The 144,179-nt window shown below is 35.2% G+C and overlaps 6 protein-coding genes across 7 annotated transcripts; 2 read left to right on the forward strand and 4 right to left on the reverse strand.

Moving 5' to 3' along the window:
- Positions 1-2,040: 2,040 nt before the first annotated feature.
- Positions 2,041-20,030, reverse strand: LOC123667802. Its single transcript, XM_045601641.1, has 10 exons — positions 19,895-20,030; positions 13,167-13,968; positions 8,387-8,479; positions 7,812-7,955; positions 6,561-6,688; positions 4,725-4,857; positions 3,663-3,799; positions 3,453-3,584; positions 2,670-2,756; positions 2,041-2,161 (listed from the first exon to the last, which is right to left on the reverse strand). The coding sequence occupies exons 1-10, from the start codon at positions 19,897-19,899 to the stop codon at positions 2,041-2,043; spliced, it is 1,782 nt and encodes a 593-aa protein (XP_045457597.1). The 5' UTR covers positions 19,900-20,030.
- A 1,419-nt stretch (positions 20,031-21,449) lies between these two features.
- LOC123667812 lies at positions 21,450-23,618 on the forward strand. 2 transcript variants are annotated; one of them, XM_045601650.1, is made up of 6 exons: positions 21,450-21,516; positions 21,697-21,823; positions 21,895-21,962; positions 22,123-22,222; positions 22,416-22,552; positions 23,209-23,618. In XM_045601650.1, exons 1-6 carry the CDS (start codon positions 21,450-21,452, stop codon positions 23,454-23,456), a joined length of 747 nt encoding a protein of 248 aa, XP_045457606.1. In that variant the 3' UTR covers positions 23,457-23,618. The 2 variants fall into 2 exon arrangements, 1 of the variants encoding a protein (XP_045457606.1); XR_006745476.1 differs by lacking the exons at positions 21,450-21,516; positions 21,697-21,823; positions 21,895-21,962; positions 22,123-22,222 and having other exon boundaries at positions 22,525-22,552; positions 23,190-23,261.
- A 358-nt stretch (positions 23,619-23,976) lies between these two features.
- On the forward strand, positions 23,977-29,939 carry LOC123667850. The gene is made up of 7 exons (XM_045601687.1): positions 23,977-24,273; positions 24,351-24,664; positions 25,994-26,111; positions 26,555-26,689; positions 27,148-28,011; positions 28,945-29,090; positions 29,818-29,939. Exons 2-7 carry the CDS (start codon positions 24,526-24,528, stop codon positions 29,874-29,876), a joined length of 1,461 nt encoding a protein of 486 aa, XP_045457643.1. The 5' UTR covers positions 23,977-24,273; positions 24,351-24,525; the 3' UTR covers positions 29,877-29,939.
- Positions 29,940-45,270: 15,331 nt separating this feature from the next.
- On the reverse strand, positions 45,271-46,981 carry LOC123667868. The gene has a single exon (XM_045601702.1). The coding sequence runs from the start codon at positions 46,863-46,865 to the stop codon at positions 45,645-45,647; it is 1,221 nt and encodes a 406-aa protein (XP_045457658.1). The 5' UTR covers positions 46,866-46,981; the 3' UTR covers positions 45,271-45,644.
- A 25,857-nt stretch (positions 46,982-72,838) lies between these two features.
- Positions 72,839-97,058, reverse strand: LOC123667804. Its single transcript, XM_045601642.1, has 9 exons — positions 95,599-97,058; positions 94,629-95,439; positions 93,122-93,226; positions 87,106-92,452; positions 82,431-82,565; positions 81,395-81,528; positions 80,204-80,285; positions 74,371-74,521; positions 72,839-73,022 (listed from the first exon to the last, which is right to left on the reverse strand). The coding sequence occupies exons 1-9, from the start codon at positions 97,056-97,058 to the stop codon at positions 72,839-72,841; spliced, it is 8,409 nt and encodes a 2,802-aa protein (XP_045457598.1).
- Positions 97,059-100,335: 3,277 nt separating this feature from the next.
- Positions 100,336-127,202, reverse strand: LOC123667805 (putative leucine-rich repeat-containing protein DDB_G0290503). Its single transcript, XM_045601643.1, has 13 exons — positions 127,088-127,202; positions 125,787-125,896; positions 124,874-124,934; positions 124,476-124,589; positions 123,397-123,544; positions 122,213-122,354; positions 120,619-120,723; positions 114,465-119,949; positions 109,928-110,062; positions 108,892-109,025; positions 107,701-107,782; positions 101,868-102,018; positions 100,336-100,519 (listed from the first exon to the last, which is right to left on the reverse strand). The coding sequence occupies exons 1-13, from the start codon at positions 127,200-127,202 to the stop codon at positions 100,336-100,338; spliced, it is 6,966 nt and encodes a 2,321-aa protein (XP_045457599.1).
- Between the last annotated feature and the right edge of the window lie 16,977 nt (positions 127,203-144,179).

Consider the following 144,179-nt stretch of genomic DNA (forward strand, 5'->3'; position numbering starts at 1 on the left):
CAGATCGTCGGTCCACCTCGGCGGTCGCTACTTGAGAACCTTTCCGCCCCATCGGCCATCGGTTCGTCGAGCTATGTGCCCTGCCCATTGCCACTTCAGCTGTGCGATCCTTCGAGCAATATCGGTTACCTTGGTTCTCCTACGGATTTCCTCATTTCTGACTTTGTCACGTAGGGAAATACCGAGCATTGCCCTCTCCATCGCCCGCTGAGCGACTTTAAGGCTTCTTATGAGGCCCATATTTAGCGACCTTGTCTCGGATCACACACTTTCGTCTTCAGACACTGCGCGATATTGGACGCGAAGATTCTCCGTAGTTCCCCGAACGCTGCCCGATCCGAGTTGGATTCGACGAGAGATCTCGTTCTTGAAGTTGGACTTACCTAGCTGTATTGAATTCGATATTTACTAAAGTTACGTTAAGTGTAGAATACTTTGCAGAAGGATTTTAAGGAATGAAAAATTAAGGAAATCGCGCAGAAATTTTGTAAAATTTCAGAAAACGTATCGTTTGTTTAAACTTTATGCGTTTGACACTTCTAAAGACAGGAAGACGTCCGTCGGTCTTGACCTTGACATGATAATTTTGTACTATTTTTTTATGCTTATCCTTGGGCTACAATACAAATAGTCATTATTATTATTACGATCAACGTAAGATTGCCGTTGTAGGCTGGATGAGGATTGCGGAAAACCGGGATGTCTGGCGCAAACTTGGGGAGGCCTATGTCCAGCAGTGGACTGCAATAGGCTGAAGTGACCGACTGATTATTATACAAATATTAGTTTATCCTGCACATAAGTAACGAATAGAGTTTAACAGCAGGAAGTAGAATAGGATTTTAGAACCTGTTTACCAATTAATAAACTACCAATTTTTGATTCACAATTTCAAATAGAATTATGCCATGAATACTAATAACTAAACACAGTTTTTGTTCATTAACTACGTAATTTCTCGCCGATTTCTTCCTACAGAATTTACATTCCCAATCAGTCGTAGCTTTACCTTTTTTATAATTACTTTGTTACAATCATCTATAAACTATATTTGTAAAATGAAACCTATATCTCCCGATGTACTGCACGTTTAAAGTTTTAGACATTATCTAGTAACATTATCAATATACAAGACGACTATTATTGCTATCAAAACACAACTATAAAATCACATGTGACACAAACTTTATAATATATTTTTTATATCTAGTAAAAATATTTTTAAATGGCATTTTTTCATTAAAGCATTACTATTAAAGCTTCAACGCCCATCGACGTAGCCGGACTTGGGGCCTCGGGCCCCCTAAGGCACAGGGGCCTTTATGAAAAAAAAAATTGTGTAAATATTTCTCATTAATATACTTTTATAGTAAGGGGCCTTTTTTAGATTTTATATACTTTTCGTATTTTAATTATTTTTTAATAACATGTTTACTAATGTTTACATTGAAATGTTGTCGCCTCCTTTAGGGAGTAAATTTTTTTTTTATATTATTTGAGTGATGCAATGCTTCCACTACGCAGTCCTCAAAAGTTCCCTATTCCTTAGTTTTATGGCCCCCCATTACGTAGTTTCCTGAGATCACCGTCTAAGATCCTAATACGTAGTTTCCCAAGGCCCCCCATGATTTAGTTTCTTGAGGCCCCCTACAACGCCCGGCTACGCCTACGTCAACGCCATCTATCCGTGATTCAAATCTTTCCGTGCGTTGAAACGAAATAAAAATCCTATTTAGACTACGATTTTGTGACAATTGTATTCACAACTGTATACTAAATATTTGTATTTATGTATTTTACATACAGGTTATTATTATTATTATGATATTAGGGGGGGGGGGGGGGCGGTCGGTTGGACGACATTTTGATTCTAGAGTTTTACTATTTCAATTACTTAAAGTTTGATGCATTTAATAAAGATTAAACTCCAGTAACGAAATGGAGTTAACTCACTTTCTTCAGTGTTTTAAAGTTCGTGTAAATAAAATTATAAATATAAATATTTTAGTACACAGTTGTCGCTTTGAACGTTTTCACAATCTATTGCCTACTCGCGTCGTACTGTTTCACTATTTCCGGTATAGCGTTTGGTTCGACGGGCACCTTTTCTAGTAGCTCCTTGAGACTTTTAATATAAGTCAGCTTCCGGAAGAATTTTGAACTGTAAAGAAAATAAATTTGAATTAGTATATTTAATTAGCTATAGTAAGAGTCCCCCTCTCTTCCCGTGTGTGTCGTAAGAGGCACACACACAATAACACACTTCCACTACCATCTTGGAACTTAACAAGCCGACCAATGGCGGGATAACCATCCGACTGCTGGCTTTGAAATACACAGGCCGAAGACGGGCAGCAGCGTCTTCGGTGCGACAAAGCCAGTACTGCGGTCACCAACCCGCCTGCCTAGCGTGGTGACTATGGGCAACACACATTGAGTTCACGCTATTTTTGGCGCGAACTTAGGGAGGCCGATGTCCAGCAGTGGACTGCGATAGGCTGAAGTGAGTGAGTGTATAAGAGTTAACGTAATTATTAATTATATCATCGCTATTATCAAAACAGTCAAACAGAAGCGATAGTTTATGTTCAGTTACAAGACTGTCTCGTGACTAAAATACGCGCGTGTGTGTTATGTGTGATTTGTGTGAGTGTGTATGTGTGTCTCACCTTACGAACGGCTTCGTGACGATCACAAAAGACTTCAGCCAGAACGTCGGATGAACCAAGTACAAGTGTTTCAGACTCTTTCTTAATCTGGAAACATAAATTACATTTATATAAATTCCGTGTCACGATGTATGTGAGCGATAAACTCCGAAACTACTAAAGCAACTTTTATCAAATTTTGTAAGCATCTGCAATTTGGTCCAGCTTGGGAGATATGGTAGTTTTTATATCAATTAAAGATCTCAATATTTTTTATTGCAAATTAAATGTTTTTTTATACGACTTTAGTGTGTATTTATCGGTTAGTTGTATAAAATCCTAATAGATGGCGGTTTGGCATCTTAGTTGCACGGGTATCCGGTAGATGGCGTGAGAGGGTATGCATGTGTTCGATAACTTAAGCGTGTGCGTGTGTGTGTGTGTGTGTGTCGGTGTGTGCGTGTGCTTGTGCGTATGCGTGTGTGTGTGTGTCTGTCTGGGTGGGTGTGTGTGGGTGTGGGTGGGTGTGTTGGGTGTGGGTGGGTGTGTTGGGTGTGGGTGGGTGTGGGTGGGTGTGTTGGGTGTGGGTGGGTGTGTTGGGTGTGGGAGTGGTTGGGTGTAGGGTGTGGGTGGGTGTGTGTGAGTGTGGGTGTGTGTGAGTGTGGGTGTGTGTGTGTGTTTATGTGCGCGTCTGCGTGTGTGAGAGAGTGGGTGCGCGCGCGCGCGCGTTTGCGTGTGTGTATGTATGCGTGTATGTGTGTGTGCGTGTATGTGTGTGTGCGTTTGAGTGTATATGCATGTTACCGGCGGTCCAGCAGCTTGTAGCACTCGTGCAGCCAGGCGAAGGAGGGCAGGCGGCGGCGGCCCGCGCTGCCGTGCAGGTACACCAGCACGTACTCGTCCGTCACCAGCCGCTCCAGGCTCCACAGCACGTAGCTGCAACAGACACGGCTGTACCTCGTCCCACAGTACACGTCATCGAACCGCATCGAACCGGTTCACAGCGGCACTCACAGGAACAGGTTGTCCATGACGTAGCGGTAGTCGGGGCGCGCGTTGTCCGGCAGGTGGCAGGCGCTGAACACGATGAGCGCGGCGCCGCCGGGCTCGTAGCCGCCGTGCGACACCACGCGCTTGAACGGCTCGATCACCTGCCGACGTGGGCGCTGTCTTCAAATACATTTCGAGTACAGACTACCCCACACACACTCGTAACTCACTTTTACCTCATCACTCTATTTTACCTCATCACTCTATAGTAATGTACAAAGGCGGTCTTATCGCTTAGCAGCGACCTCTTCCAGACAACATTTAGAAAGAGGAAAATATGTTTAATTAAACCTGATGATAAGATTTTCAAATTGTTTGAAACATGTTAATAATTTGTCATAAACAATATCTACATCAGACATAATCACGCTTGTATAAACATTTTTGAATATCATATCAAAAATTGACCGCTCCAGCGGGGTTCGAACCCGCGTCTCCGACTGACCGTGTCGGCGCTCTAGCCAATTAAGCTATGGAACGATGTACCCACTAGAGCGAAATTTTTGATATGATGATTTTTATTTTCGGTTTAAGCGAACGCTTGTATAATTTTTTACTCTCCTCATTAAACTAGCCCCACTCACAATCGTAAGCCATTTTCATCTAACCAACAAACTAGTACCATTCATCTTCATGGCTTCATTTACCTCATAATCAAATTAATCTCCAACATTACATGAAAATCAATTTTACATAATCATCAAACTAACGCCAGTCACTCTCCTAAACCACTTTTATTTATTTTAGTTATAGCTAACCGTGATGACCTGCAATTGTTGTTCTTATTATAAATAAATAAACCACTTTTACCTTATCAATCTAGCCCTACTCACTATCATAAATCATCATTACCTCATCACTAAACTAACTCAGACTCATAAACACTTTTACCTCATCATCAAAATATCTCCACCCACCCTTACAAACCGGTTTTACCTCAACATCAAAGACCACACTTACCCACATAAATATTTTTTACCTCACCAAGCGACTCATAAACGACTTTTACCTGTAAACGAAACTTACCTTCATATCGCAGACCGATCGCCCGCCGCTGTGCTGTACAGTGAGCCACGACCTCTCGTCCCGGAACTCCTCAGCGGCGGAGTACTCAGGTATCGGATCGCTGCATTCACTCACTGTGTTCGTTGATTTCGATCTGTTAATATGGAAAAAATAAATATATTTATATCTTCTTTATGAATAATAAGGAATCACTAAATGTTACTAAGCGCTAAACTCGAGAAGGACTGGACAAATTCGGGTATTTCTTAAGCTTCCTAAATTGACGACGCGTTGGCAGAGCGATCGCAGCACTGGCCGTTGCACTGGCGGTAGCGGGTTCGATCCCCGCTCACGACAGCCATTTGTATTGGCCATATGATGTTTCTTGTCGAGGTCTGGGAATTTGTGTATTGTGTGTGTTTCCGGACACAGGGAATAATCCAACTGTAAGCCGTTGAATGTGGAGTGTGAGGCGTTTATTGCTTATTTAAATGTTTTGTAGAATGCTTTTTCTTAATGAAAAGTTGATAAAATTGCGCAGAAAATAGTAAAATATAAGAAAATGTAAAGGACTATATACATTTCACACGTTATCAATTACCAATACAGGACAAAGTCTGTGGGATCAGTTTGTTATGAATAAATTTGTTTAAACAATTCTACAAAATTTAAGTTATATGGAAGAGACTGTAGCGATAATCTTTGGTACATTTTTGTGTTGCACACGATTCAGACTCTACAATCCCACTGCTGGGCATAAGCCTATTTCTCCACATTGAAGAACGATCGTAGCTTAATTAACTATCGTCGATATTTTTGTATTGTTACATGTTGTATTAAGTGAGTGTAATAAAGTGTTGTATGTCAATTTGTAGTGGGAAGTAGGTGAACACTGCAAGACATACACACGATTAGTAAAACTTCTTTACGTACGCTTGACTTGGGGAGTAAGCTGGGGAATGCGTGACGAGAGCGTTACGAAAAGTGTGATCGGGCGAGGCGAAAGGAAATCGAGAGGGAGATTTAAGTTAGTGAAGATAGAATAATTGAGTTTGCAGGCAAACGAAGAAAAACCGACTTCAATTACATCGACAAGTAATACAACGTAAGTAGACGAATAAATAGTCAAGTAAATATCCATTATCAAAGATTACTCCAAAAGTTGTAATCAGATCTCGATGAAATTTAAATGTGACCACATGATAAACATCGGCTTTCGATCAAATTAAAAATCATTAAAATCGGTACACCCAGTAAAAAGTTATGCGGATTTTCGAGAGTTTCCCTCGATTTCTCTGGGATCCCATCATCGGATCCTGATTTCCTTATCATGGTACCAAACTAGGGATATCTCCTTTCCAACAAAAAAAGAATTATCAAAATCGATTCATAAACGTTATCCCCGAACATATATTAAACATCGAATTGAGTAACCTCATCCTTTTTTGAAGTCGGTTAAAAAGAGTGTTACGCTTTGTATATTACTGTACAACTACAGAAGCTTTACTTCGGTCGTGTGGTGTAAAGCACAGTCGTTTAATTATTTTATTATATTATATTATAAGCTTTCCGACGCGACTCCACCCGCATGGGAAAGTACATTACACGAATTAATTGAATTAATGCATATTTTATAGTGATAACTTAGCTTTATACCAATGAAAGAATTTTTAAAACCCGTCCACTTTTTTTTGAGTTTAGCAATTACATTTAGTACAGATTCAGTACGTATTTAGTACAGATATTACTATATCTTATATCTTTTATAGGAACTTTAACCTTGTGTTGAAGTAAGTGTTGATATTCAATAATGAAATACATACATATTTTTATAGTATTGTCATTTTCAAGTATTACCTCTTGGTATTGTCCTCTTCACTGGTATCATGCTGCTGTGGGGGGAGGGGGGGAGGCTCGTCTTCCGAGTCCATGGAACAACCGCTGACGCTGTCCAGGCTGCATCTATCGTCTTCTACTTCTGGCGGCTGAATTTTTTTTTATAAGTTATAAACTTAGCTTATGATAACATTTTTTATACCACTATGGTGGCAAGCAATCAGAAAGTTCGTCTGATGGTAAGGGATTACCACAGCTTATAGACGTCTGTAATACCAGAAGCAACGCAAGCGCGTTGCCGCCCTACACCTAATCCCCCAGGGGCTCTGATCACCTGACTCACGACAGGAACACAACACCGCTTGAAAGCAGTATTATTTAGCTGTGATGTAAGGTCGAGGAACTTCCGTTAATGAATATATCCTTCTTCTCCTCAATAAATTTGCTTCCTCCACAACCCAGGCCCTAAACATCTATATTTTTTTAAATTACTTATTGACATAATTAGCTTAGAAAAATCCTAAGTTCGAACAGTTGTTGTTCAACTAGAATTACGAAACCGGTCCCACGCGCTTACAAACAATCGCGCCAACTCGGAAACAAAACAATCAAATAACACCGTTACATTCTTGATGTACGTAACAGTTCATAGGAACAATTACATTATCAATTTATGTAATAATTGTGACACACTTCATTATTGTTAGCATTTTGAAGTCAAAATTTTTATTTTGTTTAAAAAGCACTTTTTAATCGTCACTTTACAAAATGACTTAGGTAGGAACCAGCAGGATATCTCCTACTCAAAATCTGGAGTAGCCCGACTGGGGTATCTCGACCTTACAGAAAATCACAGCTTTATAATACTGCTTTCAAGCAGTGTTGTGTTCCTGCGGTGAGTAAGGTGACCAGAGCTCCTGGGGAGGGTCGGTGGTGGGGTCCTACTGTTGTTGCAGGCGTCCATAGACTACGGTAATCTCCCGCCATCAGGCGGACCGCTTGTTTGTCGCCATAGTGGTATAAAAATATATTTTGGCTATATCATTACTTAGCGATCTACTTAAGTAATGATATTTTTGTCCTAATTATTTTAACCCTATTCTTAATTTCAAAGCCAATTTCTCCTTTACAAATGTAAGAGTTTGGGGTCATTTTGACCCCACCTTTAATTTCAATGCGTTTCAAATACATAATTGAAATAATTTGGGGTCGTTTTAACCCTCAGCCCTTTTTCAACAAGAAAAATTCGTTTAAAAGAATAATAAGACATACCAATTGCACTTTCCTCCTCGGCGGGTTGGTCTTTGGCGTGGTGTGTCGTAAAGCTACCGACCCCGTGTAGGGGTCGAGCAACGCCTGGTAGGCTGACCTATCTTCTTGTGTCGATGATGATATCACGTCTGGGGATTCTAGATCCTATGAAAAAAATCTTTAAGGAATGAAATGAACTATTCGTATGTTTTATCTGCCAACCCGCAGTGGAGCAGCGTAGTGAATTAAGCTCCAATCGTTCTTCTACATAGAGAAAAAAGCTTATGCCCAGCAGTGGGATGTTACAGACAGAATCGTATCGTATATCGTTTGTATGTTTAAATGTACATTAGAACTTTTGATTTAAATCACACACCACGACTACCACAAAGATTACTGAAGATTTAATTTATAATTATGACCCGTTGGCGTTGTTTACCATTAAATTATTTTTTTCAGAGGTTGTGGGGTCGATTCCGACCCCGAGTTTATTAGTGTACTTATTAACATTATTCATTAAAAAAAATGTGTATAACAGATATAACGGTATCCAAAAGATAAGTTTTTAATATACTTTTAAATTAAAACACACTCACATTATGAACAGCAATTTGAGTAGACATTTCGATGGGAAGATCGAAGTTAGGCATCGTCCGGACGTGAGCTGGAGACTCGCACCACTCCGCTACCTGTAAACAATGCCGTAGCTGATACCAACGTTTTAAGCCCGGTTGCTATTCGGAAAACGGTTCGTTTTGCTTTCCGTCCCGTCCAAGTATGGGACATAATCGAAATTGTACGATTGGTAAGTATAACGGACCGTTTTGTAGTATAACAACGGCCTCTTTCTCTTTATTTAAAAAATATTGGAGCTTAATCCACCACGCAGCTCCGCTGCGGAATTTTGATTCTGTTGCCCATTACTTTTGATTTTTTTGCTCAACTGATGCCAACTATGCGTGACGTTCATTTAAAAATTGTTTAGTGAGTTCATTAAAAAAATTAAATAAAAAAGATAGTGTGCTTTAGACCACACGACTGAAGTAAGTAAAATACAAACCGTAACTAGCTATGAGAGAAAGAGACAAAAAATGTGTGCTCATACCTCTCTCCCTTACTCCGTTCGCCTCGCCCGATCACACTTTTCGTAACGCTCTCGTTACGCATTCACGAGGTTTACTTTCAAAACTCGGCTGACGTCTTGTTTTAGTTTACACAGTGGGCGTTCAGCACGGGGCCGTTTCCACAAATTGATTTATTTAAATATACATTAAAAAAAAAACTTAAAACTAACATTACAGCGAACCCAGTGTGTTAGTTAAGTTGATCACAAATTCTACATCTATCTACAGATTTTTGTTTACAAAAAATTAAATTAGTGGTCGTCCAGTGGTCGAAATACGACCATAACTTAATCACAGACTTTAACAATAAACAAAATAGTATATATGCGTGTGTGTGTATGTCAAATACATGGTAGTGTGTGAGACATTATTTTTTTATTGATTTATTGTACTTTTATGTATATATATTTTTTTTAAGATTAATTCCAACATAAGTAAAATGATGACTGAAAACTACGTTTAAAGGTAACTGAATGCGGTAATATTTGATTTTAATTTTAATTTTTATGCATGATAATATAAGACATCCTTTACCAATCTGTTTAATGGATAAAAATTATATTATACAGTATATTAAAAAATACATAACAGCTATAGCTGGGCAAAAAAATAAAGTTATTTTTGCATTGTTATCGTGTACACCTGATAGCGATCGTTACTCATTGTAGGGTATACATCCGTCAATTCGCATTGGAGCAGCGTGGTGGATTAAGTTTTGATCCTTCTCCTACACGGGGTAAGAGGCCTATGCCCAGCAGTGGGATATTACAGGCTGAAGCGAACATTGCAACTAATAAGAATAAATATAATATTTTGAAAGTAATCGATACTAATTAATGCCGTATTTTTTCGTTCGGTTATACTGCGGAAACTACTGAACCGATCGCAATAATACTTATACCATAAGATGCAGCGGGTTTTGGAGAAGGTTTTAGTATATGATATGTTGGTGATTACTTATTGTGTAAAAAAATATGGACGGATAGAGGTCGCTAGTATAATTTAATTGTAGTGTAGTAATAATTTAATTGTAAAGAATATATTAATACTGGATACATGGAAACCAGTAGAAAATGCCTTGTTAGGATCCTAGACCATAAGAATGAAAGTATTCTAAATTATATAATCCCCTCTCTTCCCGTGGGTTTCGTAAGAGGCGACTAAGGGATAACAAGGTTCATTACCACCTTGGAACTTAAGAAGCCGAGCGATGACGATAACGATCTAAACGCTGGCTTTGAAATACACAGGCCGAAGACGGGCAGCAACGTCTTCGGTGCGACAAAGCCAGCTCTGCGGTCACCAACCCGCCTGCCTAGCGTGGTGACTATGGGCAACACACATGAGATCACGCATTTTTGGTGCGAACTTGTGGAGGCCTATGTCCAGCAGTGGACTGCGATAGGCTGAAATGTCGATTATGATGATGATGATAAATGATGAAATTATATAAAATTAACTTTAGGAAAGGAGGACATTTTCTAATCGATTGTATTTTTTGTGTCTTGTGTTTGATCAAGATCCGAGGATTACTTTTTGAATAATCTTTGATAACGCGTATTTACTTGACTATTTTTATGTCCACCTACCTTTTATTACTCGTCGATGTAATTGAAGTCGTTTTTTTTTTATCCTTTGCGAGCAAACACAATTATTAAATTCTCACTATTCTATACTAGCCTTAAGCGATAATAAAATACTTTAATTCAGCCACATCTACACAGGTCCAAGCACATTTATAAAGTCTAGTGGATGACACTTGATGTTAGTACAGATTATTCAAATGTTTATTCATAAATTAAATTTAAAATACAGTTTTTTTTGCTGACTTAAAAACGAATTTAATTAATTTTATTTATTAACCGTTTTCGTGTAATAAGCTAGTGTGTGTGTGTGTGTGTGTGTGTGTGTGTGTGTGTGTGTGTGTGTGTGTGTGTGTGTGTGTGTGTGTGTGTGTGTGTGTGTGTGTGTCAGCTTTGCAAGATTCCTAGTCTATTCTAGACAAGGATGTGTGTTTAATCCAGGAAATAACTTTATATACGCTAGTCTCAAGGACTTCTACAAATGAATTACATATTAATTTTTATAATAATATAATTGAGTTCGCTCGCAAACGAAAAAAAAATAAAGACATTAACGAAAAATCGAGCGTGGTTAAGACCACACGACTGAAGTAAGACTTCCTTAGCAATAGACCTTCACAATAGACCTGCAATGTGTATTAGATTACTGTGTGACTACGGTAGTAAAGAATATAGCCACCCCCTCTCTTCCCGTGGGTGTCGTAAGAGGCGGCTAAGGGATGGCACAGTTCCGCTACCACCTTTGAACTTGAAAAGCCGACCGATGGCGGGATAGCCATCCAACTGCTGGCTTTGAAATACACAGGCCGTAGACAGGCAGCAGCGTCTTCGGTGCGACAAAGCCAGCCCTGCGGTCACCAACCCGCCTGTCAGCGTGGTGACTATGGGCAACACACGTGAGTTTGCGCCATTTATTGGTACGAACTTGTGGAGGCCTATGTCCAGCAGTGGACTGTAATAGGCTGAAATGATGTGTATTAGATATACGAAACATATTATGTCCTTACATATGAAATTGGCATTTTGTCGTACTGGCCACTTTGATCTCAAATATTTCCTCTTTGCTTACGAATGCCAAATTCAAATTTATACAGCTATTTCCTCATGCATTTGAGTATCGAAAACCGTAATTCATTTGTTTTCTCCACTTTTGTTTTACATCTTTGCGTCACTCAGTTTACGAAATGGAAAACTTGAAATATCGTGTTATTTACGAGTACGAGTTCCACCGTGGCACCAGCGCTGCAGAAACGGCTCGAAGGGTTAATGATGTGTATGGCTGAGGTGTTACAAAAGAAAACACAGTGTGTTTTTTGTTCCAACGTTTTCGTTCTGGAAATTTCGATCTGCAGAACAAGTCTCGTGGACGGCCAGAGAGAAGTTGATAATGAAGAATTGAAGGCTATTGTGGAAGCGGGTCTATTACAAACCACGTCCGAGTTAGTTGCAGGCTGTGGTGTTAGTGATAAAACTATTTTAATCCACTTGAAGCAAATTGGGAAGGAAAAATGATTGAACGGTGGGTACCTAATGATTACGTCATTACGGTATTTTCAGTAATTAAGAGAAAAACACTTGAACAGTTTTTTCTCCTGCTACTATGAGCGTACTAAGCTTGTCAATTACCGCGGCAAACGTATGGCCAATTAATGTTGTCTAACCTAACCCGCAGCCGCTATTACTAGCCACTGCTGAGACCGCTGCGCCAACACGTCCTCGGTAAACAACATAGCAATAATCGATACCTTCTATGATCTTGAAAATGTGACAATAGTTAATTACTTTCTTGCAAAAGATCATACAAATTGAGGCCTATTTCACCGGTTATGGAAAACGATAGTTAACGGATGACGATATCCAACAAATAAAAGTTTTTGATGTATTATCCTCTTTTACCATCGATTTCAAGTGTATTTATGAGATACTAGCGACCCGCCCCGGCTTCGCACGGTTGCAAAAACTATTAGTGTTCCTCTATTATATTATGCGTGTATTATACATATAAACCTTCCTTTTCAATCACTCTATCTATTAAAAAAAAAAAAAACCGAATCAAAATCCGTTGCGTAGCTTTAAAGATTTAAGCATACATAGGGATATAGGGACAGAGAAAGCGACTTTGTTTTATACTATGTAGTGATTTCTAGTCGCAAATATGATTCAAAAAGTTGTAGTTGATTAATTGAGTAGAAACAGGTCCTAATGACCTATCCTACCTGCTACTGTTAAACTCTATTCGTAACTTTTTCGCAGGTTAAACAATCAACAATTACAAAATGCACAAATTGCCAACTGAATCGTTTTTTGAGGAATTGTTTAGTGTTTCTTGCAGGTATTGAAATGTTATTTATACATTTTATGTGTTATTATACATTTACGTATAAATTTCGTGTTACGATGTATGCGGGCGATAAACTTCGAAACTACTGAACCAATTTTTATCGAATTTCGTAAGCATCTGTAATGTGGTCCAACTTGCGGGATAATTGAACTCGAAACCCGCGTAACAGAAAGCAATTACAAACTGCAGCAACGGGCGAGTCAAAAAATATTTTTATCCCGAAATTTAGTTCTCTGAAGAGAGGATGAAATCCAAAATTTGTGTATGCGGACAAAATCCCTACAGCACGAAATAATAAAACGAAGAATTGCTATAAAAATTTACTTACCGAATGGAACTCCTCAGTTTTCTTCGCATTCAAACCAAGACTCCTGGGCGTGCTGTAACTGGAGATCTTGCTCCTATCGTCACCATATTTCACGGCGCTGGAATCAACATCAGGCATGTGACCAAAATTCTTCGGAGGAGTCGAGAACTCTGTCAGATTTTCTGTGTATCTTGGTATGATCTTTCGCCTTTCGTTCTGTTCGATTCTTGCAACATCTGGAGGCGCATTGAGAGACTCGCTCAGAATTTGACTGTCAGCTGTCACGAAATTATCAGAAAAGTACAGGTTATTCTTCGAAGTGTTCCTCAGAGGAGTGTACAGTTCGTAACCATTAGTGGTGCCTCTCTCATCCTCTATGCTGGACAGACTTAGGTCCTTCTCATCTTCTATTTTGGGCACTTTCTTTGGTATTACATCTGGGAAGTTCTCATCCGGACTTAAAGTCATTAGGGGATGACTGGTGGTAAGAGTTAGGGTTGAACTAAGCCTAGGGGGACTGATACCTAGATTCCTAGGTCTGACTGGCGAATCGATCCTCAAATTCGACATACGATTTATCAGACTATCATTTAAATCTGATTTAATTGATATTTTATTGTCTAATTTCTCTGTTTCAAGTAATTTTAGGACATTGGGATTCTGTAATCTTAATACTTCTGTGTCTCTTTCCTCTGAATCTGATAGAATCGAGTTCGGGGTGTCTTGAGTCGACCGTAGTGATTCGGATGCTGTGTCCATCTTTTCATCTGAGGAGGGGGAGCTGAAGAGGTCGTCCTCGCTGATCCTCGACGACTGGAGGCTACTGGAACAAAGATATATTCTTTTAATTATTTTTCATCATCACTTTTTTTTTCAATGTTCTTTGTAGTGTACAATAAAGGGTATTTATTATTATTATTGGCTGTGTGGCTATGGCACTAAAGAATTTAGCCACCCCCTCTCTTCCCGTGGGTGTCGTAAGAGGCGACTAAGGGATAACAAGGTTCCACAACCATCTTGGAACTTAAGAGCCGACCGATGGTGGGATAACCATCCAACTGCTGGCTTTGAAATACACAGGCCGAAGACGGGCAGCAGCGTCTTCGGTGCGACAAAGCCAATACTGCGGTCACCAACCCGCCTGCCCAGCGTGGTGATTATGGGCAAAACACATGAGTTCACGTTATTTTTGGCGTAAACTTGTGGAGGCCTATGTCCAGCAGTGGACTGTATAGGCTGTAATGATGATGATGATTATTATTATTATTATTATTGCCCGAGTCAGGCTGCTCCAGATTTCAGACGGGATATTTCCTGCTGTACCCCAACTCAGTTAAATATGTAATCAAATTGAACTAATCTAAATCAGCCTATAAACGTTTGACTGTCATGTCCACTGGACAGAGTGAGTAGGTGCCTCAACGCAGGCTTTTGGGCCTACAATTCGCACTCCGTGTAGATTTTGTATGTATGTTGTATCTATTGTTTACAAGTGTTTCTACTACGTGATGACTACGTGATGACTAGATAGTCATCACGTAGTCGTCGACCGCGGTTGTTATTATAGACACCTGGTAGCGAACGATATTCGTGATAAAAAAATTTACTATACACACACACGCACACACACGTGTAGTAGGTTTCTAAGTTAAGCATTTTAATGTTTGTGTTATAAATGTTGATTTTATATTATAAAGCCCCTTAATCCCCCCTCTCCCCTTATAACTCAGGGCTAAGAAAAATAGATGTTGGCCGATTCTCAGACCTACCCGATATGCACACAAAATTTCATAAAAATTGATCCAGTCGTTTCGGAGTATTGTAACATTGTGACACTAGAATTTTATATATAAGATTACTGCGTATTACAAATGATTTTATTACGAAATATAAAACAAATTATCAGTCGATACTTATGTGATAGCGTAACGCAATGCTTCATTGCAGTTGCAACTTCCTTTACGTATTTCTTAATAGTTTTAATCAATATTATCATTTTAACATCTAGAAGTTATATATGATTGTATATTTTTAAACAAATAAGTTCAATGACCGCTCTGGTATAGTGGTGCGTGTAGGCGTCTAAGTCGCCGACGGTTTGTGGGTTCGATTCCCGCTCGGGATAGATATTTGTATTTGGACAAATCTATATCCTTGGTTCCCCACCGTGTCTCTGAGAGGACGTTAAGCTGCCGACCCCGGTTGTTATCATATACACCTGTTAACGATAGTTACTCATAGCGCATGCAGCAGCTTGGTGGATTAAGCTCCATCTCCTACATAGAGAAAGAGGCCTGTGCCCAGCAGTGGGATGTTACAGGCTGCATCGTAATCGTATGTTTAACACACACACACACACACACACACACACACACACACACACACACACACACATATTCGGTATTGCCTATTCAAAAAACCATTTAACGAAAAATAATCGAAGTCCATTCTGTTGCGGAAGTTCCATTTCCGGTCTAGATTCGAAGTAACGAAATGTCGAGAACTCAGACTTAATTATACATCTTTTTTTTTTATATTCATAATCGTCGCACCTAGTAAAAAGTTCTAGTTACGTATACATATAAATACATTCGAATGGAGTAACGCCTTTTTTTTAAGTCGATAAAAATATTTCAAAGATACGAAATTAAATTTCTATACGCAAGTGACTGAGTGATTTTCTGTCTCTTTCACACCTATCATAATGCATATATTTTACTGAGTTCGCGGCGGCCATGTCAAGTGGGGCCTGAAAGGGCGCCATCATTGAAATTAAAACCGGGACAAGCATCAACAAGTATGTTCTTAACAAGCTCCTCCCGATCCCCGATATGTATTTGTAGCCCATGAAGCGCCCGGGTGCAAATTATATCATCCTGTTAATGAATTAAAAATGGTCAGCCGTAAATGTGCGGCTTAAATTTGAGTAAGTATAAAAACTATTATATAACGATACTTACGCCGAGTTGCACGAAAAGAAATTAAAATTTAAGTTGTGATTAAACTAATTTAATCGCAAGAATTGTATGAAACTCTTGTGATTAAATTAGTTTAATCTCTACTTAAATTTTAATTTTGTTTCGTGCAACTCAGCGTTACTCAGAAATGAATGTCCATTATCGATTACAAATATATTAATAAATAACTCATAGCATACACACACGGTCGTCTGTTCCTATGGTAAGCAATATAATGCTTGTGCTATAGGTAACAGCCGACTGTTATAGCTAAATAGTTTTTTTTATATGTACATAAATATGCATATATAAATATAAATATTACACCCAAGCTCAGGCGGGAATTTAACCTGCAACCCGCGGAGCAGAAAGCAAGACCATCACAAACTGCCTCAACGGGCTAGTCGATTGTCATCGATCGTCGTCGAAATTTCGGGAATTTCAAATACCAACGATGTCTATCCCTTTTACATGTGGCTCTCGGCGCCCCTTATGGGGTAACGGTACCCCCTTCACTATAGGTAAAGCCGCCCCTTAGTGCGTGTGATTAAAAGGCGGCACACGCGTACGGCCCACCCGATGGTAAGCGGTTACCGTAGGCCTGCAACACTAGGAGCAAGAGCTCTGGGCACCTTACTCACAAAGTAACACAACACGTCTTGAATTAAATAAAATGGCCTTAGTCCGTCTATTGCAGACGATATAGACAGTGTCAGACAGACACTGTGTCGCCTAGGTCACTCTTCAGGAAAACGCTGAGTTGCTTAAGCTCTGCGCCAACTCCTTGACCTCACTGGCTAGGCCCACAGGAACGACGAGTCGATACGTGTGGAGCCAGTTCGGCCGCAGGAGTCTTTCACATTTTAGAGCTATGCCACGAATGCTTGTCGGAGACCCCATTCCGGGTTTCAAGTTAAGTTTTCCTTCTCCAGGGCCCTGATGATTTTGAGCCAGGTTTATTCCTCGGTCGCCTTTTAAGACCCCCACGGGAAGAAAGGGGGAGGTTCTATTCTACTCGGCCAGCAGCTACTACACCACACAGTATTCTTGAAAGCAGTATAATTTAGCTGTGATCTTCTGTAACGTCGAGGAACTTCTCCAATCAGGCTGCTCAAAATTTTTAGCTACTCTAAATTTTTGTAAATAACAGAATAAAAAAATACATTCGAATTGAGAACCTCCCCCGTTTTCGAAGTCGGTTAGAAACGCCTCACTCAACGAACCTCATTAGAATTGACTCCTTGGTTGGGGGTCTACAATACACGAGCACAAACGCCCAGAGTTAGGCAAACTCCAGTATCATCTACCTATACCGCCACCCGCAGCAGCAGCGTTGTGGATTAAGCTCTGATCCTTCTCCTACATGAGGAAAGAGGCCTATGCCCAGCAGTGAGATACAGGCTGAAACGATCTATCTATACAAGTGTTTGCCATAAGCGGGAATATAGGCCGAGAGCGCTGCGCCAACGCGTCATTTCTAACCAGATACGCGAAACTAGCATTCCGCTTTTAAAAATACCATTGGTATTTCCTGCAGTAAGTATAATCAAGTAAACAAAAACCCCGGTAACAAGCACTTATACAATTTAGGTGTTACAGACAGCCTCCATGCAGAGCGCGCATGGAGGCAGAAGAAACGGCATCACATATTCTACTGGAATGCGGTAGTGTGGCGAACTACAGGGCACTGCACCTCGGGGCACCGAGGTCGCTCCAGGAAGTCGTCGGCAACGCGAAGGGTATGCTAGGCTGCCTCAAGGAGCTTGGCTGGCACGAATAGTGCCCCTAGCCAATCACGCAAAATAGGCGCACCAAGACGTCGAGTTGCGGAAAATAGCCCGTGCAAAACAAAACAACAACAACAAAAACCCCGGTTTAACAATATCAATAAATATTAATTAAATAAAAAAATACTCACTCATATCATTATTTTTTGCCTGAGATAAAACACGGAAAACAGATTTAATGATTCATAGCAGCGTTCGTGCAATATGTACCATACAATATGTATTTATGCTTATATTTACATATCTTATAGAAGACGAGCAAAACTAGAAACGACCTTAATCCATCTGTTTCAGTCAGTCAGTCAAACCGTTCAGCCTATTACAGTCCACTGCTGGACATAGGCCTCCCCAAGTTCGCATCAGACATCACAGTTTAGCGAAGTCCGCATCCAGCCTACACCGGCAATCTTACGTAGGTCGTCCATTTAATGAATAAAAATTATTTCATATTTACCTTAGTATATTAAAAAAATTAGTAAATGGGTTAGTTGAAAAATTTCTACACAGGCTATATTATATTCATAAGCAAAAGATAGTATAATGGCTGGTTAGCTAGTCGACAACAGACTTGCAATGTATTGCAAGCATCCATACGCTATGGTATCCATTAGCATCAAGTGTGCCATAAGCTTGTTTGCCATCATAGAGGTATAAAAAATTGTAAAAGCAATACTGTGTCTGCAATTGGCAAGTAATGTTACATCTTAGTCGCCTCTTACGACACCCACGGGAACGACGGGGTGGATATATTCTTTACTGCCTTAACCACACATATAGTTTGTAAAAAAGAAAGTTGAAAAGATATCTATATTTTCACAATAAACAATATATGGAAGTATGTTTGTTAAGTCAGCTAGTATTGTACTTATAAACTGTTAATTTAAACCTAAGTTAAATTATAAACTTCCTAATCATCATTCCAGCCTATTGCAGTCCACTGCTGGACATAGGCCTCTACAAGCTCGCGCCAAAAATGCGTGAACTCATGTGTGTTGCCCATAGTCACCACGCTGGGCAGGCGGGTTGGTGACCGCAGGGCTGGCTTTGTCGCAGCTCTGTCTGTCTGCTGTCCGTCTTCGGCGCTTACTTCTTGGAACTTCCTAAATGGTTGTGATATTAAATAAAAAAGTTATTTTACCACCAATGAAAAAAAACTGATTTAAATTTACATTGACAACTAATAAAACGGGAAATCAAATCAAGATGTACTCGTCAGATCTCGATTAAATTTAAATGGGACATGACTTGCACATGCTTTTGGTTCAAAAAGAAATCAACAAAAATGGTACACACAGTTAAAAGCCATGACATCATTGTTTCTTTTTCAAGTTGGTTAATAAGTGAGAAGAGTTAATGAACTTTATATAATTACTGAAGAAAACAACTCAATGAATAATTAAGATAATTAAATACTTTATAAATTTATTTTAAATATTATAAGTTTTGATAAACTGTTAATGAAACAGTCAATAATTTTTTACATTTATTTTTAATATTTTTTAATCTGAGTTATTTTAATTAAAAATTCGTAACAAAACTATTTTACGAATTAGTATGAATAAAAAATAAACTATTATTAACAGTGTCAATAACATAATATATTGTTTCTTTTATTCAATATATTTCCTTATGAATAGATTTTTAAATATATTTATATAAAAATATATATTGTTATTATTACATACTTCTATTAAAATATAATTACGTTCAAGTACCATAAATGACTGCAGTTGATTAATAAATATCTTATCAACCTTTAATAAGCTCGTACGCTTGGACAAATAAATTCGACCAATTCATAATAAATAAAAATTAGTTGAGAAAAGAGGGTGGATCGCAAATTCTTCATCAATATTTGAAGAATCAAATATACAAGTAATGCAAATAATAAAAGGTAATGTCGAAAAAATTTCCATATGTTTTTACAGACACATAAATAAAATAATACAAAAGAAAAAAACACAAAAAAAAAAATCCACACATCAGTAAAATAATAACAACTTACTTCATTTGTATCCTCTTAACACACTTAATAACATATATTAAAGCACTGAACACAGATAATTGTAGCACGAATATTATTTATTAAAAATGGTACATATATATTAATATATTATTTATTTTTCGTAAACATATAAATCCAATAACATCATAGTTGATTATTTGACTGACGCATTCTGACGCAAAGAATATAAAAAAGTAATCTGACGGATGAAAATGAAATCATTTTTCAAGTTTGATATTTCGCCGATTGCTTTTGTCGCGTTCAAATTACATGTAAATAATAAATTAGGGTTCCCATGTGAACTTATATGTGGTATCTTTTACAAGGTATATAAATTCAGTGTTTTATTGAAGAATGTATGTATGTATGTAAGCTGTGTGTATGTAAGCTACGGCAGTAAAGAATATAACCATCCCCTCTCTTGAACTTGTGGAGGCCTATGTCCAGCAGTGGACTGCGATAGCCTTAAGTGATGTATGTATGTGGGTTAATAAATATATATATTTTTGTTTAATAAATCACATAATTATATAAATTAATTGCAACGTCATCTTTTTAAACTTTTTTTAGATCATTGTAGGTATATACAATTTATATTTTCTTGTTATTCTGAGATACAGTTATCTAACTAGTTCAAATAACAGGTGCACTTTAATTGTAAATACATTTCTTTATACCACCTTTAAATCAAAATTAGGAATTGTATCTTTATTTGTTACCAATTATATACTTTTTTTTAAAGATAAAAATCCTAAGCTATTTTACTATTATCGTGTATTATATCTTATATTATGTCGTTTTACTTACCTAATTTTTTTTTGTTTTCCTAGCTGAAGCTATATTTGGCGATGGCTTCATCTTAAGTATGTTGATTAATTGATTGACAATATATTTGAAAAAATTAAAAATAACCCATTAGAAAACATGATTGGTTTTATTCTATTTTTAAGACAATTATATATCTCATATACTAGTGTAATTCAAGTTGAAAGCAAAACGATTGTATATAATAAGCAACGCGGACAATGGTATAATTCTAAGAAATTTCTTTTATTGAAAAACTAATAAGAATTGAAAACGAATGCATCCACTTATCGGAATGATTTTCAATTTAGCAATCGCGTAAGGCGTAAATTTATAATAAGGTAAGTACGAACAATTTCAATTATATTATAATAATCATTTTTGTTAATATAAGTTTGTTTATACGAACAATAATTTTCACCTGTTTCCAATACTGCTCTAATCTACAATACTCTATTTACATATTTTTAAATATGTCTGTGTAAGTATATCAAGTTTACAATTATTGCTCATTTCAACTAAAATACAATAAAGTTTATTTTTAAAGTCGGCACGTATGTTTCTAAAACATGATATAGGAAAATCCGTAAAACACGCAAAATATTTTCTTTCCCAACAAGCCGTACACTTTCATGTTTTCAAAATAACAAACTTCGGTAAGTATATTTCATGATCGAAAATTGTTGCTGCTATTCAGTGCTTAAACGTTTGTTATACAGACTTAACGTTTATTCTAAATTTCAGAAAAAAAATGCAACGCTTTGTATTACTTTCGTTATACATTGCTCTGCCGTTGACTTTCGCTGAGGATGTTAGCTGTGAGTGTAGTTTTTGTTTTAATAATATTAATAAGCGTAATATAGTAATGCGTATTCATCTTAATTCGGCTGCGTTGACGGTTTCTGATGTAAATCGAAGTCGAGGTTTTGTTTAATAACAAATACAATTATTTTCTGCGGTCCCATCTAAACTCCGTATTTCCTTGTTGTTTCGAACAGATCAAGCGTGTGTCGACAAATACTCAAGAAAAGGCTACCAGCCGTGGCAAGAATGGTCAGATCACTACACTTGTCATCGGTATAGATGCGAAATACGCGATGGAAAATACTTCATAGCTGCTGTCGGGTAAATCCTCAATAATATTACCATTTAAAATTATATTTTCCTATTTATTTACGTAATATCGTATATTTCAGCTGTCGTAAACCTAAAATACCAGAAAATGCCCTAGAGTGTCATGAATATATTGAAGATGAAAACGTTGGTACGTATTAGTAAATTGGTTCTTTTTAACAGAGATATGGCCAACAAAGTATATGTGTTTTTCACTGTGCTCATACGTTAATTATTAAAATTATATCTCGACAAAATGCAATGTTGGGTAGAGCTATTTATATTTAGAAAGAAATATTGCTCTATTGTAGAATTCCCAACATGTTGCGCTCGATTAAGATGTGTTGTGGAAGTGAACGGCGAACGAATCGTTCAGACTAGGGGACAGCCCGGCGAACTATTTCCTGATAAGTAAGTATATTCTATAAAGTAAGATTTATTATTGTTAGTTTTTTGATTTATTCAAGTATAAAAGATAAAGAAAATATAGTTGCCAAACGAATCAATCTAATATTATAATCAATTATTTGTGCATCGTCTTAGTTACGTCACTAAATCTTATGGATGATCTCTAAAGAACAAATTTTACTGTCTGATTTAACAGACCTTGGAAAGGACAACAAAACGAACCTAATCCTGCTGTAGTCGGTATGCCTAACATACAGCAAAATACAGTGAGTGGAGAACCTCAGCCACAGTCAGCCCCTGGCATTTTCAATAGAGGAGGATCAGGAAAGCAAAGTAAGACATATTAACTTTCAATGTATAATGATTATATATATATATATATATTAAAACTACTTTGCGTTACGACTTAAATTTATTGATTAAAACTAAATAAATTATCAATATGTTTTACATGTTCTTCATGTATAAGGTACTGAGGAACTGAGGTAGGGCACAGCAGGAATTTCCTGCTCAAAATATGGAGCAGCCCGACTGGGGTAGTACCTCGACCTTACAGAAGATCACAGCAAAATAATACTGTTTTCAAGCAGTATTGTGTTCCTGTTGGTGAGTAAGGTGACCAGAGCTCCTGGGGGGATTGGGGATTGGGTCGGCAACGCGCTTGCGATGCTTCTGGTGTTGCAGGTGTCTATAAGCTACGGTAATCGCTTACCATCAGGTGAGCCGTACGCTTGTTTGCCGACCTAGTGACATAAAAAAAAAAAAAATAATAATAATAATATTTGAAAACTAGCGTCAATAATGTAGTTTACTTTAAAACTGAATTAAATGAAGTGACAAAGAAGACATAACTTAAAATTTTATTCCAATCATTTGATTTTACTGTCAAATAATACAACACGATAAATGAAAATTCTCAAAAAATGAGCTGCATTTAATAAGCACCTAATAATATGTTTCATTAATCTAGCCAACGATATTCCCGACAGCGGATGGCAGCGATATTAGCGGACGCAGATACGTCGACCCGTACCCGAACGCCCAGATACAAGAGTCGCCAAGGAAGAAGAGATCAACAATATACCCTTTATTTAGCAGAGGAAATGTCAATGAACAACAATCATACCAATCGCATGACGTTAAAATTAATGGATTTTCCCCCGAAAGATATACTTCATACTTTCCTAACAATGCAAAAAGTATTTTAAGCTCTAAATTACATATTAATTTGTCTTAATTTAGTTAATGTAATTGCTGATAGTAATAATTAATTATTTATTCACAATAAATGTAATATTAACGCAATTTTGTATTTATGTGTTGTTTTTGTAAAGTCTTGAATGATTTAATAACTATGTTTAATTTAAATGTATACAGAATAGTCATCGATAATGTTATTTTTATTTATAAAATAATTAAAGAAAGTTATTTTTATTTTTTATAAATTAAAATTGTTTAAATAAATATTTTTTTTACTAACAACTTGTTCCCGAAACTTTATCCAGAATTTTCAAAGGCTTGAATTTTTAAGTAAAAAACATCGAGTATTCTAGCTTGTATAGAGTTAGACGTAAAACATACAGTTTCAGCTTTAGTAGTGATTATATACTATTTTCTGAAAGATATTTTCAAAGTGTTTTCAATGTATAAAAAATTCTACAGTAGTAAAATAGTTACATAACTATGCATTTACGATAATAATTTATATTGAACGCATTTGTAATAATAAATATTAAATGTCTAGATTTGACATAGGCATCTACAGTATCGAATTTGACAGTACTGTAAAATTGTAAATCTGAGCTTCAGATATTGAAGGCTTGAGGCTAGGTTTTATATCACCAGTTGTAAATGAAACAAATTAAAAATGTGAATTTCGATGAATTTAAAGTCATGAAAATAGATATTTATTGTATAGTGTCTGTGGTACGCGGACATAAAAAAGTTAACGACATAAAGATATGTACTGATTTTCGATAATTGTAATTTGTTTTCAATTTTATTGTGATAAGGAAAATAGTCATGTTAGGTTTGAGAAAAAGTTAGCAGTTGCTGTAAGTATTACTATGCTCTGTGGTTAACAGTATTATAAATGCAGTTCAGAAATACATGTTAGTACATAAACTTACAGTGAACTTCGTTACTACGAATTAAATACCCAAAAGAAATTGGTTTATAATTACCGAAAATAAAAAATTAAGTGTTTAAAATAAATTTTATTTACCAAAGAAAATATAAATTATTCAAAGGGGCATGAACAAATTATAAAAAAAAAAATTGACAAATTCCAAAAAGTAAATTGAGAAATGGAGCCAGAAAAGCCATTTGCATGTTCATTACCCGACTGCGGGATGACGTTCACCAATGAGGATCACCTGCACGTTCACACCAAGAAACACGACATGGTTCTTCAGCTGGGCATGGAGCAGAAAGGGGCTTTCGTAGGTATATAACTTTCTTATACACTCCTCGATTGTACATAATTACCAATATGGCTAATAACAATTAGCATTTGTGGATTTTTTTTCCATTTATTGATTGCCTGTAACATCCTACTGCTGGATATAGGCCTCTTTCTCCATATAGAAGAAAGATCAGAGCTTAATCTACCACGCTGCTCACTGTGGATATATTCCCAACAACTAACAACCGCTATCAGGTGTCTGAGAACAATTGAGACAGATAGCTTAATATGCTCATGACTAACAAACAAATGTTTGTACAAATACAATATCCATCCCAAGCGGTAATCGAACCGCCAACTGCCTGGTGCAATGTGTACCAGAGTGGTTGTATGGAAATTTAAAACATATTAGAACCTGTGGTTCTTATGGTATAATATTAATTAGGTTGAACACAATGCTGCTATATCTATATAAATAAAAATGAATGTTGCTAAGCGTATAACTCGAGAATGGCTCGACCAATTCAGCTAATTTATTCTTTTGTATGTTCCTTAAGGAGGAGGTATTAATACTAAAGAGAAATTAAAAAAAAAATTTACTATCAACTTTTGACAGACGAAGTCTGTCTGGGCAGCTAGTAATAAATAAATATAAGGCTTTATTATTCTCGCGATTTGAAAATTAACAATTAATACAAAATAATTATATATACTAATACATGAATTTTATTTTTGAAGTGAATCTTCTTGAGGGTAATTTTTTTACGGATGAAACGGCAACGTATTTGTCGATGGCGCTGGAATGTTAATCTAAAGCTTTAGATTTGTATAAATATAAATGAGACTTAAAAATTAGTTTGCCAAAGACGTTTTACTTCTGACATGTGTACTTTGTATGCACGCATTTTTTTGTTTTGCGGACTCTTTGTGAGTAGCGCCCGCGGTATGATGCGCTCCTTGCCCCTCTCATTTTTTTTTTTTTTATAACAAGCTCTGGTAATATAATTTACTTCTACTTAAATGAAATATAGAAAATGATATAGATTATTGCGACTTTTTAAAAAAAAATAGCAGTAAGCCATTGAAATTTGTAAAATATGGAGACCCATAAAAATGCATCAGCATCATAGTTGAGAATCACTGCAACAAACAATAATCTTAAATTATCATTACAGTCTATTGGTATTAAAAATGCAAATTGTGATAGATGGATCGTTATTTATTAGTCTTTTACGTAAAAACTATTAGACTGAAGGTCATGAAAGCTATTACGTACACACTGGAGACTCAGAGTTACAACACAGGCCAAAACCCAAGCCTCAGTTAGTATATTATAAGTAATATAACAAATCTATGTATTCTGTCTTCAGCCGATCAAACTCCAACACCGACTCGGTTCATTAGGAATTGTGAGGAGGTTGGACTCTTTCAAGATCTCCAGAATGTTAATCCCTTCGATGAGGGCTTCAAGAGAGCGATGGAAACCAAGTTAGTATATACAAAATTTTAAAAATTATTTAACATCACAAATGCTGGCAACTTCTTTTTCTACCTTTTTTTTATAGTACAGAGGTCAAATAAGTCCACTATATGGTGCGCATATACCATTACCTATATTCGCCTGCAACACCAGGACTTATGACCCTACAACCGACCGCCCCCAGGAGTTCTGGCAACCTTAATCACCACAGGAACACAACACTTCTTAAGAGCAGTATAATTTAGCTGTGAACTTCTGTAAGCTAGAGGTACTTCACCAGTCGGGCTGCTCCAGATTTTGAGTTACTCCAAGTTTTTTTAAATAACAATAAAAAAATATTATGTGTAAAATTTTGATCAAGGTATTTCTTGCTGTGTCCTACCTCACTGGTGGTTAGTAAAAACTTTGACAAAAAAAAAAAAATTAAAATGGATCCAATTTTGTGTTACAGACATGGCAGCTTATCTCTGGAGACGGTATCGTCAACAGAAGACGCCCTCCACACACCTCATCTAATGTTTCCTCTTGAGCCGGGCGACTCCGCTTCATACACAGCTAATAACCAACGTAACATCACAATCAGCAGGTGGTTATAGTAACTGTTTAATAATGTTAACTATTTGCGATTCATAGAAGTTTTAAATAAAGGACACAGGGTTCTTCTTTAAAGACTATGGCTCCATCAGCTTTTCGCCAATGATTTTGCCAATGACAAGTGTTGAAAGTGTATAAGTCTGGAGATGGTCCGTTTTTGACAGTACAATAGTGGGATAAGCCGCTTAAGCTGCGGTTAGTTGAAAAGACACAGGGTTGACTCAAAGTGAAAAATGCTTGTATTGGTTGTAAAGATTGTTTTTAGGTCAGGGCGCTTGCTTTGTGCTTCTGGATTTTGTGCATGATTTCATATTACTGGATCTGCTGAGAGAAAAAGATATAAAAGAAAAAAAAATTGCTAGTATTTGTACTACGTTAAATATAATCTATTTTTCTCACAAACTCACGTCAAATAAATATTATTAACTAATTATATTATCTGAATTTCAGATCATCAAGCGACGAATCAGGCGCCGTTAAAGAATATGAAACGACAACAATATCTAAATTGACAAATGAAGTGACAAGAATAAGTAGAGTAGTTGGTAAAGAGGCAGACAGAGTTGTAGCACACGATGACGTCTCTATCTTAAAACATGAAGAGCTTGCAAGAAACAGCGGAGCCAATGAAAGATCAGTATCATACACAAATAATGTGATAATACACAGCAACGTAGAAATAAGAAAAGATTTAGTCAACACGGAGCAAAAACTACCAACTGATTCAATAAAAGACACAAATTGCCTAAAAGACGTTAGTTTAAAAGATAAATTGCCACCGATCATGAGCCAGAAGTCTCTTGACTTCGTCATAGACAGTCTACCGTCAGACGGTTACAACAATGATGTGACGAAGCAAAAACGTGACGCGAAACCTGACGAAACGCAAATACTTGATGACTGCGAAGTTATAATCAAACTTCCAAGCGGTAAACACGTTAAGATGAGAGCTGTCGATGAAGATAAAACAGTACAGACTAACACAAAGGAGAAATTAAAGAAAGTTATCAAAAATAAAAGCGTTAAAAATACACCTCAAGCGGTACCAATAGCACTCGTACAGAATATTGCACCGATAACCGCTGGTACTTTAATACCGGTAACAGTAATAAATTCCCAACTGCCAGTGGTTACAAATCCAGTGCAGAAAATTCCAATAGCACCCCTACCGTCTACTGTTAGGACAAACTTCAAATCGGTGAAGAGAAAAAGTACAGATAGTAACAAAATTTGTGATGAATCCAAAGATTGGAGTTCAGAAAGGAATTCTACACAACATTTAAATAGTCGTTCTGCAGCCTCTAGACGATATCGGTGAGTGACGAAATTTATTCCATAGTTTATTCTTTCGTCTTCGGTGCGACAAAGCCAGCCCTGCGGTCACCAACCCGCCTGCGCAGCGTGGTGACTACGGGGAACACTTGAGTTCACGCCATTTTTGGTGCGAACTTGTGGAGGCCTAGGTCCGACAGTGGACTATATTAGGCTGAAGTGAAGTGAGTTTATTGCATACTTTAAACATGAAAAATAGTTGTGTTTGTTCTGGAAGAAATACCACCTTCAATTTAAATTGACAAATATCCTACAATATATATTATTAGGGGTAACTAGAAAAGAACTTATCAGATCTCGTTCAAATTAAAATAGGTCTTCACAAGTACTAGCTTTCGATTATAAAAAAATCATTAAAATCGATAAACTAAGTAAAATGTTTCCTAAGGCATAATAAGGCATCCATAAAAAAACAAGTGTGCCTTAGACCACACGACTGAAGTAAAACTTCTGTAGAACAGGACTGCACTGTGTCTTAGATATACGAAACGTAACTGGCTCTGAAAGAAAGAGAAAGAAAACGTATGCTCGCACCACTCTTGCTCCGTTCACATCGCCTTATCAGCCGAGTTTTCATACCGCTCTCATCACACATTCACCAGCTAACTCTCCAAGTCAAGCATGCATAAAGAAGTTATACTTCAGTAAAAAGGTATTTTGTCGCGGCTTCCGAGGGATGGCAGCACTATCGCGCAATTTTGTTAAGACATAATTGAGAAGAAATTTGTCAAAATCATTCGATAACCATCCATTGGATAACCCTGATATACGCCTGCGTAGTGTCTAACGAAAGTTTTTTTTTTATCCATTAATTACCACACGCCAGCTTGCTCCCCAAGCAAGCGTCTATAGAGAATTTTTACTTCAAAAACAGTTTGACCCCATTGAACTCAAAATAACGCTATAATTTCACAGGGAAAGATTAAAAATCACGATGTTACAACAGAGCGAAGAAAATAAGCAGTTGCGGGAGATCAACGACAAGTTAAACGCCGAGAAAGCGGTTCTCCAGCTGATCATCACACAGCATCTCAAGAATTGCCCCATAGCTGACGACTTGAGTAAGTTAAAAAATTATAAATAGACATTTATTATACATATTATCTAGTCTATGTGTCAATCCTGGATTTATATAATCCTATATATATATTCCCTGCTGTGTGGTTACGGCATTAAAAATATAGCCACCCCCTCTCTTCCCGTGGGTGTCGTAAGAGGCGACTAAGGGATAGCACATTTCTACTACCACCTTGGAACTTAAAAAACCGACAGATGGCGTGATAACCATCCAACTGCTGGCTTTTAAATACACAGACCGAAGACGGGCAGCAGCGTCTTCGGTGTGACAAAGCCAGCCTGCGGTCTCCAACCCGCCTGCAGTGGTGACTATGGGCAAATTCACGCCATTTTTGGCGCGAACTTGTGGAGGCTATGTCCAGCAGTGGACTGTATTAGGCTGAAATGATGATGATGATTGAAATTTTTAAGCATCGGGTAAAACCTGTCAAACTCGACTTTTTCGAGTGTCGAACAGTGTATATCTGTGTTCGACAGTGTCGTTGATGGAAAGTGCTTTGTCGAACACTACGTTACACGGCGTCGCTTTTTATATAATTGGAAACCTATCTTACACAGGAACACAAAACTGCTTGATAGGAGTATTATTTAGCTGTGATCTTCTGTAAGGTCGAGATACTTAACCACTCGGGCTGCTCCAGATTTTGAGCAGTCAATTTCCTGCTGTGCTTCAATGAAAATCTAGAATTTAATATGATATTTTTATTTCAGGAAATATTCAAGAGAAGCTACAGAGTGCAAATCGAACTTTGAGTGACGAAAATTTGTAAATGAAGAATAATTATATATTTTCCAATTTTTTGTTTATTTTATTAAAATCTTTTATAAAATCGTTTGGTTGTTTTTATTGTGTCTCTTATCTATATTATATGAGAAGAAATTGTCTGTTTGTACAGATTTGATATTTTATAGTATTTGACCGAGGTCGTATTGCAGTGATTCTCAACCTTTGGTCACGATATTTATAACGATTGTGCCTACAAATTTGACGGCAGATAAAGATAAAATAATTAAAAAAAATCTTGGATTATCTGTAATAATTATAATATACTTTATTGCACATTAAAACAAACAACAAAATTTACATTACAAGCAATATTGTAGTCACGAATTGCACAACCAGGCGATCTTATTGTTAAAAACCAATCTCTATTAGACAACCTTTTAAAAGGTTTAATTACAAATTAACAGGAAGAAATTTTGATTTACGTATATTTTTATAGTTTCGTTTATATTTAGTCATACAAAAATTAAATTTTTACTATGAAAAATTCTAAAATTTGGCAGAACATGTTACTAATCTGGCAGTAAATAAAATCGCCATGGCGTCAGTATTTAGAGATCACTACGCTTAACACGTTGAACGCCATAGGGGACACCAGTCGGGCCTCACTTATTCAGTCCATTGGGCCAGTTTAAAGTCCTTATTTACAAAAATTTCATGATAAGTTTTTATTATTTACAATACCCATTCTTAAAGATCTTACTTATTTTTGCTTACACTATATGACATACGCCGCGTTGGCGCAACGGTTACAGCCATGGATTGTATCTGTTGCGCTGGCGGTTGCGGGTTCGATCCCCGCATATGACAAACATTTGTATTGGCCATATAGGTGTTTGACGTGCTCTGAGTGTTTGTGCAGTCCTTGTGGGTCTCCCCACCGTGCCTCAGAGAGCACGTTAAGCCGTCGGTCCAGTGGTGGGATATTACAGGCTAAAGCGTGAAGCGTATATGACATATTTTTCTAAATCATATTTTTTAAGTTATTCTGGCTCGCGTTCATTTGGTGTCCCACAAGGCACCAATGAAAAAATTGTCGACTACATGGTATCCCCCATAGCCCAAACAGAAAAACTAATAAAATAAGCCGGCGTTTAACGTGGTAAGAGTTTATGAAAGATATTCGGACTGTAATAGTGTTTTTAAGGTGGACACAAAAATTGAAACTAATTTGGCAATAGAAACGGCGAACTGAATGTGAGTAAAAAAAGGCGGTAAGACGTAGTAGTGTTGTAGTAAGGAAAAGATAACTACGTTTTAACTTTGTTGCAAATGGTGGGAAAAATAGTTACATTTTTTATTGTTTGTGATTTTTTCTGTTCATTGAGTATTGTTTACTACGGTGCTGTGAGAAAAGTGGGTCATATTATTAGGGGTATAAATTGAAAGATTTATTATGGGGTATGGGGACGATAAAAGTTTGGGAACAACTGTTCTAGACTATCGTTTGTAAACTATCATTGTTTGCAAATACGTCTAAACAATTGCCTCTATTCAATCGATCTGTTATTCAGTGTATGATACAAAGTACAGCGTTAAGTGTTGTTTTAGCGACCTACGGTCTACATAATGTCTTAAAACACAATTATACCACACTCACATCACTCATTCAATAATTTCTTTAATGGCTTTTACGGTCTGTTTTACCGGTTAATTTGTAAAATGGCGGTTTAAAACCCGTTTGAAGCCTACATGTATAAAGTAATTTAAATTTTGGTAAGATGCCACGTTAGGGTACTAAAGCTGTTCATCAGGGAAGGTTGGGAAGTTGCAACCTTTTGCCGGTCGACGATCGAAATTCAAAACTTTAAAAATCACAATATTTCGGCGATGTTTCAGACGCCATGCTCACGGGGTCATCCGTGATAAGTAACAACCGCGGTAAAGTCCAAGTTTTAAAATTTAAAACAATTTAAAAATAGTATAAAGGTTGTATAAATTCCGCATTTCTAAAGAAAGATCGCATCAGAGTTGTGAGTGAGATGAATGTTTTTAGACAGTAGCTATAATTCTTTTATCAGAAAATAAAAACATTTTTACCAATTACCTAAATACAAAGATATTCTTTTTGTTTTTATTTATGTATAAAGATACGGTGTTGTGGGGGTTTCATTCAAACGTGAATTAAGATAGATTAATTATCAAATGGGAAACTTGAGACTGATCGTTGTAGCGTTACGACTTTTTAATAACGAATTACGAGTAACAATGAGGCAATTAATTTTTAAATAGACGTGTACAAGGACGTGACGTTTTATTACAAAATAGCCGTGCCCGCGACTTCATCCGCGTGGAATTTCACAAAACAGTTATTGTTCAGTTCGCAAAGTTATAAAATATATACGTTTCTAAAATATAATTGTGTTTGCAGGCAATCGAAGAACCGACTTCAATTATATCGACAAGTAATACAACGTAGGTAGACGAAAAAATAGTCGAGTAAATACGCATTATCAAAGATTACTCCAAAAGTTGTAATCAGATCTCGATGAAATTGTGTGAAATGTGACCACATGATAAACATCGGCTTTCGATTAAATTAAAAATCATTAAAATTGGTACACCGAGTAAAAAGTTATCCAGATTTTCTAGAGTTTCCCTCGATTTCTCTGAGATCCTATCACCAGATCCTGGTTTCCTTAACATGGTACCAAACTAGGGATATCTCCTTTCAAACAAAACATACATAAAAATGCGGTATACGGTTGAGTAACCTCCTTCTTTTTTTGAAGTCGGTTAAAAAGTAGTCTTCAGTTATTCCTTATTACATCGGATATCTGCCAGTGAAAGTCCCGTCAAAATCGGTCCAGCCGTTTCAGAGATTAGCCGGAACAAACAGACAGACAGACACAAAAAAAAATTAAAATTTATTCTTTTGGTATATCTACCGTGTATACATCAATATGTATTTAGTAAAAAGCGGTTATTTTAATGTTACAAACAGACACTCCAATTTTATTTATTTGTATAGATACAGTTTTTTAAAGATTAGGTAATTGCGAAGTATGAAGCTTTTTTGAATAAAATTTATCATAGACTAGCCGACCCGTGCCCACTTCGTTGGGCGTTAATTATTTTAGTGATGCTAATATATGGTATGGTATAATATAATATATGGTTAAAGTTTTAATCTCGGTCGCATTTCTCCGACTTCATTTACATATACTATTATTTTTCACTGATTTTTTTTTCAATAACATTAATATATAGCCTATAGCACTGCTGAATAGTGTAGCTTTCTGTTAGTGAAAGAATTTTCGTGATCGGATCAGTATTTGCGAAGATTACTCCCTACATACATACACAGTTAGAAACTTTACTTCGTTTTAATATTAGTATAGATATTGCTTTTGTTTGATTAAACACAGTTCTTTAAAAATGTACTCATTTTTACCTTTATATATCTTATTATAACATACACACACGGTCGTCTGTTCCTACGGCACTGCAACTTAATGCTTGTGTTACTGGTAACAGCCGACTGCTATAACTTTTTTTTTGATAAATATACATAGAATTAATACATATATAAATATAAATACAAATATTATACCCAGACTCTGGCGGGAATTGAACCCGCAACCCGCGGAGCAGAAAGGAGGGCCACAACAAACTGCATAAACGGGCTAGTCAAATTAAATGGAATTTGGCAAAGTGGCTTTGTGAAATTGTGGTCATTATTTCGAACTATAGTAACCACAAATTTTATTTTTATATACCTAAGTTTTTATAGTGGTTTATATACAAAGTTTTGTTTCCTCATTATATCTGAATCAGTCGCAACAATGGCTGCTACAAAACCGCAACTGTAATGACGGTAGGTTGCAAAAATGGCAAATTATCTGCGTCCTTAATGTCATAGTGTGTAAATCTGTATCCGTTTAAATGTTAGATCTAATCTTAAGTTCAGTTTTCTACCAAAATATATATTTTTCTGTAACATGGAAGTTATTTTGTGATGTCAAGTTTACACTGTTAAGTTCCTTTAAGAGGTGAAAGAGTCCTATCGATTCAGCTTATCACATAAAATTCTGGGCATAAGCCTCTTTCTCCATGGTCTCATTCTACGGGTTGGCGAATATATTCCCTACTATGAGTAAGGATCGCTATCAGGTTGATATCATGATGTGAAAACTGGGATCGACTACTTAACGTACTCTCCGAGGCACGGTGAAGAGACCCACATGATAGACGTGAAACTGGAAAGAAATATTTGTAAATACAAATCCATCCCAAGCGGGAATCGAACCCGCAAACCGCCGGTGTCGACAAGGCACACTCATAAGTTAGTACAACAGAGCGGTTGTAAGCCCTATTCCCTGCTGTGAGATTTTAAAGTTTGTATGAATCAATAAGTTCTTTTAAAGCCGACGGTCTTCAGTTAAATTTCCGTTGGAGCAGGAATTTAAATATGTATATCCATCTTTCTGGATTTTGTTGACATATCGTTGTTGAGTCTGCTGCTATCGATATCTCAACATTTTCCAAATACATAACAATAAACTTATATAATCGTAAAGAAGAAAAACTGCCTTCAATTATATCGACAAGTAATACAACGTAGGTAGACGAAAAAATTGTCGAGTAAATACGCATTATCAAAGATTACTGCAAAAATTTTAATCAGATCTCGATGAAATTTAAATGTGACCATATGAGAAACATCGGCTTTCGATTAAATTAAAAATCATCAAAATCGGTACACCCAGTAAAAAGTTATGCGGCTTTTCGAGAGTTTCCCTCGCTTTCTCTAGAATCCCATCATCAGATCCTGGTTTCCTTATCATAGTACCAAACTAGGGATATTTTCTTTCTAACGAAACAAGAATTATCAAAATCGGTTCATAAACGACGGAGTTATCCCCGAACATACATAAAGAAAAACAAAATATACACGGTCGAATTGAGTAACCTCCTCCTTTTTTTGAAGTCGGTTAAAAATAAAACCAACTTGAATACGAACATTTTTTTTGACGTGACAACGTGTAATAAATCGATGAACGCCGGCCGCATGCACGAAAAAGGATGACGCATTGTAGCTTTACGCTCATTGTACGCTTGCGCCGCAACTATCTCTCTTCCACTCGATTGGCCTATGCGTCCGAGGAGATGTTTTCTTATGACGTTAACTTCACAGACAACCAATTTTTTTTTAATGATATCACACGATGTCACTAAAAATTCCTTCAAGACGACATATCGTTTAATGATGCAACTATTACGTAGGTATACAACAACAACTATACGTACAACTATAGTTTTATTGAGGAAGTAACTTTATCTCAAAGATTTCTATCTTATTAGTCATTGTACAACTTACTAATGGACAACATTATAGAATTAAATTAATACCATTTAATCTTCGTACACTAATTACTAAAAACCTAAACTATTTGGCATTTTAAGATTTCTAAACATGTTTGTAGTGTTTGCTTTCTGCTTCGGGGGTTGTGGGTTCGATTCCCGTGTCGAGTCTGAGTGGAATATATATTATTTTTATTTATATGTGTATTATTTTTTCATATGTTTATCGGGAAAAATATGTACCTAACTATATCACTCGGCTGTTACCAATAACATAAGTATTAAGTTGTTACTTTAGGAACAGACGACCGTGTGTATGTTATAAATATTTATTTATTTAATTTTTATTTAATGTTTTACTTTTTAAGACTTGTGTGTTATGAGATTTAAAAGTACCAAAGATGTTCTTGCGTCAAGGGTGCTTTTTTATACAACTAGTTCGGCATACAAACGGCTCACCTGATGGTAAGCGATAACCATAGCTTATACGCCTTTATAGACGCCTGCAACACTACAAGCATTGCTAGCGCGTTGCCGACCCCATCCCCAATCCCCCAACAGCTCTGGTCACTTTACTTATTCCAATAACACAGAACTGCTTGAAAGCAGTATTATTTTGCTGTGATCTTCTGTAAGGTTGAGGTATTATTTCAGTCGGGTTGCTCCATATTTTGAGCAGGAAATTTTCTGCTGTATATACCCAAACTTACTAAAAATCGTAAAAAATTTTAATTAAATTTTCAACTTTATAAAGAAGGCGTAAATATGATCATAACAAACCATAAATTAAGATAAAAATTATAAAAATAAAACAAAATTAATTAGGAAATATCATTTAATACAAAAATACAAAATACGTAAATGCAACACTCATACATTTTTATACAATAAACTGTAATTATATTTACAAATATCAATTAATTTATCTATTAGTATGTTTACATAATTAGCGTTTCATATATTTTATAATTATATACATATAACATTAACTTCGTTAATTAACAGGTAAGATTAATAACAAAAAACTTAAATGTTTTTTATTTTAATTCATGTTAGGTATCTTTAGACGTGTTAAATGAGTTAAGATAGTAGATAGGAAATACAGTTTGACATAGACCCAATTTCATCGGTCATACGTACACCCACGTATATTAATACGATTTAAAATATTATCAAAAAGTGGCTAAATTTATCAGACACAAACTTCAAAAAAGGAAGAGGTTCTCAATTCAAATGTGTTTTATGTCATAATATAGAAAAAACACGATTTTTTTTAAATTATATCGTATCTGTGGCGTATCCACATATATATCCAACTTTTTTATATACCTATAAATAATAATGAAACCTCAATTCATGTTTTTATATATGTGATAAAAATATTTTCTGATAGGTGTCAATAGTTTATATTTTGAATTATTCTTTATCTGTTTATATAAAAATGAACGTTTGTCTGTATGTCCTTTATAGAATCGTAAGCTAAGCATTTGATCATGTCATGATCTTCAGCAAAGTGTTGTGCATGAGCCCACAAAGGTTTCTGAGTTGGTACGAAAAAAAATAATAATAAGAAGAGTAGCAACGCGCGCTGGGAACAGCTAGTAGTTTATAATTCACATTGTATTAATTCTAATTTTTATTTTGCTACGTGAACGTTGTTTTATATTATTATTTTTCTTTAATAAAAAGTCGGCGGAGATATCGAATATTTTATTATTACATCACACGTTAATAGCTCCATTCGCTAAATACTATTTTATTCAAGCAGATCTTAATGATATCTTAGTAGCAAACTGAAGTACAAAAAATCTTTTATCTACATAATACATATATTATTACCGACTTATGTATTTTTAAAAGTCAATAGTTTAAAAATTACAGCCTAATAATTGTGATTGTCCTCAAACTAAACCAAAAAAGCAACCAAATGTATATCGACAAGTTATAGAATGAGAATATCATATATATAGTCGAAGTCTAATAAACAAGCTTTATTAGTGACTAGCTTCTGCCCGCGACTTTGTCCGCGTGAGATAGGAACAATTCTGTCATACATGATTTTTGCGAAACTGCAACGCACGCAACGGAAGCTCTCAAAAGGAAAATGAAACCCCGATTTCGAAACATTCTTCTTAGCGTGATGATATATAGCCTATAGCCTTCCCCGATAAATGGGCTATCTAACACTGAAATAATTTTTCAAATCAGACCAGTAGTCCCTGAGATTAGCGTGTTCAAACGAACAAACAAACAAACTCTCCAGCTTTATAATATTAGTATAGGTAACTAAAAACCTTCTCGTCAGACATGGTCAAATTTAAACGGTACCACATGACAATTGTGTTTGTTCGCAAACGAAAAACAACCGACTTCAATTACATCGACAAGTAATACAACGTAGGTAGACGAAAAAATAGTCAAGTAAATACGCATTATCAAAGATTACTCGATAATTGTGTTTGCTCACAAACGAAAAAAAACCGACTTCAATTTCATCGACGAGTAATACAACGTAGATAGACGAAAAAATAGTCAAAATCGGTACACCCAGTAAAAAGTTATTGCGGATTTTCGAGAGTTTCCCTCGATTTCTCTAAGATCCCATCATCAGATCCTGGTTTCCTTATCATGGTACCAAACTAAGGATATCTCCTTTCCAACAAAAAAAAAATTGTCAAAATGGGTACATCCAGTATAAAGTTATGGGGTATAATACAACGTAGGTCGACGAAAAAAGCGTCAAGTAAAAACGCATTATTAGATATAACTCGAAAAGTAGTTGTTAGATCTCAAATAAATTTAAATGGGACCAATTGATACACACCACCTTTCGATTAAAAAAAAATTGTCGAAATCGGTCCACCCAGTCAAAAGTTCTGAGGAAACATACATAAAAAAATTTCATCGAGATCTGATAACTACTTTTTGAGTAATCTTTGATAATGCGTTGTTACTTGACTATTTTTTCGTCGATCTACGTTGTATTACTCGTCGATGTAATTGAAGTCGGTTTTTTTTTCGTTTGCGAGCAAACACAATTATGTTTGAAAAGAAACACAATTCTAAAGGCGATAATTTCAAGGTCGATCAACTGAAAAAACTACTTTGTTTTTAACCGACTTCCAAAAAAGGAGGAAGTTCTCAATTCGACTGTATTTTTTTTTTAATGTATGTTACACCAGAACTTTTGACTCGGTGGAGCGATTTCGACAAATTTTCTTTCAATCGAAAGGTGGTGTGTGCCAATTGGTCCCATTTAAATTTATTTGCGATCTAACAACTACTTTTCGAGCTATATCTAATAATGCGTTTTTACTTGACGCTTTTTTCGTCGACCTACGTTGTATTATACCGCATAACTTTCTACTGGATGTACGGATTTTGATAATTCTTTTTTTTGTTGGAAAGGAGATATCCCAAGTTCCATGATAAGGAAACTAGGATCTGATGATGGGATCCTAGAGAAATCGAGGGAAACTCTTGAAAATCCGCAATAACTTTTTACTAGGTGTACCGATTTTGATAATTCTTTTTTTGTTGAAAAGAAGATATCTCTAGTTTAGTACCATGATAGGGAAACCAGGATCTGATAATGGGATCCCAGAGAAATCGAGGGAACTTCTTGAAAATCCGCAATAACTTTTTATTAGGTTTACCAATTTTAATGATTTTTAATTTTATCGAAAGCCGAAGTTTATCATGTGGTCATATTTAAATTTCATCGAGATCTGATAACTACTTTTTGAGTAATCTTTGATAATGTGTTGTTACTTGACTATTTTTTCGTCGATCTACGTTGTATTACTCGTCGATGTAATTGAAGTCGGTTTTTTTTTTCGTTTGCGAGCAAACACAATTATACTATATCAGTATAAATAATAAATATGTAAAACATAATAATGTTCATTCGGGAAGCTACGTGAACACGGCGGCCATCTTAGCGTGCAATTATGCAATTGATTATTAAAATGGCGTGGATTGTTTATTGTATGTCTGTTGGCTATTTAACCGACTTCCAAAAAAGGAGGAGGTTCTCAATTCGACTGTATTTTTATTTTTATTTTTTATGTATGTTACATCAGAACTTTTGACTGGGTGGAGCGATTTCGACAAATTTTCTTTTAATCGAAAGGTGGTGTGTGCCAATTGGTCCCATTTAAATTTATTTGAGATCTAACAACTACTTTTCGAGTTATATCTAATAATGCGTTTTTACTTGACGCTTTTTTCGTCGACCTACGTTGTATTATACCCCATTACTTTCTACTGGATGTACCGATTTTGCCAATTCTTTTTTTTGTTGGAAAGGAGATATCCCAAGTGTAATATCATGATAAGGAAACCAGGATCTGATGATGGGATCCCAGAGAAATAGATGGAAATTCTTAAAAATTCGCAATAACTTTTTACTGGGTGTACCGATTTTGATAATTCTTTTTTTGTTGGAAAGAAGATATCCTTAGTTTAGTACCATGATAAGGAAACCAGGATCTGATGATAGGATCCCAGAGAAATCGAGGGAACTTCTTGAAAATCCGCAATAACTTTTTACTGGGTGTACCGATTTTAATAATTTTTAATTTAATCGAAAGCTGATGTTTGTCGCGTGGTCACATATAAATTTTATTGAGATCTGATAACTACTTTTTGAGTAATCATTGATAACGCGCAGTTACTTGAGTATTTTTTCGTCGATCTACGTTGTATTACTCGTCGATGTAATTGAAGTCGGTTTTTTTTTCGTTTGCGAGCAAACACAATTATTTAATAATTTATAGATATGTAATAATAGTGTATGTATGTTTGTTTCTTTGTGTTTGTCTAGGATTACCCAAGATCCAGATTCATCTGATTAAAACTTAAATTTTTGACACTAATATTTGATTATATGAGTCACGGTGTGATGTTTTATTGCCTTAAATATTTTTAAGAGAGTTAATTTAAAGAAAAAGTTACCTATATCCTTTCTCGTTTAATGGGCAACAAAAGGAATTTTTCAATTTGAACCCGTAGTTTCTGGGATTAGCGCGTTTAAACAAACAAACCAAACTTTTCGGTTATATAATATTAGTATAGATTGTTTTAATTTTTTTTAATAAAAATATTAATGAAATGATTTGAATATAACACCGTCGCATAACAAAAGTGCACTAAAATAAAAATCAGCAGCGCAGCACCACCCTATGGCAGAAAACTCATAAGAATATGATCTATCTAGATATAAATTATGTCTGCATTTGTCCATATTTTTATCAGGCTTATGAGATTGTTGTTCATAGGGTGATGACAAAGTCGGTTTGTTTTACCGAACGGCTATACAACAAAGTTGCCCTTTTTAATAAAACGAGCTTGGTAAAGTAAAAATTTTAATACAAAACCGGTTAGCCTTGAGCTTTTAATTTAATATTTGTATTATTAACTTCATATAAATAGCAGAACTAAAACGTTAATAGCGAAACTATAGCTTAGTAAAATTATTATTTTGATTTCGTGTATGTACCGTAAAACTAAACGTGAAGGCGGTAATTAACTATGCTAATATTTAATGAGAAAATATTTGTTTCTTATTTTGTTTGTTTGTAATCGATAAAATTAAAAACTATTGCATCGATTAAAATTCTTTCATCTGGAGAATGCTGAGTGACATAGAATATATTTTAATGGAAAAAAATGGGTCAACAATAATCATGAAGTTCAAGCGAGCGAAGCCGCGGTCGACGAGCTAGTCAACCATTGTGAAAATCTCTTTAAGCATGTCTTATTTATTGATTTAGTTAGTCATCGAGTAGGATTTGTTGTCACCACTTCATTTTTTTTTTAATTATTATAATATCACTTAAATAAAAGGGTTATTTCAAAATTTGGGCCAAAATTGCCATGTTCAAATTGATTGGTTGAAGGAAGCCCTCCAGACGGGCGTTCAAATTTACTATGATTTATTTGGTCAAGGTTCGTGGCTGAATGACAGTGATAAATCGCTATTTTGTTAACGCCAATAGACAGTAATTAATGTTTTTTAATCGAATAATATTTACCTAGCGGATATCTTTTACTAATAATGCCTAATTACGAAATTCGTGTTTTACGAACATAAATATTGCCTGCTAATATTATAAAATTATAGCTTGCAGTTGCTTAATACTCATTATCTATACAAATAAATAAAATTGGAGTGTCTGTTTGTAACATTAAAATAACCGCTTTTTACTAAATACATATGGATGTATACAAGGTACATATACCAAAATACATTTTTTACAATTTTTGTTTTTTCCGGCTAATCTCTAAAACGGCTGATCCGATTTTGACGGAACTTTCACTGGTAGATAGCTGATGTAATAATGAGTAACTTAGGTTACTTTTATTTTACAAAATTATTTATTTTATAACTCTGCGAACTGAAAAATAACTTTTTTGTTAAATTCCACGCGAACGAAGTCGCGGGCACAGCTAGTTTATAATATACGATACAGACTTTGTATTTTATGTTAAAGTGACAAGCACTTATATAGTTAAAATAGTTTATGTAGGTATTCTGAAATTGTCTGTACAACTTTGCAATTTTTTTAACACAAAGTATTAGAAAGCTTACAAAACATACAGCCGAATTGGTTTCGTCGTCCTCGAGTTCAGTACTTAGCAAATTATTAAGTGATTCAGTTTCATGTATATAGTCGGATAGATGAAGAAAATTCATTAATAAAATATTATGTAATATTTTAAAAGATCATCAGCCAGTTAGTTTGCTTGTCGTGTGTGGTAAAATTATGTCATGCCATATGAAGACAGTGCGTATGCTTACATGGAGCATGTGGCATAGTTTTGACAGAACATGGTTGTCGATGTAGGTACATATGGGTTTGTTATGACTATTAATAATAATAATTTGATCAAGTGGTCACAGCAATTGCTAGATGTTCGTTTAGACCATATTAATGTTAGTGATCTGGGTGTTTGTGTTGTTGTCACCCTGGGAAGGCATGTTGTGTCACATCACATTAGCCTATCGCAGGTCACTACTGGACATAGGCCTCCACAAGTTCGAGCCAAAAATGGCGTGAACTCATGTGATTTGCCCATAGTCACCACGCTGGGCAGGCGGGTTGGTGACCGCAGGCATGTTTTGTATGAGAGGCTTATTTGTTACTTTTGTGTTTACCTTTAAGATTCATTTTTGAGTTTTTTTACATATATTATTGATATTTATCATTGTTTTAAATAAATAATCGATTTAGAGATTATTTTGATTTTCGTTAGTTTACAAAGATACAAGTATTAATAATCAAGGAAATGGAAGTTTTATTAATATTTCACGCGAAAATAATTGGACTCTGTCTGTAATAAACTTTGACTGCATGTCTGTGATAACTTGGAATTCGGATTAGTAACCAGGTTACAAAATTATCACAGTGTCCGCGAGATTTAAAGTTACGCGTATACAACCGCAGACAAAGTACTTTAAGAAATAATCGTTGAACGAAGTTATGAAAATAAACACCCAAACTTCAGTATATCGCAGTTTAATATATATAAAATGCTTGATATGAGAACGAGAACGGTTAGACCAATTCTGCTGTTTTTTTTTTCTAAATGATCTCCTAATGTAATCCTAGCTGAAGGTTCTTAGGGTATGAAAAATTAGGTTAATTATATTTGACTATGATTTAAATTTACTATTCATTACGAATTAAATCATTTGATATAATTATATCAGTAATCATAATAATATGATTTACTTCGTCAGACAGTTGTAATAAATTGTTTACGACATTCTTAAGTTACAAAAACAGCTTGCCATAATGATGACAGTTGTAAAATTTTGAATTATAATTCTAATATAGCTATTTTAATTTACTTTTATGTTAACTTTACGATATAAAACATAATTTTTATTCACATTTCTATTCAAAAAATACTAAATTTATATTTTCAAATGAATTAAAAACTACACACTCAACAAACGAAACAACAATAAGAAAATAGACAATATTTAATTTTTTAACGCTATATACCTATATCTTGTTCAAATGTTCGATTTTTAATTTTTTTTAAATTCATTCACTCAACTTCAAATACTTTTTTTAAAGCTTGTCATTATAAAATTTTGTGAATGTTAGTTTACTGATTTATCGACATAAAAAATAAATAAACATTATGTATGTACGTGTGTAACTTTCGAACGACTGTACCTAATTGGATTATCTTTGTGTTTATTGTTATCAAGTTTAAATTAAAAAAAAAAAACAGTCGAATTGAGAACCCCTCCTTTTTTGGAAGTCGGTTAAAAAAGAAGAAAAAAAACAGTCGGATTGAGAACATCCTATTTTTTTAAGTATATTGAAAACAATATAAGTACGTATGGTACGATTTGAACCAAGTCAGCTAGCTTGAAATAAATATTTCTTTGTCAACCTAAGTAGTAACTTTATTATTATTTTATTAGTAGGTAGTTATTATATTATTGTGCTGTGTGGCTACGGCACTAAAGAATTTAGCCACCCCCTCTCTTCCCGTGGGTATCGTAAGAGGCGACTAAGGGATAACAAGGTTCCACAACCACCTTGGAACTTAAGAAGCCGACCGATGGCGGGATAACCATCCAACTGCTGGCTTTGAAATACACAGGCCGAAGACGGGCAGCAGCGTCTTCGGTGCGACAAAGCCAGTACTGCGGTCCTCAACCCGCCTGCCCAGCGTGGTGACTATGGGCAAAACACATGAGTTCACGTTATTTTTGGCGTCAACTTGTGGAGGCCTATGTCCAGCAGTGGACTGCATAGGCTGTAATGATATTAAATTATTAGAACGAAGTACCTTACGGCAGACTTGACATTTGGCTGGGCGACCGAAGTGAGAAAAATGTGAGACTAAAACCGTAAGAAAAATATATAACGGAAGTGACGTAATATCAGTCACACGACTGTATAATATGAAGTTTGTAAAACTAAAATATTACTAGTAACCTTTTTTTTTAAAATTATTTATGTAATTTTATACTGTCGACAAAAATAAATAGACACATGTTTTTTTTTTATTTCACTTAATAGTTTGAATTATTATTATTAGTAACTACTATTTATTATTATTTGAAAAATATTTTTGTAAGATTTCATAAAATACGTTGCGGTAATTTAAAACATTTCTGACCTCCGTTTCCTCACGTAATATTACGTTAAAATTTTAATCTACTGTCAAAAAATACATTACAAATCTACGCTGTGATCATTATAACTATTTTCAAACTTTTATTCATAAACTAGCTGTCCGGACAGACTTCGTTCTGTCAAAAGTTAATAGATTTTTATTTATATAGATTTTTTTTAACCGACTTCCAAAAAAGGAGGAGGTTCTCAATTCGACTGTATTTTTTTTTTTTTTTTTTTTTTTTTATGTATGTTACATCAGAACTTTTGCCCGTGTGGACCGATTTCGACAAATTTTGTTTTAATCGAAAGGTGGTGTGTGCCAATTGGTCCCATTTAAATTTATTTGAGATCTAACAACTACTTTTCGAGTTATATCTAATAATGTGTTTTTACTTGACGCTTTTTTCGTCGACCTACGTTGTATTATACCGCATAACTTTCTACTGGATGTACCGATTTTGATAATTCTTTTTTTGTTGGAAAGGGGATATCCCTAGTTTAGTACTGTGATAAGGAAACTAGGATCTGATGATGGGATCCCAGAGGAATCGAGGGAAACTCTCGAAAATCCGTAATAACTTTTTACTGGGTATACCGATTTTGATAATTTTTAATTTAATCGAAAGCTGATGTTTATCATGTGGTCACATATAAATATCATCGAGATCTGATAAGAACTTTTTGAGTAATCTTTAATAACGCGTAGTTGCTTGACAATTTTTCGTCGATCTACGTTGTATTACTTGTCGATGTAATTGAAGTCGGTTTTTTTTTCGTTTGCGAGCAAACACAATTATTAGGGTTAAAACCTTCCGTGGGCCTTAAGGAACGTACAAAAAACAAATTAGCCGAATTGGTCGAGCCATTCTCGAGTTATGCGCTTAGCAACATTCCTTTTTTATATATAGAAGAAGAAAATGACAAATCCAATACCGATTATGATTTTTTGAGAGAAATTTTCAAAAAATTGTAGCAAAGTCATCATAAAATTTCCCTTAGCGATGTGAAAAATGAGGAATAACAGAGGACTTGGTCAAAAAAATTAATCATCAACTCACAAATCCGAAAATCATCGAAAATATATTACAAAAAAAAATTCTTTAAATATAATAGACATATTGATTTAATTACAAAAATGTGGTATATCGTATAAGCTCTATTTTAGCACTCACTGTCACATATGTCACACATATCACTTAAGTATAAACATCTCAAAAAATTAGCAATATCCGCTGACACTACTGACGAAATAGCTAAAATAACGTAAGTTCTCAGTCTTAGTTATTAATTATCTATCTATAGTATTAATTAATCTCATTATTTTCAATTTCGCCATTTTTATCGGCATTTTCCTTCTTCCTAAAATTGAATATTTTTTCCAAATTTAACGTGTTTTGATTGTAAACTGTATGATCGGAGGCATCTCCCCAACTAACTGGAGTTACTCGACTGGTTTCCTTCTCTTGCTTAGCGTCTACGCTTATGTCGGTGCTTGATACTTCTGGTATAGGGTTCAGAACAGCTTCGGATTGTATGCTAGGTGTCCTAATGTCCGAATTGCTGACACCCTCAGCGCATTTATTCAAGAAGTTAATCATCCTTTCCTTGTAAAATTCTGAACTTGTCTCCGTGTTTTGTTTCATTTTGTTATTTTGATTTTTTAAATAAAATCCGCCGTCGTTCTGAGCTAGAAATATCCTCTTTATCTTCCTACTCGGGTAGTTGTCGATGAGGTCCTGTTTCGGAATGAACTTACCGTTGCGCGGTAGCTTGTTTGTGTTATTACCTTTAATTTTGGTCACAACAGAGACGCAATTCCCGCGTCTTTCATCATCCTCCTTGTAATTATTTCTCATACCTTTGTAAGATATTTTAACGCTTAAAATCGACCAGAGTAGTTCAAGAAACGCCGCAATCAGTATATTTATTGATAGCACGCGTTTAGTGAATAGTTTCGAATTCTCATATTTAAATTCCGTCGAATTCCTCGGTATAATGAAATGAGATTCATTCCTGTCGATTATATCCGCATGTTTAATTATTATAATATCTTTGAAAGGTATCTTGTCTTTATAAAAATCGGATACATCGTCCTCGCCGGTAATCAACCACACAATTATCATAATGAAGGATATAAACGCGAAAATTGTCGACAAAGTTGACATAACAAATAGCCAGGTTATGTTCCTATCTATATACCATCTCACAGAGGCTAAAATGGACGCTATGCCAGCGCCTAACGCGAAAATGGTAAGTAAAGTAGGCGCTAAAATAAGTATATATGTAGTACTACTCGAATCCTCTAATATATCCGTTGTATTGTCCGACCTTGTGTCGTTTTTTACTTGTACATCAGCGTTCGGGTTTACTAAGGCAAGGCAAGCTAGGAGAAAAGCTGTAGATGCCAGTGCGATGTGCACCCAGGCTAGTCCAGAAACAGTGGACGCTGAATATCTCCTTTCAGACGGATAAAGATTCCTCGTGTCTGGCTTTGTTTTCACTTTAATTGTATAGACGTCCTCCATTTTGAAATTATGACATATCTTGACTAAACTACAAACATAACACGTTGTTTACACTCCACGACAAAACCGTTAAACTATAGTTTTGATTTAGAGATAAACATTTGCATGTCAAGGTTTTTTCGAAGTTTTAACGTTTTTTCTCTGTTGTTTTGTGATTGTCAACCGCGGATGCGACTCGTGCGCATGACGTTTGTCGTAAAACTGAAGTGAAGTTAGCGTGGGTGATGCCAGCTGCGACCGTTACATTATAATTTCCCTAAATTTTGTTTATAACACATTTTGAAGTAAAACTTCTTTGCGCACGCTTGACTTGGGTATTAAGGTGATGAATGCGTAACGAGAGCGTTACGGAAAGTGTGATCGGGCGAGGCGAACGGAAGTTGATAGGGAGATATGAGTTAGTGAAGATAGAGAGAAAGTTACGGTTCGTAAGTTTTACCTTAGTCGTATAGTCTAAAGCACACTCATTTTTGTAAAATATAAACTACTGTTCATATTGCTACTTTAAGGTGTTAGAACGTTTTTAGTAGATTTCGTTAACGAATTGTCCCACTAATTTAAATTGAATAAGTAGTGAATGAGTGAATTATGTATAGTATTTTAAGACGAGAAATCGTTGGTGTCGGGTTGTTTGTTTTATTCAGTGGTTACATTATTTGTTTGGCAATGTCATAAAAATAATAAATTCCAAAAAAATTTGATACCTACATACCATAAGCAATTTTATCTGTCAATCGATGGAGGTATTTTGTCTTTCACGCTAAAAGTTCAAATCCGTTTGTGATAAAACTTCATGTATAGCCACTTAAGCACCCGAATTGAAATGTAAGACATTTTAAATCCAATATTTTTAAGAGATTGTGATTTAAGCCGATGATTTGCCTTTTGAAATATCAGATATATCAAATTATAATATATTTGTACGACTGCATAGCAAAATACGTCGCTATCAAACAACACTATTAGTGATATATAAATACACATAATAACTCCCCGGAATCAGGTAAAAGTATTACAACTGGCAACATTAACAGCGCTCAACGGCTGATAAAATTCAAATCAAATTTAAACCTTATCTCAACGGAATATATTTTATCGTCTTTGAATGAAACACTACAAGCAAAAATCAACTGTAATGCGTTAATTTAAATTTGAAAATTGTTTAATTCACTATTATGTGGCAACTTTTTAAATTCTTAAGGCGTTCATACTATTTAAGATATGTTGACACCAATATCGCTTATTTTGGCGCGGTGTTTTTTTAATACCTTAATACTTAATTTTATTTTAACAAATCAATGAATGGATATAATTATAGACCTACTTTTGACAAATCGAATTAACAGTTTTTCTGCGTTATTAAAAACGTGTTGCCGCCCGTGGCTTTACTCATTTTTTTAGGAATATAAAATTAGTTTGAATTCTTTACTTAAATGTCTAGTTTGGGCGTTTGAGCATGTTATAGTAAATAGAATACCTGAATGTCAGGTCAGGTGGTTGTAGATTCAAATTCGCGCTGATACCGCTGAGTTTATTAAGTGCTGACATTTACATTCTGTATTTAAATACAAATAACATAACTATACTAGACAATGAAACATAGAGATAAACTAGAACGCAAAAAAATAGTCGGTTATGAAATCTTCAATATCTTCAAACGTACCTTTTTTAACGTGGGGAAAATCCTCAAGGACACCCTCTGGCGCGGGGGCACCGGGGGGTGTATCAGACTTTAACTGACTAAAAACCACCACGTGTGAGCAGACCTTCGTCTGAGTGGGGTGAGATGGGGTCGCGCTAGCCTTCGCCACCTCGCCCCGGTGGTAGGCCCGGACGTCTAAGCGTCCAGGTGCCGGCACAAAGTCGGGGTGGCCACGCAAGGCGTCCCGCAAACGTTTGGGAATCTTTAGAATTTAAGTGACATATTTTTCTACAGTTAAAGCCCATTTTCTATCACCTCTAGCTCAGTACGGCTTTCAGGAAAAAACCCAGTCCAACTCTTGCCCAGTCATTCAGAGTCCAATTCTCGTAATCTTTCTATAACTAAACCGTGATTTGCCGTCTTACTGTATCCGTACTCAGATTATTTCTCCAGCTCGTAAATGGTGCTTCTTTACTTCAACAGCTTTCACTGTGTGGGTAACGTTATTTGACGGACAACGTTATCATTGGCCTTAGTCCGTCTATTGCAGACGATTTAGACAGTGTCAGATAGACACTGTGTCGTTTAGGACACTTTTCAGGAAAACGCAGAGTTGCCTAAGCTCTGCGCCGCCCTCTCGACCTCACTGGCTAGGCCCATAGGAACGACGAGTCGATACGTGTGGAGCCAGTTCGGCTGAAGGAGTCTTTCGCATTTTAGAGCTATGTCACGAATGCTTGACGGAGACCCCATTCCGGGTTTCAAATGAAGTTTTGCTTCTCCAGGACCCTGATGATTTTGAGTCCGGTTTATCCCTCAGTCGTCTTTTACGACCCCCACGGGAAGAAAGGGGGTGGTGTTATTCTACTCGGCCGACACCACAAGGCATACGGACAACGTTATCCAACAGATAAATGTTTTTGATGTATTATTCTCTTTTACCATCGAATTCCACTGTATTTATGAGACATTTCTATTCGCAAATATGAATCTAAAAGTTGTAGTTGATTAATTGAGGAGAAGGAGGTCCTATTGACCTATTCTACGACCTATTCTACGTAACTTATTCGCAGGTTAAAACTGAGGTAGGGCACAGCAGGAATTTCCTGCTCAAAATATGGAGCAGCCCGACTGGGGTAGTACCTCGACCTTACAGAAGATCACAGCAAAATAATACTGTTTTCAAGCAGTATTGTGTTCCTGTTGGTGAGTAAGGTGACCAGAGCTCCTGGGGGGATTGGGGATTGGGCCGGCAACGCGCTTGCGATGCTTCTGGTGTTGCAGGTCTTGTCTATAAGCTACGGTAATCGCTTACCATCAGGTGAGCCGTACGCTTGTTTGCCGATCTAGTGACATAAAAAAAAAGTTTAAAGCCAATCCACAATTAAAAAATGCACAAATAACCAAGTTAAATCGTTTTGTGAGGATTTGTTTAGTATTTCTTGCAGGTATCGAAATGTTATAAATAGATATCTTTATTTGATTACACATACACAGTCGTCTGTGGAACCGGTCCTTATAGCTTTGCATTTTTCATAACTGTACGTAGGTATATCGTTTTACAATAACGTAATTAAATAAATAAATAAATATCATATAACATACACACACGGTCGTCTGTTCCTATGGTAAGCAACTTAATGCTTGTGTTACAGGTAACAGCCGACTGTTACAACTATTTTTTTTTAAAACATACATAGAAATGATACCTATATAAACATATAAATACAAATATTATATTACACCCAGAATCAGGCGGAAATCGAACCCGCAACCCGCAGAACAGAAAGCAGGGCCACTACAAACTGCGCCAACGGGCTAGTCAATTGATCAATTTTAATTATGAAAGTAAAATGATAACTGTACATCGGTGTTATGTGACGGCGGTTTTATTTTACTTAATTATTGACGTAAGTCGTAAAGTGTTACCTTTTAAATCGTTAAAATCGTTATGTAAGCTTAATACTTATGAAATGTGATATTTTAATGTTTTTTTCCCGTTCACTGAATAAAGAGTTATAAAATAAAATAAAAATAAAATAAGCCTTTATTACTGCTCCACAATTTATAGAAAAATAAAATTTTTTATATTAGTTTGTTATTGACAATCGGTTTCAAACAGCTTGTCCTTCGACATAGGCCTCCTCTAATTTTTTCCACATTGATCTGTCTCTCGCTATTCTCATCCACACTGGACCAGCCACCTTCTTCAGGTCATCTTCCCAACGTTTCATTTGTCGCCCTTTATTTCTTTTTCCATTCCTAGGATACCACTCCGTTATCATTTTTGTCCATTTCTCGTTTGTATCTCTTATCATATGTCCCGTCCATCTCCATTTTAAAGTCTTGCATGTCTTTTTTGCCTCCTTAAATTTAGTAATATTTTTTATTTCTTCTAATGTTATTTTATCCAATCTTTTTACCCCAATTACACTTCTCTCTATTCCGTTTTGACATACGTTTACTTTGTTCATTAATTTTTCTGTTAATGCCCATGTTTGGCAACCATATGTTAAGCATGGTAAAATGCAGATATTATATACTTTTCTCTTCTCTTTAAGCGGCATGTCTTCATTTTTCATTATTTCACTAAGGGACCAGTATCTTTTCCAAGTGTTAGCTATTCTTCTATCTATTTCCTTATGCATAGTATCTCTTGCGGCTACGAGTTGTCCTAGATATACGTACTCTTCCACGTATTCTATTTCCTGTGTGCATTGACTCTAATGTTATATGACTGTGAGGTGTTCGTCATAATTTTTGTTTTCGCTGTGTTTATTGTAAGCCCTGCTATCGCGCTTTGATCTGACAGTTGTTGTAGCATTTGCTCAAGTTGTTTTGGGCATTCTGAAAATAAAATTATGTCGTCTGCAAACCGTAAGTGATTTAACTTTAAGAATAAAGAGTTATTAGCCATTAAATGTCGATTGTTACTTAAAGGGTTTATCATGATTGCTGATAAGTCTCTGATAGTTATTTGATGTTTAGCGGTATTTAAGAGATAAAAGTTACAGACATTTTCTTGTGTTTAATCATAGAGTTTAACTTTATTAGATACTAGCTGTGCTCCGCAGTTTACGCTTCAGCCTGTAATATCCCACTACTGGGCATAGGCCTCTTTCCTCATGTTGGGGAAGGATCAGAGCTTAATTCACCACGCTGCTCCAATGCGGGTTGGCGGATATATTCTCTACTATGAGTAACGATCGCTATCAGGTGTACATGATAACAACCGGGACCCAGTGGGGAGACCCACAAGGACTGCACAAACACCTAGACCACGGCAAACACCTGTATGCCAAATACAAATGTTTGTTTAACACGCATTAATTTGAGGAAAAACGAATTAAAATATCATATAGTCTATAGTCTTCCTCGGTAAATGGACTATACAATACAAAATGAATTTGTGATAACAGATTTTGTGACTGTGATAGCCTGTCATCAGTTTGTCCATGATATAACTGGCGAGTTCGCTGATTCTTCTCTGCAGAATCTACATTCCGAATTGGTGGTAACTTCACATATCTCATCATTACAGCCTATACAGTCCACTGCTGGACATAGGCCTCCACAAGTTTACGCCAAAAATAACGTGTACTCATGTGTTTTGCTTATAGTCACCACACTGGGCAGGCGGGTTGGTGACCGCAGTACTGGCTTTGTCACACCGAAGACGCTGCTGCCCGTCTTCGGCCTGTGTATTTCAAAGCCAGCAGTTGGATGGTTATCCCGCCATCGGTCGGCTTCTTAAGTTCCAAGGTGGTTGTGGAACCTTGTTATCCCTTAGTCGCCTCTTACGATACCCACGGGAAGAGAGGGGGTGGCTAAATTCTTTAGTGCCGTAGCCACACAGCACTTTTGAAGCCTATTTGAATAAAATAATAATTATTAATTATAATGAAACACGTTTTTCGGATTTAATGGCGGTTTATTAGTTTTTTTATATACCCGACGTTTCGGATACTTTAAACAATCATGCTCACGGGAGCACAATAAAATCCGAAAAAGTTTCATTATAATGAGTGAAATTACAACATTGAACATTATAAAATAACAATTATTAATTTTGATTTTTGATTTTGCAAGAGATCCTTGGGATATTTCCCATATTCGCTGTCCTTACAATGTACTTTAACTTGTGTAGGTTCCGTGAATTTCGCTCACACTCCATCATGGCGTGCGATGCATCTTTAGCGAGATGAAAATGATCTCTTTAACGCTACGTTGGCTTTCCACAATGACTATGTAAAAACTGACATGCAGTTTTCACTTTCTGGCTTATTTAAATGGAAATATTTGATTTTTCTTGTAGTTTAATGCATGTTTTTTATAGTAGATGCGTTGGGGCAGCGGTCACGGTACTGATTATTGCGCTGGCGGTCGCGGGTTCGATCCCCGCTCACGACATATATTTGTTTTGGCCATATAGATGTTTGTCGTGGTCTGGGCGTTGTGTTTGTGTATTGTGTGTGTTTCTGGACCCCCAACACAGGAGAAAATCCTACTGGGGGCCGTTGAGTGCGAAGCGTATATTTCTTATTATTTATTTATTTATAGTATTCGTACTTGTAATAAAACTATAGTAGAGGATCAATTCTGTACATTGATGGTACCTAATATAGTAAAAAGTATTAATAAATAAAAATTGTACTTAGTTATGAACCACGCGATAACTAATGTGGGGTATCCACATTCGATACATATACAAACTCTTTATATCAGTATAATAATCAAACCTCATTTTATGTTTTTATATTTTTATAAAAATATTTTTTGATAGATGTCAAGAATATGTATTTTGAATTCTTCTTTATAATTTACTGCCGGATCCAATTGAGATAAAAAAACCCTCTATCTCCCAAGTTGGACCAAATTACTAATGCTTACAAAATTTGATAAAAATTGGTTCAGTAGTTTCAGAGTTTATCTGGAACATACATCGTGACACGAAATTTGTATATATATAGATATATTGCTACGTGGAGATATCGAAGACTTTTAAAGAATGTCAAAAAAAGTCGCGTACCCAGTTCTGCACCTCTCCATTTTTTTAGAGGACTAGGTTAGCAAAAAAGCATTCGGCCCACCTGATAGCATACGATTACTGTTGCCTAAAGACGCTTGCAACACCACAAGCTTCGCAAGTGCGTTGCCGATGTTACCTTCGACGATTCCCAAGAGCTCTGGCCTTCCTCATCACAAGAACACAACATTGCTTGAGATCAGTGCTATTTAGCTGTGATCTTCTGTAAGGTTGGTGTGCGTTCCCAGTCGAGCTGCTCCAAATATCGAGCAAGATATTTCCTGCGACGGAGACAGGCGGAGATAGTGTGTTGATTCAAATTGCGGTCCATAAAAGCATCCCCTTTCCCATTGATACAGCACCATTCATGAAATCTATGATGTCTTGCAAGCACCGTTAACTTATTCTGTTTCCAGATTCTTTTCCTGTACTCATTTATGCTGTGTGGTTACGGCATTAAAGAATATAGCTACCCCCTCTCTACCCGTGGGTGTCGTAAGAGGCGACTAAAGGATAACAGTTCCACTACCACATTGGAATTTAAAAAGCCGACCGATGGCGGGATAACTATCCAACTGCTGGCTTTGAAATACACAGGCCGAAGGCGGGTAGCATCGTCTTCGGTGCGACAAAGCCAGCCCTGCGGTCACCAACCCGCCTGTCCAACGTGATGATTACGGGCAAAACACATGAGTTCACTCCATTTTTGACGTGAACTTGTGGAGTCCTATGTCTAGTAGTGGACTGTGAAAGGCTGATGTGAACTCATTCAATATCTTGTTTTAATCGGGGCATTCTAAGGTTACACTTTTTCCTTTATATTTACTACAATCTTGGAACCTCATCATGAACTAGTATGACTTGTTTAGGAGTTTTTTTTTAACAATAACAAACACTCAACGAACCCCACTAGGATTAACTCCAGTATCGGCTCTATAAACACATACAATACACAAGCACAAACGCCCAGACCAGTGACGTAGCGAGCTTAACTCGCCAGGAGCACAATATCTTTTAACGCCCCCTCTTACGAAAACCATTTCATATGTCCAGCTATTTTTTATTTTGCGGACCATTTGACGCCACTTTGTGAGTAGCGCCCGGGATGCTCTTGCCACCTCCGGCTAAGCCACTGGCCCAGACCACGGAAAACATCTGTATGGTCTATACACATGTATGTCATACGCGGGGATCGAACCGACGACTTACAGCGCAACAGTCACAATCAAGTGCCATCACCCTGACCATTGCCCTGACGCGACATCGAACAGGTTTTTTTTGACATCAAATAAAAGTGTGATTAATATTAGTTATTTTTAATTTTATCATTACAAGTTAATCATAACGGTAAAAGTACAGATTCGTGTCAGCAGAGTACATCCCACGCGTCTTGCATTAATTACAGTTTTAAAAAGAAATCTTAATTTTTTCTGTTCATCTATACCTATATTCCTCCGACCCGTTGGACCGACGATCTACGTGAGATTGCCGGTGTAGGCTGGATGAGGATTGCGGAAAACCGGGATGGTTGGCGCGAACTTGGGGAGGCCTATGTCCAGCAGTGGACTGCAATAGGCTGAGCTGACTGACTGACTGACTGGCGATGTTTTATAATTAAGGTAAAATTAGATGTTGGCCGATGCTCAGACCAACTCGATACATACGCAATTATATACACAAAATTTCATAAAAATCGGTCCAGCCGTGTCAAAGGAGTATGGTAACTAACATTGTGACACGAGAATTTTATATATAAGATAACGACCCAGGAGAAGTCACGATAAAGATCTAGCTTATAAGAAAGACACAACGCGTAAGCTCATTCAAGGTGAGTTGCATCGTTCACGAGGTTGTGGCTTTTTGTCGAACATTGCTGTGACCAAAAACGTAAACTGTACAAGGTTCTGTATTTGTACTAGATTTCTGAAAGTCTAAAATACTTAAGTTGAATAATTAAATACTTAAGTTGCTTAAATTATACAAAAATGTATTTTATTTTTTATTTTTTATTATATAATGGGCTTACTCTTGACCCCAGTCTAGCTCTAGTGCAGAGACGAGGTCGAAGATAGAGCGAGGTCTCCCAGAAGAAACCTGTTCATTCGCGCTTTGAACATGATCGGGTTGTATGAACTCGGAAATACAGACGCCGGCAGGGAATTCCACACCTTGGCCGTGCGCATTAAAAAAGATGATTCGAAGCGCTATGTATATTTCTCTCCTACATGGAGAAAGAGGCCTATAAGCTTAGATGTTACAGGCTGAATTGTGATCATTGTGTATATTTTTATTCGTGTGTTATGGAATTAAAAAAAAACAATGTAAAAATAAATAAATAAAAGGTCATAAAAGACATAAAATAATTTCATTATAATTATACTTGGTATAAAGTCTAAGCAGACAACAAATTTATAAAAAAATCATCAATTTATTATAATTTTTAAATGATATAAAACACTATACAATTCATTAATTAAGAAAATGTCATTATTGTAAATTATACAACGAACATTTAGAATCACAAAAACAACAACATAATTATAACATAATTTTTGTAAAATAAACATTTTCATAAATAACACTAAATAATCACAACTAAAATTATAAATTAAAAAATCGTAAGACGTAATAGTCGTAATCAATATTAATTAGCAAAAATTAAGCAATAAACGATAATCGCGCAATCATTCAATTGCTTGATGACAATTTTAGTCAATTGTTAAAAACTACTTATTAGCCTACTAGTACCTACTAGTAGTTTGATTCACTGACTGCTCACTGAATATTTCTATTTCAGATTTTGAAATGAAACTTTTTAGGCGCATGAGGGTAAAATTTTTACGCATAAAACGGCAACGTTTTTGTCATATTTAAAAATTAGTTTGTCAAAGAAATTTCACTCCTGACATACATATGTAAAGAACTAGTGGGTTTGTAAATTAAATAGCATAGGCGATTATCACAATCTCTCTATATTTTTGAACAGCGTAACGTTGTTAACAACTTAAATAATAAGTAATGCTTAACCTCCTGCCTACTTTCGTACTTCGTATAGTACATAAGAAATAAAAAAATCTAGTTCTTTTCTTTTTAAATTATTTTATCTAATATTCTTACTACTGGCAACATTGGTTCATGCAACAATAGAAAAAAAAACAACAACAAGTTGCAGCTGTCATTTCAGTAAAAAAATGCCGTCGATGGAGTCACGTTCGAGTCAGCGCATGCGTGGAGGTAAGTCAATCCATTTGGATCTTAATTAATTGTTTGTAATTATAATATTTTTTATGGTAAATGGTAACTAAAGTAATGAAATCCATCTCCCGAGAAGTATTTTTCTGTTCTGGTTCATAATAATTGAGACACAAACCTATTTATTTTTATGTACTTTCCAAAGCACAAAAGTAGATACTGCATAGTTGTTGTGTTTTACTACATCTGTACTTTGTGAAGTACTTAAAAGATTCCTTTTTTTTCTAAGGGATATCCGATGACCAAATTGAAGATTTGCTCAATGATTCGGAAATAGACTTCTCTGGGGATGATTCCGATGAAGATCCAGGGTACACACCACCAGATCTTATACAGCAAACTAACCATGAATCGAGTAGCAGCTCCAATGAAAACGATGATGGGTTAGAAATTTCAGCGGCTTCTCCAGCATTTTCTGTCAACTCAGAGGTGATCCCCACCACAACAACATCACGAATAGGATCAAGAGGACGCACGAGGTCTACAATTAGTCATGCGCGTGGGCGTGCAAGAGCGCGTACAGTCTGTCTCAGTACTCGTTCGTCACCATCGCTTCGACGAAATATTAGCAGGCAAGAGCAGCAGAAAGAGACAACTGGGCATCGGACCAATTTGTGCCTGAAACCCTAAATTTTACCGTCCCTGCGTATTCTCATGTAGACACTACCGACTGGGAATGGCATAGATACTACGATCAATATATTAACGACGAAATTCTTTTAACGATTGTTGAGAACACAAATAGAACGCACATTTTGGAGACAGGTAAATCATTTGGGCTGACCCTGAAAGAGTTAAAAATTTATTTGGGCATAACCATGATTATGTCTGCGCTTCAATACCCACAAATAGATATGTATTGGTCACCTAAATGGAAACTTCCTGCAATAGCTATGGCTATGAATCGCAACCGATTTTATTTTTGATTTATGTGTTGTGAATGCTTGGTTGCAATATCGAAGGGAAGCGACACAAAATTTAACCCTGGTCAAAAACATAATGCAGCTACGACAATACAAGTTAGAGATAGGCACCAAACTCATAACTGACAATGAGAACCAAAGCGATGAAGAAATCGACCGAGTTTACGAGGAGTTGGAGCCTAAGCACAAGAAGAGGAAGGTTCTCATAAAACCCATACCAACCCTTGAATATCGTGTGCAAAAAGCCGCACATCTGCCTGAGTATGACACTTCAAAACAACATCGTTGCAGAAAGAGTGGATGTGACAAACGAACCACTGTTTACTGTAAAAGTTGCAAAGTTTTTTTGTGTTTCAATCCGAACAGAAACTGCTTTTCTGAAATTCCATGAAAACAATACCTAGAAGATAACTTTACTATTGATTTCATTATAAAAAGTCTGATTATTCTACTAAGTAATTACCAAAAATTTATTTCTAATTTATAATTATTTTGAAATGAAAAGTTTAAGTTTGTTTATAATTAAAAGAAGTATTTTTTATGTTTTTTTTTTTAATATTGTTTATTAGTACTTATGTCACTATTTCAAGAATTAATAAATCAAATTTATTATAATTTGAAGTTAAAAAGATATAAACACATAAGAAAAGGCAAGTTGCAATTAAAATATGTGTAAGATAAAATGTTTCTATGGATCCGACGTGAGATATAATATGATTTTTATAAAGAATTTATGTTTGTTTGTATAATAATTGTTTTGTAGTTGAGCATAAACATTAAAAAGTTGAAATAATAAAGTATTTCATTATGTTATTGACCCGTAAAATGTACAAGAAATGTTTATGTACTTTTTAAAGCACTACTTAATTGAGTACTATTGTACTTTCAAAAGTACTTAAAGAAAAGCCGTTTTTCCGTAACAAAGATTTTTTTCAACATTTTTCCTGTACATTTTAAGACAGAATGGACATACCCTGAAAATTTCAAAGCGATAGCTCAAAAATTATATCTTCAGTAGGCAGGAGGTTAAAATGATTATCTACCCTTTTTATACAATTTTACCGACGATTCAAATCAGAGCTAATTATTATTGATTTATTTAAAATATTAAACAAATGTATTTGTAAATAAGAATATTAAATATTGATTTAAGACATTATTACATGTATATACTAATTTATGTCATACAATTAATATGAACTACGTCATAACCGTTGGGCGACTATTGAATACTTGATAACACATGTGTACATGGTATTTTTATAACAGATAGCTTTTAGACCATATGCATGAAGGTTGAGGATATTTCTTATAGGGCTCGGCAGAGAATTTCTTGCAATACCTATTGGTAAAGTACCTAAACTTTACCATAATCTACACAGTCGTCCAAGGAAGTCATCTAGACAGCGCAATCGTGCTAGGCGTATAGGGGTGACACGCAGGTAGGCGAGCCCGAGCTGTATAATTATCGTGCATTTTTATCCCGCAGAACTGAGATTCCATCAATTAAGGTGACCAGAGCTCTTGGGGGGATTGGGAATAGGGTCGGCAACGCGCTTGCGTTGCTTCTGGTGTTGCAGACGTCTATTAGTAATCGCTTACCATCAGGTGAGCCATACGCTTGCTTACCGCTATAGTTACAAAAAAAACGTGGATCCAATTAGTTTATCTTTTTAAATATATTGGAATATTAGTAACTTGTTTTACTATCGAGGCAAAGAAACAAAACGTCAATAAATATATTTGTTTGCAAATCACGTAACGATACTGATGCAATTATCACATTATGTAGTCTCACCTCGATACAAGAACGCGTTAAATGTCAAGGATCTGTGGACAAGCGTCGTGAATCTTTGACGGTCGTGGCTTCGATTATTTCATATAATTAAAACATAATATGCATTTAGTTGGCAAGTTTTGTTTCGCTTCAGCCTGTAATATCCCACTACAGGGCATAGGCCTCTTTCCCCATGTAGGAGAAGGATCAGAGCTTAATCCAGTTTTGTAGTGTGTGCTTGTTTTTGTTTTAAGCAGTTTTGTTTACTAATAATAAAACTGGTTGACAATTTGGCTAATTAAGTATAGGTAGGTCACAGGGAATGTGAAGCTTTGGGTACCGGTTGTTATTATAGGCGCGTGATAGCGTTCTTTACTCGTAGGGAATATATTCGCCAACTGTCAGAGGATTAAACTACGACCGTTTTTCATAGAAAAAGACGCCTATGTGCTGTGTGATGTTACAGGCTGAACCAGTCGATCAATATACATTATATTCTGATTTAATTGCATCAAAAATAAATACCTTTTTTAACCGTTGAAGTACAATGGGCGGACTTATGGCTAATTAGCCATTTCGTCCAGAAAACCCATTTTTAAATGTATGTTTGTGGATAACTTCGTCGTTAATGAACGAATTTTGATAATTCTTTTTTTGTCGGAAAGGAGATATCCTAAGTATGGTACCATGATAAGGAAACCAGGATCTGGTGATGGGATCCCTGAGAAATCGAGGGAAATCCTCAAAACTCGCATATCTTTTTACCGGGTGTACCGATTTTAATGATTTTTAATTTAATCGAAAGCCGGTGTTTAGTATGTGTTCACATTCAAATTTTATTAAGATCCGATTACAACTTTTGGAGTAATCTTTGATAATGCGTATTTACTTGACTATTTTTTCGTCTACCTACGTTGTATTACTTGTCGATGTAATTGAAGTCGGTTTTTTTTTCGTTTGCCTGCAAACACAATAATAACATACATTTACTTATTGAAAATACAAAAGTGAAATTTAATTGAATTTCAGATTATATGGCTTTCAGTGGTGTCAGTGGAGCGCAGTCTACTTAAAAAGTCACGTAGAATGAAGACTCGAAGGAGATCGGACTCAATTACACGCAGAAAAACTAAATAGGTTTTCATTGTAAAGTCCTCAGTACAGGAATGTACTTTTTGTAAGTGATACATCTATACTATTTTATTTATACTAACTGACTTCGAAAAAAGAAAGAATTTCTAAATTTGACTGGGGGAGGTAAGGTAGTGAATGCGTGACGAGAGCGTTAATAAATTTGTGATCGGGCGAAGCGGAAGTTGTTTTTTTTTTCTACAAATTATTGCTAATGTTGCTTGCTTATTTTATTTGTATGGTGTACAATAAAGTGTTAAATAAATAAATAAATAAATAAGTTGAGAGGGAAATATGTAGTGAAGATAGAAAGAGAGAGAGTTACGTTTCGTAAGTTTTACTTCAGTCGTGTGGTCTAATTTTATGTGTTTGTATTACTTCATAACTACTGTGTGGCTACGGTACTAAAGAATATAGCCACCCCCTCTCTTCCCGTGGGTGTCGTAAGAGGCGACTAAGGGATAACACAGTTCCGCTACCATCTTGGAACTTAAAAAGCCGACCGGTGGCGGGATCACCATCTAACTGCTGGCTTTGAAATACACAGGCCGAAGACGGGCAGCAGCGTCTTCGGTGCGACAAAGCCAGTACTGCGGTCACCAACCCGCCTGCCCAGCGTGGTGACTATGGGCAAAACACATGAGTTCGCGTTATTTTTGGCGTGAACTTGTGGAGACCTGTGTCCAGCAGTGGACTGTATAGGCTGTAATGATGATGTGGAGACCTATGTCCAGCAGTGGACTGTATAGGCTGTAATGATAATACTTCATAACGTTTTACTGGGAGTTGGAAATTAATAATTCTTTTTTAATGGAAAGCTGGTACTTATCGAGTGGAGTGGGATCGGTAATTAAATTGGATGAAATCTGACGGGTGGATTTTGACTTATTCTTAATATCAAGTCAATTGACTTCAATTAGCTTGATGATGCTGGCTGCGTGGTTGCGGCATTAAAGAATATACCCCTTTCTTCCCGTGGGCGTCGTAAGAGGCGACTAAGGGATAACAAAGTTCCACTACCACTTCGTCACCGTCTTCAGTGTGCTGAAGTTATGATGATGACCTTGATGATGTATTTCATTACTTGACGATTTGATTTGAAGTCGGTTTTTCTTTAACTTTTTCAGCAACCGAAAAAAACAGGCCCTTAAATGAGTACCTAAATAAGTTTTTTTACAACATGCGATCATTTTTACCTGTTTATATTAATTCTAAATAAAAACTAAACAACTCCTCGTAACCTAAGAACAGACGCGTCATTACTTATTCCATTGTTATAAAAGTAATCGTCGGGTCGTTGCACTCCGGTCAACGATTTTTTGCAAGTACCTACCTATTAGATGTTTTTTACCTATTGTGACCGCTTGGGACCAATATCCTTAGTTATATACCTATTTTGGATTTTTATGGGTGCGTTTATGTTATGGTGTACTTAATGTATTATACTATATATTGTAGGTTAGTTTAGTAAATGTTTTTAATGCCAATTTAGATGATTTTCTTGAATCGAAAGCTGGTAATTGTCGGGTGATCCTATTTAAATTTGTGCGAGATCTTTTTAGGGTTCCTTACCTCAAAAGAAAAAAAAGGTACCCTTATAGGATAACTTTGTTGTCCGTCTATCTGTCAAGACTCTTTTTCTCAGGAATGCGTGGAGGTATCAATTTGAAATTCATATCAAATACTCAGGTCTATTGTCCCTTGGAGCTGTGAAAAAACCAAACTTAAGCCAACACAATCAAAAGATACAGCCGTTTATGCTGCAAATTTTGGACACTCGCAAGGGAATCAAAACCTACAAGGTACTTCCCGTGAACTCGGAATCTTGAAATTTGGTACGAAGCAACGTTTTATAGTACAGATAAAGAAATAATTATTTTTACTGGTAAACGAAAAAAAACCGACTTCAATTACATCGACAAGTAATACAACGTAGGTAGACGAAGTAATAGTCAAGTAAATACGCATTATAAAAGATTACTTCAATAGTTGTAATCAGATTTCGATGAGATTTAAATGTGACCACATGATAATCGGCTTTCGATTAAATTAAAAATCATCAAAATCGGTACACCCAGTAAAAAGTTAAGCGGATTTACGAGGGTTTCCCTTGATTTCTCTGAGATCCCATCATCAGATCCTAGTTTTCTTATCATGTTACCACACTTAGGATATCTCCTTTCCAACAAAAAAAGAATGATCAAAATCGGTTCATAAACGACGAAGTTATCCCCGAACATACATAAAAAAATATATATACGGTCGAATTGAGTAACCTCCTTCTTTTTTGAAGTCAGTTAAAAATTACAGCATAAATTTTTAATTACATCAAATACTAAAAATATTTTCAATAAAATAATAAAAATATTTTCAATAAAATAATAAGAATATTTTCAATAGAATAATAAAAATATTTTCAATAATTTTGCTATTTGACGTTTATTGTTATTGAATTTCTTTGAAAACAAATTTAGTTCTTTTTTGTTTGCTCCAGTTTAGTTATTAGAACAATAAGCGTTGATCTAAATATCTCTTTGTTTGCTGTCAGTTTTCTAATTGATAAATTGTCGTAACCGCCTCGAGATGGTCACAGCCGACGACTCGTAATCGGTAACGGTTGAATCTTAATTTATCGCGAGGTCTGACCATGCTTTGTTTTATGATAACAAATTATAGAAGACAGGTTTTAGACTAGCGTCTATTATGGTGGTGAACGGAAAATGTCCAGATCAACAAAATGTATCTTGTTATACTACGTATATTATGTATACTATGTATATAATATATGTAATATTTAGTTTAATTTTTTTAACACACAGACACTTTCGTCTGTTCCTAACATACAACAAATACATACACATACAAAGGGATTCTTTTTGTATAAGTACATAAAACTATTGAGCCTAGACTTGGGTCCGATATTGAAACCATAACCCCGGAGCAGAGAGCAGGGTCACTGAATACTGCGTCATCGCGGCATCGGACTGGTCATTTTTTTAATAAATTGTTTGGGTTGCCATTTGTAAAATTATATCTAATTATAGTATTTAATTTAATGAAACAACTTTTTTCGGATTTTATCGCGGTTTATTATTAACTTTTGATTCCCGACGTTTCGGATACTTTACAGCAACCATGGTCACGGGAGGACTCCATGGTTGCTGTAAAGTATCCGAAACGTCGGGAATCAAAAGTTAATAATAAACCGCGATAAAATCCGAAAAAAGTTGTTTCATTAAATGAGTAAAATTCGCGTAAACATTAGAAAACAATATAGTATTTCATGTTTTACTTTTAATTATGTCAACTTACGAAGCTCACTATCCGCTGAACCCAGAGCACGGGCTTTACTTTTAATTATTTAAAAATATTTTACTTTAAAATATTTTGACATTGTATTAATTATTGTTATATACATTTTACACACGGGTGCAGCAGGCAATATCTCAAAACTTGAGGCAACCTGGCACCTCAACCATACAGAAGATCACAGCTAAATAACGCCGTATGTTGTGGGTCGTTGGTGAAGGTCGGCAATATGTTTATGAAGCTTCTGGCGCTACTGATATCCATAGGCATGTTTGGTTACCACCTTTATATAAAGCATAAAAAAATATATTTTTAAGAGCAATATTTTAGAAATCGCCAGCTCTCAGGCGCTCCTGTAACAATTTTCCTTGGTCTCAGTTACGCAAGATGGCCGCCACGTTCCACTCCGTTTGTTGAACGATAAAAAATAATTATACGCTTAATTTTCATTAATCAATATTTATGTTATTAAACGGAAGTTTGTCTTTCTTTGTTTCTCTTTGTTCGACTGTTCATGTTTTAAAATTAATGAATCAGTTACAAAGTTTTTATTTTTATTTTATACCACTAGGTCGGCAAACAAGCGTACGGATCACATGATGGTAAGCGATTACCGTAGCTTATAGACGCCTGCAACACCAGAAGCATCGCAAGCGCGTTGCCGAACCATATCCCCAATTCCCCCAGGAGCTTTGGTCACCAACTAGAACACAATACTGCTTGAAAAAAGTATTATTTAGCTGTGGTCTTATGTAAGTTCGAGGTAGTACCCCAGTCAGGCTCCTGCTGTCTTACCTCAGTTGGTGATTAAATAAAATAATAAACTTCCTAATTTCTAGTTTACGGTATTCAATTGTTAATAATGACGAAAACGTGTGGATTTAGTGATGGTGTATATTGCAAAATTTTATTAATTATATTAACATACATTTTTTTTTCAAATGGTACCTAACTGCTCAGTTCCTTACCGATCCTTCTTTGCAGATTAACAAATATAATTTTAATTTGTAAAATGACAATTTAAATGTGCTTTTCTCACTCTTAGAGTCACTGCTGTTCCGTTGTTTCAGATGATTTTACATAACACTTTTCTATGCCCTGTCCTATGCAAAAGGAAGAAGTCGCTCTTTTAGCGATTAGACCGCTTTCGTATATCTTCCTCTAATTGTCTACTTTTGTTTGTATATTTTAATGGTGTGCAATTAAGAATATTATTATTTATTATCAGTATTATTTACATAACAAACTTCTTAATAATTAAGGGCCTTATCCGATTCAACCGGTAACATCCCACTACTGGGCATAAAACTCTTTCTCAATTAGGAGAAGGATTAAAGCATAATCTACCACGCTGCCGCACTACGGGTTGGCGAATATGGGCCTATTATCGTCTCTTAAACAGTAACTTCCAAAAATTTGCTGGAATTGTCAAGTCTCGAGTTTGCCAGAACCAGAACCAGGACAATAACTAACAATCGCTATCAGGTGAAGATGATAAAAACCGAGACCGACGCCTTAACGTGGTCTCCGACGCACGGTGGGGAGACCCACAAGGACTGCACAAACACCCAGACCACGGAAAACATCTGTATGGCCAATACAAATATTTGTCATGTGTGGGGATCGATTCCACAAACCAATGCTGTGACCCTAATAATAATATTATATAAATTATAAATATTAATGTAAGTTTATTTGTTATGCTTTCACGCGAAAACGTCTTAAGCGATCACCATGACACTTTGTACACATATTCTTGGAGATATTAGAAGAAGCATAGGATACTATTTATTCAAAAAAAATCAATGCGAGCGAAGCCGCGGGTAAAAGCTTGTATAGTATATTTAAAAAACGATGGTAACAATCAACGTATAAAAATGACAGTCATTATAAAAATCAACAAAGAAAAAAAGCTTGATTATTATAAATCGAACAAAGAAAAACACTTTCTAAGTAAAGTAAGGATAGGGATAAAAGATAGGCAGGTAAGGTAAGCGGCCAAAGGCTTCACAAGGATATTGTTTCTGCGTTTGCTTTATATATCTTTCAATACACCGACAAGGGATGTCTTCTTCATCAGAATCATAATCTAACTTGCCCCTTACCTCATTTTCTTGCATATCTCTTGTTCTTTGTTTGTTTAAAATTAACGGAGTTTGGTTTGTTGTACCTGAAGGAACTTTAAACTTTGCTTTATCAACGATTGATGTTATGCCTTTTAATGTATCTTTAATTGTTTCATCTTGTAATGTATCTTGTATAGCTTGATTACAATATTTTGTTTCATTATCAGCCTGACATTCAACTGAACATTTGAGAGATGAAACATCTTCTTCTTTAATGAATATTTGTTTGTCATCTTCTCCTATTTCAGAAATGTCTTTGAGGTAAAGTTTTTCTTTATCATTTAATTGATATGGTTTTATATCTGTTAGTGTTTGAGATGTGGCTTGATTGTTAGGATTTATAGCAAAAGCGCTTGCTTTAATTTTGTCGTTTTTATCATCATATGGAAAAGAATAGTGTGATTGTTGACAGCATTTTGGAATATCTTCTAATCCAATTTTAGTTTGAGCATTCGTTCGTGTAATTGCAGCTCCTATAATATCACTAACATGAAGGGGTTGTGCATGTTGTGTGTGTTCTATCTCTGTGATTGTTTGAGATGTGGCTTGGTTGTTAGGACTTCTAGAAATAGAGCTTGCATCAACATTATGAAATGAATAGTGTGTTAGTTGACAGCATTTTGGAATATCTTTGAATCCAACATTCTTTTGAGTGATCATTTGTGTTGTTACAGCACTTATATTATCACTAATACAAGGGGTTTGGTTAAAGATATTTATGTCTGATGTTTGGGTACCTACGTCTGGATGACTTCTTTGTAAGGTCAGCCACTGTTCATTATTTGTTATTTTGAAAGATGAATTTTGTAGTGTCTCTGAAATATCTTTCGTTTCAGCATTATCTTCATTATTTCCTTGCGTTGTTTCATTGTTAATATATGGTGATATAGTATGCATACTTGTATTTTTCGTTTGAGTACCAACATCAGGATGGCTACTTAGAAGGGAAAACCATTGATCATTACTTGACTCTTTAAATGATGAACTGTGTGGTCGTTCTTCTGCAAAAATTCTATAACTCGGTGGTTCTTGAATGACGACTCGAGTTTGTCTCCTATATGAATCGTTATCATTACTTACTTGTATTTTTGTTGCATTTGTGCGTTGCTCAAATATCTTTCGCTCGCTATACTTTTCATCGTATTGAGTTCCCTGTGCAGATTTTTTGACGATATCTTGTTGCAATATTAGTGAATTATTTGACTTTGGAAGTCTTATGAAGCTTGAATACAATGGCAGGTCTTTACTAATTTGTTCATACCTATCAAGAGGCTTAAAGTCAACTTTTTTTGTACTGACACTCTGATTATTTTTGGTTTTATTTTTTAATCTATTTACTAATTCATCTACCATAAAGTTTATGTTCAAGCTTTCTCCGTCCTGCAAAGGAGTTTTTTCAAGGAATCTTGATACCTCATTTCTTAATGCATTTTCTGAGCCGTCCATGACATTTTTACTTTTTACCTCTTTTATTTTCTTTGCTAAAATATCTCTTTGTTTTCTTCTCTGGTATCGTTCAGCGGTATCATTGTTTGAAACAATGGGCAAGTCTTGATACCACTCTTCTACTTCCATGCTTAGAAGAACGTCATCTGCTTCTTGATTTAAGGTATTCTCACTCGGAAGCGGCACTTGGTCTAAAATTGCAATTAAATCTGTTTGATAAGTGGCTACGTCAATATCTTTTAACTCATTGGCATGATTTGTTTTTAAATCTTTTACAAAATCATCAACTTGTTTTAACAATTTATTTTTGTAGATTTCTGAAATAATCTTGTCTTCATTTTTAAACTTCGTTAATAGAAGGTAGTCTTCAACCAGTTTTATTATTTGTAAATCTTCAAGTAATTTTGTAGAGTTATGACTTTGACTACCAGCGATACCTTTTTTTCTTAAATCAGTAATAACATTTTGTATTAATTTATTCTTAAAAGATGCTTCCTCGTTATCTTTTATTTTATCATTAATAGAAATAGTTTTTTCGATAAATTCAACTTTTAGTAAATGTCTCTTTGACATTAAGTCGGAAGATTGAGGTAGACAATCTAACAAATCATCGATAGCATCATCAAGAAGGTCTTCGTACAAGAAACGGTTAAAGTACGTAGCTGGATCGCAATTCAGTTTTGATACTACTTTCCATAAGCCATTGTATATTCCCATTCGCGCTTTCTCAAGTATACTCTCGTCTTCAAAATCTGCTACGGTCATAGGGATTTTTTGTACCCAATTCTGAACAAACTGTTCGTATTCTGTCTCAAGTTGGTCATTATCTTTACAATCATTTAAAATAGTTAAATTTTCTACTTCATTGAGACAACATGATTTGGAAGTACTAGTACATGGCATACTCATTTGTGAATTATCTTTAAAAGTACCTTTAGTTTTTTCATATTCTCCATTTTCAGTACCAGAAGAAGCGTTACGATCTTGCGTTTGTTTTTTAACTCCTAATTCTTCACTATCATGCATAACTTTGGATATTTCATTAACAATATCATGTTTTACTGCCGTAGTGTTAATATTGTTGATCCTGTTAGGATGTTTGCCACAGTTTACTTGTAATTTAGTAAGTACAGGAATAGGTATACGTTTGATCCGATTATTTAAGTCAGACGCACGCTGCACTGGTTCTAAATTATCTCCAGCTAAAAGCTTTTTGATCCATTTAAAAATCTGGTATTTTAAATGTTCAATTTCGGCTTCTTCGTTTATTTCGTTACACGGATTTAACTCCAAATATTTATGTCTTTCAACTATGTCATTAGCTAGATTATTTATAGCTTTATGTTTTAAATCTTTATCGAGCGATTCGGGTATTTGTATTCGCATATCATTTAACCATTCATTTATTTGTTGGCATAACTCATTTGTATATTGTTTTAAATTAACAGCTATATCTTCGTCTGTAATACTTTTTACTGTGTTTGGTTCTTTATTGATACCATAACAACATACATTTGGAAGAATAATAAGTGTCTTCGATCTAACTGTGTGAGATTTTGTATTATTCACAAGTATATCCTTTAATTTTTCCAAAAAAATCTGTGCAAAGCTATGAGCTTGTTCTTCTAATATACCATAATCATACAGCATGCACACAATATCGCTTTCCACAATATCATAATCGATATTTTCTGTTTTGAAATATGCCACAAGAATATCCATTAATTCATCTTCTATATCTTTGACAACTAACTCAGGCATATTTATATCAGAGTTTTGTAATATAACAGTAGTGTATTTTAATACAAAATCTTCTAGCTCTTTATCACGTGACAGCTTAGGTCTTTTTATCTTTAAACTATTAAAATGTGTTTCATAATTGGTATTCTTAGAAATATCGATATCCCATCGTTTCCGGCCGATACGGTTGATTTTATCAATCAAAATATCTGCTAATCTGTTAATGATTAACGATTTATCACTTTTAGATTCTAGAGTTACCAGTTTCAGTCTGTTTAATATATCAGCTTTCAATTTACTTTTTCTCACAAGTTCTGGTGGCATACTCGCAAACCGTTTCAAATAATTGAAGAAATCGTACTGTATGTATTTCCTTTCTTTGTGGGCTTCGAATTTATTTGTAGCTTTTAAAGGGATAAGGCTTATCCAATCCCTCAATATCTCTTTTAAAGCTTCATCATCTGCTACTTTACATTGAGAAATGTCGGCCCGAAATATTCTAGCAAAAGTAGGACGATATCTTTCAGTGGCGTATTTTCTATTATCTGGTACATCTGTATTAAATATTTTACTTTCGAATTTGTTACAAAATTCTAAGAAAATTTCTTTTGGTTTGTCTTTATCACGTGTTCGATAAGAACGAGATTTTATACCACTTGCATGACGGTACTTTAATAATTCAATTACTTGTAGTCTCTCCTCAGATCGGCTACGTATTTTAGGTTTCTTTCTATACCTTTTACGACTGCTAAATTCTATTGCACTGGACGCGGTTTGGACTTGAATATTTACGAGACTTAATTTTGTCTGTATTATTTTTGCTATTTGATGTAAAGATTCGTCTTTGTTCGATGTAACTTGATCTGATTCTGTTTCTTTTAATTTTTCATCAGTCTTCGATATTGACGGTGTTATAGATACAGCTACCTGCAAATATGTTTTATAATGAAATATAATAAAGATTGAACTAAATAACAACTTCCCTTTATAATATGAATTGTTTTGTTTGTATACTACTTGTTATGCAACTTTTAGCTAGGCAAAGCTTTTGGGGAGGGTCAGGAGTAGGGTTGGTAATGTACTTGTTATGTTTTTGCTGTTACAGTTGTCTTTAGACTACGTTAACTGCTTACTATATGCTTGTTGGTCACCCAACTAAAATAAAATTGCGCCTAAATAAAAAAAAAAAAACGAGAACGCTTAAAACAAATCATTAATATACAGAAGTAAATTTGTTCACAAAGTATTTTGTAATCATACTGAAACTTACAGTTCTTTGAGGAGGAATAATCCTTGGTAAAGTCATTATTTCCCTTGTCGTCACCTGTACGGTCGCTGGAAGCAGGTGATCCATCATTATTATACTTATAAGTAGAACCAAGTTGTAACCTATTGTGCCCAAATCCTTTTTGATTAGCTAAATTCGGATGGTACCATTTTTCACGAAACATTAACGCGAAGTGTATAGTAATAATAGGTATGATTTACAATTCCCTTTATATCTTGCTTCCTCATACAAAGTTTTAAGCCCATGTACCCCATTTATGCCATTATATTGTCTCCCATCGCCCAAATTGTACGGAACTTTATAGTCAATTTAATTTATTTGTAGCTATAATTATTATATTGATTTTATTCAAAACATGTTACTCAACAGGTTCTGAATGACACATCTTTAATCTCAGTAGGTATCGTCGGCCAAAAAAGTGGTGTACCGCCCTAAGATCGAATGCCGCTTAAAGATTCATAGGTGATAAAGATTAGTTTTGTTTGCAGATCGATCTGACAACTTCTATTGCCATCTTTATCAGAGTGTCTAGTGCGAGTTTAATTCACAGAAACATGACAGAAACGCGTTTATACGTGAAGATTATTTTGCATGGGAATTTAAACAGTGCAGCCTAGAAGATAAAGAATAGGATACGATACAATGTCATCTAGCGGCAAACGCAAGAACTAGGTTGAAATCCCGAGTTTCCCATACAAAATGAAGTTAAAATTTACGCCCGTTATTGCGAGAGGGATTAAACAAAACTCGCACTAGGCACTCAGATTATTGATAACGATAATTTTTATACCTAAATGTCATGTAGAATAATGACGTATGAATAAATTATCAATTAGGTTTACGTCATTATTACGAGTATATGTCTCTTTCAATAATATCTTTCAATAGCGAACCTTGTAATTTTCGATGACCAAGAAACTACGAAATCAAAACTGGTACACCACTTTCTTGACCGACCGTACACGAATGCGGGTATTTTACTTTTCCATTAGTTTCTTTTATATGTTTGTTTTTTTTTTTTTCAATATTTGTTTTGAATTTCTTCTTGTTTTTTCTTGTTCAATTAGTTTTGTCTCATGTCTAACTTATTTTTGTCTAACTAATTAATCACTACATAGTAGCTTAGATCGTTAAAACTGCGCAACGGATTTTGATGCGGTTTTCTTTAGTAAATGGAATGACTCAAGAGGAAGGTTTATAGGTATTTAGATTACATGCATAATATAGTAAAGGAACACTGATAGTTTTTGCACCTGTGCGAAGCCAGGACGGGTCGCTAGTGTTAAATAAAAATTCTGTTCTACTCTACCTATTACTCAATATTTGAATTCTTCTAATTACCTTGTATTTCCATATTCACAGTATCGGTACTCTGTAAAAGAGATATTTAATAAATACTTGAAATTATTTTTTGTGAATATGAAAATACATGTCATTAATCAATATATTCAGATAAATAAGTATGTAGTCTTACCCATTGCGGTAGGGCTCTTCGTTGTTCGTTTGCAGAAGAGTATCCCTCTCTAGGACTCAATCTTTCTGGACGGTTGTCAAGCTGAGGAGAACGATATAAGCACTGAACGCACTATATGCAACGGTAAATATAGAGGTGGATTTTTAGGTTATAATGAGGGAAGCACTCATGAGAGTATAAATAATACACACGGTCGTGTGTTATAGGTAACAGGCGAGTCATAGCTATTTTTTTTATAAATACATACAATTAACAAATATATAAATGAATACATATCGACTCGTCGTTCCTATGAGCCTAGCCAGTGAGGTCAAGAGGGTGGCGCAGATAAGGCAACTCTGCGTTTTCCTGAAGAGTTGTCCTAGGCGACACAGTGTCTATCTGAGACTGTCTAAATCGTCTGCAATAGACGGACTAAGGCCAATGATGATGATGCAATAAATACATATAACCAGACTACGAGTGGTAATCTAGCCCAGCATCCGCACAGCAGAGAGCAAGGTCACTGCACTGGACTGAGGAAGGGCACAGCAGAAAATATCCTGCTCAAAATCTGGAGCAGCCCAACTGGGGAAGTACTTCGACCTTACAGAAGATCACAGGTAAATAATACTGCTTTCAAGCAGTGTTGTGTTCCTGTCGTGACTCAGGTGACCAGAGCTGCTGGGGGATTGGGGGTAGAGTCGGCAACGCGTTTGCGATGTTTCTGGTGTTGCAGACGTCTATAAGCTACGGTAATCGCTTACCATCAGGTGAGCCAAACGCTTGTTTACCGACCTAGTTGTATAAAAAAAAAAAATACTAAGTACACCAACGGGCTTATCAAAATAGACGAATAGTTAAACATCAAGAAATATTACAGGAGGTGATAAGCTTCGCATGCTTTCCCTGACTTTCCTCGAGACATCCCTGAGATACCTCACGTCGTTAGTCTTGCAAAACGTTGGTCTCCTGTATGATTCAATAGCTTCTACTTCAGCTGAATTTTGTCTGAATATTTCACGCGTAGGCGATTCTTCACATCTGAAAAATTATCTTTTTAACGTGAGCTAAGAGAGCTAATGAGTATTATAAATTGGACAGGCCTACATTGTTAAAACAGGAATAAGAAATTATATAAAAAGACTAGCTACTGCGCGCGACTCCGTCCGCGTTGAATAGCTACTTGAAAAAAAAACCCGATTTCATTAGTGCTCTGCTCCTATTGATCTTAGCGTAATATATAGCCTTCCTCGATAAATGAGCTATGTAACACTGAAAGAATTTTTCAAATCGGACCAGTAGTTCCTGAGATTAGCGCATTCAAAAACAAATATATATATATATATATATATATATATATATCTCATATGCATGATCATCCGTGTAATTGTAGATTGTGAAGAAATCGAGAGATTTTTTGCTGTCCTTAGCCGTATAAGTTCGTATCTACTTTTATTTGTTTTTATTCGATCGCATAACGTTATAATTTAATGCCACGCCCTATTGCCATTCTTATTAGGTAATTCACTGCACGACTTGCGGGGAATCCCGCGCGTCGAGTTGACCAATTTTTGCAAGGAGACGGTCGGACATGAAAGCGGCAACAGCGAAGAGGTGTCAACGTGGAGGTAAAACATGTTTATTTAATGACGTCAGTAGTAACGTTATCGGTATTGCTACCAAGCCTTGCTTAGCCCAACAATAATTTAGGGGTTTTTATGATATTTTTTTAATATGGCAAATGTAAAGGGGACATTAACCACGTCACACGGAACTGTCTGCTTGTTTGGACCACTGCTTTAGTAAAAAATAAAAACAAATGCTACCACGTGATTATTTATTTTATTACAAAATTGTTAAACAGATTTTTGAACACTTTAAATTTTTTTTTATATAATTGTGTTTGCAGGCAAACGAAAAAAACCAACTTCAATTATATCGACAAGCAATACAACGTGGGTAGACGAAAAATTAGTCAAGTAAATACGCATTATCAAAGATTATTCCAAAAGTTCTAATCAGATCTCGATGAAATTTAAATGTGACCACATGATAAACATCGGCTTTCGATTAAATTAAAAAGTATCAAAATCGGTACACCCAGTATAAAGTTATGCAAATTTTCGAGTTTCCCTCGATTTCTCTGGGATTCCACCATCAAATCCTGGTTTCCTTATCATGCTACCACACCAGAGATATTTACTTTTCAACAGAAAAAAAAGAATTATCAAAATCGGTTCATAAACCACGAATCCCGAACACACACACATATATATATATATATATATATATATATATATATATATATATATACGGTCGAATTGAGCACCCTGCTCCTTTTTTTGAAGTCGGTTAAAAATATATACCAACGAATTACTACGATACTAACCTCTTTGGTCTGATAACAACTTCTGGTTGATATCCGCTTTTCAGCTTCTCTAAGCTGGTATGTCTGGAAGACTCTGCACCCACACAAAACGTCTGATTGGACACATGTGATTCTATGTTGCGACTTGGTGATGCGTTTCTGTTCTTGCAAGCTAAATTCATTAGATAATTATGTTATTGGTCAATTTGATCCAAAAATAAATATGAACTGAGGTAGGGCACAGCAGGAAATTTCCTGCTCAAAATCTGGAGCAGCCCGACTGGGGAAGTACCTCGACCTTACAGAAGACCACAGTTAAATAATACTGTTTTCAAGCAGTATTATATTCCTGCTGGTGAGTAAGGTGATCAGAGATCCTGGGAGGTATTGGGGATGGGGTCGGCAACGCGCTTGCAATGCTTCTGATTCTTTGTGGATTAAGCTCTGGCCCTTCTCCTACATGGAGAAAGAGGCCTATGACCAGCAGTGGAATGACACGGGCTTAATCAAGCATTCCACAACAGTTATAGAATCTATTATAGCAGTCACCCGCCTAGCGTGGTGACTATGTGCAAAACACATGAGTTCACGCCATTTTTTGTGCAAACTTGTGAGGGCCTATGTCCAGCAGTGGACTTTGACAGACTGTAATGATGATGAAGATGATGATGATGATAGCAGACAAGGTAAAAAAACTTCTGTTAACCATTTTTAGCTTGAGTGAAATTAATCAATCTCTCGACGATCTCTGAGGACCGGTCTTGAGATATGTTAGGGTATTTCCTAAGCGAAGTGGCAAATGAGTCCGGTTGAAGCGACGGACGGGGGCTGAAGACTGACCCTGTAAAGATTTTTTTTTTACATTTGAAATGTCGTTTTCACAATAGCTGGTCGTTTCTCTTCTACAATATTTATTGGTCTTTTCTAGACACAAATGTATATAAAATAAGAATTTTAAGCATTTTTTAATATCATATCAAAAATCGACCGCTCCAGAGGGGATCGAGCCTGCATGATCATGATCTGAGCCGACTGACCGTGTCGGTCCTCTAGCCAATTAAGCTATGGAACGATATAACCGCTACATCGAAAGTTTTGATATGATGATTTTATATTCGGTCCAAGCGACCGTGGCGCCGTCTATAGTGAGTCCTTTACAGAAACCCGTAACTATTCAAAGTTTCATATTACAATGAAAATCTTTGATAGGAGACGACACCACGCTATTTTTAATTTGTCCGATTTTATATTCGGTCTAAAGGGGGCCATTGACGGTCAGTTGAACTGATCAGTTGGACTGATCAGTCCAACTGATCAGTTTTTCGCGTCAGTTGAAATATTTGCCCATTGACTGGCGTCACTCCGGCCCTTCAGTTTTCGTCCGACCGGGCTGTTTAAAGGACGTGTAGGTATTACCTATTTTTGTCGAGAAAAAAAAGTGGATTCTGATTAAGAAGAAGAAACATTAATTCTTAAACGGCTACTGTTTGTTGCCATTTACTGGTCTACAATGATCTATAATTTTATATGAAAAGTTATTATTATTAGTTGTACCTCATTTGTAATAAGTATGTCAATGGGCAATCGATCATGCACGGTGTCGTTAATGCCATTAATTATAAATGTATTTATTTATTTCTAAGTGTTATTTATATGTATTTATAAAAAAAGTATCTACATCAGCCGGCAGTTACCTATACCACAAGCATTACATTGATTACTGTAGGAAGAAACGACCGTGTGTATATGTTATAAATATGTATTAAAAAAAATAGTAGGTGTAAAATAAAACTTTTTTTTTAAATGTTATAATTTTCGTCCGTTTTTCACAAACATTCTGAATTTTCATATTTTTCAATAAATTCTGTCGTTATGTTTATTTAAAATATCGATATATCGATATTTTTTCGATTTGATTTAATCGCCTTTGTTTAAAAAAATAAATAAACATAAGTCGGCTCAAAAATAATTTACACAGTTTATAATTCAGTATATTTGTAAAACAAATTAAATTATAAGTGTATTAAAATGTAAGATTCTAAGTAATTATTGTTCAATTTTAATAAAACAATAATGTGTACCAATATTCAGTAAGAGTTTTTAAAAATACTCGTTGTTTTATATGCGCAGTTGTTTGACTATTACGATTATTAGGCACTTAAAGATTGATTAAAGAAGTAATTCGTTCAAATGCTATAGATGTAGCAAAAGAAATCGAATATTTAACAGCTTTATTTTTTGTTTTTTGATTAAATAATATTCAACAGCTATTTCCGATAGCACCAGAGTAGAATGTTTACTATCAATCCAAATTTTTAGTGCATTTAATGACTTTGAAATATTTGGTTGATCTAAATACTGCCTTAATTCAGCAGGTATGTAGGTAACAAAAATTGTGACAAAAAGTCATTAGACAAATTTTTCAAGAGTAATATCATATTTTCATGTCTATCCCATGAGGATGAAGTTGTTTCTTTTTCTCTGCGTGGAGAATCGCCTACGAAAATTACATTTCGTTTAAGGACAATTACTTCTAATATTATAAATGTGAATGTGTTTGTTTGTTACTCTTTCACGCAAAAACTACTTAACTGATCATCATGAAACTTTGTATATATATTTTTGGAGGTATCAGAGCAACATAGAATACTTTATATAAAAATATATATATTTTACGAAAAATAAGATCTCTCTCCTTTTTTAATGGGTTCAAAGCGAGCGAAACCGCAGGTAAAAGCTAGTATATAAATAACTAAACTAAAAAAATAATAGTATTTGCTCGCAAACGAAAAAAAAACCGACTTCAACTACATCGACAAGTAATACAAAGTAGGTAGACAAAAAAATAGTCAAGTAAATACGCGTGATCAAAGATAACTCCAAAAGTTGTAATCAGATCTCGACGAAATTTAAATATAACCGCATAATAAACACCAGCTTTCGATTAAATTAAAAATCATCAAAATGGGTACACGCAGTAAAAAGTTATGCGGTATAATACAACGTAGGTCGACGAAAAAGTAGTCAAGTAAAAACGCATTATTAGATATAATTCCAAAAGTTATTGTTAGATCTCAAATAAATTTTAGTGGGATCAAATGACCCGCAACATCTTTCGATTAAAAAAAAATTGTCGAAATCGGTCCACCCAGTCAAAAGTTCTAAAGTAACATACATATTAAAAAAAATACAGTCGAATGCGAACCTCCTCTTTTTTTGGAAGTCGGTTAAAAAAATAATGTAGTGTAAATAAAGTTCAGTAGATTAGAAGAAGTTAGTGGATTAAAGTAGAACATAATAAACTTATCATTATGTTCTAGTTTAAATAATTGACGAGAAAAAATAAAATAATAAAAATTTACTTAAAAAAAACAAAGCGTTACGAAACATAAGTCTGTCTCTCTTTCTACTTTCACTAAGTAATGTGTCCCTCTCAACTTCCGTTTGCCTCGCCTGATCACACTTTTCGTAACAATCTCAGTACGTATTTACCAGCTTACTTCCCAAGTCAAGTGTGCGTAAAGAAGTTTTACTTCAAAATATCGAGTGTCGATATTAAAATTTCAATATCAAATTAATATTAGTAATAAATATCGATATTTCGATATATCGATATTTTATCAACAATCCTAGTTCGGCGCGACGCGCCGGGATGGATTTACGTGGCGCGTCGTCAGTTAAAACTCTGGAGCGATGGTTCTACACTCACGATCAAATTTCGGAGAGCGCGCAAAACTTATCAGTTAAACTGATCAGTTGAACTGACCGTCAATGGCCCCCTTAAGCGACCGATTTTTGATATGATATTAGAAAATGTTTAGAATTTCCTAATGTGTGGGTAACACAAAAATAAAATCATACAAGTTAAAATAAGAATTATCAAAATCGGTTCTTAGTTAATTACTGCAAGATATAAATTTTAATATTTGTGATTGTTTCGGTGAGACGCGTTTATATTATTGTTTTAAGTTTTCCAGATAAGCTCGCAAAAAAACCTTTGCATTTGTAAACTAGATACTTATCTCTTTTTAAACCTTCGAAATATTGGGAAATTCCACAACTGTAAGGGATATATATACCCTTACCCTAGTTCTGGGGAAATACAAATACTAGTAAACATACGCATTAATATACTTAAAAATTCATAATTGGTAGTTTATTGATATAATACTATTACTAATACTCCTTTATTTTTTCCAAGCTAAAAGATTTACATTTTTACTTAAATGTAGTTACAAAGCGATTTTAAAGTAATTATATTTAGGACTAGCTGTGCCCGCGACTACGTCCGCGTGGAATTTAACAAAAAAGTTATTGTTGAATTCGCAGAGTTATAAAAAAAATACTTTTCTAAAATAAAAGGAGCCTAAGTTACTCCTTTCTATATCAGCTATCTGCCAGTGAAAATTCCGTCAAAACCTGTCAAGTCGTTTCAGAGATTAGCCGAAACAAACAGACAGACAGACAGACAAAAATTCTAAAAAATGTTATTTTCGTATATGTACCGTGTATAAATCCATATGCACTTAGTAAAAAGCGGTTATTTTAATACATATTACAAATAGACACTCCAATTTTATTTATTTGTATAGATAATAGATGCCTCTGCTGCCATACTAGGAAAACCCGTGATACGGTCTATGATCGAATTCGATATTATTGTCTAGTTTTTAATGTGGTTTTATATCAGCTTCTTAGAAAAAATATCTCTAAATCAACACCTCTATCAGGCCAACACATAGCGCCCCTGTATTCTGAAGTCTTCATTGGATAGCAATGGCTTTCCCCACTGCCCTGACCGCCGATTATGAAGTTCCCGTGACCTAAAACGCAACTTAATTTAAATTAAGTAATATTAATTATAAATACACTGTCATCTATCAGCTGGTATAGCACCAGTAAGGCAGGCATACTTGTAAGTTGGAATGGTAAAGTACGTTCCTATCTTAGACCCTAGTAGTAATTTTTAGTAGTCCCCAAACAAGATAAATGATCAGATGGGTAAGACTACATGAACTGTGGTAATATAGTTGTTTATACAAAAATACATTTCTAAATAATTGTGTAAAATATAAATATATTAAGACGAATTCATATTTCGCATGGTCAATTTTCGAATGAGCCATATTTTTATTCACGTATATTATATATACGTACTAGCTGACCCCGCAAACGTTGTTTTGCCATATATTTTATTAACCTTCTCAATCCCCCCCCCCCCCTATAGGGGAATGAAAAATAGATGTTGGCCGATTCTCAGACCTATATGATATGCACACAAAATTTCATTAGAATCGGTCAAGCCATTTCGGAGGAGTTTAACTACAAACACCGCGATACGAGAATTTTATATATTAGATTAACATTTTACGTTTTTGTCGAGTGAAAAAAATACGCAGAAGTATTTATTATCACTCATCATCATCACTTCAGCCTATCGCAGTCTACTGGACTGCTGGACTGGCTGGACATAGGCCTCCACGAGTTCGCGCCAAAAATGGCGTGAGCTCGTATGTGTTGCCCATAGTCACCACGCTGGGCAGGCGCGTTGATGACCGCAGGGCGGAATTTGTCGTACCGAAGATGCTGCTGCCCGTCTTTGACCTGTGTATTTCAAAGCCAGCAGTCGAATGGTTATCCCGCCATCGGTCGGCTTTTTAAGTTCCAAGGTGGTACTGAAACTGTGTTATCCCTTAGTCGCCTCTTACGAAAGCCACGAGAAGAGAGGGGGTGGCTATATTCTTTACTGCCGTAGCCACACGGCTTATACTTATAAAACATTTATACGAGCCGTTTCAAAGCTAAGAATAAGACATACAATCTGTCAGGTTAGTTATTAAAATAAGTAATGTACCGGGACAGATCTCAGGCCTCTGTGGCGGGAATTCCGTCACTTCATCCGGCGGAGACGTAGGAGTGTAGTGGCAGTGCATCATCTGTGAAACAATTCAGAGTTAGCCTATTTTTTAATCGTAGCTTCTTAGAATTTTTTTATAAGACTATTACTTAAAGTTAAAGAAACACTCCCACACTGGTTTATAATAAATAATGACAATTATCTCTCATTTGAGAGTCCTCACAAACGTGATAAGAATACGTACTACGGAGAAAGGTTGGAATTTATGCTACACGAGGTTTGTGCTAAACATGATAAATATCGCTTCAGCCTCTAATATCCCACTACTGGGCATAGGCCTCTTTCCCCATGTAGGAGAAGGATCAGAGCTTAATCCACCACGCTGCTCTAATACGGGTTGGTGGATACTATGTCAGTCATGTAAAAGTTCCATAGTAGTAAACAAGCGTATAATTAGACAACCATGAACAAGTAGACGCCGCGTTGGCGCAACGGTCACAGCCATGGATTGTACCTGTTGCGCTGGCGGTTGCGGGTTCGATCCCCGCACATGACAAACATTTGTATTGGCCATACAGATGTTTGCCATGGTCTGGGTGTTTGTGCAGTTCTTTTGGGTCTCCACACCGTGCCTCAGAGAGCACGTTAAGCCGTCGGTCCCGGTTGTTATCATGTACACCTGATAGCGATCGTTACTCATAGTAGGGAATATATCCACTAACCCGAATTGGAGCAGCGTGGTGGATTAAGCTCTGATCCTTCTCCTACACGGGGAAAGAGGCCTATGCCCAGTAGTGGGATATTACAGGCTGAAGCGTGAACAAGTAATAATAATAAATTAACTACGCCTTTCCTCTATCCCCCTTTCCTCCTTTGCCCTAATCAACTACTTCTAATGTTTATACATATCAATAAATATCTCAGGACTCCTATAACATTTCACGTTTCCAATTTTTCACAAATTTGATGACGACTATAGACATTTTTTAGGAGTAATGTTCACTTTTGGATTTTTAGCGGTGTAAAAAGCTCTAAAGCTCTCTTCAATAGTCTCCAAAGTTCTCTCCCCAAATGTTTCACGACTTAAAATATTTAAGTCTAATATTAACAGCTTTTTTAATCTGTCGATAAGTTTTGTATACCCGAGGAGAGGTTGGTGTTCGTTGGTTTACTAAGTCGCTATTTCACCTTATAGGTGCTGGTATATCGTCCGTCCGTGGCCTGCACGCCACTCTCTCGCCGCGCGACGTTACTTGTACACTGCGACACGGTGGCGTAGCAACGTCTTCCGTCTCCATTAGTTCTCGGAACTGAATGTGAATCTGAAATAAAATAATAAATCAACTTCAGCTTACATTGATAATTAAGAGTACAATACACATGATTAAATAAAAATAATTAGGGATATTTCAAAAACGATGTGTTACACGACATGTATCAGATTTCGACTAAAAGAATTATCTTCAAAATAGGTATACCCAGTAAAAGTAAGTAAAGTAGAGGAAAAACACATAAAAAATCCGATCGTATTCTTAAACTTCACGTTTTTTTTAAGTCGGTTAAAAGTCATTGCCGTAAAAGCATTGGCGTACCCAGAATTTTGTAAAAGTTTAAACATTTTTGTTTTTTTACGTAACTAGGTCGGCAAACAAGCGTACGGCTCACCTGATGGTAAGCGATTACCGTGGCTTGTAGACGTCTGCAGCACCAGAAGCATCACAAGCGCGTTGCCATTCCTATCCCCGATTGCCCAACGTTCTGGTCACCTTACTGACCAATAGGAGCACAACACTGCTAGCGAGCAGTATTATTTGGTTGTAGTCTTCTGTAAGGTCGAGGTACATCCCCACTCAGGCTTCTCCATATTTTTTTGCCCTACCTCAGTTAAAAATAAAATTTAAAAGTTGATCCTTAGTAACATTTTTTTTTCAAACTTGCAACTTTTCATTTACTTTCACTATCTATACTAAAGAAAGTTTTGACTCAGTTCAGCCTAATACAGTCCACTGCTGGACATAGGCTTCCACAAGTTCGCACAAAAATGGAGTGAACTCATGTGTTTTGCCCATAGTCACCACGCTCGGCAGGCGGGTTGGTTTTGGCTGAATCTCCCTAAAATTTAATTATTAAAATCTAAAATATAAATTACTAATTTCGAGTTAGGATGGGGCCGATGCCCCATTTTGCGCCAACGTGAGTATGACCATGGAAGTAAGTAACATACAATTCTCTGGGAGGAGAGTGAACTGTCTTCCAGAGTCGAGCAGAGTCACAGCAAGTCCTGAACCCTGGAGTCCACGTACCACCGCCACCATGCCCTCACCGTCCATCGCTACCACTACTGCGGCAAGGGAATGTGCTGGAAATATTGTTATACTTCTGAATATATTCTATTTGTCTGTATTTAAACACTAGAAAGGAGAAATGTGTATGAGCTGGATTGAATCAGGCTGTATCGTCTCAATTTTTGAGAAAAGGGTTCTCTTACCATATAGAAGAAGGGTTCGAGTTTAATCCAGGACGCTTTAGACCGTGTATTGGCGGATAATTTACTACCACGAGTAGCAATCGCTATTAGATGGAATAATAATCAGAGCCATAGGTGTAATGATGAAACACGCAAGGACATAGATGAAGACGAGAAACAATTACATGTTCAAATATAAATATCTGCCCTAGACGGTTTTTTTTTTGTTTGTATCCAATCGATTAATTTCGAATAGAACCGATTTAAATATTTCTTTTACCTATACAAAGATACCCTAAATGGAGAAAGAGGCATATGAGCAGTGAGCATGTTACAGGCTGAATGCAATGCAACATAAAAAGTCAGGTTTTTCAGAAGTGGCAACCTAAATAGCAAGGGGCAAAATTACCTAAACGAAACTTCGAAACATATCTGGTTAGTTAAGATTTGCGTAACACAATATTTCTTTTACTTTAGTATGTCATTTTTTTTTTTAACCGACTTCCAAAAAAGGAGGAGGTTCTCAATTCGACTTTTTTTTATGTATGTTACATCAGAACTTTTGACCGGGTGGACCGATTTCGACAATTTTTTTTAATCGAAAGGTGGTGTGTGCCAATTAGTCCCATTTAAATTTATCTAATAATGCGTTTTTACTTGACGCTCTTTTCGTCGACCTACGTTGTATTATACCGCATAACTTTCTACTGGATGTACCGATTTTGATATTTCTTTTTTCGTTGGAAAGGAGATATCCCTAGTTTAGTACCATGATAAGGAAACCAGGATCTGATGATGGGATCCCAGAGAAATCGAGGAAAACTCTCGAAAATCCGCAATAACTTTTTACTGGTTGTATCGATTTTGATAATTTTTAATTTTATCGAAAGCGGATGTTTATCATGTGGTCACATTTAAGTTTTATCGAGATCTGGTAACTACTTTTTGAGTAATCTTTGATAACCCGTAGTTACTTGACTATTTTTTCGTCGATCTACGTTGTACTACTCGTCGATGTAATTGAAGTCAGTTTTTTTTTTCCTTTGCGAGGAAACACAATTATTTTCAATAGAAACTTCGTCTTGACATTAATTAACACATGAAAAAAGAGTTTACTAGTTTGATGAAGTCATGCGGAAGTTATGCGCGTTCTTACATCAAAAAAGTTTCCAAATGTTTTCCTCTTCCATTCTTGTCTAATATTCGATACTTCAGCGCTCACTCCTTTCTTTCTCGTCACTCACACAAAAAAGTAATATTGATGTTGTAACCAATATACTAACAGTCATTTTAATCAAACGGGAAGAAGAGTAAAACAAGTCGGGCCGATAACAGCCCTTCCAATCTTCAATGTTGGGTAAAGACCTGCAAATCCCATCAGAATTAGGTTTTTAACTTGTTAAACAGATTGCCTTATTAAAGAGGATATGGCAAACCAGACTACTAGAAATACGACAACTTCAAAAGGTGCAAATGCGTGATCGGTTAAAAGGGTGATGGGTAGTTATAATAATGCTTTCTTCTCTCTCATTAACTTACTGTGTACGTTGATTAACTGAGTGTGTGGGCAAAGTTAGTGAAGTGAAGTAAGGAACAAAAGCAAAAAATTATTTGCTCAAACTCTGGTGTGGCCTGATTGGCAAAGTACATCAGCCTTACAAAAGATTCAGTCAAATAATATTGGTCTCAAGTAGTCGATTAGTACGGAGGGAAAGGTCAACCTTACGTATTGTTTCGACCTTGGGTTTTTATAGTAAGTAAGGTAGCCATAGATACGATAGTATATAGAGAAGACAGAGGGACATCGGTACAATACGAATGTAACGCTCCTAGAGTTACAAATATCTGTTGGCTACGGTAACCGCTTACCACCAGACACTATCTATCATCACCACAAATCATATGGTCATCTATTACGGCTAGGCTTTAGATTAAGAACCGCATTTTAAGTTAGATAGGTTAGGGTTATTATTATTTTTTTGTAACCAAATTATGTCGATAAAGTCTAATTTGGGAAGTTTGGGAATTGAAATAATTGGGAAGGTAGGTTAGGGTTATTTTTTTTACAGGGGTATCACTGAAAATCAGTGTTACATCTATTACAACCACGAATACTATGTGCCATATGCTTGTTTGCCGCTCTAGGGGATTAAAATATAACATAATCTCATCATCCTATAATAATATCATTTTAAAGTATTTTATGCAACTAGGTCGGCAAACAAGCGTATGGCCCACATGGTTATAAGCGGTCAACGTAGCCTATAGACGCCTGCAACACCAGAAGCATCGAGCGCATTGCTTACCTTACCTCTGACCTCTCCAGTATTAATGAGTATATTATTGCACTGAATACTTACATATCACGCAAAAATAAATGATTTAGTTAAAAAAAATAAAAAAAAAAAACAATGAATTTTCAAGAGACGAAAATTTTGAACATCTTAATCATACTTTTGTATTAAATTTGACTTTTGACATAATTTCTTTCATATTATTCTTAAAATTTAAGTCTTCTTAAAAACCAGTGACGTTGTTTGGTATTTATTTATTTTTAATAGCTTTTATTAGTGATGGGTTCGATCGTTTTCCAACATGTTGAAAAAGGCCAACGCCCAGTAGTGCGATGTAAAATCAATCATCTATATCTATACAAATAAATAAAATTGCAGTGTCTGCTTGTAATATTAAAGTAACCGCTTTTTACTAAATGTATACACGGTGCATATACGAAAAAAACAACATTTTTTATAATTTTTGTCTGTCTGTCTGTATGTCTGTCTGTCTGTCTGTCTGTCTGTATTCTGTGTTCTGGCTAGTCTCTGAAACTGCTGGATCGATTTTGACGGGGCTTTCACTGGCAGATAGTTGATGCAATAAGGAGTAACTTGGCTACTTTTATTTTAGATTTTTTCTATAACTCAGTGCACTGAACAATAACTTTTGACGTGACAACGTCTTATAAATTGGTTTGCCGGGTGACACTTCAAGAAACTGCGTTACGCTCCGCTCACGTTATGCGCTCACAATGAGAGCGAGTGAGAGGCACGCGTCCCTTCCAGTCGGGCATGGTTAGCCCGCCTAAGAGCGAGAGAGACAGACATAAAAAGTGAATGAAATTCAGTACGAGATTCTTTGTATAAATTAATGTTTTAAATATAATTCTTTGTATAAATAAATGTTTTAAATTGTTACTATTATTTCATCCTTCTTCCTACTATACGAATGAATATTCACATTAAAATTATTTTACCACTCAAAGTCGTTGTCACGTAAAACTTTCGCCCGTATACCGACTTAACAGGCAACCAATTTTTTTTGTTAAATTCCACGCGGACGAAGTTGCGGGCACAGCTATAATAGTTAGAAATAAAAAAATTACCGACCGTTAATCATGTTGACGTTTCAAAATTAAAGCTGTCATTTATGAATATAATTTTAATAATTAATTAATTTACGAAAACAAAAGCAATAATAAGCTTTTTAGTTGTTGATACCGGTAGAGCAAGCAGTTACCTATAAAATAAAATATAATACATGTGGAGTAATTGTGAGGTTTTTTTCTAAAAAGGGAGGTAAACATCTTAACCTAAGCGTATTAATATTACTTATATATGATAAACAATTTTGTAATAATAACCGTGGCGCCGTCTATAGTGAGTCCTTTACAGCAATCGTCAAAGTTTCACATTACAATGAATTCTTCGACAGGAGACGACACCACGAACGGCGCCACGGTCGTTTAGACCGAATATTAAAAATCATCATATCAAAAATTTCGATCTAACGGTTACATCGTTCCATAGCTTAATTGGCTAGAGCACCGACACGGTCAGTCGGAGATGCAGGTTCGATCCCCGCTGGAGCAGTCGATTTTTGATATGATATTAAAAATTGTTTAGAATTTCCTAATCTGTGGGGTAACACAAAAATAAATCATACGAATACTTATATGATATTTAAAAGTTTCCTTGACCTTACCCCAATATGATATAATATCGGGTGTAGGGCTGTAAACATCTTTACTGTAATTGTTGAAAAGATAAGGGGCAATATTTTGTATCTGTGCGATCGCATAAGTGGAACTGAATAGCACATTTTTCGAAAACTTGCTTACCTACTGAAAAAATGGTAGATTGTTTTAGACGCGATATGTTTTTGTTACTTAAATTTTTATAGCATTTGCAAAATTAGTGTATGAAGTAAAACACTCAAAAATAGACAGCACTTTAATAAAATACACTGAACAAAACAATAAAACAGTCACAAATAATAAATTAAAAGTCTCTTTTAAAGAAAAAATAACTTGGGTGAGGACAATATCCCCCGAAACATTTCGAACAGTGTCTTAATGTATTTTTAGCGGATACTTGCCGACAACCAGTGTATGGTTTATTCCTACACTGTGTGAGAAGGTGGTTCTTACAATTACAACAGACTTTGCTCCCTCTATTATCATTGGTGATGTATTCTGGTGATGCATACACTCTCCGTTCGCTTCGCTTTTCAGTTATTATTATTGGAGACAGATTTTCTGACATGGTAGTCGCTTTTGGTGCTTTGAATTTTCTCCGATCTTTATTAAAAGATTCTAAATGGTCTGCAGTTTCTTTTTCGAAAATTTTATCAGTACTTTCTTCTGTTCTTTCTCTTCTTTTAGAGAGAGATAGTCTAGTATCACTTATTTTATTTTGTTGTTCTTCTGATGTGATACTCTGTGATTCAGGAATATCATCCAAATGTTTAGATTGAAGTACATAACGTGATTTATTAGCAGCGTTTTGTTGTAAGTCCTCTGTTTGCGTCTCAGTATCTTTTGCGAAAGATATTTCTTTACCTATCGATTCTTGTACTTTTTGCGTTTTTGATATTTGCTTCAAATATTGCTTTTCATTGTTTAAAGTTGGTTCGGTTTGTGTTTTAGTCGTAACCTTAGTTTTTGCTGCGATTTCTTTTGGAGGTAAATCTTTTGACGGTTCTAAAATCTGAAAACTTTGGTTAGATCCACTGGAATCCCAATAATATTCTCGAATTAAAACTTTTGGTGAAATTTCCCTGTGAATAGGAACATTTTCGATCATAGATGCGTTTGAGGTTTGTACACTTTTGTGTATATTGTTACTTACTACTACAGTTGTTTGAATTCCAACGTCTTCATAATATTTTAGAGATAAGTTATTAGTTGCATTTTCAGGTTTTGACTGAATTTCTGATCTCGTTCTTATTTTTTGTAGATGTTCGATATCTTCCAAGCTCAGAGAAGTTGGTGATATTTGAGGTGTAGATTGTGTCGATGCATTTTTTGTTGCTGTTGTTTTGTTTTCTCTTATACTTTCATTTCTAAGGAAATCACTTTCTTGTAGTTGATTTTCTTCTTGTTCTTGTCTGCTCGTATTTGTTTTAGGACCAGTTGTTGAAAGTGATACATTTTTAAGTAAATTGTGTAAGTCTTCTTGAAGTCTATTAGAATCGATGGGTGAAACAGGACGGCGTTTTAAATAATCATCACAAAATTTACTAATTTCTCTATATAATTTGTTCTTAAATTCATTTCGGAAATCTTCATCTCCTGTAGAATAGTGTAAATCAATAAAAGCATCAGCAAGTTTTTCTTTCATTAAATTAAACGACCGTTGTTCTTCAAATGTTATCTTGTCTAATAGTGTTTTACTAACAGTATTATGTAAAAGTTGCTTATATACTGCACTTGGTGTTTCCTCTCGATTTATATTAACTTGTGATTTAAAATCTCTAGTCGTTTTGTTAGTTTCTGGTTGTTTATCACATAAAATGTCTTTTAGTTTTGCTACCAAAGACGCTACTTGACTTTCTAAACCTTGATAATCAATTCTGAGAGGAATTTTGCTAAGCAGTCTTAGAATGTGATGTTTTAATATACTTTCATTATTTAGAATGTCTTCTAATATTTTGTCTTTTATAATATCAACAAGGCTGGTAATTAAATCTTCTATTTGTCTAACTGGCACGCTTTCTTGTAGAGGCAACATGTTAAGCCATTCAACTACAGCTTCTTTTATGTCATCTAGGTATTTACTACTTATACCTACTTTATTCTCATTAAATTCATTGATTGTTTCCCTATCCGATAAATCATGAAATAGCTGTAACTCTTTTAGAAACTGTAAAAGGTCGCACGCAACTGCGTGATGAAAAGCTGAGTCACTTGATTCACCGGTGACCATTGCCAAATCTCTCAATATTTCTTGAATTAAATGTTCATTTAGTTCATTGTCAGATAATGATTGAGCGAATACATGTTTTATGTCATTCGCAAGTACCATTGCGAAGTAATCTTGTATTTCGTTCTGCAGTTTATACCTGTATTGCGTTGTTCTGATCCATTCTATAATAACGCCGCACAAATTTTCAGTAAGAAATTCACTTGTATCTTGTCGTAATATGAATGTGTCTGTTATATTTGTATTACATAAATGTTTTTTCAAGCTCTCAGCTACATCACAAATCTTCTTAACATCAATATTATTCAAAATACCTGATATCCATTGGAAAATTTCCTTTTTGATATGAGAACTATCGTAGTTATTATTTATTTTAAGGTTTTCTAAATTTCTGGCCAAAATTTGAATCTTATCTTCGTCGAAATTATCTATTAAATTTGGAAAAAAATTTTCGAACCATTCACCTATTTTATTACTAGATTCGTCAATATTTGTTTGTATATTATCTGTATCTGGTAAGTTAATTTCAATTATTTCCTCTTTACGTTCCTGCGTTGGCTGTATTAAGTTAGGCGTTTTGAGACTAAGAATTCGGTGATTTAAACAATCTACGTTAGATATTATATCTCGTACTACTTCATGATTATCTAGTTTGTGTATCCTTTTAAATATATGGTATTTAAGATGTTCCAGTTCCTTTTTCTCTTCTGTTGTTCCATCAGATAATTGTATGTATTTTTGTCTATCAAGTATATCACTTGCTATGTTATTTGTCAATTCATCTTTGTCGTGTTCATTTAGGTTTAATGGGAAATGATGTAACCAATTGGTTATAAGTTCTTTAATTTTGTTTAAATATTGCAAGGGGTCTGATGTTTCCACTTCAATGTTATTTGTTTTAGTAACGAAACTATTATTTGTTGTAGATAATAATACAACTGATGGATATTTTATAGAAGATGTAATGGGCATAGAAGTTGAGAAATCTTCATCCAAAAATGAAGTATTAATTCCTTTATCTGTTTTTGTTTGAATATTCTCATCTACTTGTTCTGAACGATTTGCACGTGTGATTTGGGATTTATTCAGAGATTTTCGTTGTTCTATTTTCTTGTCAAATAATTTTGCTGCTTTGTCTAAATTATTTATTACAGAAGTATCTTTACTACGGTTCTCCACTATTTTAGAGTTTTCGTTTTTACTATAGTTCCTTGAATTACTATTGTATTCATTTTGGATTTCATAGTTACTACCATGATTTTTTAAATCATCAGTTTGAGTTACATTATTTTGAACTGTACACACAGTCTTTTGTTTAATACCTCTTAATTTTTCGGGGGCATTTTTAGTTTCAAATTCTTTGTCCATAACATATATCCTATCATGGCTTAAAGGACTAGATTTGCTTGAAGTTATGTGCAGGCTTGGTGTATCTTGATTGTACAATTTACTACTTTGTGAGGATCTTTCATATCGATTCCTACTGTCATCCATGTCAGTTTCTACAGAGCTTTTCTCTTGAGATATATTAGTTTTACTACTCAGTTTTAATTTAGTCAGTTCCTCTGCGATGGGATTTATATGTAACGATTCATGACGAAGTAGTACATTGTTAACTTTTTCTACAATTTGTTTTCCTAATATTTCAATGTCGTTTTTCGTCAATGATGTATCTTGTTTCATAATGTTTGAAATTTGTGATATAGTTTTATCCGCATCAAGTGTATTATTTTTTATATTTTTTAAAATAACATCAGTTATCTTATGTTTCAAAGACGGCTTAAGTTTTTCAGGCAACATAAGAGACGAGTCTATAATTTTTGAAATATTTTCATATAAAGTCTTTCTCAAATTGTTGTTCCGTTTATTCCAAAGTTTTCTGCCCAAAGGAGTAATCTTCATTTGTGTGAATACTTTCAATTTAAGTTTTTCAATCTCATCTGGGCTTACATCTTTGTCATCATTCGTTGATAACTTGCTTATTAATTTTTTTATTTCTTCCTCAACGTCATTTTTTAACGTGTCTTCATTACTTGTTTTTTCAATGTCCATCAATCGAACCACAAATTCACCTGCTAAATTATTTTGTTCTGTAAAATCATACGATTTTGTAAAAGGAACTTGTTTAAGCCAAGTTATCACGTCTTTATACAGTCCTATATTTTTATTTCCGTCATTTTCTCGGACTGGTTCCTCTGTTAATTTTAAAATGAGACCATTGACTAAATTATCTTTAATTTTAGAATCTAATTCCAATCCTTTTGCATTTAATATATTTTCTAGCCAATGTATTATTGTTTCTCTCATGTCGGCTAGTATATTTTGAAAATTATTATCATCATTTTGAATACCATTTAACTGAAAAGTCAATTCCTTAATTTTTTCGGTCATGTCATCTTTATAATCTGTAAGTTCAGGAATGTTTCGATACCATTCTGTAATATATTGGAATATTTTACTTACAGCAGGATCTTCATGTAAATTACCCCCTATTGATGAAGCGTGAGCTTGACCAAATATTTGTTCAATTAGATCTTTACTAAGTACGCCAAACCGTTCTGATGTCAATTTGGTGTTTAGTCTCGTAGTTAACCGGTCTAACCACTCTTTTACATCATCGTGTAATTTTCTTTGAAAATTTATATCTTTAGATTTCTTTGAGTTATATTTGTGTAAGTTTTTTGCAAAAACTTTAACTAAATCTGAGTACTGGTTTTTATTATATTTATGTGTCAATAACTCTGGTATATTTTCGAACCAATCATAAATCTTCTTTTCAATTTCATTACTTTCAAAATCTGCAACCGTTTGTTTACTTTTATCGTGGTATATTTTGTACTGATATATATGTTCCACAAACTTATCTGCCAATTTAAGTAATTGGTCACTTCTTTGACTGTCTCGTTGTAAAGGTATATCTTTGAGTAAACTAATCACTTCTAATCTTAATTTTTCTTTATACTCTTCGTCTTTTAAAGGTCTGTTCAAAGTAACTTGTGTCAATTTGTCAATGAACTTGTCTATTGTCCTATTGATGAATTTATCATTTACTATATTAAAATCATACGGTAATTTTTTAACTTCTTCAGAGATAGCCGTTTTAAAGTTTTCGTCAGCTACATTAATTAATCTTTTAACTAAATCATCAGCAATTTGAACTTTTAATTTGAAGTCATTTTCTGAATCATCGGGATGCCACATTGGTAATGTATCCAGACATTTTACTATTTCGTTTTTAGCCAGTTCAGGAAAATCATATTTTTGTCCTAAATCCTTCAATGTTTTAATCAATGTGTTGATTAGTTGTTCTCGTTTTAATTTATCTTTTGCATTTAGATTGTAGTTTACAGGTATGATTTTTAGCCATTCATTAATTACATTTTCAAATGTTTCTTTTTCAGTACCATTGATATCTAGTAAGTGAGTCTGAGATGTTCCTCCGTCTAATAGATTCTGTTCTGGGTGGAGATTGGAAAGAAGATTCTGTACTGGTTCATTTCTATTCAAAATTTCATCATCATTAACCGGTGGGTGTCGGTTACAGAAGCATGGATTAATTTTCGACTGACAATTTACAATCTGCAAATAGAAATCAATGCAATGAAGTATTAGGGATAAAAAACTGTTGTGATTAACATAAAATTAGAAACATTGTAAGATTATACATCTGAGTCATCGTACTGTGTGGCTACGGTACTAAAGAATATAGCCACCCCCTCTCTTCCCGTGGGTGTCGTAAGAGGCGACTAAAGGATAACACAGTTCCGCTACCACCTTGGAACTTAAAAAGCCGACCGGTGGCGGGATAACCATCCAACTGCTGGCTTTGAAATACACATGCTGAAGACGGGCAGCAGCGTCTTCGGTGCGACAAAGCCAGCCCTGCGGTCACCAACCCGCCTGCCCAGCGTGGTGACTATGGGCAACACACATAGGTTCACGTTATTTTTAGCGTAAACTTGTGGAGGCATATGTCCAGCAGTGGACTGTATAGGCTGTAATGATGATACATCTGAGACTCAAATATTTTGATGAAAATAAGTATGTATGTCAGTTCCGACAGCAGACTAGAAGTTATTCCTTAAGAAACAATCAGAATAACATGATATTTATAAATTAAATTGGTGTCTTAAGCGAATCAATTAATAATTAATTTAACTAATAAAACTCTAAAATAAAACATAAATTAACGCCTGCCATTCTATTTTTATATTTTTTTAAGATAGTCAAATAAATATTACATCTTACATTAGAAGATGCACTGTGCCTTACGACTGTTGATCTGATTGCATCTCTCGGAGCAGCCGTGTTGTTTCTTTTTCTTTGTATCTCAATATCTTTGACAGATGATGCCTAAAAAATTTAAAAACCTCTTTTAAATTGATATTGGTATTTAGTATTTGTATTACTCACTGCTGGGCATAGGTCTCTTTCCTCATGTCAGAAGGATCAGAGCTTAATCCACCACGCTGCTCCAATGCGGGTTGGCGGATATATTCCTACTATGAGTACGGATCGCTATCAGGTGTACATAATAACAACTGGGACCGACGACTTAACGTGCTCTCCAAGGCACGGTGGGGAGACCCACAAGGACTGCACAAACACAGACCACGGCAAACATCTGTATGGCCAATGAAAATTTTTGTCATGTGCGGGGACCGAACACGCAACCGCCAGCGCAACAGCCACAAATCAGTGCTGTGACCGTTGCGCCAAATTGTAATTATTACATTTGTCATTTCTTTAGCTAACTTAGGGTCTGTCACGTGTCACGTCTTAGCCACGTTCACAAATTGACAGTTTGCGCTGAATCTTATATAAACACATAGAAAAATAGTTTGGCGTAATGTATCTACGACTACAAGCATAATTTCCAAACGATCGCGCCAGATTTATTAATTTTTTTTTATTGTCATTGTGTCAGGATTAGGTTTGAATAGAAAATATAAAAAAATACAGGAAAAAACACCTGTCAAAGTTGACTGGGTCAGATAGTATATTATGAAATAACAACTTCAACTATAATAAACAAATACAAAAAAATGACTAAAGTGTCTTTACGCTCTTCCTGTGGTAACGCTGCCGGTGACGGCAGTAACGACTTTGGATCCACGGACAAACCTGAAACGTAACAATGTTTCCACTGATGCTTTTATTATATTAAATATGACCATCAAGTTTTCCTAATAGACCAGTGATTTAAGCTTTTGAAAACAAAAAAATTATAATACTATGAAACCCATTGGAAAAGGAAGAGAATACAACGAAAATGAAAGGAAAAATAAATTACAGGCGAACTGAGGTCGGGAAGTGGTGGGGCGGTTTAAGGATAAAAAACGGTTTATCTCGATTTCTACTATATTTTTTTCACTTTTTACCATTTTCAATGGCTAAAAGCACTGGTCTTTTTGCTCTACTTCCTGCAGTATCTTCTGCTTAGTAATATATGGATTCTAATCATACCAAGTGTCATTCAAATTTATTCAATAATCAACATGATGTAACCAAGTTACAAACAAACATACAGATTGATGAAAATCAAAAAGTTACATTTATTACAAAATACTTTATCACATCATCATCATCATCACAGCAGCCTTTCGCAGTCCACTGCTGGACATAGGCCTCCACAAGTTCACGCCAAAAATGGCGTGAACTCATGTGTTTCACCCAATTCAAAAATTCTATAACTCGGTGGTTCTTGAATGACGACTCGAGTTTGTCTCCTATATGAATCGTTATCATTACTTACTTGTATTTTTGTTGCATTTGTGCGTTGCTCAAATATCTTTCGCTCGCTATACTTTTCATCGTATTGAGTTCCCTGTGCAGATTTTTTGACGATATCTTGTTGCAATATTAGTGAATTATTTGACTTTGGAAGTCTTATGAAGCTTGAATACAATGGCAGGTCTTTACTAATTTGTTCATACCTATCAAGAGGCTTAAAGTCAACTTTTTTTGTACTGACACTCTGATTATTTTTGGTTTTATTTTTTAATCTATTTACTAATTCATCTACCATAAAGTTTATGTTCAAGCTTTCTCCGTCCTGCAAAGGAGTTTTTTCAAGGAATCTTGATACCTCATTTCTTAATGCATTTTCTGAGCCGTCCATGACATTTTTACTTTTTACCTCTTTTATTTTCTTTGCTAAAATATCTCTTTGTTTTCTTCTCTGGTATCGTTCAGCGGTATCATTGTTTGAAACAATGGGCAAGTCTTGATACCACTCTTCTACTTCCATGCTTAGAAGAACGTCATCTGCTTCTTGATTTAAGGTATTCTCACTCGGAAGCGGCACTTGGTCTAAAATTGCAATTAAATCTGTTTGATAAGTGGCTACGTCAATATCTTTTAACTCATTGGCATGATTTGTTTTTAAATCTTTTACAAAATCATCAACTTGTTTTAACAATTTATTTTTGTAGATTTCTGAAATAATCTTGTCTTCATTTTTAAACTTCGTTAATAGAAGGTAGTCTTCAACCAGTTTTATTATTTGTAAATCTTCAAGTAATTTTGTAGAGTTATGACTTTGACTACCAGCGATACCTTTTTTTCTTAAATCAGTAATAACATTTTGTATTAATTTATTCTTAAAAGATGCTTCCTCGTTATCTTTTATTTTATCATTAATAGAAATAGTTTTTTCGATAAATTCAACTTTTAGTAAATGTCTCTTTGACATTAAGTCGGAAGATTGAGGTAGACAATCTAACAAATCATCGATAGCATCATCAAGAAGGTCTTCGTACAAGAAACGGTTAAAGTACGTAGCTGGATCGCAATTCAGTTTTGATACTACTTTCCATAAGCCATTGTATATTCCCATTCGCGCTTTCTCAAGTATACTCTCGTCTTCAAAATCTGCTACGGTCATAGGGATTTTTTGTACCCAATTCTGAACAAACTGTTCGTATTCTGTCTCAAGTTGGTCATTATCTTTACAATCATTTAAAATAGTTAAATTTTCTACTTCATTGAGACAACATGATTTGGAAGTACTAGTACATGGCATACTCATTTGTGAATTATCTTTAAAAGTACCTTTAGTTTTTTCATATTCTCCATTTTCAGTACCAGAAGAAGCGTTACGATCTTGCGTTTGTTTTTTAACTCCTAATTCTTCACTATCATGCATAACTTTGGATATTTCATTAACAATATCATGTTTTACTGCCGTAGTGTTAATATTGTTGATCCTGTTAGGATGTTTGCCACAGTTTACTTGTAATTTAGTAAGTACAGGAATAGGTATACGTTTGATCCGATTATTTAAGTCAGACGCACGCTGCACTGGTTCTAAATTATCTCCAGCTAAAAGCTTTTTGATCCATTTAAAAATCTGGTATTTTAAATGTTCAATTTCGGCTTCTTCGTTTATTTCGTTACACGGATTTAACTCCAAATATTTATGTCTTTCAACTATGTCATTAGCTAGATTATTTATAGCTTTATGTTTTAAATCTTTATCGAGCGATTCGGGTATTTGTATTCGCATATCATTTAACCATTCATTTATTTGTTGGCATAACTCATTTGTATATTGTTTTAAATTAACAGCTATATCTTCGTCTGTAATACTTTTTACTGTGTTTGGTTCTTTATTGATACCATAACAACATACATTTGGAAGAATAATAAGTGTCTTCGATCTAACTGTGTGAGATTTTGTATTATTCACAAGTATATCCTTTAATTTTTCCAAAAAAATCTGTGCAAAGCTATGAGCTTGTTCTTCTAATATACCATAATCATACAGCATGCACACAATATCGCTTTCCACAATATCATAATCGATATTTTCTGTTTTGAAATATGCCACAAGAATATCCATTAATTCATCTTCTATATCTTTGACAACTAACTCAGGCATATTTATATCAGAGTTTTGTAATATAACAGTAGTGTATTTTAATACAAAATCTTCTAGCTCTTTATCACGTGACAGCTTAGGTCTTTTTATCTTTAAACTATTAAAATGTGTTTCATAATTGGTATTCTTAGAAATATCGATATCCCATCGTTTCCGGCCGATACGGTTGATTTTATCAATCAAAATATCTGCTAATCTGTTAATGATTAACGATTTATCACTTTTAGATTCTAGAGTTACCAGTTTCAGTCTGTTTAATATATCAGCTTTCAATTTACTTTTTCTCACAAGTTCTGGTGGCATACTCGCAAACCGTTTCAAATAATTGAAGAAATCGTACTGTATGTATTTCCTTTCTTTGTGGGCTTCGAATTTATTTGTAGCTTTTAAAGGGATAAGGCTTATCCAATCCCTCAATATCTCTTTTAAAGCTTCATCATCTGCTACTTTACATTGAGAAATGTCGGCCCGAAATATTCTAGCAAAAGTAGGACGATATCTTTCAGTGGCGTATTTTCTATTATCTGGTACATCTGTATTAAATATTTTACTTTCGAATTTGTTACAAAATTCTAAGAAAATTTCTTTTGGTTTGTCTTTATCACGTGTTCGATAAGAACGAGATTTTATACCACTTGCATGACGGTACTTTAATAATTCAATTACTTGTAGTCTCTCCTCAGATCGGCTACGTATTTTAGGTTTCTTTCTATACCTTTTACGACTGCTAAATTCTATTGCACTGGACGCGGTTTGGACTTGAATATTTACGAGACTTAATTTTGTCTGTATTATTTTTGCTATTTGATGTAAAGATTCGTCTTTGTTCGATGTAACTTGATCTGATTCTGTTTCTTTTAATTTTTCATCAGTCTTCGATATTGACGGTGTTATAGATACAGCTACCTGCAAATATGTTTTATAATGAAATATAATAAAGATTGAACTAAATAACAACTTCCCTTTATAATATGAATTGTTTTGTTTGTATACTACTTGTTATGCAACTTTTAGCTAGGCAAAGCTTTTGGGGAGGGTCAGGAGTAGGGTTGGTAATGTACTTGTTATGTTTTTGCTGTTACAGTTGTCTTTAGACTACGTTAACTGCTTACTATATGCTTGTTGGTCACCCAACTAAAATAAAATTGCGCCTAAATAAAAAAAAAAAAACGAGAACGCTTAAAACAAATCATTAATATACAGAAGTAAATTTGTTCACAAAGTATTTTGTAATCATACTGAAACTTACAGTTCTTTGAGGAGGAATAATCCTTGGTAAAGTCATTATTTCCCTTGTCGTCACCTGTACGGTCGCTGGAAGCAGGTGATCCATCATTATTATACTTATAAGTAGAACCAAGTTGTAACCTATTGTGCCCAAATCCTTTTTGATTAGCTAAATTCGGATGGTACCATTTTTCACGAAACATTAACGCGAAGTGTATAGTAATAATAGGTATGATTTACAATTCCCTTTATATCTTGCTTCCTCATACAAAGTTTTAAGCCCATGTACCCCATTTATGCCATTATATTGTCTCCCATCGCCCAAATTGTACGGAACTTTATAGTCAATTTAATTTATTTGTAGCTATAATTATTATATTGATTTTATTCAAAACATGTTACTCAACAGGTTCTGAATGACACATCTTTAATCTCAGTAGGTATCGTCGGCCAAAAAAGTGGTGTACCGCCCTAAGATCGAATGCCGCTTAAAGATTCATAGGTGATAAAGATTAGTTTTGTTTGCAGATCGATCTGACAACTTCTATTGCCATCTTTATCAGAGTGTCTAGTGCGAGTTTAATTCACAGAAACATGACAGAAACGCGTTTATACGTGAAGATTATTTTGCATGGGAATTTAAACAGTGCAGCCTAGAAGATAAAGAATAGGATACGATACAATGTCATCTAGCGGCAAACGCAAGAACTAGGTTGAAATCCCGAGTTTCCCATACAAAATGAAGTTAAAATTTACGCCCGTTATTGCGAGAGGGATTAAACAAAACTCGCACTAGGCACTCAGATTATTGATAACGATAATTTTTATACCTAAATGTCATGTAGAATAATGACGTATGAATAAATTATCAATTAGGTTTACGTCATTATTACGAGTATATGTCTCTTTCAATAATATCTTTCAATAGCGAACCTTGTAATTTTCGATGACCAAGAAACTACGAAATCAAAACTGGTACACCACTTTCTTGACCGACCGTACACGAATGCGGGTATTTTACTTTTCCATTAGTTTCTTTTATATGTTTGTTTTTTTTTTTTTCAATATTTGTTTTGAATTTCTTCTTGTTTTTTCTTGTTCAATTAGTTTTGTCTCATGTCTAACTTATTTTTGTCTAACTAATTAATCACTACATAGTAGCTTAGATCGTTAAAACTGCGCAACGGATTTTGATGCGGTTTTCTTTAGTAAATGGAATGACTCAAGAGGAAGGTTTATAGGTATTTAGATTACATGCATAATATAGTAAAGGAACACTGATAGTTTTTGCACCTGTGCGAAGCCAGGACGGGTCGCTAGTGTTAAATAAAAATTCTGTTCTACTCTACCTATTACTCAATATTTGAATTCTTCTAATTACCTTGTATTTCCATATTCACAGTATCGGTACTCTGTAAAAGAGATATTTAATAAATACTTGAAATTATTTTTTGTGAATATGAAAATACATGTCATTAATCAATATATTCAGATAAATAAGTATGTAGTCTTACCCATTGCGGTAGGGCTCTTCGTTGTTCGTTTGCAGAAGAGTATCCCTCTCTAGGACTCAATCTTTCTGGACGGTTGTCAAGCTGAGGAGAACGATATAAGCACTGAACGCACTATATGCAACGGTAAATATAGAGGTGGATTTTTAGGTTATAATGAGGGAAGCACTCATGAGAGTATAAATAATACACACGGTCGTGTGTTATAGGTAACAGGCGAGTCATAGCTATTTTTTTTATAAATACATACAATTAACAAATATATAAATGAATACATATCGACTCGTCGTTCCTATGAGCCTAGCCAGTGAGGTCAAGAGGGTGGCGCAGATAAGGCAACTCTGCGTTTTCCTGAAGAGTTGTCCTAGGCGACACAGTGTCTATCTGAGACTGTCTAAATCGTCTGCAATAGACGGACTAAGGCCAATGATGATGATGCAATAAATACATATAACCAGACTACGAGTGGTAATCTAGCCCAGCATCCGCACAGCAGAGAGCAAGGTCACTGCACTGGACTGAGGAAGGGCACAGCAGAAAATATCCTGCTCAAAATCTGGAGCAGCCCAACTGGGGAAGTACTTCGACCTTACAGAAGATCACAGGTAAATAATACTGCTTTCAAGCAGTGTTGTGTTCCTGTCGTGACTCAGGTGACCAGAGCTGCTGGGGGATTGGGGGTAGAGTCGGCAACGCGTTTGCGATGTTTCTGGTGTTGCAGACGTCTATAAGCTACGGTAATCGCTTACCATCAGGTGAGCCAAACGCTTGTTTACCGACCTAGTTGTATAAAAAAAAAAAATACTAAGTACACCAACGGGCTTATCAAAATAGACGAATAGTTAAACATCAAGAAATATTACAGGAGGTGATAAGCTTCGCATGCTTTCCCTGACTTTCCTCGAGACATCCCTGAGATACCTCACGTCGTTAGTCTTGCAAAACGTTGGTCTCCTGTATGATTCAATAGCTTCTACTTCAGCTGAATTTTGTCTGAATATTTCACGCGTAGGCGATTCTTCACATCTGAAAAATTATCTTTTTAACGTGAGCTAAGAGAGCTAATGAGTATTATAAATTGGACAGGCCTACATTGTTAAAACAGGAATAAGAAATTATATAAAAAGACTAGCTACTGCGCGCGACTCCGTCCGCGTTGAATAGCTACTTGAAAAAAAAACCCGATTTCATTAGTGCTCTGCTCCTATTGATCTTAGCGTAATATATAGCCTTCCTCGATAAATGAGCTATGTAACACTGAAAGAATTTTTCAAATCGGACCAGTAGTTCCTGAGATTAGCGCATTCAAAAACAAATATATATATATATATATATATATATATATATCTCATATGCATGATCATCCGTGTAATTGTAGATTGTGAAGAAATCGAGAGATTTTTTGCTGTCCTTAGCCGTATAAGTTCGTATCTACTTTTATTTGTTTTTATTCGATCGCATAACGTTATAATTTAATGCCACGCCCTATTGCCATTCTTATTAGGTAATTCACTGCACGACTTGCGGGGAATCCCGCGCGTCGAGTTGACCAATTTTTGCAAGGAGACGGTCGGACATGAAAGCGGCAACAGCGAAGAGGTGTCAACGTGGAGGTAAAACATGTTTATTTAATGACGTCAGTAGTAACGTTATCGGTATTGCTACCAAGCCTTGCTTAGCCCAACAATAATTTAGGGGTTTTTATGATATTTTTTTAATATGGCAAATGTAAAGGGGACATTAACCACGTCACACGGAACTGTCTGCTTGTTTGGACCACTGCTTTAGTAAAAAATAAAAACAAATGCTACCACGTGATTATTTATTTTATTACAAAATTGTTAAACAGATTTTTGAACACTTTAAATTTTTTTTTATATAATTGTGTTTGCAGGCAAACGAAAAAAACCAACTTCAATTATATCGACAAGCAATACAACGTGGGTAGACGAAAAATTAGTCAAGTAAATACGCATTATCAAAGATTATTCCAAAAGTTCTAATCAGATCTCGATGAAATTTAAATGTGACCACATGATAAACATCGGCTTTCGATTAAATTAAAAAGTATCAAAATCGGTACACCCAGTATAAAGTTATGCAAATTTTCGAGTTTCCCTCGATTTCTCTGGGATTCCACCATCAAATCCTGGTTTCCTTATCATGCTACCACACCAGAGATATTTACTTTTCAACAGAAAAAAAAGAATTATCAAAATCGGTTCATAAACCACGAATCCCGAACACACACACATATATATATATATATATATATATATATATATATATATATATATACGGTCGAATTGAGCACCCTGCTCCTTTTTTTGAAGTCGGTTAAAAATATATACCAACGAATTACTACGATACTAACCTCTTTGGTCTGATAACAACTTCTGGTTGATATCCGCTTTTCAGCTTCTCTAAGCTGGTATGTCTGGAAGACTCTGCACCCACACAAAACGTCTGATTGGACACATGTGATTCTATGTTGCGACTTGGTGATGCGTTTCTGTTCTTGCAAGCTAAATTCATTAGATAATTATGTTATTGGTCAATTTGATCCAAAAATAAATATGAACTGAGGTAGGGCACAGCAGGAAATTTCCTGCTCAAAATCTGGAGCAGCCCGACTGGGGAAGTACCTCGACCTTACAGAAGACCACAGTTAAATAATACTGTTTTCAAGCAGTATTATATTCCTGCTGGTGAGTAAGGTGATCAGAGATCCTGGGAGGTATTGGGGATGGGGTCGGCAACGCGCTTGCAATGCTTCTGATTCTTTGTGGATTAAGCTCTGGCCCTTCTCCTACATGGAGAAAGAGGCCTATGACCAGCAGTGGAATGACACGGGCTTAATCAAGCATTCCACAACAGTTATAGAATCTATTATAGCAGTCACCCGCCTAGCGTGGTGACTATGTGCAAAACACATGAGTTCACGCCATTTTTTGTGCAAACTTGTGAGGGCCTATGTCCAGCAGTGGACTTTGACAGACTGTAATGATGATGAAGATGATGATGATGATAGCAGACAAGGTAAAAAAACTTCTGTTAACCATTTTTAGCTTGAGTGAAATTAATCAATCTCTCGACGATCTCTGAGGACCGGTCTTGAGATATGTTAGGGTATTTCCTAAGCGAAGTGGCAAATGAGTCCGGTTGAAGCGACGGACGGGGGCTGAAGACTGACCCTGTAAAGATTTTTTTTTTACATTTGAAATGTCGTTTTCACAATAGCTGGTCGTTTCTCTTCTACAATATTTATTGGTCTTTTCTAGACACAAATGTATATAAAATAAGAATTTTAAGCATTTTTTAATATCATATCAAAAATCGACCGCTCCAGAGGGGATCGAGCCTGCATGATCATGATCTGAGCCGACTGACCGTGTCGGTCCTCTAGCCAATTAAGCTATGGAACGATATAACCGCTACATCGAAAGTTTTGATATGATGATTTTATATTCGGTCCAAGCGACCGTGGCGCCGTCTATAGTGAGTCCTTTACAGAAACCCGTAACTATTCAAAGTTTCATATTACAATGAAAATCTTTGATAGGAGACGACACCACGCTATTTTTAATTTGTCCGATTTTATATTCGGTCTAAAGGGGGCCATTGACGGTCAGTTGAACTGATCAGTTGGACTGATCAGTCCAACTGATCAGTTTTTCGCGTCAGTTGAAATATTTGCCCATTGACTGGCGTCACTCCGGCCCTTCAGTTTTCGTCCGACCGGGCTGTTTAAAGGACGTGTAGGTATTACCTATTTTTGTCGAGAAAAAAAAGTGGATTCTGATTAAGAAGAAGAAACATTAATTCTTAAACGGCTACTGTTTGTTGCCATTTACTGGTCTACAATGATCTATAATTTTATATGAAAAGTTATTATTATTAGTTGTACCTCATTTGTAATAAGTATGTCAATGGGCAATCGATCATGCACGGTGTCGTTAATGCCATTAATTATAAATGTATTTATTTATTTCTAAGTGTTATTTATATGTATTTATAAAAAAAGTATCTACATCAGCCGGCAGTTACCTATACCACAAGCATTACATTGATTACTGTAGGAAGAAACGACCGTGTGTATATGTTATAAATATGTATTAAAAAAAATAGTAGGTGTAAAATAAAACTTTTTTTTTAAATGTTATAATTTTCGTCCGTTTTTCACAAACATTCTGAATTTTCATATTTTTCAATAAATTCTGTCGTTATGTTTATTTAAAATATCGATATATCGATATTTTTTCGATTTGATTTAATCGCCTTTGTTTAAAAAAATAAATAAACATAAGTCGGCTCAAAAATAATTTACACAGTTTATAATTCAGTATATTTGTAAAACAAATTAAATTATAAGTGTATTAAAATGTAAGATTCTAAGTAATTATTGTTCAATTTTAATAAAACAATAATGTGTACCAATATTCAGTAAGAGTTTTTAAAAATACTCGTTGTTTTATATGCGCAGTTGTTTGACTATTACGATTATTAGGCACTTAAAGATTGATTAAAGAAGTAATTCGTTCAAATGCTATAGATGTAGCAAAAGAAATCGAATATTTAACAGCTTTATTTTTTGTTTTTTGATTAAATAATATTCAACAGCTATTTCCGATAGCACCAGAGTAGAATGTTTACTATCAATCCAAATTTTTAGTGCATTTAATGACTTTGAAATATTTGGTTGATCTAAATACTGCCTTAATTCAGCAGGTATGTAGGTAACAAAAATTGTGACAAAAAGTCATTAGACAAATTTTTCAAGAGTAATATCATATTTTCATGTCTATCCCATGAGGATGAAGTTGTTTCTTTTTCTCTGCGTGGAGAATCGCCTACGAAAATTACATTTCGTTTAAGGACAATTACTTCTAATATTATAAATGTGAATGTGTTTGTTTGTTACTCTTTCACGCAAAAACTACTTAACTGATCATCATGAAACTTTGTATATATATTTTTGGAGGTATCAGAGCAACATAGAATACTTTATATAAAAATATATATATTTTACGAAAAATAAGATCTCTCTCCTTTTTTAATGGGTTCAAAGCGAGCGAAACCGCAGGTAAAAGCTAGTATATAAATAACTAAACTAAAAAAATAATAGTATTTGCTCGCAAACGAAAAAAAAACCGACTTCAACTACATCGACAAGTAATACAAAGTAGGTAGACAAAAAAATAGTCAAGTAAATACGCGTGATCAAAGATAACTCCAAAAGTTGTAATCAGATCTCGACGAAATTTAAATATAACCGCATAATAAACACCAGCTTTCGATTAAATTAAAAATCATCAAAATGGGTACACGCAGTAAAAAGTTATGCGGTATAATACAACGTAGGTCGACGAAAAAGTAGTCAAGTAAAAACGCATTATTAGATATAATTCCAAAAGTTATTGTTAGATCTCAAATAAATTTTAGTGGGATCAAATGACCCGCAACATCTTTCGATTAAAAAAAAATTGTCGAAATCGGTCCACCCAGTCAAAAGTTCTAAAGTAACATACATATTAAAAAAAATACAGTCGAATGCGAACCTCCTCTTTTTTTGGAAGTCGGTTAAAAAAATAATGTAGTGTAAATAAAGTTCAGTAGATTAGAAGAAGTTAGTGGATTAAAGTAGAACATAATAAACTTATCATTATGTTCTAGTTTAAATAATTGACGAGAAAAAATAAAATAATAAAAATTTACTTAAAAAAAACAAAGCGTTACGAAACATAAGTCTGTCTCTCTTTCTACTTTCACTAAGTAATGTGTCCCTCTCAACTTCCGTTTGCCTCGCCTGATCACACTTTTCGTAACAATCTCAGTACGTATTTACCAGCTTACTTCCCAAGTCAAGTGTGCGTAAAGAAGTTTTACTTCAAAATATCGAGTGTCGATATTAAAATTTCAATATCAAATTAATATTAGTAATAAATATCGATATTTCGATATATCGATATTTTATCAACAATCCTAGTTCGGCGCGACGCGCCGGGATGGATTTACGTGGCGCGTCGTCAGTTAAAACTCTGGAGCGATGGTTCTACACTCACGATCAAATTTCGGAGAGCGCGCAAAACTTATCAGTTAAACTGATCAGTTGAACTGACCGTCAATGGCCCCCTTAAGCGACCGATTTTTGATATGATATTAGAAAATGTTTAGAATTTCCTAATGTGTGGGTAACACAAAAATAAAATCATACAAGTTAAAATAAGAATTATCAAAATCGGTTCTTAGTTAATTACTGCAAGATATAAATTTTAATATTTGTGATTGTTTCGGTGAGACGCGTTTATATTATTGTTTTAAGTTTTCCAGATAAGCTCGCAAAAAAACCTTTGCATTTGTAAACTAGATACTTATCTCTTTTTAAACCTTCGAAATATTGGGAAATTCCACAACTGTAAGGGATATATATACCCTTACCCTAGTTCTGGGGAAATACAAATACTAGTAAACATACGCATTAATATACTTAAAAATTCATAATTGGTAGTTTATTGATATAATACTATTACTAATACTCCTTTATTTTTTCCAAGCTAAAAGATTTACATTTTTACTTAAATGTAGTTACAAAGCGATTTTAAAGTAATTATATTTAGGACTAGCTGTGCCCGCGACTACGTCCGCGTGGAATTTAACAAAAAAGTTATTGTTGAATTCGCAGAGTTATAAAAAAAATACTTTTCTAAAATAAAAGGAGCCTAAGTTACTCCTTTCTATATCAGCTATCTGCCAGTGAAAATTCCGTCAAAACCTGTCAAGTCGTTTCAGAGATTAGCCGAAACAAACAGACAGACAGACAGACAAAAATTCTAAAAAATGTTATTTTCGTATATGTACCGTGTATAAATCCATATGCACTTAGTAAAAAGCGGTTATTTTAATACATATTACAAATAGACACTCCAATTTTATTTATTTGTATAGATAATAGATGCCTCTGCTGCCATACTAGGAAAACCCGTGATACGGTCTATGATCGAATTCGATATTATTGTCTAGTTTTTAATGTGGTTTTATATCAGCTTCTTAGAAAAAATATCTCTAAATCAACACCTCTATCAGGCCAACACATAGCGCCCCTGTATTCTGAAGTCTTCATTGGATAGCAATGGCTTTCCCCACTGCCCTGACCGCCGATTATGAAGTTCCCGTGACCTAAAACGCAACTTAATTTAAATTAAGTAATATTAATTATAAATACACTGTCATCTATCAGCTGGTATAGCACCAGTAAGGCAGGCATACTTGTAAGTTGGAATGGTAAAGTACGTTCCTATCTTAGACCCTAGTAGTAATTTTTAGTAGTCCCCAAACAAGATAAATGATCAGATGGGTAAGACTACATGAACTGTGGTAATATAGTTGTTTATACAAAAATACATTTCTAAATAATTGTGTAAAATATAAATATATTAAGACGAATTCATATTTCGCATGGTCAATTTTCGAATGAGCCATATTTTTATTCACGTATATTATATATACGTACTAGCTGACCCCGCAAACGTTGTTTTGCCATATATTTTATTAACCTTCTCAATCCCCCCCCCCCCCTATAGGGGAATGAAAAATAGATGTTGGCCGATTCTCAGACCTATATGATATGCACACAAAATTTCATTAGAATCGGTCAAGCCATTTCGGAGGAGTTTAACTACAAACACCGCGATACGAGAATTTTATATATTAGATTAACATTTTACGTTTTTGTCGAGTGAAAAAAATACGCAGAAGTATTTATTATCACTCATCATCATCACTTCAGCCTATCGCAGTCTACTGGACTGCTGGACTGGCTGGACATAGGCCTCCACGAGTTCGCGCCAAAAATGGCGTGAGCTCGTATGTGTTGCCCATAGTCACCACGCTGGGCAGGCGCGTTGATGACCGCAGGGCGGAATTTGTCGTACCGAAGATGCTGCTGCCCGTCTTTGACCTGTGTATTTCAAAGCCAGCAGTCGAATGGTTATCCCGCCATCGGTCGGCTTTTTAAGTTCCAAGGTGGTACTGAAACTGTGTTATCCCTTAGTCGCCTCTTACGAAAGCCACGAGAAGAGAGGGGGTGGCTATATTCTTTACTGCCGTAGCCACACGGCTTATACTTATAAAACATTTATACGAGCCGTTTCAAAGCTAAGAATAAGACATACAATCTGTCAGGTTAGTTATTAAAATAAGTAATGTACCGGGACAGATCTCAGGCCTCTGTGGCGGGAATTCCGTCACTTCATCCGGCGGAGACGTAGGAGTGTAGTGGCAGTGCATCATCTGTGAAACAATTCAGAGTTAGCCTATTTTTTAATCGTAGCTTCTTAGAATTTTTTTATAAGACTATTACTTAAAGTTAAAGAAACACTCCCACACTGGTTTATAATAAATAATGACAATTATCTCTCATTTGAGAGTCCTCACAAACGTGATAAGAATACGTACTACGGAGAAAGGTTGGAATTTATGCTACACGAGGTTTGTGCTAAACATGATAAATATCGCTTCAGCCTCTAATATCCCACTACTGGGCATAGGCCTCTTTCCCCATGTAGGAGAAGGATCAGAGCTTAATCCACCACGCTGCTCTAATACGGGTTGGTGGATACTATGTCAGTCATGTAAAAGTTCCATAGTAGTAAACAAGCGTATAATTAGACAACCATGAACAAGTAGACGCCGCGTTGGCGCAACGGTCACAGCCATGGATTGTACCTGTTGCGCTGGCGGTTGCGGGTTCGATCCCCGCACATGACAAACATTTGTATTGGCCATACAGATGTTTGCCATGGTCTGGGTGTTTGTGCAGTTCTTTTGGGTCTCCACACCGTGCCTCAGAGAGCACGTTAAGCCGTCGGTCCCGGTTGTTATCATGTACACCTGATAGCGATCGTTACTCATAGTAGGGAATATATCCACTAACCCGAATTGGAGCAGCGTGGTGGATTAAGCTCTGATCCTTCTCCTACACGGGGAAAGAGGCCTATGCCCAGTAGTGGGATATTACAGGCTGAAGCGTGAACAAGTAATAATAATAAATTAACTACGCCTTTCCTCTATCCCCCTTTCCTCCTTTGCCCTAATCAACTACTTCTAATGTTTATACATATCAATAAATATCTCAGGACTCCTATAACATTTCACGTTTCCAATTTTTCACAAATTTGATGACGACTATAGACATTTTTTAGGAGTAATGTTCACTTTTGGATTTTTAGCGGTGTAAAAAGCTCTAAAGCTCTCTTCAATAGTCTCCAAAGTTCTCTCCCCAAATGTTTCACGACTTAAAATATTTAAGTCTAATATTAACAGCTTTTTTAATCTGTCGATAAGTTTTGTATACCCGAGGAGAGGTTGGTGTTCGTTGGTTTACTAAGTCGCTATTTCACCTTATAGGTGCTGGTATATCGTCCGTCCGTGGCCTGCACGCCACTCTCTCGCCGCGCGACGTTACTTGTACACTGCGACACGGTGGCGTAGCAACGTCTTCCGTCTCCATTAGTTCTCGGAACTGAATGTGAATCTGAAATAAAATAATAAATCAACTTCAGCTTACATTGATAATTAAGAGTACAATACACATGATTAAATAAAAATAATTAGGGATATTTCAAAAACGATGTGTTACACGACATGTATCAGATTTCGACTAAAAGAATTATCTTCAAAATAGGTATACCCAGTAAAAGTAAGTAAAGTAGAGGAAAAACACATAAAAAATCCGATCGTATTCTTAAACTTCACGTTTTTTTTAAGTCGGTTAAAAGTCATTGCCGTAAAAGCATTGGCGTACCCAGAATTTTGTAAAAGTTTAAACATTTTTGTTTTTTTACGTAACTAGGTCGGCAAACAAGCGTACGGCTCACCTGATGGTAAGCGATTACCGTGGCTTGTAGACGTCTGCAGCACCAGAAGCATCACAAGCGCGTTGCCATTCCTATCCCCGATTGCCCAACGTTCTGGTCACCTTACTGACCAATAGGAGCACAACACTGCTAGCGAGCAGTATTATTTGGTTGTAGTCTTCTGTAAGGTCGAGGTACATCCCCACTCAGGCTTCTCCATATTTTTTTGCCCTACCTCAGTTAAAAATAAAATTTAAAAGTTGATCCTTAGTAACATTTTTTTTTCAAACTTGCAACTTTTCATTTACTTTCACTATCTATACTAAAGAAAGTTTTGACTCAGTTCAGCCTAATACAGTCCACTGCTGGACATAGGCTTCCACAAGTTCGCACAAAAATGGAGTGAACTCATGTGTTTTGCCCATAGTCACCACGCTCGGCAGGCGGGTTGGTTTTGGCTGAATCTCCCTAAAATTTAATTATTAAAATCTAAAATATAAATTACTAATTTCGAGTTAGGATGGGGCCGATGCCCCATTTTGCGCCAACGTGAGTATGACCATGGAAGTAAGTAACATACAATTCTCTGGGAGGAGAGTGAACTGTCTTCCAGAGTCGAGCAGAGTCACAGCAAGTCCTGAACCCTGGAGTCCACGTACCACCGCCACCATGCCCTCACCGTCCATCGCTACCACTACTGCGGCAAGGGAATGTGCTGGAAATATTGTTATACTTCTGAATATATTCTATTTGTCTGTATTTAAACACTAGAAAGGAGAAATGTGTATGAGCTGGATTGAATCAGGCTGTATCGTCTCAATTTTTGAGAAAAGGGTTCTCTTACCATATAGAAGAAGGGTTCGAGTTTAATCCAGGACGCTTTAGACCGTGTATTGGCGGATAATTTACTACCACGAGTAGCAATCGCTATTAGATGGAATAATAATCAGAGCCATAGGTGTAATGATGAAACACGCAAGGACATAGATGAAGACGAGAAACAATTACATGTTCAAATATAAATATCTGCCCTAGACGGTTTTTTTTTTGTTTGTATCCAATCGATTAATTTCGAATAGAACCGATTTAAATATTTCTTTTACCTATACAAAGATACCCTAAATGGAGAAAGAGGCATATGAGCAGTGAGCATGTTACAGGCTGAATGCAATGCAACATAAAAAGTCAGGTTTTTCAGAAGTGGCAACCTAAATAGCAAGGGGCAAAATTACCTAAACGAAACTTCGAAACATATCTGGTTAGTTAAGATTTGCGTAACACAATATTTCTTTTACTTTAGTATGTCATTTTTTTTTTTAACCGACTTCCAAAAAAGGAGGAGGTTCTCAATTCGACTTTTTTTTATGTATGTTACATCAGAACTTTTGACCGGGTGGACCGATTTCGACAATTTTTTTTAATCGAAAGGTGGTGTGTGCCAATTAGTCCCATTTAAATTTATCTAATAATGCGTTTTTACTTGACGCTCTTTTCGTCGACCTACGTTGTATTATACCGCATAACTTTCTACTGGATGTACCGATTTTGATATTTCTTTTTTCGTTGGAAAGGAGATATCCCTAGTTTAGTACCATGATAAGGAAACCAGGATCTGATGATGGGATCCCAGAGAAATCGAGGAAAACTCTCGAAAATCCGCAATAACTTTTTACTGGTTGTATCGATTTTGATAATTTTTAATTTTATCGAAAGCGGATGTTTATCATGTGGTCACATTTAAGTTTTATCGAGATCTGGTAACTACTTTTTGAGTAATCTTTGATAACCCGTAGTTACTTGACTATTTTTTCGTCGATCTACGTTGTACTACTCGTCGATGTAATTGAAGTCAGTTTTTTTTTTCCTTTGCGAGGAAACACAATTATTTTCAATAGAAACTTCGTCTTGACATTAATTAACACATGAAAAAAGAGTTTACTAGTTTGATGAAGTCATGCGGAAGTTATGCGCGTTCTTACATCAAAAAAGTTTCCAAATGTTTTCCTCTTCCATTCTTGTCTAATATTCGATACTTCAGCGCTCACTCCTTTCTTTCTCGTCACTCACACAAAAAAGTAATATTGATGTTGTAACCAATATACTAACAGTCATTTTAATCAAACGGGAAGAAGAGTAAAACAAGTCGGGCCGATAACAGCCCTTCCAATCTTCAATGTTGGGTAAAGACCTGCAAATCCCATCAGAATTAGGTTTTTAACTTGTTAAACAGATTGCCTTATTAAAGAGGATATGGCAAACCAGACTACTAGAAATACGACAACTTCAAAAGGTGCAAATGCGTGATCGGTTAAAAGGGTGATGGGTAGTTATAATAATGCTTTCTTCTCTCTCATTAACTTACTGTGTACGTTGATTAACTGAGTGTGTGGGCAAAGTTAGTGAAGTGAAGTAAGGAACAAAAGCAAAAAATTATTTGCTCAAACTCTGGTGTGGCCTGATTGGCAAAGTACATCAGCCTTACAAAAGATTCAGTCAAATAATATTGGTCTCAAGTAGTCGATTAGTACGGAGGGAAAGGTCAACCTTACGTATTGTTTCGACCTTGGGTTTTTATAGTAAGTAAGGTAGCCATAGATACGATAGTATATAGAGAAGACAGAGGGACATCGGTACAATACGAATGTAACGCTCCTAGAGTTACAAATATCTGTTGGCTACGGTAACCGCTTACCACCAGACACTATCTATCATCACCACAAATCATATGGTCATCTATTACGGCTAGGCTTTAGATTAAGAACCGCATTTTAAGTTAGATAGGTTAGGGTTATTATTATTTTTTTGTAACCAAATTATGTCGATAAAGTCTAATTTGGGAAGTTTGGGAATTGAAATAATTGGGAAGGTAGGTTAGGGTTATTTTTTTTACAGGGGTATCACTGAAAATCAGTGTTACATCTATTACAACCACGAATACTATGTGCCATATGCTTGTTTGCCGCTCTAGGGGATTAAAATATAACATAATCTCATCATCCTATAATAATATCATTTTAAAGTATTTTATGCAACTAGGTCGGCAAACAAGCGTATGGCCCACATGGTTATAAGCGGTCAACGTAGCCTATAGACGCCTGCAACACCAGAAGCATCGAGCGCATTGCTTACCTTACCTCTGACCTCTCCAGTATTAATGAGTATATTATTGCACTGAATACTTACATATCACGCAAAAATAAATGATTTAGTTAAAAAAAATAAAAAAAAAAAACAATGAATTTTCAAGAGACGAAAATTTTGAACATCTTAATCATACTTTTGTATTAAATTTGACTTTTGACATAATTTCTTTCATATTATTCTTAAAATTTAAGTCTTCTTAAAAACCAGTGACGTTGTTTGGTATTTATTTATTTTTAATAGCTTTTATTAGTGATGGGTTCGATCGTTTTCCAACATGTTGAAAAAGGCCAACGCCCAGTAGTGCGATGTAAAATCAATCATCTATATCTATACAAATAAATAAAATTGCAGTGTCTGCTTGTAATATTAAAGTAACCGCTTTTTACTAAATGTATACACGGTGCATATACGAAAAAAACAACATTTTTTATAATTTTTGTCTGTCTGTCTGTATGTCTGTCTGTCTGTCTGTCTGTCTGTATTCTGTGTTCTGGCTAGTCTCTGAAACTGCTGGATCGATTTTGACGGGGCTTTCACTGGCAGATAGTTGATGCAATAAGGAGTAACTTGGCTACTTTTATTTTAGATTTTTTCTATAACTCAGTGCACTGAACAATAACTTTTGACGTGACAACGTCTTATAAATTGGTTTGCCGGGTGACACTTCAAGAAACTGCGTTACGCTCCGCTCACGTTATGCGCTCACAATGAGAGCGAGTGAGAGGCACGCGTCCCTTCCAGTCGGGCATGGTTAGCCCGCCTAAGAGCGAGAGAGACAGACATAAAAAGTGAATGAAATTCAGTACGAGATTCTTTGTATAAATTAATGTTTTAAATATAATTCTTTGTATAAATAAATGTTTTAAATTGTTACTATTATTTCATCCTTCTTCCTACTATACGAATGAATATTCACATTAAAATTATTTTACCACTCAAAGTCGTTGTCACGTAAAACTTTCGCCCGTATACCGACTTAACAGGCAACCAATTTTTTTTGTTAAATTCCACGCGGACGAAGTTGCGGGCACAGCTATAATAGTTAGAAATAAAAAAATTACCGACCGTTAATCATGTTGACGTTTCAAAATTAAAGCTGTCATTTATGAATATAATTTTAATAATTAATTAATTTACGAAAACAAAAGCAATAATAAGCTTTTTAGTTGTTGATACCGGTAGAGCAAGCAGTTACCTATAAAATAAAATATAATACATGTGGAGTAATTGTGAGGTTTTTTTCTAAAAAGGGAGGTAAACATCTTAACCTAAGCGTATTAATATTACTTATATATGATAAACAATTTTGTAATAATAACCGTGGCGCCGTCTATAGTGAGTCCTTTACAGCAATCGTCAAAGTTTCACATTACAATGAATTCTTCGACAGGAGACGACACCACGAACGGCGCCACGGTCGTTTAGACCGAATATTAAAAATCATCATATCAAAAATTTCGATCTAACGGTTACATCGTTCCATAGCTTAATTGGCTAGAGCACCGACACGGTCAGTCGGAGATGCAGGTTCGATCCCCGCTGGAGCAGTCGATTTTTGATATGATATTAAAAATTGTTTAGAATTTCCTAATCTGTGGGGTAACACAAAAATAAATCATACGAATACTTATATGATATTTAAAAGTTTCCTTGACCTTACCCCAATATGATATAATATCGGGTGTAGGGCTGTAAACATCTTTACTGTAATTGTTGAAAAGATAAGGGGCAATATTTTGTATCTGTGCGATCGCATAAGTGGAACTGAATAGCACATTTTTCGAAAACTTGCTTACCTACTGAAAAAATGGTAGATTGTTTTAGACGCGATATGTTTTTGTTACTTAAATTTTTATAGCATTTGCAAAATTAGTGTATGAAGTAAAACACTCAAAAATAGACAGCACTTTAATAAAATACACTGAACAAAACAATAAAACAGTCACAAATAATAAATTAAAAGTCTCTTTTAAAGAAAAAATAACTTGGGTGAGGACAATATCCCCCGAAACATTTCGAACAGTGTCTTAATGTATTTTTAGCGGATACTTGCCGACAACCAGTGTATGGTTTATTCCTACACTGTGTGAGAAGGTGGTTCTTACAATTACAACAGACTTTGCTCCCTCTATTATCATTGGTGATGTATTCTGGTGATGCATACACTCTCCGTTCGCTTCGCTTTTCAGTTATTATTATTGGAGACAGATTTTCTGACATGGTAGTCGCTTTTGGTGCTTTGAATTTTCTCCGATCTTTATTAAAAGATTCTAAATGGTCTGCAGTTTCTTTTTCGAAAATTTTATCAGTACTTTCTTCTGTTCTTTCTCTTCTTTTAGAGAGAGATAGTCTAGTATCACTTATTTTATTTTGTTGTTCTTCTGATGTGATACTCTGTGATTCAGGAATATCATCCAAATGTTTAGATTGAAGTACATAACGTGATTTATTAGCAGCGTTTTGTTGTAAGTCCTCTGTTTGCGTCTCAGTATCTTTTGCGAAAGATATTTCTTTACCTATCGATTCTTGTACTTTTTGCGTTTTTGATATTTGCTTCAAATATTGCTTTTCATTGTTTAAAGTTGGTTCGGTTTGTGTTTTAGTCGTAACCTTAGTTTTTGCTGCGATTTCTTTTGGAGGTAAATCTTTTGACGGTTCTAAAATCTGAAAACTTTGGTTAGATCCACTGGAATCCCAATAATATTCTCGAATTAAAACTTTTGGTGAAATTTCCCTGTGAATAGGAACATTTTCGATCATAGATGCGTTTGAGGTTTGTACACTTTTGTGTATATTGTTACTTACTACTACAGTTGTTTGAATTCCAACGTCTTCATAATATTTTAGAGATAAGTTATTAGTTGCATTTTCAGGTTTTGACTGAATTTCTGATCTCGTTCTTATTTTTTGTAGATGTTCGATATCTTCCAAGCTCAGAGAAGTTGGTGATATTTGAGGTGTAGATTGTGTCGATGCATTTTTTGTTGCTGTTGTTTTGTTTTCTCTTATACTTTCATTTCTAAGGAAATCACTTTCTTGTAGTTGATTTTCTTCTTGTTCTTGTCTGCTCGTATTTGTTTTAGGACCAGTTGTTGAAAGTGATACATTTTTAAGTAAATTGTGTAAGTCTTCTTGAAGTCTATTAGAATCGATGGGTGAAACAGGACGGCGTTTTAAATAATCATCACAAAATTTACTAATTTCTCTATATAATTTGTTCTTAAATTCATTTCGGAAATCTTCATCTCCTGTAGAATAGTGTAAATCAATAAAAGCATCAGCAAGTTTTTCTTTCATTAAATTAAACGACCGTTGTTCTTCAAATGTTATCTTGTCTAATAGTGTTTTACTAACAGTATTATGTAAAAGTTGCTTATATACTGCACTTGGTGTTTCCTCTCGATTTATATTAACTTGTGATTTAAAATCTCTAGTCGTTTTGTTAGTTTCTGGTTGTTTATCACATAAAATGTCTTTTAGTTTTGCTACCAAAGACGCTACTTGACTTTCTAAACCTTGATAATCAATTCTGAGAGGAATTTTGCTAAGCAGTCTTAGAATGTGATGTTTTAATATACTTTCATTATTTAGAATGTCTTCTAATATTTTGTCTTTTATAATATCAACAAGGCTGGTAATTAAATCTTCTATTTGTCTAACTGGCACGCTTTCTTGTAGAGGCAACATGTTAAGCCATTCAACTACAGCTTCTTTTATGTCATCTAGGTATTTACTACTTATACCTACTTTATTCTCATTAAATTCATTGATTGTTTCCCTATCCGATAAATCATGAAATAGCTGTAACTCTTTTAGAAACTGTAAAAGGTCGCACGCAACTGCGTGATGAAAAGCTGAGTCACTTGATTCACCGGTGACCATTGCCAAATCTCTCAATATTTCTTGAATTAAATGTTCATTTAGTTCATTGTCAGATAATGATTGAGCGAATACATGTTTTATGTCATTCGCAAGTACCATTGCGAAGTAATCTTGTATTTCGTTCTGCAGTTTATACCTGTATTGCGTTGTTCTGATCCATTCTATAATAACGCCGCACAAATTTTCAGTAAGAAATTCACTTGTATCTTGTCGTAATATGAATGTGTCTGTTATATTTGTATTACATAAATGTTTTTTCAAGCTCTCAGCTACATCACAAATCTTCTTAACATCAATATTATTCAAAATACCTGATATCCATTGGAAAATTTCCTTTTTGATATGAGAACTATCGTAGTTATTATTTATTTTAAGGTTTTCTAAATTTCTGGCCAAAATTTGAATCTTATCTTCGTCGAAATTATCTATTAAATTTGGAAAAAAATTTTCGAACCATTCACCTATTTTATTACTAGATTCGTCAATATTTGTTTGTATATTATCTGTATCTGGTAAGTTAATTTCAATTATTTCCTCTTTACGTTCCTGCGTTGGCTGTATTAAGTTAGGCGTTTTGAGACTAAGAATTCGGTGATTTAAACAATCTACGTTAGATATTATATCTCGTACTACTTCATGATTATCTAGTTTGTGTATCCTTTTAAATATATGGTATTTAAGATGTTCCAGTTCCTTTTTCTCTTCTGTTGTTCCATCAGATAATTGTATGTATTTTTGTCTATCAAGTATATCACTTGCTATGTTATTTGTCAATTCATCTTTGTCGTGTTCATTTAGGTTTAATGGGAAATGATGTAACCAATTGGTTATAAGTTCTTTAATTTTGTTTAAATATTGCAAGGGGTCTGATGTTTCCACTTCAATGTTATTTGTTTTAGTAACGAAACTATTATTTGTTGTAGATAATAATACAACTGATGGATATTTTATAGAAGATGTAATGGGCATAGAAGTTGAGAAATCTTCATCCAAAAATGAAGTATTAATTCCTTTATCTGTTTTTGTTTGAATATTCTCATCTACTTGTTCTGAACGATTTGCACGTGTGATTTGGGATTTATTCAGAGATTTTCGTTGTTCTATTTTCTTGTCAAATAATTTTGCTGCTTTGTCTAAATTATTTATTACAGAAGTATCTTTACTACGGTTCTCCACTATTTTAGAGTTTTCGTTTTTACTATAGTTCCTTGAATTACTATTGTATTCATTTTGGATTTCATAGTTACTACCATGATTTTTTAAATCATCAGTTTGAGTTACATTATTTTGAACTGTACACACAGTCTTTTGTTTAATACCTCTTAATTTTTCGGGGGCATTTTTAGTTTCAAATTCTTTGTCCATAACATATATCCTATCATGGCTTAAAGGACTAGATTTGCTTGAAGTTATGTGCAGGCTTGGTGTATCTTGATTGTACAATTTACTACTTTGTGAGGATCTTTCATATCGATTCCTACTGTCATCCATGTCAGTTTCTACAGAGCTTTTCTCTTGAGATATATTAGTTTTACTACTCAGTTTTAATTTAGTCAGTTCCTCTGCGATGGGATTTATATGTAACGATTCATGACGAAGTAGTACATTGTTAACTTTTTCTACAATTTGTTTTCCTAATATTTCAATGTCGTTTTTCGTCAATGATGTATCTTGTTTCATAATGTTTGAAATTTGTGATATAGTTTTATCCGCATCAAGTGTATTATTTTTTATATTTTTTAAAATAACATCAGTTATCTTATGTTTCAAAGACGGCTTAAGTTTTTCAGGCAACATAAGAGACGAGTCTATAATTTTTGAAATATTTTCATATAAAGTCTTTCTCAAATTGTTGTTCCGTTTATTCCAAAGTTTTCTGCCCAAAGGAGTAATCTTCATTTGTGTGAATACTTTCAATTTAAGTTTTTCAATCTCATCTGGGCTTACATCTTTGTCATCATTCGTTGATAACTTGCTTATTAATTTTTTTATTTCTTCCTCAACGTCATTTTTTAACGTGTCTTCATTACTTGTTTTTTCAATGTCCATCAATCGAACCACAAATTCACCTGCTAAATTATTTTGTTCTGTAAAATCATACGATTTTGTAAAAGGAACTTGTTTAAGCCAAGTTATCACGTCTTTATACAGTCCTATATTTTTATTTCCGTCATTTTCTCGGACTGGTTCCTCTGTTAATTTTAAAATGAGACCATTGACTAAATTATCTTTAATTTTAGAATCTAATTCCAATCCTTTTGCATTTAATATATTTTCTAGCCAATGTATTATTGTTTCTCTCATGTCGGCTAGTATATTTTGAAAATTATTATCATCATTTTGAATACCATTTAACTGAAAAGTCAATTCCTTAATTTTTTCGGTCATGTCATCTTTATAATCTGTAAGTTCAGGAATGTTTCGATACCATTCTGTAATATATTGGAATATTTTACTTACAGCAGGATCTTCATGTAAATTACCCCCTATTGATGAAGCGTGAGCTTGACCAAATATTTGTTCAATTAGATCTTTACTAAGTACGCCAAACCGTTCTGATGTCAATTTGGTGTTTAGTCTCGTAGTTAACCGGTCTAACCACTCTTTTACATCATCGTGTAATTTTCTTTGAAAATTTATATCTTTAGATTTCTTTGAGTTATATTTGTGTAAGTTTTTTGCAAAAACTTTAACTAAATCTGAGTACTGGTTTTTATTATATTTATGTGTCAATAACTCTGGTATATTTTCGAACCAATCATAAATCTTCTTTTCAATTTCATTACTTTCAAAATCTGCAACCGTTTGTTTACTTTTATCGTGGTATATTTTGTACTGATATATATGTTCCACAAACTTATCTGCCAATTTAAGTAATTGGTCACTTCTTTGACTGTCTCGTTGTAAAGGTATATCTTTGAGTAAACTAATCACTTCTAATCTTAATTTTTCTTTATACTCTTCGTCTTTTAAAGGTCTGTTCAAAGTAACTTGTGTCAATTTGTCAATGAACTTGTCTATTGTCCTATTGATGAATTTATCATTTACTATATTAAAATCATACGGTAATTTTTTAACTTCTTCAGAGATAGCCGTTTTAAAGTTTTCGTCAGCTACATTAATTAATCTTTTAACTAAATCATCAGCAATTTGAACTTTTAATTTGAAGTCATTTTCTGAATCATCGGGATGCCACATTGGTAATGTATCCAGACATTTTACTATTTCGTTTTTAGCCAGTTCAGGAAAATCATATTTTTGTCCTAAATCCTTCAATGTTTTAATCAATGTGTTGATTAGTTGTTCTCGTTTTAATTTATCTTTTGCATTTAGATTGTAGTTTACAGGTATGATTTTTAGCCATTCATTAATTACATTTTCAAATGTTTCTTTTTCAGTACCATTGATATCTAGTAAGTGAGTCTGAGATGTTCCTCCGTCTAATAGATTCTGTTCTGGGTGGAGATTGGAAAGAAGATTCTGTACTGGTTCATTTCTATTCAAAATTTCATCATCATTAACCGGTGGGTGTCGGTTACAGAAGCATGGATTAATTTTCGACTGACAATTTACAATCTGCAAATAGAAATCAATGCAATGAAGTATTAGGGATAAAAAACTGTTGTGATTAACATAAAATTAGAAACATTGTAAGATTATACATCTGAGTCATCGTACTGTGTGGCTACGGTACTAAAGAATATAGCCACCCCCTCTCTTCCCGTGGGTGTCGTAAGAGGCGACTAAAGGATAACACAGTTCCGCTACCACCTTGGAACTTAAAAAGCCGACCGGTGGCGGGATAACCATCCAACTGCTGGCTTTGAAATACACATGCTGAAGACGGGCAGCAGCGTCTTCGGTGCGACAAAGCCAGCCCTGCGGTCACCAACCCGCCTGCCCAGCGTGGTGACTATGGGCAACACACATAGGTTCACGTTATTTTTAGCGTAAACTTGTGGAGGCATATGTCCAGCAGTGGACTGTATAGGCTGTAATGATGATACATCTGAGACTCAAATATTTTGATGAAAATAAGTATGTATGTCAGTTCCGACAGCAGACTAGAAGTTATTCCTTAAGAAACAATCAGAATAACATGATATTTATAAATTAAATTGGTGTCTTAAGCGAATCAATTAATAATTAATTTAACTAATAAAACTCTAAAATAAAACATAAATTAACGCCTGCCATTCTATTTTTATATTTTTTTAAGATAGTCAAATAAATATTACATCTTACATTAGAAGATGCACTGTGCCTTACGACTGTTGATCTGATTGCATCTCTCGGAGCAGCCGTGTTGTTTCTTTTTCTTTGTATCTCAATATCTTTGACAGATGATGCCTAAAAAATTTAAAAACCTCTTTTAAATTGATATTGGTATTTAGTATTTGTATTACTCACTGCTGGGCATAGGTCTCTTTCCTCATGTCAGAAGGATCAGAGCTTAATCCACCACGCTGCTCCAATGCGGGTTGGCGGATATATTCCTACTATGAGTACGGATCGCTATCAGGTGTACATAATAACAACTGGGACCGACGACTTAACGTGCTCTCCAAGGCACGGTGGGGAGACCCACAAGGACTGCACAAACACAGACCACGGCAAACATCTGTATGGCCAATGAAAATTTTTGTCATGTGCGGGGACCGAACACGCAACCGCCAGCGCAACAGCCACAAATCAGTGCTGTGACCGTTGCGCCAAATTGTAATTATTACATTTGTCATTTCTTTAGCTAACTTAGGGTCTGTCACGTGTCACGTCTTAGCCACGTTCACAAATTGACAGTTTGCGCTGAATCTTATATAAACACATAGAAAAATAGTTTGGCGTAATGTATCTACGACTACAAGCATAATTTCCAAACGATCGCGCCAGATTTATTAATTTTTTTTTATTGTCATTGTGTCAGGATTAGGTTTGAATAGAAAATATAAAAAAATACAGGAAAAAACACCTGTCAAAGTTGACTGGGTCAGATAGTATATTATGAAATAACAACTTCAACTATAATAAACAAATACAAAAAAATGACTAAAGTGTCTTTACGCTCTTCCTGTGGTAACGCTGCCGGTGACGGCAGTAACGACTTTGGATCCACGGACAAACCTGAAACGTAACAATGTTTCCACTGATGCTTTTATTATATTAAATATGACCATCAAGTTTTCCTAATAGACCAGTGATTTAAGCTTTTGAAAACAAAAAAATTATAATACTATGAAACCCATTGGAAAAGGAAGAGAATACAACGAAAATGAAAGGAAAAATAAATTACAGGCGAACTGAGGTCGGGAAGTGGTGGGGCGGTTTAAGGATAAAAAACGGTTTATCTCGATTTCTACTATATTTTTTTCACTTTTTACCATTTTCAATGGCTAAAAGCACTGGTCTTTTTGCTCTACTTCCTGCAGTATCTTCTGCTTAGTAATATATGGATTCTAATCATACCAAGTGTCATTCAAATTTATTCAATAATCAACATGATGTAACCAAGTTACAAACAAACATACAGATTGATGAAAATCAAAAAGTTACATTTATTACAAAATACTTTATCACATCATCATCATCATCACAGCAGCCTTTCGCAGTCCACTGCTGGACATAGGCCTCCACAAGTTCACGCCAAAAATGGCGTGAACTCATGTGTTTCACCCATAGTCACCAAGCTGGACAAAATACTTATTATTTTTTAATATTGAATGGACAGAATTGTAACTTGGGGTTATACAGTTTTATGATAAGTTTGAGGTAACAAATACGTAAGAATCTTTGCGCAATACAATAATTATTAAAATTACGGTATTGCAAAGCTAACTTTTACCCTTGGTTTATCACAGATGATATCTCTAAGTCGGCCGCGGATCACCCTCTTCACTTCTGAGAAGTACTGTACGTCAGTGTGGCGCGGTACGAGGGTAGCTCCCTTCAAGTAATCATAGGTGTAGTTAAGCAGTTCATTTTGACTGAAAAATTTAATACAAATTTAGTGTCCTAATAATAATAGACTAAATACGGTAAAGTATGATTGGAAACAAGTCTGTAAGATGACTGGATGCAGAGGTCACAGCGAACTATCGGTTACACTAATGATTATGATTTCAATTCCTTTATTATAACAAATGTTAAGGTGGGAATCGAACCAATAACTCTGGAGTGGATAGCACTGCCAAAAGATCTAGTCTAGTAACACGTTGTTCTTACGCTATTGTGGTTAAAAGTTGTCAACATTTTCAACAATGCGCTAAGGATAAAATATTTTTTTTATATCACTAGGTCGGCAAACAAGGCCACGGCTCACCTGATGGTAAGCGATTACCGTAGCATATAGACCTCTGCAACAAAAGAAGCATCGCAAGCGCATTACCGACCCTACCCCCAAATCCCCCCAGAAGCTCTGGTCACTCACCAACAGGAACACAATACTGCTTGAAAACAGTATTATTTAGCTGTAATCTTCTGTAAGGTCGAAGTACTACCCCAGTCGGGCTGCTCAATATTTTTTGCTGTGTCCTACCTCGGTTAAGATATATGTTTAAAAATACCAAATCAATCAATTTTAATAAAATTTTGAACGATTTTAGGCTAACATACTTCGTCAAAATTAAGAGGAAAAAAGTGTAAGTATTAACACGGGTTAGACTGAGCATTTATCCATTTTATAATATCATCTGCATTAGTATTTTTTTTGCTGTGTGATTACGGCCTTAAAGAATATAGCCACCCCCTCTCTTCCCGTGGGTGTCGTAAGAGGCGACTAAGGGATAACACAGTTCCACTACCACCTTGGAACTTAAAATGCCGACCGATGGCGGGATAACCACCCAACTGCTGACTTTGAAATACACAGGCCGAAGACGGGCCTGCGGTCACCAACCCGCCTGCTCAGCGTGGTGACTATGGGCAAAACACACGAGTTCACGCCATTTTTGGCTCGAACTTGTGGAGGCCTATGTCCAGTAGTGGACTGCGATAGGCTAATGTGATAGTATTTTTTGTTTCCATTACCTCAAATCTTTATCCCATTTCGCAGAACATGTTTGATTATCTGTTTCGGGGTGTTCTTCTGTAGCGCTTGTTTCATCTCGAGCTTTTATTTCACTTTTTGACTGACGTATCAATGATCGCAGGCTTTTTGAATAGCGTTTCTTTACATCTAAATAATTTATTTTAATGTCATTAATAATTCTTCAGCTATGCTATCATGATAGTAGAATCCTCTGTCAATCCTCTTGTCATGTCTAGCGCAGCGGCCTCACCAGTGGCTCTTGTTCTTGGTTTCAGGTTTAATCCCCGCTCATGGTAAATATTTTATATAAACATATAGATATGTACGATTTTATTTTTGTGTTACCCATACATTAGGTATTCTAAACATTTTTGAATATCATATCAAAAACTGACCGCTCCAGCGGGGTTCGAACCCGCGTCTCCGACTGACCGTGTCGGCGCTCTAGCCAATTAAGCTATGGAACGATGTACCCGCTAGATCGAAATTTTTGATATGATGATTTCATTTGGCGTGTGGCGCCGTCTATAGTGAGTTCTTTACAGAAACTCGTAACTATTCAAAGTTTCATATTACAATGAACGTCGTTCATCGCGGATACATCGTTCCATAGCTTTATTAGCTAGAGCGCCGACACGGTCAGTCGGAGACGCGGGTTCGATCCCCGCTGGAGCGGTCAATTTTTGATATGATATTCAAAAATGTTTAAACATATAGATGTTTGTCGTGGTCTGGATGTTTGTGCTTGTACGTTGTGTCTGTTTCCAGAACCCCAACACAGAAGTAAATCTTCTGGGGAACGCTTAGTATGAAGCGTTTGAAGCTTTCAAAGCGTTTGTACGGCCAAGCAAGCACTTTAAGCAGTAGTTCATACCACTTCGTCAACTTATAGTTCTATGTATATTCCAACAGACGTGTACTTTATAAATTGTTTCTCGATTCAGCCTTTAAGATCCCACTGCTGGGCATAGGCCCCTTTCCCCATGTAGGAGAAGAACTGAACATTCACCACGCTGCTCTACTGTGGATTGGCGGATTCATAAATTATTTGTTCAGCTAACATTAATAAATTACTTACAATTTTTTGTTCGTGTATAATTAATAATCCTCTGTATCAGTTCGGCAGATGATTTCTCACTGGGGTACTTCCTAAGCGACTGTGTGAAGAGATCCTGACTCCTGAATATGGAACCTGGAGAACATGCAAGAAGACTTAAAATTACAAATAAAAAAACATATTAAATCGTGTTTGTAACGTTAAAATAGCTGTTATCCTCCAAATATTTATCGTAAGTATAATAGAGACCCATCGGGGCTAGAAGTGAAATTACTATCAATATGCATGCTAATCACTTTATTAACCGACTTCGAAAAAGGGGGAGGTTCTCAATTTGACTGTATTTTTTATGTTACCTCAGAACTTTTGAATGGGGACGGATTTCGATTTTTTTTCTAATATGAACAATTTATACTCACTCATCGGTCGAGGAAAGATAGCGGAGACATAAGGCGATTCGTAATCTGGGAACTGTATGTTCTGAAAAGTGGCAAGTGGTAATTATAGTTTCATTAACAATTGATTGAACGAAACCAGAAGATGCCAATTGTTTCCTAATAAACTGTTTTATACGAATGTTGGAGAATGTAATAGTATTTTTACAAAACCAGAATCTATTACGGCAAAGAAATTATATAAATTGGTCGATGAAGTTCAATCAATAGTGTCTTAAGGTGTTATCATGTAATTGTATTAACATAAATGTATAATAACCGAGTGACAGTCGCAGTAGCGGCAAAGCCCTTAAATAAAATAAAAAATAAAAAAATAAATAATTGGTTGGAAACTTCCTGATAAATTATTTTAGTACCTTAAACCTTAAATTGTACTGTGTGGCTACGGTACTAAAGAATATAGCCACCCCCTCTCTTCCTGTGGGTGTCGTAAGAGGCGACTGAGGGATAACACAGTTCCACTATCAACTTGGAACTTAAAAAGCCGACCGGTGGCGGAATAACCATACAACTGCTGGCTTTGCAATACACAGGCCGAAGACGGGCAGCAGCCTCTTCGGTGCGACAAAGCCAGCCCTGCGGTCACCAACCCGCCTGCCCAGCGTGGTGACTATGGGCAAAACACACGAGTTCACTTTATTTTTGGCGTTAACTTGTGGAGGCCTATGTCCAGCAGTGGACTGCATAGGCTGTAATGATGAAACCTTAAATAATCCATTGACTAAGATTTATATAAATGATTTAAGTAATGTGTTCATCTTTTATTACTTTCTCGTTGCAGAATCTAATTTTAAAAAGGCATTTTCGGTCTGAATTCTGTCGTGCTAAAGACTTCGGTCAATTTATTTTTATTCAAATATTATATTAAGTAATTAACCCTGTAACTGCTGGCACATCTGATATCACACGTCGGCGCGTTGACATTTCCCAAACTCCTGTCTGTGTTGGTTTCGACGCTCGAAAGGGACACTCTTGTTGATTTCTTACCTATAAAAAATTCAAATTGGCATCATATCATTATATAAATATTTATATAAGGCAAAGAATAATAGAAAACAGAATAAAGTTGTCTCTGGAAAATAGGTAATAATTAGTATTTAGTAAGGTCCACAAATTTCGGAACTTATTTTTTTAAGTATTTTTTTAAATATCGTACTATAATAAAAGCGTTTACCGTAGCAACACCAGAAGCATAGCAAGCGCGTTGTCTACTTTGTCCTCTATCCACTGCAGACACTCAAGGAGTTTGAAATTATTTCACAAGAAAAGTCTTAACGGTTACCGTTTCATCTTCTTTGCTTTGATACTTATCAAATTGGTTAACACAAGAATTATAATTGTGTTAATTTTAGAAGCGCAGTTTGATGCTTTATAGCCTATATTCCAGTTAAAATAGCCTAAGGCACAAAATGATTTAAAATCAGCTTTGCACCTGATAACATAAACCAAGCCAAATGATACATAGCTTTATGAATATACAACTAGGTCGGTAAATAAGCGTACAGCTCACCTGATGGTAAACGATTACCGTAGCTTAAAGACGTCTGCAACACCAGAGGGCTTAGTGCGAGTTTTGTTTAATCCGTCTCGCAATAACGGGCGTAAATTTTAACTTCATTTTGTATGGGAAATTCGGGATTTCAACCTAGTTCTCGCGTTTGCCGCTAGATGGCTCTGTATCGATTGTATCGTATACTATTCTTTATCGTATAGGCTGCACTGTTTAAATTCCCATGCAAAATAATCTTCACGTATAAACGCGTTTCTGTCATGTTTCTGTGAATAAAACTCGCACTAGGCACTCAGAAGCATCGCAAGCGTGTTGGCGACTCTAACCCTAATCACCCCAGGAGCTCTGGTCACGTTACTCATCACAGGAACACAAAAATTCTTGAGAGTAGTATTATTTTATTTATTTATTTTATTTATTACACTTTATTGCACACAAAAATAAGAAGATACATTTTATAACGATGAGATACGTAAACAAATAATGTCTGCAAAGGCCTTATCGCTTATAACGATCTCTTCCAGGCAACCTTTATTATTTAGCTGTGATCTTCTGTATGGTCGAGTTACTTCCCCAGTTGGGTTGTTCCAGATTTTGAGTAGGATATTTCCTGCTGTGTCCTACCACAGTTAGAAATTAGCTTTATAATGTGTGTATGTTGCACTCACTTGTATCAAAACATTTTCTAGTAGGGTTGCCATGATTGTCAGATATTAAAGTGACTGTCAGGGCGTGCTTCGTACCACGTACCACCGCTACCATTCCTTCACCATCACCTTCCATGTTAGCATTACTACAATACAAATTAATTAAAAAATGTGATTGTATACGTCCCACTTTTGAGCTTTTTTCCATATAGGAGAATGGTTAGAGCTTAATTGACCACAGTACTCCACTGTGAGTTGGAGATTAGTTCATCATCATCATCATTACAGCCTATACAGTCCACTGCCGGACACAGGCCTCCACAAGTTTACGCCAAAAATGGCGTGAACTCATGTGCTTTGCCCATAGTCACCACGCTGGGCAGGCGGGTTGGCGACCGCAGTACTGGCTTTGTCGTACCGAAGACGCTGCTGCCCGTCTTCGGCCTGTGTATTTCAAAGCCAGCAGTTGGATAGTTATCCCGCCATCGGTTGGCTTTTTAAGTTTCAAGGTGGTAGCAGTAGAACTGTATTATCCCTTAGTCGCCTCTTACAACACCTACGGGAAGAGAGGGGGTGGCTATATTCTTTAGTACCGTAGCCACACAGTACATTAGAGATTAGTTCCCTACCATTAATAACCATAGTCATTAGTTTTTCACAATAACAAATGTGGCAAAAGGTATGTGGACATCCTCAGACAATAATGAGATATTTATACTAATACAAATATCTGATTCGAATGGAAGCAAAACTGGATTTAATATTTCCATCACAAAATTAAGTGGAAACAGTCCAATACATGGGAATACTCTTGTTTTATGTGAGATCATCATCATCACAGCCTATACAGTCCACTGTTGGACATAGGCCCCCACAAGTTTACGCCAAAAATAACGTGAACTCATGTGTTTTACCCATAGTCACCACGCTGGGCAGGCGGGTTGGTGACCGAACCGTATGTGAGATAAGTATAGAATATTGTTGAGCTAATAAAATCCACTGTTAAGGCTGATGATCTTATGACTTTTATCACGTTGATCTAACTTTACATTTGTTATAATAAGAACAACATACGTTCATTCGAAGCAGACGAAGCACAGCTCTGCACAAGTCCGGTCTGTAACAAAACCTGGAATTTTCTTCAAAGGCTATTGTCCTGAAAATATAAAAAAAAGAATGTTAATACTATAACTGGACCATTTGTTTGTTTGTAATCTACAAAATCAATAACTATTTAATCATAAAGAAGAAGTTAAAGCAGATGAAATTGCAAGAAAAGTCAAGAGGAATACTCCTTACATCTTCTTTCTTCTTCTTCCTTTCCATAATTTAAATAATGAAGAGCTAGAATAATCTCTAGATTGATAAGTACTTACTAACCGGTTTTTGAAAAAGTAGGAGGTTCTCAATTCTCATTATCCCAATTTTTTTATAAATTATAAAGTGATGCTTGTCACATGTTTCCTATCAATTTTGATTGATATCCGATAAGAACCTTTTGAGCTATCTCTGATAATGCATGTCTCTAGTAATGTATTTATTTGACTTTTTCTTCTCCTACTTACGTTCTATTACTGGTAGCGCAACCAGTTATATAAAAAGTTTTTATTATATTTTAAAATAACAGAGATTCTGGATATAACACCAGATTCTTGCCAGAAATATGGACAACAAAAGTTTTGAGCTTATTTACTAAGAAAACCGATTTGTTTTTTCTTTAAAACTTATTTTTTTTTTTTATACAACTAGGTCGGCAAACAAGCGTACGGCTCACTTGATGGTAAGCGATTACCGTAGCTTATAGACGCCTACAACCCTGCCGACATTCCCAATTCTCCCCAGGAGCTTTCGTCACCCTACCAAGAGGAACACAACACTGCTTGAAAGCAGTATTATTTAGCTATGATCTTCTGTAAGGTCGAGGTACTTCCCCAGTCAGACTGCTCCATATTTTGAGCAGGAAATTTCCTACTGTACTCAACCTCAGTTAGACAAATATTTTTGTTTAGCTACTTACATTGTTGGGAAAACTGCAATAAAATTTATAAAATCATAAGTGCATTAAAATATAATTTTGACAGAAATTTTATTCGTCTTATATGTCAAATACTACACTATATCTTTATCAACTTCTTTTTTTTATGGTTCGAACATGTTATGAAGTTTTCTTGATATTTGTATTGTGTAGTGTGTAAAAGAAATCTAAAAATACCGGATTATCGTTGTAATAAATATTAATATTTCTGGATAAAAATATGGAGTGGGTGTTTGAATAAATAAATAAATATTTACAACATACACACACAGTCATCTGTTCCTAAAGTAAGCAACTTAATGCTTATGTTATAGGTAACAGCTGACTGGTATAGCTGCAAACATATGTATGTAATAAATAATACATATATAAATAAATATATATTACACCCAGACTCGAGGACAACCCCCGGTGCAGGAAGCAAACTACTACAAACTGCGCCAATAGCCTAGTCAAATATAGGTAGAGTTATATATTTTAATTCAAATTTTATTATATGTATTTAATTTAGGGCTATGTCGGTTACTTTCGTTCTCTCGCGGATAGTCTCATTTCTAATCCTATCTTTAAGAGAGACCCCAAGCATAGCCCGTTCCATTGCACGTTGAGCGACTTTAAACTTGTGGACCAGTCCCTTCGTCAGTGTCCACGTGTCGGCTCCGTATGTACAGAATTAGCAAGTTGAAGCAGCAGTGGGCTGGCCATCTGTATCGCAGGACCGATGGTCGTTGGAGCAGACGGGTCCTGGAGTGGAGACCGCGTCTTGGCAAACGCAGTGTGGGACGTCCTCCGGCCCGTTGGACAGACGATCTACGTAAGATTGCCGGTGTAGGCTGGATGAACATTGCGGAAAACCGGGATGTCTGGCGCGAACTTGGGGAGGCCTATGTCCAGCAATGGACTGCAATAGGCTGAGCTGATTTAATTTAGGAATTAACTAGTTAAACCGTCAATGAAGATAAAATCCATTAGAAATTCTATAACTTTTCTTACGTCATTATTACCCTAGTTGAAATAAGAGCTAATGAAAATGAACTGCCTCACATTATTCTATCTATAAACACCACTTACCTCAGAATGCTGAGCGTATGATTTTATTTAGCTCTTAGATTGTCTCAAAGAGATTATTTTATGGAAATAACGCCAATTATTGTACCTAATTATTTTAAATTGTTTGAAAAGGAGGTTTTATTTCTATTCGTCTAGAATATTCTATATCTGTGCTCGTTTCAAGAATGGCGTTGAACGTCATACAAAAAATACTATTTCGATGAAAATGTACAAATAAATGTAAAAGTGAAATAAAAATTGCTTAAAAAATATAAATTATAGCAGTCAAAGTAATGTTTCTTGATGTAAAAACATAATTAAGATAACGGTTAGTAAGGTTTTATAATACATTAATAAAACATGCCGCATACACGAACCCCAGTAGGATACGAATCCTGTATTCGGAAACACAACGCAAACACAATCCAGGACAAAACAAACATCTGTATGGCCAATGCAAATATTTGTCATAAGTAAAGTCCACCAGATATCGCCAGCAGCGTCGTTAGTATTCATTTATTTATTTTTTATTTTATATATCTAGGACAAGATATAATTGCACTGTAAAATTACAAAACAGTACTACTAAACTATGTTTAGACTATGTATAGCACAATCAATGGCGTTATCCACCGTTTACTATGACTTAAATACAGAGAAGCATAAAGTTTAAGTTATTATATATTATTAGTAGATATGGCTAGACTTTAGCTTAAGAACCGCATTTTGAGGTTAGATAGATTAGGGTTACTATTTTTTTTTTTTGTAACGACATTATGCCGATAAACGGTCACATTTTGAGCGTAGATAATTCGACGGTTCTTAATCTAAAGCCTAGATATTAATGATACAAATGCTTAGATCTTTAAAACTACGCAACGGATTTTGATACGGTTTTCTTTAGTAAATAGAGTGATTCCAGACAAAGGTGAGAATGTATAATACATGCATAATATAGTAGAGGAACGCGGAGGCAGGTCGCTAGTTGTAGATAATTTAATTAATGACTCGTTCCTCTTTCTTCAAATCGTTATAAGAACTATGTAAATGTTTTAAGTTCTTTTTTGTCTACAGCTCCTTCCAAGTAAAAAATCTGAAGGAAAAATCTAAAAGTGAAGCATAATCATCGTTGGATGTAATATACATACGAGTACATGGAGAACATTCGTATTATTAAGGAGAAAATTCGATCTTGCATAGTAAGATTCACTTTTTGTAATAATCTAACTGTGCGTCGCAGCTTTAAATGCGTTAATGTAAGGAAATAATACCCTACAGCAGGGATGGACAGATTTTTATGAAATTTTGTGTGCAGGTTGGTCTGAGAATTGGCCAACATCTATTTTTCATACCCCTAAGTTATAAGGTGGGGGGGGGGGATTAAGGGGGGTAATAACATATATGGCAGTCTGTTCATTTGCTTTTGATCTGATATGTTACTTCTTGAAGGGTAAAGTATAGACTGAAAAAGAAAGATATATATATATATAATGTGTGGATGGATAAAGATGTACAAAAGGCTGTGTAAGAAAAGAAGAAAGCGTGGTTGGATTGGTTAGCAACAAAAGCTAACCAAAAGGTTCAAAAGGCAACGGATGACGAGGTAAAGGAAGCAAGAACGAAGTATAAAAGATTGAAATCAGTAGCGAAAGAAGTTGTGTCTAGAAAGAAAGAAGAACGAAAGGATGATTTTGATAGGAGGCTCACTGAAGATTTCCAGTCAAACATTAAGTTTTTCTGGAAATCCATCAAAACAGCCAGAGGAAAAATTTCCCCCTCGGAGCTGAGCACAATCAGGAGTCAAGATGGGAGCGTTATAAATGGAGAAGAATGTGTGTTAAAGAGATGAAAAGAGTATTTTGAAAGTGTGTTTGAAAGAGAGGAAGTGCAGGTACAACATCCGGCACCTTCCATTGAGAGTAGTATAAATGTCGATGAAAGTGAGATAAGCATGGATGAAATAGTGAAAGCGCTGAAAAGTATGAGATTAGGTAAGGCTGCAGGGTATGACAGGATCACCGTCGAGATGCTGAGGGCTGGACAGGGTATAGTGGCTAGCCAGCTGTACTGCCTTTTCAATTTGTGCTGGCGAAATGGGCAAGTACCGGAAGACTGGTGCAAAGCCGTAATCGTGCCGTTGTATAAGGGAAAAGGGTCACGGCAGGACTGCATAAATTACCGCGGTATAAGCCTTCTCAGCGTCGTCGGTAAATTGTATGCGAAAGTGTTGATTGAAAGGGTTGTGAATGAAACAGATGAAAAAGTATGGGATGCACAAGCGGGATTTAGAAAGGGAATGAGATGTACGGATCAGGTCTTTTCCTTGCGGTGCATAGCCGAAAAGTTTTTAGCAAAAAACAAAAAGGTCTATTGCGCGTTCGTGGATTTGGAAAAGGCCTATGATAGAGTGGTGAGGAATGAATTGTGGTCAGCATTGTCCGTGTACGGTGTGAGCGGCGCACTCATGCGAGCACTACAATCTCTTTATAGGGATTCTAGTGCTTGTGTGAGGATAAACGGGGCATACACTGAATGGTTTAATATCGAAAAAGGTGTTAGACAGGGATGTGTAGCGTCACCGTGGCTATTTAACTTGTTCATGGACAATTGTTTGACAGAGTTAAAAGAGAATGAAAGTGGGTTGAGAATGGGTGAGTTACTCGTCAAATGTCTTCTCTATGCTGATGACCAAGTACTACTTGCGTCCTCGGCCGAGGAGTTGCAGGAGATGGTAACTGCTATGAGTGGAGCTTTTGTTAGAAAGGGAATGAAGATGAATGTAAAGAAGACGAAAGTGATGGTGTTTGAAAGAGATGAGGTAGTGACTGACTGTAATATCGTGATTGGAGATGAACAAATTGAACAGGTGAAAGAGTTTGTGTATCTGGGTTCGAAGTTTACAAGAGATGGAAAGTGTGAGAGTGATATTGAAAGAAGAGTGAATGCAGGAAACATGGTGAACGGAGCTTTGAACTCCTTTATGAGCAGTCGGAAGGTGTCTAAAAAGGCTCGTTTGGCTGTGCATGAGGGGGTGTTGCTTCCGACACTCATGTACGGAAGCGAAAGTTGGGTATGGCAGAAGAGACATGAGAGCAGAATAAATGCAGTTGAGATGAGAGCGTTAAGAAGTATGATAGGAGTTAAACTGAGTGACAGGATGAGAAATAGTGAGATAAAGAAACGGTGTGGTCTGAAAGAAGATGTAGTGACAAAAATTGAGAAAGGTATGCTGAGATGGTTTGGTCATGTCGAGAGAATGAATGAAGAACGACTGACGAAAAAAGTGTATAAGGCGAGTGTGAGTGGAAGTGTTGGAAGGGGTAGACCTAGGCGGACATTTCAAGACCAAATCGGGGACGTCTTGAAAAAAGGCCAGGTCAAGAGTACCCTAAACCGACGAGCATGTATGAAGGGAATAATGAAAGTGGATGAAGCGAAACAAGTATGTAAGGATCGTAGCAAGTGGAAAGAAGTGGTCTCTGCCTACCCCTACGGGAAAGAGGCGTGATTGTATGTATGTACGTATATATATATATATATATATATATATATATATATATATATATATATATATATATATCTTATTTGCGTGTGTTTGTCACTGATCTCTTATTGGTTTTAGCAATTTGTCAATTGGCTTTTTGGCAGAAAATATTTTTGAAAATAGAATGTTACAAGTTCGAAGAAGTGGCCGCTGGCTTGTGATATCCTTCTATCCTTAAAGTATTATATCTAAGAAATTACAATAATATAATTAAATAATTATAATAATTAAGATATTATGATCTAAGTTCACTCTAGTTTTTAGATGTAATAAAATATCTTTAAGAAAATCGTTCTTTTATTTAGCTTAACAATTTTTAATTATATTTTTACAGTCATGTGACGAAAATCAATGTCCGAGGATCAAGGAGCGCTTGGACCACCATGTACAGTCACATCACTCCTCGTTGAAGCGATCCTTCAGTCAGCAGATCACGTCTACTCAGAAATATGTAAGATGTTATTTTGTAGCATTTAACCTAATAAGCTTAAAGCCGCTTCTTATGATCCACTGCTAAATTTGTCCTTCCTGCATCATCAAATAGAGATTTCGAGATCATGGGTTGTCAAAATTGTAAGTCAATACGATTTTTCTAGGATCCTCTTAACTAGGTAGGCGATATGATAATGATTTTCTGGTTTCCAAATAAATTATGATTATCTGGTTTCTTATTCTTGTACATAGAAGCCAGGAAAAGTTGAGAAAAAGTTATATCCCACGAATGTATTAAGCTTTTATCCAAAATTTTCATTATTATCAAGATTAACGACTGAATTACTTATTGAATTTAGAATAAGGTCGACTTCTGAATTTTAGTAAGATTTGTTAAACAATTATAAATTATTATAATGAAACAACTCTTTTGGATTTTATCGCAGTTTTTTTTAAATGTCAGCGTGGTTTATTAAGTTTTTTAGAGGTCCTCCCTTCTATTTACATTTTATATTAAAAAAAATTAATAGATAAAGCTTATTACTTGGTGCAGGATTACATAGTTGATAATCGTTATCAACTGTGGACTTAGTGACGCTGTATTTCATGCAACATGCTTCTAATTTTGTACTAAAACACAGTTTATATATTATTTTCAAAAGAGTAACAGCGGAGTTTCTTGCCGATTCTTCTCTGCAAAATCTACATTCCGAATCGGTGGTAGCTTCACCTTTACAAAAATAATAATTTGTTTTTAAAGTTTTAATTTGTAAAAAGTCAGTCAGTCATTGTTGAGCTAGCAAACAGTACAGTCGTAATTTTTTACTCAAGGCAACGCCAGTGGTCCCCAAATTTCTTATCAATTTTTTACTTAGATTTTTTATATCTACTTTTTCAAGATGAAGTGCGCAGCTTGCGGTGATAATTTTAACGACGGAGTTTTGTGCAATGGTTGTAATAGGCACCTCGATTTTGGATGTGCTAGTATAGGCGAAGTGGGATACCGAAGACTAGGTCGTGAGCGTCAGGCTTCTTGGAGATGTCCTCAGTGCAAAATATCCGGATCTAAAAGTGGGCCTACTACACCGGTCCGACCAGCTGTAAATGTGCGGGACAATTTGAAAACATCGACACCGTATACAGATGTAACTGGAAGCAGTACATTGACAAGCCCTACGGATGCTCCTTCGGGTCCTGTGACGCTTGACCTCTTATTTCAAGAGATACAAGGAATGAAAAAACACCTAAGTGCACTACCTACTCTGATCGAAACCGTAAAATCCATTAAAAATGAGCTTTTGGATTTGAAAACGTCTTGTGAATTCAACAGCGCGAAGATAGATGAGTTTGAAAACAAATTAACACGGATTGAAGTCATGTCTTCGGAACTGCAGGGTGTCAATGATCGTCTCAATTCCACCACGAAGGATGTAACAGTTCTCATGCAGGACAACATTAGGAGGGAACAATGGGCGAGGCTGAACAACGTTGAAATTAAAGGCGTCCCAATTAAAAAAGACGAAAATCTGTTTTCCATATTGGAGAATCTCTCGAAGGCGATTGGCTACCAATTCCCAAAGACACAAATTAATTATGTTGCGCGAGTGCCCACTCAGAGCCCTAAAAGTAAACATATAATAGTAAGCTTTATAAATAGATACATTAAAGATGAGTTCATGGCCGCTGCAAGACTTAAAAAAACTATCACGGGCAGTGATCTAGGATTTGGTGATTCTACGCTTAAGATTTTTGTAAATGATCACCTAACAGCTGAAAACAAGAAATTATTAACGATGGTAAAATCAATTGCTAAGGAAAAAAACGTGTCTTATGTATGGGTGAAACATTCGAAGATTCACGTACGTAAAAATGACACTTCTCCAGTACATATAATTGGTAAAGAATCCGATTTAAACAGAATTTTGTAATCAATTTCATACATTGTTTTAGATTATTAATCACAAATTTAATTTTATTCATGTTAAATATATGTATTGCAGAAAGTTTGATAACCGTTGTCTTGCCCGATCGAGGCGTCCGGCTCCTTTGTTCGCTGGTATTGCTTGAGTCATTTGTATTGTATAGCTCTGCTTTCCTGCTTGCGTATGCGCATTTTTACATAGGCCTCACTTTTCGCACCTATGCGCGATTGATGTTTTACCTGTGTACCTTCTTTTATTGTTTGTTATTAGTTGTTTATGAATTTAATTTTAGACTTAATTTGCCTATTATTGCTTTTAGTTTTTTGTATCTTGATCTAATCTATGCTTATTGCTTAATTTATAATAAATGTTTAGAAATGCTAGTGGGAACATTTGGTGTGACTATTTTAGTAAATCACTGTATTCAAATATATATTATTCATAACAAATACTTGAATTATAGAAGTATATATTATACAAATATACACTATATTCATATATATATTATTATGTTGACCGCTTTGCTTTTTTATATTATTTTAACTTAATATGATGGACATTAGTATTTATTACCAGAACGCTCGGGGACTTCGTACTAAGACAACTGAGTTCTATCGTAATGTTTGTGCTAGTACCTTCGATGTTATAGTTATCACAGAGACCTGGTTACTCGACAGTATATACAACACGGAGTTATTTGATGCGCGTTATGTAGTTTTTCGCCGCGATCGTGATTATTCGGCTACGGGATTGACCAGGGGTGGTGGGGTCCTGATTGCGGTGCGCCGTGATTTCAAGGTGATTCCAAAAGTTAACTATCATTCGACTGCGGAAGACTTATGGTTAACCGTTAGTTTATTTAATAAAAATAAAACTAAAAATAAAAATTGTCTTGATAATATCTACTTATGTGTCTTATATTTATGTAAGGAGAATTTGGGATTATCTTTTTCACAACAATTGCAAAATTTTCTAACGTCTTTAAACAACGTTGTTATTTCTAATCCTCTAAGTAAATTTATTATTGTAGGTGACTTTAATTTAAGTAATATTAAATGGACGCCCAGCCCAACCTCTGATAAATCGTTCGAGCCGAGTAATCACAGTTCTCCCAATGAGATACTTCTTGTAGATGAAATGTGTTCGTTAAATTTGCGTCAATATAATGGTAACTATAATCATTTTGGTAAGATTCTTGACCTTGTTTTATCTAATATCATTGTTCACGTAACTGATTTTAATGGAGACCCGTTAGTACCTATTGACAAACACCATGGCGCTCTAGTTCTCAATATTCCTAATCTGCAAATTTCATCTTTAAGCCCAGCACCTAGAAGGAAGATTCTATTTAATCGTGGTGATTATTCATCGATTAACAGGGAACTAAGTACCATAGATTGGGTTGCTGAATTTTCGTCTCGGAACCTGGAAGAATGTATCTCTTTCTTCTACAACATTGTAAATACTCTAATCGATAAGTACATTCCTTCCAAAATAACAACTTGTACTGCGTACCCATTATGGTACACTGCGCCGTTGAAAAAACTCATTAATGAAAAACAGAAACACCTGCGTAAGTTTAAAACTTACGGGAATCAAAGTGATCTAATCTCGTTCAAAATACTACGTGAGAGATTTAAATCCCTAGAAAAGACTTGCTACCAAAATTATATTAATAATGTTGAAGATTCAATCAAAGTTAATCCGAAAAGATTTTGGTCTCATATAAAAAATAGAAACAAGTCTATGCAGATACCTAATGTGCTTCGATATAATGGACAAGAGGTTAATAACGGTGAGACAATATGTAACGCTTTTTCCGATTTTTTCATGTCATCCTTCCTTCATGCGGGAAGTGGATCTCATCGAGTGTCTCGGGAAGCTTCTAACTGCACTTCTTACATCTCGTCTATCACAGTAGATGAGAAGATTATACATGATATTTTGATACGTCTTGATCCTGGTAAGACAGCGGGGCCCGATAATTTACCAACCTGCTTTCTAATCAATTGCTCTGCATTAATTTCAAAACCAATTGCATTATTATTTAAGCTTTCTCTTTCTCAATGCCGTGTCCCCGATATATGGAAACGGGCATATATCACTCCTGTCCACAAAAAAGGTTCCAAGTCTGAGGTATCAAATTACAGACCTATTTCTAAATTATGTATTATTGCAAAGGTTTTTGAGAAATTGATATATGGACAGACTTACTCGGCTTTATGTCACTCCATCAGTCTTTCGCAACACGGCTTTATTAAGGGACGTTCAACGGTGTCTAATCTGGTCTTACTTGGTGACTACATTACTAATGCTATGGATGATGGCTGTCAGGTGGACGTAGTTTATACCGATTATAGCAAAGCTTTTGACCGAATACCACATGAAATCCTTTTGGATAAGCTGGAAATGATCGGTATCCACGGTGACTTGTTGCGTTGGTTTGCTTCCTATGTCGAAAATCGTTCTCAGGCAGTAGTTATTAATAATTATATCTCTAGTTGGGTTGAAATCCCTAGTGGCGTGCCACAAGGCTCACTACTTGGCCCACTACTGTTCATTATCTTCGTGAACGACATCGAGAAGTGCTTAAAAACATCTAAACTTCTTTGCTTTGCTGACGACATGAAGATCTTCGCAAGGATACGCACATACGCTGACACCATCTTGTTGCAGGAAGATCTTAATCTACTCCAATCGTATTGTCTTAAAAATAAACTCGACCTGAATCCAGAAAAATGTACAGTAATGTCATTTAGTCGTAGAGTCAACACAATATCGTACGAATACTCACTCCAACAAAGGGTTCTTCGGCGGGTGTGTTCCATGCGTGATCTTGGTGTTACGCACGACTCCAAACTTCTGTTTGACAAACATGTTGACGGTATAGTGTCCAAAGCATCGAAAGCTCTGGGATTTTTAATTCGTAATACGCAAGATTTCGTTAATGCTAAGACGCTGAAGATATTATATTGTTCACTGGTCCGGAGTGGCTTAGAATATGCCTCACAAGTTTGGAGTCCGAGGTACTCTGTTTATATCGATAGGATCGAAAACATACAAAAAAGATTTTTAAAATACTTATGTTATCGTACTGGAGAAACATATAAGTCCGACCAATACGATCACATTTGTCGGAAGCACCATCTTCTACCGTTGGCATATCGTCGCAAAATAGCCGACACAGCATTCTGGATTAAAATCATTTCTAATGATGTTGATTGCCCCGACCTTCTGTCTCTGTTACAGTTTAATGTTCCTACTGGTAATCTCAGAAATTTTAAACCTATACATGTGCCTTTGGCAAAAAGCAATTATAGGCAGAATTCATTTTTACTAAGAGCTGGTAAACACTTCAATGACTTGTGTATGACTATTGATTTCGATCTGTCCAATGTAAGTCATATCTCTGCAAGACGCAAGCTTTCCAACATCTATTTTGAACTAGAATAAAACCATCCTAGTATTATTATAAGTACATAAATATTTACTTAAATATTTACAAACAGTTACATAAATATTTACTAATATAATGTGTATAAGTTGTTTCTATTGCAAGCTCAACATCTGCCTTAATTACTATTTTATGTCTATCTGTGTGAATTTGTAATTGGTTTCTTTAATTTTCTAATATGTATAAACTATAATTGTGTATTATCATAACTGTAAATTCACCTTAAATAAATAAATAAATAAAAATAAATAAAAATAAAAATGACGAATCGAAAGTGCTCTTGGAGCCTATTTGAATAAAGCTATTTTTGATTTTGTTTTTGATTTTATGGTTGCTGTAAAGTATCCGAAACTTCGGATGCATAAAAAACTTAATAAACCGTGATAAAATCTGAAAGAGTTGTTTCATTATAATTAGTTAATTTTCGCGTAAACATTAGAAAACTCTAAATTTATGAAACTTTATTTTCAGTCTAGAATACTTTACCCTTCAAGAAGTAACATATCAGATTTAAAATCAGATGAAAAGACATCTACATCTAGTTTGCTTGATGACAGAGAAGCGGAAAATGCAAAGACATCTTCTTACAAAGAAGGTTTACGAGCTATTGTTCTTGAATTTATTAAAAATTTACGTGAAAATCAAAAAGCAAAATATAGTAACAGAGAAGAAAATATAATAAATGAATTTATTGAAAAAATTACTAAGCCTTCTTTAGATCGGACCGATGTTAAATACGGCGCTTATTTAGATACTGAAATTGATGACTTTTTAAATTCTGTTCCTGCTAGCATTGACACACAAAATGATAGTAATATGGTAAAATTAAAAGAAGATCTTGCTACTAAAATTACTAATTTTAATTCTAATAACTCAGACAAGTTCAAAAAAGCAAATAAAAACGGGAATATAGAGAAGCGAAAGAGTAGTTCGAAAGATAAAGATACGGTTACTGCTATTGTACATAACGCTAAAAGTAACAAAAAAGATGCAACTGTTCAAAGCAGTGATGTTGATATTCTGGTTAATTCAATTAGCGCTACTAATAATGCTTTACAAAGATATAGTTCAAATAATATAAATGAAATAAGAAAAAGATCAGTTGATACACAATTTCCAAACGTGTCTAGTACATTTTACGTAAGTACCACAGAACGAAAAAATTTAAACAAATACACACAAGAAACTAATGATACAAAATACTTTTTGACTGATGTTAATACAAAAAATAATTTGCGAGAACAAATTGCGAGCAAATATTGTATAAGCCATCTCGAAAAAAACATTGGTACTGATGAAGTATTAAATGAAATTAACAGATTGATACATGAAATTGTAACTAAGAACCTAATAAAATATAGTTTAGAGTATTATTCGGAAACCATAACTAAAGAAATTATAGATTTTCTGTCAGGAAACATTCATTTAATTCATTCAAATAATCCTGAATTAGAAGTCAAATTATTTAATATTATAAAGTCTGTAACAGATTTATCTGATATCATCATAGACGAAATTGTTAATTCTATCATAAATACATTAAGCATTAGTTCATCTTCAAACAGAGAAAACAAACATTATTTTGGAAATGTAATATCTGTATTTAAGACTGAACAGAATTTGTTAGACCCATGTAACAATACTAGTCCTCCAATGCGGAAAAGAAAATCTAGTATTTTGAAGAAAACAACAACACCAAATTCCGAAGAACAAAGTTACGCAAATAAATTAATTGCTTTAATAAAAGCTTGGATAGATATTTTACCAAAAACACAAAACAAAGCAAATAAAAAGCTAAAAGAAAGTCTTATCAATAATCTAGTCGAAGATATTTTAGATCAAGTGAAATTGGAACAAGTAGCTCCACAAACCAGCGACGAAAAAGAAAAATATATAACATTCTTTATATACAGATGGCTTAATAAATATGATTATTTTGAAGACATTAATGAAGCGAAAGCGTATGTCAATCAGCTGGTGGATAAAATTAAAGAAATACCTCTACCGAATTTTATTAAGGCTCAAAATGAAGCGCAAATAGCGATGGATGATAGAAATATGACCAATGAGATTGATATGTTTAAAATGGAAGTAATGAATTGGTTTAATGAACAACCACCTAAAATATTCTTAAAAACGAATAAATCTGAAAGAAACGAAATGATTCAGAAGTTTGTTTTAAATATGCATGAGACAATCAATAAATGTTTACCAGAAAATTTAAATAAGGAGATTAAAGAAAGGCTTTTGGAAATAGTAAAACCGGAGAGTAAAAAAATTATAACAAGCTTAACAGAAACTCTACAAAGTATAATTGAAAAGTTTATGAAAACCGAAAACAAAGATAGCAATCATAGAGAGAAACAAATCAAAGAGAAAAAAGATTGTAGCCCTTGTTGTGATGCTTTATCAGAAAGTTTCATTTCTGAAGATACTGTAAAACAATTATTCGAAATATATTTAGAACACAAGTACAATTGTGAAAGCTTTATTGCTAGAAAAGCTTGTGGTGAACTTTTTAAAAATGAACTGAATAAATTAAATAGCCTTGCCAAAGTTGAAAATAAGTCATGTCCAAGTTTACAACAACAACAGGCAAAAACCCTTGAGAAATTGTCAAAAGAATTGCAATACATTAAAATCATTACTGATTGGATTAAAGAATTACCGTTAGAAGAATCTTTAAATAAAACACAAAATATTGTTGAAGCTGAATTAGTGATTAGGTTCTCTAAAAACATGCGAGAAATTGATGAAGATAAGAGAAAATCATCTTCTGAAGCTGAATATAAACAACATTTAAACGTAATTATTAACAATTTTCTTGAAAAACTTCCAATAACAACTAAATTTAAAAATAATATGCAAGGAAAGATTAATGATTTAATAAGAAAAATAGCAGCCATTAAGTACAATTCTCCTGTTAATTGTTGTTTAATTAATAATAGTGAACCAGATAAAAATCTTACAGATTATATTGAGAGATATATTCGCGACAACGATGAAGAAATTTTTGATGATGATCTTAAATTGGAATCCTGCATTCTCAGACTTTTTAGAGAAATCACCCATAAGACAAATACAAGTGTATCGGTTAACGATGCGAGTGTTTCTAATAAATCCACTGACACATCATTGACTCATAACGAAACTATCAAACATTTTTCTCTTGAGATGGATTATGCAAAAGAAATATCGGATTGGTTAAAAAATTTACCGTTACTATCCTTTACAGATAAAGCTACGCAAAGTCAATTGGTAATTTTGATTAATGACTTGGCTGAAAAAGTATCCAACACGGAAAATGGTAGTGAAATGAAAGATTACATTACTGCTTGGATATCTAAGCTTCCACTAGATCCAAAAAAAGAAATCGTTATGCCTATTGTAACACAACAAATATTAAATAGAATAGAACGCGTCAATAAAGGATACGCGAAAAAAGATCATGAAATAGCAACAGCTAGTCAAAAACTTGAGAATGCAAAGTCTACCGGTAAGGTTTGTGAATACCCACATTCGTGTTGCAATAAAACTATTACATGTGAAGATAATCGAGACCCCGCAACAGTTATTATAGAATATATTGAGGAGTGGTGTAACGATCTGCCTGTTCAAGCGGAAAATGAAACAATATCCAGAACTTTAAAAGAAAATGTTGCCAGTAAACTTTTCCAAAAATTTGGTGAATTGAATATGAACCCGGAATATTTCAAAAACAATATTCTGTACGAAGAAATGTTTTCTGAAGAAATCGATTCCCAACTTAAAAATTTACCACAAAATCCAACGCTTCAGAATTTAAAAAAGGAATTGAAGCGAAGACTTCTAGACGTAATTAATGAACAAAGAAACAAAATTAAAACAATGATATCTGGAGTAGAATATAAACATGATCTAGAAAAAACAATAGAAATCTCGATGCCTAATATAATATCTAATTATAAGGGAGATAGTCCAGGATTTAAAATTTATAAAGATCGTTTGGCAACCATGTTTATTTTAGAAAATTTTGACCACGGAAACGATGCAGTTAAGTTGAATTATGAAAAAAGAATAAGAGAACAAATAGATAAATACTATGAGGAAATTCAGGATAATAACCCTGGACAGCTTACTAAAGATCAAATCTACAAGGAATTATACAATTTACTTTTTAGTGTTCCTGTACCAAACGAATCGTCTATGATTGAGGAAGTTGAAGAAATTAAAACTAGATGTGAAATAGACAATTGGTTTGAAACTTTACCTTTAAGAGAGGCAACTGACTTAAGAGAATTGCTAGAATGGGATCAAATTTTAGCAATGCTAGCCAAAAGACTTTACCAATTTGAAAAATTGGAGAACGATAGTGATACTAAAATACATAGAGAAATTACTAAGTGGCTAGCAAGATTACCCATTCTGTCAAATCACGTAAATGATATTGATAAATATGCAAACGATTTGCAACAACGATTAAAAACATCTCAAACAGATAGAAGACACGTACCACAAAGAATTAATAAATCACAACAATCTATTATAGATCAAGATAAAAGTGAGTACTATTCTAGTGTAACAGTAGAACCGAGAAGTTCACAAGTAACGCTACCATTATCGTTGCCAACTTGCTGTCAAACATTCCATCAGAAACCTAAAAAACCAGCCGACATGATTCTAGACGTTGTCGAAAC

The sequence above is a fragment of the Melitaea cinxia genome, chromosome 29, assembly GCF_905220565.1.
Source record: "Melitaea cinxia chromosome 29, ilMelCinx1.1, whole genome shotgun sequence".
In the NCBI taxonomy this organism is placed as follows: Eukaryota; Metazoa; Arthropoda; class Insecta; order Lepidoptera; family Nymphalidae; genus Melitaea; species Melitaea cinxia.

Bases quoted from the DNA above. Each gene is read 5' to 3' on its own strand.
- LOC123667802 (XM_045601641.1), bottom strand. The intron at 6,689-7,811 runs GTATGTCTTATT...AAAAAAATTCAG, and splicing joins CGAGGAGGAAAGTGCAATTG to CCGCCAGAAGTAGAAGACGA. The intron at 3,800-4,724 runs GTAAGTTTCGTT...CCACGTCGGCAG, and splicing joins GATCGGTCTGCGATATGAAG to GTGATCGAGCCGTTCAAGCG.
- LOC123667812 (XM_045601650.1), top strand. From the start codon at position 21,450: ATGCAACGCTTTGTATTACTTTCGTTATACATTGCTCTGCCGTTGACT. The intron at 21,517-21,696 runs GTGAGTGTAGTT...TGTTTCGAACAG, and splicing joins TTTCGCTGAGGATGTTAGCT to ATCAAGCGTGTGTCGACAAA. The intron at 22,223-22,415 runs GTAAGTATATTC...CTGATTTAACAG, and splicing joins GGCGAACTATTTCCTGATAA to ACCTTGGAAAGGACAACAAA.
- LOC123667850 (XM_045601687.1), top strand. From the start codon at position 24,526: ATGGAGCCAGAAAAGCCATTTGCATGTTCATTACCCGACTGCGGGATG. The intron at 26,112-26,554 runs GTTAGTATATAC...TTTGTGTTACAG, and splicing joins AAGAGAGCGATGGAAACCAA to ACATGGCAGCTTATCTCTGG. The intron at 26,690-27,147 runs GTGGTTATAGTA...TCTGAATTTCAG, and splicing joins CGTAACATCACAATCAGCAG to ATCATCAAGCGACGAATCAG.
- LOC123667868 (XM_045601702.1), bottom strand. From the start codon at position 46,865: ATGGAGGACGTCTATACAATTAAAGTGAAAACAAAGCCAGACACGAGG.
- LOC123667804 (XM_045601642.1), bottom strand. From the start codon at position 97,058: ATGCCACCAGAACTTGTGAGAAAAAGTAAATTGAAAGCTGATATATTA. The intron at 74,522-80,203 runs GTACATTACTTA...TAATGAATTTAG, and splicing joins GAGGCCTGAGATCTGTCCCG to CTTGCAAGAACAGAAACGCA. The intron at 73,023-74,370 runs GTTAGTATCGTA...ATAATTTTTCAG, and splicing joins GTTGTTATCAGACCAAAGAG to ATGTGAAGAATCGCCTACGC.
- LOC123667805 (XM_045601643.1), bottom strand. From the start codon at position 127,202: ATGGAAGGTGATGGTGAAGGAATGGTAGCGGTGGTACGTGGTACGAAG. The intron at 123,545-124,475 runs GTAAGTAATTTA...TAAATTATTTAG, and splicing joins TTATACACGAACAAAAAATT to ATGTAAAGAAACGCTATTCA. The intron at 110,063-114,464 runs TTAAAAGAGACT...CAATATTTCCAG, and splicing joins TCACCCAAGTTATTTTTTCT to CACATTCCCTTGCCGCAGTA.